This window comes from Peromyscus maniculatus, chromosome 11 (assembly GCF_049852395.1).
Source record: "Peromyscus maniculatus bairdii isolate BWxNUB_F1_BW_parent chromosome 11, HU_Pman_BW_mat_3.1, whole genome shotgun sequence".
NCBI classification, from domain to species: domain Eukaryota; kingdom Metazoa; phylum Chordata; class Mammalia; order Rodentia; family Cricetidae; genus Peromyscus; species Peromyscus maniculatus.
Genome location: NC_134862.1, coordinates 66,458,481 through 66,582,632, shown reverse-complemented (window position 1 = coordinate 66,582,632; position 124,152 = coordinate 66,458,481). Strand labels below are relative to the sequence as shown.

General features: G+C 42.4%; 3 protein-coding genes, 1 long non-coding RNA gene and 1 pseudogene across 9 annotated transcripts in view; 1 reads left to right on the top strand and 4 right to left on the bottom strand.

Moving 5' to 3' along the window:
• Positions 1-5,178: 5,178 nt before the first annotated feature.
• LOC102905544 (quinone oxidoreductase-like protein 2) lies at positions 5,179-54,481 on the bottom strand. Of its 3 annotated transcripts, none has more exons than XM_042258380.2 (10): positions 54,348-54,481; positions 54,151-54,259; positions 50,994-51,090; positions 49,094-49,152; positions 48,505-48,570; positions 47,641-47,750; positions 46,137-46,218; positions 41,311-41,492; positions 38,524-38,752; positions 5,179-5,922 (listed from the first exon to the last, which is right to left on the bottom strand). In XM_042258380.2, the coding sequence occupies exons 1-10, from the start codon at positions 54,395-54,397 to the stop codon at positions 5,806-5,808; spliced, it is 1,101 nt and encodes a 366-aa protein (XP_042114314.2). In that variant the 5' UTR covers positions 54,398-54,481; the 3' UTR covers positions 5,179-5,805. The 3 variants fall into 3 exon arrangements, with proteins under 3 accessions (XP_042114314.2, XP_006973869.2, XP_042114315.2); XM_006973807.4 differs by lacking the exon at positions 5,179-5,922 and adding an exon at positions 17,561-19,409; XM_042258381.2 differs by lacking the exons at positions 5,179-5,922; positions 38,524-38,752 and adding an exon at positions 17,561-19,409.
• LOC121821323 (peptidyl-prolyl cis-trans isomerase NIMA-interacting 4 pseudogene) lies at positions 35,953-36,432 on the bottom strand (annotated as a pseudogene).
• Positions 54,482-59,423: 4,942 nt separating the features above from the next.
• On the bottom strand, positions 59,424-68,199 carry LOC121821321 (uncharacterized). Its single transcript, XR_013043356.1, has 3 exons — positions 68,145-68,199; positions 60,764-60,822; positions 59,424-59,782 (listed from the first exon to the last, which is right to left on the bottom strand). It is a non-coding gene; the product is annotated as an uncharacterized LOC121821321 (long non-coding RNA).
• Positions 68,200-91,029: 22,830 nt separating this feature from the next.
• Positions 91,030-99,227, bottom strand: LOC143267743 (uncharacterized). The gene is made up of 5 exons (XM_076547153.1): positions 99,092-99,227; positions 98,373-99,022; positions 97,751-97,867; positions 92,235-92,304; positions 91,030-91,438 (listed from the first exon to the last, which is right to left on the bottom strand). The coding sequence occupies exons 1-5, from the start codon at positions 99,225-99,227 to the stop codon at positions 91,419-91,421; spliced, it is 993 nt and encodes a 330-aa protein (XP_076403268.1). The 3' UTR covers positions 91,030-91,418.
• A 262-nt stretch (positions 99,228-99,489) lies between these two features.
• Positions 99,490-124,152, top strand: part of Rasal2 (RAS protein activator like 2) — a 301,544-nt gene continuing 276,881 nt past the window's right edge. For 2 of the 4 annotated variants that reach the window (XM_015992627.3, XM_015992625.3), the window contains exon 1: positions 99,491-99,786. In XM_015992627.3, the coding sequence (XP_015848113.1) occupies positions 99,585-99,786 (202 nt within the window). In that variant the 5' untranslated portion in view covers positions 99,491-99,584. Of the gene's footprint in view, positions 99,787-124,152 lie in introns of all 4 variants that reach the window. The other 2 variants (XM_015992624.3, XM_015992628.3) reach the window with 2 other exon arrangements.

Here is a 124,152-nt window from a genome sequence, read left to right as displayed (position 1 = left end):
AGTCCGTGAGGAGTGGCAGGGTCAAAACAGCACGGAAGGAGATGACAGCACCAAGATCAGTAAGGGAGCCTCACTGCACAGTAACCCAAGAGCGAGTAACCTGGGCCGCATGAGCTCCTGGGGAGGGGGAGGGGGAGAGAAAACAGTGTGAGAGATCAAGTCCCAGGCAAATGTGAAACTGTGTCAATTCAGTTCCACAGGCTTGATGGAAGGCTAGGACAAGGAGAGGACCACAGAAGATGGGACGTAGCTGTGTGTTTTCATTGGCTGGTTTGCCGATTAGTGGGGTGATATAAAATGGGGGATGCTTAGGCGAGTTTTTAACTCAAAAAATGGGGAACCGGTTTGAAAAGAGAGGCTGAAGAAGCTGAGAAATTAAGGGCTGGGTGATGGATGTGGTAGTCCCTGGCTGACAGAGAGAGAAGGACCAAAAGAGATGTGTCCAGGTCAAAAAGCACACCCTTAGCTGAGTGTGGTGCCAAGCAGTCCCAGCACTTGAGAGTCTGAGGCGGGATGATAAGAAGTTCAAGGCCAGCCTAGACTCTATAGTAAGCTGCAGGCAGGCATGGGCTACATAAGACCTTGTCCCAAAGGACAACAAACAACCAAAAACCAAGAAGAACAGCAATAAATACAAAAGGAACGGACAGCGAGGGATGTATGCAGACTCATGTAAAAAACGTTGTGAGCTAGGCTAGCAAGTGATGGGGGCACGTGTGTGCAGTAATTATGTTAAAGACATCTATTTCATCTATCATTTCTATTTAGCTATCTTATGAATTTCCCACAGTTCCTGTGTCAATCAGTTTATCTATGGTGTTGAGTTTCTGGAAGCTAAGACACATCTCACAGTCACTGACAGTAGGTAGTTCCTAGTTTAGTGGAAACCACAGCCTGCTTTATTTTTTGACTCAGTTAAATTCCTTTCCAGTCATTTTAAGAGCTTTCACTTTGTCTCTCTGTTCCTCAAAAGTCATTGGCAGTTAAGGTACGTATTCCAAGCCCTAACCATCAAAGTCGATGCCCAGACACCTACAATGAGGTGGTATAGAATCACCACTTTTAGGGCATCTTTCTTGAAAGCAACCTTTGTCCCGAACAATATCATACCGTCAGTGGGCCCATCTAGGAGAATCTTTCCAGATTGTTCCAGAATATCACAATGTGATGAGGCCTAATTGGTGATAGGTGAGACGCATTCATAAGGGAAAATATCCATCCCCTTGAATGTGGATAAAATCCAGAGCTGTGTGAGAAACTGTTCAGCAAGTGGGAAACTCATGCTAGGTGAGGAATCAATTACCAAGGAGGTTATCCATTCCAATGCATTCACTTTACAGCACATAAGCTGCAGCCCAGTGTGCCAGATGGTTTATTGGGACCTGTGCCAGGACCCAAATTCAGATCTCTCTCCTCCCAGCCCAGCGTTCACTCCTTGTCTCATAACATCTGTTTTTCCTACTGAGCCTCAAACTCCATGGGGGCAGCCACTTCTTTCACCTTGTTTACTTAGGTATTCCCCGCAGAGAGGTGGGAGTTAAAAATACCTGTTGGCCACTAAGTTAACGGCTGCGCTCCAGGTAGATGACAGGTGGCCCCTTGGGAGGTTTCACACAAAGCTGATGATCAGAGCAAAGAGTGTCGAAAGAAAGAAAGAAAGAAAGAAAGAAAGAAAGAAAGAAAGAAAGAAAGAAAGAAAGAAAGAAAGAAAGAAAGAAAGAAAGAGGGAGGGAGGGAGGGAGGGAGGGAGGGAGGGAGGGAGGGAGGGAGGGAGGGAGGGAGAAAGGAAGGAAGGAAGGAAGGAAGGAAGGAAGGAAGGAAGGAAGGAAGGAAGGAAGGAAGGAAGGAAAGAAAAAGATCACCAACCTGTAAACACATGGTTTATGAACTCTGCAAATACCAGGAACTCTGGACACAACTTCAGGATATAAACCTTGGGAACAGCAGCCACAGCCACCGCTTGCTCAACGGCTCTGTGCCAAGTGCTCATTTGTCGGAGTTGGCAGGCACCATGCCCCTAGTCATCTGTATAGCTTGAGAACAGAAGTTTCCACATTGTCTCTAAGTCAGCTTTAACCAGCTTGAATCCTCCTTAAAATATTTAACGGGCTCTCTCCTCTCCCCAAACACTGTAATTGCTAAGCCTCCTTTCATCTTCCCATAATCAAACTTGCCTAAATTCTCATGAAAGTTAAAATTACATGCACATTAGCCATGCATTCCATCCAGCAAGGGAAGGCCCCTGCCACGGTGTGCAGTCACTTTACAGAGTGAGGGTCTAAAGCAGCACTAGCCACCATTGAACTGGAGGGTTTTTTAGAACAGCATCCTGTCAAGTTCTTCATTTTGCTGAAACCATGTGCTGGCCGGAACGCCTTTCTTTTCTGGTTAAGACCAAATGTTTTTCAAATGAATCTGTTAGGAGGGTCTCTAGTGGGAATTATGTTCCCTCTTAATGTTCTTCAGTCTGGGTTTGGTTTGGGTAAAGTTGTTAGTGGTGAAAATAAGTACTTACATCTTTGCTCCTAAATCAGGAGTTGCTGCTGCTGCTTCTGTTACATCCCATCATGACAGCCTGCTGTTACTCACAGCTGGCAGGCACAGCAAACTGCCTTGCCACGTCAGCCACACAGAACCTTTCTGCTTCAGCAACGGTTTCCCCACGGAATGATTTAGTAGTAGCTCTGAGGCTGGAAACATGAGCTGATCGCCATATTGAGAAGGTCCCACTAAAAGGAGCACTACTTGAAAGTTTAGAGAGTAACCACACAGCACTCTGTATGTGTGAAGAAAATTCCAGAAGAGATTAAACATTATACTGGCTTTCTTGGCCATCATGACAGTAACTTAATAAGTGTCCCCCTCAAAACTATATCAGGATTAATGGTAGTTCATTTTAAAAAAAAAATTGTGAATTTAGAATGGGAAAAAAATTGAAAAGGTTTTTCCTTATAAATAGGAGCATGGTTGAGTAAATTACTACAACTATTTTGTAAAGCAAAACTAATAACAATTGATAATTCAGAGCTGACACCATGACATACAACATTTTTTTTACTTATTAATGAGTGGAAAAACTGTATCATCCCCTTTTCCAATTTATACATATACATAATTATGTACAATTGTATGAAATTATATATTAGTTATGTGCACCTATATTGATAAAGGTCATAAGAAATGTATGGCAACAGCTGCTGATCCTTTCTTTGAGAAAGTATGAAAGAGAGCTTTGGCAGAGCAGAAGTTACTTTTTCAAAGGCTCAGACAAAACAGCATCTATTATGTCCTGTTTCTGCAAAATAGTCTCTTTTGTGGGCAGTGTATGTGGTTAAGGGAGAGTCTGTAAGTTTACAAAGTGCTAACTAGCTGCCTGAAAGCAGTGAGCTTCTGAATGACTTTTATTTTACTGGATGGTTTTAATTGTGCTTCAGTTTTGCCCCCTCAGGGAAAACTGTTTAGGTAATTAGGAGGAAAAATAGAAAGGTGTTTTATGATGTGAAAATAAATAACTTGACAAGTGGTAGTTTGCCTGAACCCGTAAGCTTCTGAGTCTTAAAAAGACTTGGTGTGGGGAGGGGAGTGGTAGTGTGTTCTTTGTGTTCCAGACACACTCACAAATGCTAAAGATGTTCTTATACTTTTCTAGAACAGACAAGTCACATCAGAAAGAATGAGAAACACGGGTCTAGTCCAGATCTTCCATAGCTCTTCCCTCCAGAAAGACTTTTGTCAGAAGTAGGCTATATCCACATACCCTTTGGAGGTGGAGGTGACAAAGGAAAGCCAGGGCAGAGAGACACTGCTAGCAGTGGTCTTTAGCCCATACTACCTCAGATAATGCTGCCAGGGATGACTCAGAAACCATTTATGAAAATGCCTATTGCAGAACGGTGATTGGGACGTGATGAACTAATCCCTCCTCTATTTCAAAAGCACAGCCAAAGTGGGGAGAAGTTGAGGGAGCAGAAAACCATGGTCAAAATATATTGTATGAAAACATAAATAGATAAGTAAAGGGAAGTATATGGATGGGTGTAAAATTACCTTAATTAGATGAATAACAAATTTCTAATGTGGAAAGTTTAGAAAATTCAGAATGTTCAGTCATCATAAGGCTATGTATCAAAAACCTAGACATACCTTGGAAGAGGAGTCTTCATTTCCCATCAGATTGTCCTGTGAGCACGTCTGTGGAGGCACTTCTTTGATTAATGGTTGACATGAGAGGGTCTACCTCACTGTGGCAGTGCTACATCTGCACAGCAACACTTGTTCTTAACAATGAAAGCAAATATGCCTTGATTTCCTATCTAGAGTCCCTGGGCTTTACTGTGTGGACTTGGACACGTTATTTGACCTCTCTGAACCTCCAGCTCTTTCTGTCTAGAATGATGGGATCCCTTAGAGATAACACCATGGTCTGAATGCTTGTCACCCCCAAATTCATATATTAAAATCCTGGTATCCAGGGCGATGGTATTAGGAGTTGGGGTTTTAGGGAGATGGTCAGGACATGAAGGTAGAACCTTCTTGGATGAGATTCATGTGCTTTTGAAGGGGGCAGAAGGGAGCTGCTTTATCATTCCATCATTCAACCATGTGAGGGTATGGTGTAAACCACCAACCAGAGGGAAGAGGGCTTTATAAGAAAACAAATCTGCAGGTTCCTCCACCCTGAGCTTCCCAGCCTCCATAAATGTCTGTTCAGAAGCCAGTCAGCAATGGTGTTTTGTTATAGCATCTTGGCTAGACTAAGACAGGATCCTTTTAGGATAAAAATAATTGCAAGTCACTACTTTGAATGAGTTATTTATTATTTAGTTTTACATAATACAAATATCTTCATAATTCTTTTGACTACTTAAATGGTTTTCATAGGGAAAAAATAAGAAATTTATTTTCAAACGTAGAGAGTAAAATAAAAGTTGCCTGAAATGTTATTGCTTAAAAGTATCTTTTGTTGTTGTTGTTGTTGTTATTGTGATTTTTTGTTGTTGTTTACCTTTTTAAGACAAAAATTTTGCTGTGTTGCCTAAGCTATCCTCCAAGTCTTGGATCCCCTCACCTCTGCTAGAATAATAACTGTGTGGTCATCACATTTCACATGCTCATTTGGACCATTTTTGCAGTTGAAAGTAACAGAACATTTTTTAAAAACCTTACATTTTAATTTTTATAAACTTTATTGTAAAAGACTTGCAAATAAATACTAATATCACACACCAAAATTAACTATATACAGAGTCTATGCAACTCAATGAACTTACACATAGTTAGAACAGGCATCCAGCATGGACAGAAGCTGTGGAGCTTCACGTGACACTTCACAGTTTCAGTATGGAATCCATGTCTATGCACTTATCCACCCCCCAAAGAAAAAAGCCCGTGGCAGAATTAGAACTAGAAAAACAGTTAGCCTTGTGTCCTCTTTTATAATAGACATAAGTTATTTTTTTATAAATCTTAGAACAATTCTATAACCTAATGTTTTTTTTGCACACAAAGCAAGAAGGTGTAAAAGACACTTCCTCAGATTTATGCAAAGAATAGTTCAATCTGACCTGTGTGTGCATCTTGTCTTGCAATTGGTTAACTCTTATTTTGTTAATAATTACCCAACTAAATAAAATGTAAAATACAAATAGGCATCCATAAAAATCAGGATGTACATCAATGCCCTGGGCAACACTTTTAGTATACATGCAGCAAACACACATTATTACATTAATAATCCATACATTAATAACTCTGGTTTTTTCCCTTGGCTTGGAAACCTCGGGTGAATTGAGGGAGTTATTCAATCTATCTGCATGTTGCTAAACAACTGAGTAAAGATGGAAATGCTCTGGCTGGTGCTCTCAGATACCTCTCTCTGTGTGTCCCGGATACACAGGTGTTTTCCAGCATCTTCCTCAGGCTCTGAAACAAAACCCACAACAGAAAATAACAAACATGAACATTTCTTCTCAAAAAGAACTTTAAACTCTATCCCTAAATGTAAGGTCATGATTTACCATGTGCTATTTTAGTCATGTTTACCCACAAGACTGAGACAAGTGATGGGTAAGTGTCCTGACCTCCCTGGGAGCAATGGTCCATGAGAAGCCCAGGTTTAGCACCAAGGCAGCTAGTGTGATGGCCCTATGTACTTCTGAAGATACGTGACAAGCTGGATGCTTGGCTCTCACTACCACTCTCCAGCTCCATTTAACTAAATCCCTGGATCTTTCTGGGCCCCAGTTTTCTTATCTATTAAATGAGGCTACCAATGGCCACCTCAAGGTGGCTGTGAAGAGAAATGGAGCCACTTCAGGCAAAGCACCAAGAAACGCGCTGCATTCTACGGCTCATGCCTCTCACAGAGTATTTGGTTATTTAGCGTTTCTCTGGTGTGTATAGTGTTGACAGCTTTGCACTATATTCTCTATGTAAGTTTATGTCATCAACCCAGCAGTTCTGTTATCTGTCTCTCTCATTGCAGATGAGAAAGACAGAAACTCTATTCTCACTGAGAAGGTAAGTGCTTCGTTCAAAGTCCCACAGCTAGCAAGAAGAAAACTGAAGGAGACTTTGAATCCAGGTCCAGTAAGGATCAAGAACTGGAATTCTTAATGACTGCTAGCTACAGATACTGCTCATAGATTCAGTTCCCTGTTCATTCATTCACTCATTCATTCACTCACTGAGAGCTTTCTGTGTGCCAGGCACAGTCCTGGTATTGGGCCTGTAGAGATGAGTCAGGCAGATGGACAGGAAGCCCTCACAGAGCCCACAGGCTACAGGAGATGGAGAACAAGGCCCAAAAAGTAAATAAATAAAAACTAAGCATCAGTAATATCAGATGGTGTTAGTGTTAACAGACCATGAGGAAGTCAGAAGACAAAGGATCAGGTGGGGTGTCAGGCTCCCTTGGGTAGAAGCATCAAGGAACATTTCTCCCAGGAGGGGAGATGTATCCTGTGAGGGATTTCCATGGCACGAACCGGGTAAAGTGTCAAGACAGAGTGACTGAGAGTACAAATGTCTGGAAATGGGATGGAGCTCCACCATGGTGGAGTGAGAAGACCAGAGACACTAGAGGGAGTTGTTTGGCAGCTACAGGTTGTAAAGCAGCCCCTCAGAGAACAGGAAAGTGACTTAGATGCAGCCAAGAGTTGAGAGGTGGCTGACGATCCACTGGAGCCCTGGGTTTCTAAATTACCCAGTAATCCTAACTGGTATGTCTATCTGGCATATTCTGGGATTGGCTGCTCAGATGCAGGGGTAAGTGATAATAGGGACTTATCAAGTCTGGCCGGGCCTCTTATCCCAGCTGTCTGGGAGGTTGAGGTAGGAAGATACAACGTTCAAAGCCTGCCTAGGCTGCAGAGCAAGTTCAAAGCCATCCTGGACTGGGGAGGTAGCTTAGGGGTCAAGTCCTTGCCTGGTGTGTGCAAAGGTGAGGGTTCAGTCTCCATTAGGTGAGGGAGCTTTGTCCTGTCTGGGAGTTTTCCAGGTGAGATATCAAAGGCACAAGAGTTGAGCCTGTACCCGGGACTCATGTTGGGAAAGCGTAGATGATGAGTATGTGGTGGACTGGTAAGGCCAAAGAAAAGAACGGTTGAAGTTGGGGTTTTGGAGGGGGCAGGACAGAAGTGAGGAGGTGTGATCAAAGCAGGGTAGCAGAAACTAACATTTCATGTGTAAGGCTAGTGGCTGCAATCACCATCTCCAGAGTATGACTGTCACATTGTGTGGCTGAGGTGGGAGAAGGGGTTATTGGGAACTAAGGAGGTTAGGAGCTGAGAGGCCAAAATGAACTGAGTTTCCAGGTTTCCAGATCTGGCCATGTAATTCAGCGATCTGGGAGTACTTTAAAAACTCTGTGCCTTGGGACTAGAGAGATAGTTAGAAGTGGCTGCTCCTCCAGCGGAGCCAGGTTCCATTCCCAGCACCCACATGGTGCTTTACCATCCTCTAGTCCAATTGTCGGGATCTTTAGCCCTCTGCTGGCTGCCATGACACCAGGCATGCATGTGGTACATAGTCACAGATGCAGGCAAAATACCCATACACAGAAAGTCAATTTTTTTTTAATTTAATATATGTGTCTTAAGGCTGGGCCTAGGGACCTATAGAACCCACATGGTAGAAGGAGCAAACCAACTTCATGTCTCCTGCTGCCCTTTGGGGCACTGGAACCAGAAGGAGGGGAGGCTAGAGTGACCCCTCAGCTAACGGGGAATAACATAAATGGGTAGGTAATACAGCAAGCGAGAGGGGGCAGCTGTGGTAGTGAAGAAACAGAAGAGATCGAGAGCGACCCCAAGCTTCACTGAGGGCGAGAGTAGCCACAGATGGTCTCTAGAGTTGGGGTGGAGAAGTGTGCAAAGCAGCAACACTCCAGGAATGGTCATGAGAGACGTTAGGCACTGGCTCACTTTGGAAGGGTCCCAAATGTCCCCAACCATCACTCAGAACAGAAGAATGGGGATGAAGAGGTTGATGAGAAAGGGGTAAAGGTTTGGGGGTCATGGTGATGAGGATCAGGTAGAATAAACAGCTCTCCGGGGATCGGGAAAATGGCTGTCTCAGTAAAGTGTTTTCTGTACAAGTCTGAGGACTTGAGTTCAGATCTCTGGCTCCTACATAAAGAGCTGGGCACCACAGAGTTGGCAGGAAAGGAAGGAGACAGGCAGATTCCTGAAGCTCGCTAGATGGTCAATGTTGCTGGATGGTGATCTGTGGATCAGTATGAAGCTATGTCTCAAAAAACTAAGGTGGATGGGGCTGGAGAGATGGCTCAGCAGTTTAAAGCACTCTTGCAGATTCAGTTCCCAGCATCCATATGATGGCTCACAACCATCTGAAACTCTAAGGCCAGGTTCCTTGGCATTTTCTCTGACCTCCACAGATACCAGGCATACATCACACATATCCACACATGCTGGCAAAATACTCAAACACATAAAATAAAAATAAACAAATCTTTAAAAATTTAATTAAGGGGAAGAGCAATCAAGGAAGAAACAGAATGCTGACCACTGGCCTTTACATACTCCCACATATATGTACATATACCCTAGTGCACACATGTATATCACACACACACACACACACACACACACACACACACACACACGGCCTACACAGAATTGTGTAGGGTTGTAGGGATCAGAGGCTGGGAGTCTTATACTTAGGTAATCACCAATAAAACATGGAGCTTCCCTTTTGGAGAGTCACATGTCACTTAATGACAAGCATATGTTATCATGCTAACACCAAGAAGCAAACACACTCAAACTCACTGCAGCCTCCTGCCACAATCAGGAGACGTGGTAAACTTGAGCACATTCTAAATCCCAGTAAGAAGTGTGTGTGGTAGAATGACTACATGAACCAGAAGCCCAGTCACGTGCTATCTGCCTGTGTAACCGTGTGTGCTGTCCTTTATTCAGCTGACATCACAGCAGGCTTCTTTAAACCATCACCACCACAAACACGTGAGGTACATGTTGTACTATAATGATGGTTCCAGGTCCACAAAGTCCCTAGACAGGAACTTTCGTCTCCATTACATTACAGGACAAGTAAGACATTTGTGGTTTACTGTTGGCTGGAAGACCATTATGTGAAGCATGGTTATATTTTATTTAGACTCTTAGGCAGCATGTTAATTTCCTGTGGCTTCCATAAACAAAGTGGCATAAACACAGAGGCTGAAAACTATAAAATTTATTTTCTCACTATTCCAGAGCCAGAAGTTCAAAGTCAAATGTTAGCCTTGCCCGTCCCCCATGTCTGCTGGCTCCCAACCATTCTGGCTTTTCTTGGTTCGTGGCTGCATTGCTCCAGGTTTTGTCTCTGTCTTTATATGGCCATCTTCCCACTATGAGTGTGTGTGTGTGTGTGTGTGTGTGTGTGTGTGTGTGTTGATTACTTTTCTCGTCAACTGGACAAACACCTGACATGACATATAGATGGCACTGTACATGGTGGTGGCTCCCTCGTATCTCTAATGGTGGCTAACCAGGAAACAGAGAAGACTAGACTGACCAGAAGCAAGGTTGGACCATAATCCTTGAACTCTATCCCTATCCCCAACAGCTGGGCACCATAACCTCACAAAACAGTACCATCAGCTGAAGACATCAAACTCAAACATTTGAGACTATGGAATCCATTTCTTATTCAAACCATAACTGTATAAAACCTCTCTTTCCCTAGAATACCTACTCTTAACTGGACTGTATATGCAAATACGTATGACCAAATAATGTCATGTTCACAGGCTATCATGATATCATGATAAAGATCTAGCATGTCAACATATTTTTTATGTGAAACAATCCAACAAGGGGTTCATGAGTGTGATTTAGGGATAGCTAGGAATGACATTTTTATACCAAGTGCACAGGCTCTTTGGGCCACCGTGATCTATCTGCCACCACAGCTAAAAGAGAGCCAGCAGTGGACTTTCTTTATAGACTTCAGGGTCCAAGCAGAGGAAAGAGTGGTCTGCTTTGGGGGTGGGATGTCCTTCCTCAAACACACCTGAGGGAAAGAAAGGCTGATGCAGGGAAAACCCACCCTTGTAGTCAGTAAACAATTCAAACTTCCCTTTCAGGGCATGTCAGCGGTATCTTCAAATACACAAATAGCTCATATTTGATGAGAAGCTACAAACTGACAAGATAATGAAAGCCTGAAAGATTTCCTGCTAGCTCCCCATCAGCAGAACATAGTGCACCTGGAGAGACGAAAGCAGAGAAAATGACCTGTGTTGTATACAAATCCCAAATTTAGTTAAATGGGTAATGTGCTATAGCAATCAATTATCAAGGATTAAGTGCCCATTCCTGCAACACTGACATGGAAAAAAATAAAATGCACAGCCCCATCCTGCAAGAATTTATGCACCAGAGGGGATGTGAAAAAAATCAGAGCCAATATAAAAGACTAAGTACAGTTATGTCTTCCTGCAGCCAGGTGTGGTGGCTCATGCCTTTGGTCCTAGAACTCGGGAGACATGGGGAGGCAGATCTTTGTGAGTTCAAGGCCAGCCTAGTCTACAAAGAGAGTTCCAGGATAGCCAGGGCTGTTACATAGAGATTCCCCATTTTGAAAATAAAAATCCATCTGTACTGCATAGATAGACAAATATAGAAGTTCAAAAACTACAAATTATTGATCCACAGTTACCCAATTTTGATTCTTCTTTGGCCCTACTCCACCAGCTTGGCTGGGCTCTGCCCCTCAGCTCCCTCTCCATGAGATTCAAACATCTCTGTTTTACAGATGGGAAAACCAAGGTTCACAAGTTTGAAGTGATTCACCCAAGATCAGGTAACTCTTTTTTTTTTTTTTTTTTTTTTTTTGGTTTTTCAAGACAGGGTTTCTCTGTGTAGCTTTGCGCCTTTCCTGGAACTCACTTGGTAGCCCAGGCTGGCCTTGAACTCACAAAGATCCGCCTGCCTCTGCCTCCCAAGTGCTGGGATTAAAGGCGTGCGCCACCACCACCCGGCCAGGTAACTCTTAATTCGGGAGACTTTTGTCCTGAAATCCAGAGCTTTCTCTATGCTACACGAAAGAATAAGGAGGGTTTAAGGAGGAAGGGAAAACAAGAAGAGCATTTCAAATATGGAAAATAGGATTAATATTTTATTATTACATTGAGCTCATTGGCTCCTGAGAGCCAGCCGATGTCCCCAGATGAGAAACCACTCCACTCTCTTAAAATACCTGCTCTTAGACTATCTGGGTCAGTGAAAGGAGGATCACAGGGTCTCCTTGTGGTTATTTTTAACTTTTTAAGATGAATCTTTAAAGGAGAAGATAAAAATTAAGTCAGAAAGTGTATCATCTGAAAAGGAAGCCGTGAAGTAGAAAGGGATGAGTTTTCCATTCTGACCTGGGAGCGGCGGGGAGGGTCCCTACAGGTCCGGCCACTGGGGAAGCAGACACAGGTGGGTCCGTGGACTCACTGGCCAGCTGGTTTAGCCTAATCAGAAAGCCCCAGATCCCAACGACAGACCCTGTCTCAAAACTCAAGGCAGACAGTTCCTGAAGAAGGACCCCCACAGTGGACCTCTTCACACACATGTGCACATCTATGCATGCACACTTGCACACACACATCTGCACACACATGAATTTTTTTTAAAAAAAATTATATAAAATGAGTTAAATTGAGAAGTGACTCCCTAAGGTCACAGAGGTCATATCTCATATCTGAGAGCCAGCCTATGTCCGGATTCTCAACATGCCCACATAGAATCCGGATTTGAGCAAGAATGTCAGACAGAGACAGAAGCCCAATGACTAGAAGCTCCCCACAACGTTTTCCTTCAAGACATGGGCAATTTTACCACATTATTTTAGGTGACTTTTATAATCCCCCATGAATCTGACCTCTAACATTGTAAATCTCTCTTTGATTTGATTTGGGTCCCAGCAAACTTTGAGAGTAATAAGATCTTTGTGCTCACCATTCCTGTGTAAAAAGAAATACTATTTTTACTTTGCCCTAAAACTATTTCTTTAAAATGATTTTTAAAAAAAAAAAAAAAGTTCCTAGTTTTATCCTCTGGCACTTAATAACTTCATATTTTTATCCTATGATTTTCATTATTTCATAAATTTCAATCATGCTCTTTTCTTAGCCTGTGGCTTTCCAGAATGAAGAGCCCTAATTCTTTTATCACCCCTCACTTTTAAAAATATGCTCTCTGCACTCTTGATCAAATGAGATGTCCTTCTCTAGACCTTGACCGGCTCTGGGTATCTTTGAAGTTCATCAAATCACCAGGCCCCCGTCACTTTGCCTATTATTCTGTATCAAAGAACACAATGACTTCAGCTAAAATGTGAAAATCTTTCCGAGACATTAAAAAAAAATCAAATAGTCCCTTTGCACTCTGTTAATCCAGCATATGCTGAAAAGGTCTACGTTTTCCTTTGATTCTGGAGAGGTTAAACACACAGGTACAAGGCAGCCTTGTAATCCATTGTAGAAATGGCAGCTTACAAAGCTTTCACCTACATTATCTCATCTGACCCTCGCCTGAACCACAAAATGCAGAAGAAAGCATACTATTATCCTTATGTTTCACAGGCAAAAAGTAAGAAGATGAGTCTGGCCCAAGATCAAAGAGCTAGAGCTAGAGCCTGGGTCCCTGACCCTCCAGGCAGGAGAGAAGGCCTTAGTCACTGTATAGAGCAACCTTCCTTCCAACTGCTTGCCACTTGAAATCCCAAGCTATCCCCTCCTACTTCTTTTGGTGGTCTCCAGCAAAGCCCTGAAACAGTCTACAGTCCTATTAAAAGGAACGATCCTCACAGTCTGTACAACACTCTTCCTTTCCCACATCATTGGGTAGTCTCAGTCACACTGTGTGTCAAGACCACCTGCAGGGAAAAGACACCCGAATCTGTATATCTAGACCACATTCCTCTCTCTTCAGAGCACCACACAGATACTTAACCCTCTTGGGTATCTCAATAAATGCAGAACTTCATCTCCTTAATTATACCCCTCTCCATTGCCTAAACCCAACTCTTTCATTGTTCCTCTTATGAAACATGTCCAGAAAGTTGGTGTCGCCTTGACACTTCTCCCTTCCCTTTTGTGCCTCTATCCAAGCCAACATCAATCCCTCCACTTTCATCTCCTGCATAGCCCAACATTATGGCTGCATCTCCCCTTCCTTATCATAACAAACAAACAGCAAGCTGCAGTGGTCCCGTATTCAGAACGGACTCCTCCCTGATCTGCTCCCCGTTAATCCCTCCCTCCATAGCTGGTGGAAATCTAAAATGCAATTCTGATCACATCCACCTGGCCCATCCCTGCTAAAACACTTCCCTGGCACTCCATTCCTCTCACAGTAAAGTCAAAATTCTCACAAACTGCCTTCAGACCGATGTATGCCCTGGCCCCTGCTTGTGGTACCATCTCACAATGCTCACCGTCATTTCTGGAGCTGCAGCCTCACTCACCTACCTTCAGCTCCTTTTGCTTTCATTAGCCACGGGGTCCTAGAATATTTCCTTCTTCTCTATTAAAATTTCTAGAAACCTCCATCTTTCTGACAGATGCTTAAGAGGCCGTCATTGGAGACAAGGCCCTGCTCCCATCATACCTGACTCCAGTTCAGCATTGTTGTGGTTTTGTGTTTTGTTTTGTTGACTTAAGCCAGTCTCATTCTGTAGACCAGGCTGGCCTCGAACTTGGGGTTTTCACCCTGTTTCTGCCTTCCAAGAGTATGTGTGTGCCACCACACCTGGCTTGGTGTGTGTGTGTGTGTGTGTGTGTGTGTGTGTGTGTGTGTGTGTGTGTGTGTGTGTGCTTGGTTTGACTATCTCCTCCACTAGATTTATAGCTTTTGCCCACGACAGTCTCCCCTGTGTAGGGCTGAGCCCTTCATACATGATTCCCCAGCATGGAGAGAGCTCCAGAAACCAGTCCATGGCTCAGGCAGACCATCAGCGTAGCAATAAGCTCTGATGATGAAAAGAACTGGAAGAGCGGAGTCCAGCCCAAAGAAGACTTCGAAAATTCACTTCTGTTGGATTTTCTTATATAATCCTAGAATGAAAACTTAAGAAGGAACAGCCTATTTCCCCCCCCAAAATTTATTTTTTTAAATCTAGGTGAGTGGATAATGATATCTCTATTTCTTCACTTGCTAAATAACAACACATTTATTATCTTTACCATAGTAAAATCTACTTTCTAGATTCTCACATATTCACAGGAAGGAACACTACCAAACACATTGGTGAGAAGTAGATAGCATCATTCCATGGATCAGAGCAGAAAATCTCACTTTGGTTGTTGACGTTTTGTGTGGGTCAGCAGTGGGGATTGAACCCAAGACCTGACAAATGCTAATTTTTAAGCAATTGCTCTGCCATGAAGCTACATCCCCAGTCTTTCATGCTAGTTGGGAGAGAGAGACATGTGCAAGTAGACCAGTCCACCATTACTGAAAAGGGAGAGGCAGGACCGTGGGAGTGATTTCTGCAGCAGCCAAGCCTCTGAGGAAGAATTGGGAAGTCTGTGAATATAGAATAAACACTGTCACTTGGAGACATATTGATTCTTTTTTCATACTAATGGCTCAGATGGTAGAACCACCAAACAATGACTAAAATATGAGTCAGATGCTTTCAAATCAAATCATTTCACTGAAGCAGGAAGACAGGCACAAAGAGAGCGGGTCATTAGAGGCTCAAACCAATACCTGCTAAATCTAAACTCTATTCTTAGTGACTGCCTCCTCCCATCCAAGTCATTTTGACATTAGTGAGCTGAGGACATTCAATCTTCACTGCTTGTGACACCCACTGACCATCCACGCTCCGTGGAAAAGGCAGCTCCTGGTTGGAATGACATTCTTTCCCAATTCTGATTTGTCTTTTGTCTCTTTCAGGCACTGTCCAGCATGTCTTCAGAGATGCCAAAGGGCTCAGCAAATGTTGAAGTTGCCCTCTGTGGTGGTTTAAAAGAAACTGCCCTCCAAAGGGAGTGGCGCTATTAGGAGATCTGGTCTTGTTGGAGGAAGTGTGTCACTGTAGAGGTGGACTTTTGAGGTTTCCTATGCTCAAGCTATACCCAGTGAGGCAGACTACTTCCTGTTGCCTGTACAAGATGTAGGTAACTCTCAGCTACCTCTCCAGCACCATGTCTGTCGGCATGCCCCCATTTCCCACCATGATGATAATGGACTGAACTTCTCAACTGTAAGCCACCCCAACTAAATGTTTTCCTTTATAAAAGTTGATGTGGTCATGGTGTCTCTTCACAGCAATAGGTATCTAACTAAGACACCCTCAAAGTTGGGTTTCATGAGATTTGGGAAAACCAACTTTCATTTAAGAATAAAATTAGCTCCAGTGAAGATGAAGTTTAGGGAAATGGTTGTCTTTAGAGAAGCAGAAGTACATAAAGCTCCAAGGAGGTGAGATTATGCCGCATACAGCGACACATGGCAGAGCCTTGTGGAAGCACCTAGTAGACCCACAGCAGGCATGTGACCAATTCCCACAGCATCCTTTCCCCTCAGCCCTCCTTCTGTCATTTTCTAAACTTCAAATTGTCTCTTTAGATGTTCATCTTTATTTTATTTTATATTTATATTCTTTTTTTCCAAAACTAGTGTGAAGACAATTTTTGCATATGTATATATGTGTGGTATATGTGTATATGGTGTTTGTATTCACATGTGTGTGAACACACATGTAGGGGGTACACATTCAGTGTATGTCATGAGAATGGAAGCCCCAGGTCAACATCATGTGTCTATTTCAGTCTCTTTCCACTTCATCTATTGAGGTAGGGTCTCTCATTGAACCTGGAGCATTAGCCGTCACTGGTCTCTGCCTGCCTGGCCCTAGGATGACAGGTGGGCTACCACAGACAGATGCCTGGTTTCTATGGTTCTAGGGATCTGAACCTTAACCCTGAAAAGGCTTTGCCCACTGAGCCATCCTTCTTGACCCAAAGATGGCTGGTTTTTTTTTTTTAAAGATTTATTTATTTATTATGTATACAGTGGTCTGCCTGCATGTATGCCTGTAGGCCAGAAGTGGCTACCAGATCTCATTAAAGATGATTGTAAGCCACCATGTAGTTGCTGGGAATTGAACCCAGGACCTCTGGAAGAGCAGCCAGTGCTCTTAACCTCTGAGCCGTCTCTCTAACCCCAAGATGGCTGTTTTTAAATGCTCTAAGGTGGTTACCAGAGAGCAAAACCTCTTGCCACACTTCTTGGCACAGAACCATTTAATGCACAAAAGGACCCCCAAGCACCCCTGTTGTATCATGTGCCAGATAATATTCTATCAGACCCCCTCCTTTCTGACAATTATCACTCAAGTATTAGAAGAAAGAGTATAGCTGCTTCCCCTTCTACAAGGAAGTCATGTCTTGATAAACTCTACAAGTTGGACATCTCACAAGCTGGAAGTTTATTTAATACCTCTGCCCTACACATCATCCTAGCCTGGCATCAGGACAAGAAGGTCTGCCTGGGAGTCTCAGCAGCCACTGTGCATCATGAGGCAATGGTATTGTAACATAGTGTGCGTTGCTAAAAATTCAAAGTGAGATGTCTATTGAATGTCTATTGCTTTGACAGCTAATGCTCCAGGTTCAGTGAGAGACCCACTTCAATACATTAAGAGAGAGATGGAAGAAGACATCTGACATCGACCTTCTCAATGTCTTCCATACTCACAACATACCCTCTATGTGCACCCCCCCATGTGTGCCCACTCACAATAAATACAAACACATAAACCACACACATGCACACATATACAAAAAAATTATCTTCATAAGCATTTTGAAAAAGAATATAAGTATATGGTGGGGAAATCGCAAATGAAACCATCGTAAGTCAAGGAGTGTCTGCAGAATGTGCAGTACCTAATGAAAGTGTAGGTCTCTCCCAACATGCCAGGGTGAAGACAGAGCAGCAGCTCCCACCCACCCACTGAGCCCAGTACTCCACACAACACACACTGCTCTCTCCTCTGAATCTATCAAGTGACTTAGAAGTAATAGTAACACATCTTCTTTAAAAACTGCTTTATTGTGGCAAAACATGCCTAACATTTACCATTTCATCCATTTTTAAAACAAATGAAAGTGTATACTTCAGTAGTTCATAAGAGTGATCATTACCACCACACATTTTCCAAAGATTTTTTTTTCATTTTCCCAACCTGAAACTCCACATGCCTTAAGTAACTCCCTATTTCCCCCTGAAAAAGGTGTCAAGTTTACCAGAATCTATTCCAAGGGGGCCCCTGATGACCACCTACTTTACATCTTGTTGAATTTGACAGTTCCAATGTATGCATATTTATACAATACATATGCAATATAATATATTACATATATATGTCATATATAACATGTATATATAAATATACTAGCATGCATATTTATACATTCACCTGTCAAGGGACATTTGGGTTGTTTCCAGGGCAACATATTCTTAATATAATCCCACAATTTAAGACTCCAGATAAGTTAAACTGAATGGTAGAAGTCAATAAGGGACTCAGACATGGTCCCTATCTCTCAAGGAGCTTGTAACTTGTTGTATGGGAAAGAGAGAAAGTGGAAAGAACCAACATTCACTATCGGATTACCATCACTAGGTGCTTTACCCAATTACCTCATGTACTGCCCACAGCCGCTTTGAAAGACAGATATTGTAACAGTCACTTTATAGCAGTGGTTCTCAACCTTCCTAATCTGCTTTAATGCAGTTCTTCATGTTGTGGTGACTCCCCATCATAAAATTATTTTCATTGCTACTTCATTACTGTAAATTCATTGCTGTTATGAACTTGTAATGTAAATATCTGATATTCAGGATATCTGATATGTGACCCCTATGAAAGGGTCATTCAACCCCCAAGGGGTCACAACCCACAGGTTGGGAACTATTGATTTATAGCAAGAAAAGGAAAATGCCAATCACTTGAGTCACCACACCACAGCAGGGAGGTTGGGATTCAAAACCACATCTTAGATTCAGAATCCTGTGTTCCTTTCACTACACATGTGTCCCTATGACTCAAGACGAATGTGGCAAATCCTGGGGGAGGAATCAGGAAGGCAGCAGCAGCAGCAGAAGAGAGCCACACATTCCTGAGAATGAAGGCAGATGCAAAATGCCAGGCCTGTAGATCAGAAAGGCCGCAGAGGTGGAGGAGAGGAAACCACAGGAACAGAGCACAGGGAGGGGATGGGCAGAGGCAGGCTTAGGAACTGGGGGGTTGTGGAGATAATGCTGCGAAGAGTGGGAAGGACCAAGCCAGTCACAATGCAGTGTCTGCTCAAGGGGTCCAAGCTCCACAGTGCAGGAATGCTGAGACACTGAGACACAATCAGAGCTGATTCAGGGAGACACCATGGCAATAATGTGTAACACGAATGAAGGGAACGGAAGAGTTTAGTCATAGGAAAACCCAGGTAGACCATCACTGGAAATAACAGATGGGACATAATCAGAATAGAAAAGGAGGTGTGGAGACATGGGGGGCAACTTGGGGATGGGGGACAAAAGACTTGGCAGTTGAAATACTTTGATTTTGGTGAGCATACATCTTGGCTTGCCTGAGACATGTTCTTCTTGCAGAATTACTAATTGTACCTTTTGCTCCCAGAAAGAACAGAGTTTGGGCAAGAACCTCTATGATCACACTGATTATGAGCAACAAGAAAGCAGAACCAAAGGGAACTGACACCAAGATGTGACACCTGGTTCTGTAAAGAAGACAGAGTCATTTAAAATGCAGGAGGGAGATCAGATTCGGAAGTCTGCAGCCCGGGTGAGGATTCACTTAAGGGAGAGGAGCACCTTGCCCGTGGATTTGCGCTGCATCACATGATGGAAGGCATCGTTGATCTAAAAGGAATCCAAAACAGAATGTGGTCAGATTTACACAGATGCATATTTCAGCAAATATCTGTCAGATGGTCAATTATTAAAATATTACTATTGAAATAATTTACAGCTCTATGGACTTTATATAACTATGCAACGCTAAGTCATCCAAATGCAAAGTAATACAATAATATGTAAGAATAATTGATTCACAGAATTTCTCCCCATCTAAGCTTGTGATTTTCAGTGTTATCAGATAAATAAGTGCCAGCAGGCCGAAAGTCCATGGGCCAGTCCTTATTCTACTGGAAGAATTTTATACCAGCTTTTGAAAGAACAATACCCATGGAAGAAGAGTCAATACTTTAATTTTTAAAAAAATTTGTCATTTTATGAAAATTAACCAGTTCCTCTACAACTAAACTTACAACATATCACAAATCCTTTTTCAGAAATCCAAGGTTATAAGGCAAATCATAAGGCAGCCATAGTAATGAAAGCAACGTGATATTGGTAGAAATATAGACCAATGGAATGGAATAAAGGGCCCCAAAATAGAACCACACACACAGTCAACTGATCTTAACAGGAGTAAAAGCAGCTCAGTGGAACAAGCAGGGAAAACTGGAGACCCACATTAAAAACAAAAGTTGATATAGACATTCACAAAAATTACCCCAAACTAGTTCATAAATCTAAATGTAAAATGCAAAACTATAAAACTTCCAGGAGACAGCACTGGAAACATCGAGGTCACTGTGGGTTTCACGATGAATTTGGAGTACAGCACCAAGAGCACCACCCATGAGGGATGATTAGTAAATAAACTTCATTAAAATCAAGAACGTGGAGGCTGGCAAGGTGACCCAACAGGTAGGATGCTTACTATGCAGCCTGGTGACACGGGTTTGATCCCCAGAACCCACACAAAGTAGAAGGAGAGAAGCGACTCCACCAAGTTGTCCTCTGACCTCCACATGTGGACTGTGATACATGCACCGCACGCATGATAATAATAACTGTCAGTTAACGTATCTGGGACTAAGATAGTTCAGTCCGTAAAGCATGTGAACCTGAATTAGACCTCCTGAACCCACATAAAGAATCTCATGTGTTCCCATGACCCCAACTAGGGAGGCACAGACAGGAAGATTCCCCAGAGCTCACTGGCAGTCAGTCTGGCCACATCAGTGAGCTCCAGGTTCAATGAAAGACTCTGTCTCAAAAGCCAAGGTAAAGAGTGATACGAGAAGTCACCTGGCATCCACCTCTTATCTCCACATACATGAACATACATGTACATGCACCAACATATATATATGCACATACACACAAAAAAAGAAAGTTAAAAATGAAGAGAGGGGGAGGTATTATATAAGAAAGGCGGGGGGTGGGGGGGAGTCGTCAAGATCATGACAGGGAAACCCACAGAGACAGCTGACCTGAGCTTGTGGGAGCTCATGGACTCTAGACCAATGGCTAGGGAGCCTGCATGGGACTAACCTAGGCTCTCTGCATGTGGGTGACAGTTGTGTAGCTTGGTCTGTTTGTGGGGCCCCTAGCAGTGGGTCCAGGATCTGGTCCCTGGCACATGAGCTGGCTTTTTGCAACCTACTCCCTATGGTGGGATGCCTCACTCAGCCTTGATGCAGGGGGCAGGAGCTTCGTCCTGCCTCAACTTGATATGCCATGCTTTGTTGACTCCCATGGGAGGCCTTACCCTTTCTGAGGAGTGGACGGGAGGGGGGGTAGAAAAGAGGTGAGGGGAGGAAATAGGAGGAGAGAAGAGAGGGGGAACTGTGGTTGGTATGTAACATTAATAAAAATAAATAAAATAAAATAAAATAAAAGATTTTATTTTAAAAAAAGTCTTCTCTAAAGAATACATTGTTAAATGCATAAAAAGACAAGACATATATATAGCCTTGGAGAAAATCATTGTGAAACATGTACATAACAAAATGATTGATAGATGATAGATGGATGGATGGGCAGATGAACAGACAGACAGACAGACAAACAGAAGACAGACAGAAAGAAAGAATGCTTATTACTCAGTAATAAGGAAACACCCAACTAAAAGATCTAAACAGACATCTTACCAAAGAAGCATCCAGGTATCAAATGAGCACACAAGAGGACACTCAGTAGACAGAGATAAAAGCGATAATGAGACACACTATTAGGATGGCTAAGAGCCACGATACTAATACCAATAGCGGTGAGAAAGCAGAGCAGCAGGTCCCTCACTCGCTCTTGGTGGGCACACAAGGTGGAGCAGACACTATGGAAAGCAGTGTGGCAGTTTCCCACAACCTAAACATGTACTTGCCATACAACCCAGCAACCACATTCCTGAGTCTTCACTCACTGTGTCAGGATGAAAACACACACATGACCGTTCGCAACAACCTCGTTCACTGGGAAAACCTAAGAGCAAGTGCCTTCAGTAGGCAGTTGGATAAGCAAACTGGTACATCCATGCAATGAAGTATCATTTGGTGACAAGAAAAAAATGAACAAAGTTGGGTGTGGTGGTGCACATCTTTAATCTCAGCACTCGGGAGACAGAGGCAGGGGAATCTGAGTTCAAGGCCAGCCTGATCTGTGGAGTGAGTTCCAAGACAACCAGGGCAACATGGAGAGATTTTAAAAAAGATCCTGTCTCAAATAGGAAAAAGAAAAGAAAATAGAAAAAAAAAATGAACTATCAAGCCACATAAAGTCATAGAAGAACCTTAAGTGGATTCTGCTAATGAAACACAAATAGCCTGAAGATGATGCTGACAACATGACATTCTGAAAAGGCCAAAATTATCGAAACACCAGAAAGAGCAGTGGCTGCCAGAGATATGGCATAAGGGGCTGAGTATGACAATGTGGAGCCGGGAGGATTGTTTAGGGAAGCTATTCTGTAGGCTATGTAATAGTGGTTACATAATAACAAAACATTTAACAAAACCCACAGAGAGTAAGACTTAATGTGCACTCCCCACCATGATTAACACTCTTCATGTGCAAGTGTTGGCTCGTTGGTTGTAACAAACACACCACACCAGTGCAAGGAGCTGAGTAAGAGCAGGAACTTCTGACTGTGGGAAAGGGAGTATGAGAACTCTATACTTCCTATTGAATTTTTCCGTATACTTAAACCTGCTTTAAAAATAGCCTATAGAGGGGCTGGAGAGATGGCTCTGCTCTTCCAGAGGTCCTGAGTTCAATTCCCAACAACCACATGGTGGCTCACAACCATCTGTAATGAGATCTGGTGCCCTCTTCTGGCCTGCAGGGATATGTGCAGACAGAACACCATATATATAAAATAAATAAATAAATCTTTAAAAAAAATAGCCTATAGAAAAAAGACAAGTACAAAGAATGAAACTAAAAAGCAAAGAATGGAATGAACAAAACTGTCACTATTTACAGACAGTATAATAATCTACACAGGAAAATGAACCACAGGAAAGGCCATCAAAGTAATGAAACAAAACAAAAACGACTACTGACTGGCTGGGCAGTGGTGGCCCACACCTTTAATCCCAGCACTCAGGAGGCAGAAGCAGGTGATCTCTGTGAGTTCAAGGCCTACAATTTGAGTTCCAGGACAGCCAGGGCTACACAAAGAACCTCATCTCAAAACAAACAAACAAACAAAAAAACTACTGACTATCTCTATATTGAAAATATCAATGAGTTAAATGTAGCAGAAGTAAAATACTGTTCTCAAAAGTAACAAAAATAGTCACATTTGTAAAAATGTAAAGAATATGCCATTAGATCTTATGGAAAATACTTAAAGTTCTACTAATGATAGATCTAAACAAATGGCTATACAGCCCTACTTACAGATAAAACAACAAATACGAAAAGGAAGAACAAACATGTAAAATTACCCTTCTATACGTTAAAACATACTTCAAAGCTACATACACAAGAGCTGTGTGATGCTAGTACACAAGCATATATTTGAACCATGATGTGTAAGCCTTGAAACTTGAAGAAAGATGAAGGTAGCATGCCAAATCATGGGAAAAGACTGATAAATCTGAGAAAACTTGCTTGCTACAAATAGGAAGATAAAATTTAGTTAGCTTAAATATACACAATGCAAAGGTAACCAGATATAGTCAGCCCTTAAGGCGGGGGGGGGGCATAATACTATAAATGTGCTGGACAGTGAATCCTGTGCCTACAGTCCCAGCTAATCTGGAGGCTGAGGCAGGGAGATGGCTTGAGCACAATTGTTCAAGGCTAGCCTGGGCAACACAGCAAGCCCCTATCCCAGTGGTTCTCAACCTTCCTAATGCTGTAAGCCTTTAATACAGTTCCTCACATGTGGTGACCCCCAACCATAAAATTATTTCATTGCTACTTCATAACTGTAATTATGTTACTGATGAATCATAATGTAAATACCTGATAAGCAGGATATCTGAAATGGGACCCCTGTGAAAGGGGTTGCAACCCACAGGTTGAGAACCACTGCCCTATCTCAACAACTCAAACCTATAAAATTAGTAAACAAGAAAAACATTTTGACCCCAGGATAATGAAGGACTCTGAAACAAGTCATTCTAACCACAACCATAAAACAAAATATTGATATGTTAGATAGCTTAAATGTAGACAATGGTAGCAAAGTGGACAGACTGGGAGGTTTTTGCAACCTAACTGCTCAAAGACGAGTTCAAGGACCACAGCTGTCTGCAATCTCCAGACCTGTCTGCATCTTTATAGTAGCCTAACCTGAATCATGACAAGACCCCCCAGGTGTGGTGGTTTGCATGGGAAAAATCGGCAAGATCTGGAATACTTGGTCCCTAGCTGGTGCCAATGCTTGGGAAAGTTATGGAACCTTTTGAGGTGGTGCCTTGCTGGAGAAAATGTGTCTCTGAGAGAGGGCTTTAAGAGCTCAGAGCCTCACCCTGCTCACAGTTCACTCTGTACTTTGGGTTGGCTGTTAAAGATGTGATCTCTTTCACTATGGGAAAATGTACAGGGACAGCCAGCCAAACTAGTGGAAACTCATGAACTGTGGACCAATAGCTGTGGAGACCCCGTGGGACTGACTAGGCCCTTTGGATAGGCGAGACAGTTGTTTAGCTTGAACTGTTTAGGGGGCCCAGAGGCAGTGGAATCAGGATCCATCCCTAGCGCATGAGTGGGCTTTTTGGAGCCCAGTGCCTATGGTGGGACACCTTGTGCAGCCTTGGTGCAGGAGGGGAGGGGCTTGGACCTGCCTCAACTGAATGTACTGGGCTCTGATGACTCCCCATGGGAGACTTTGCCTTGGAGGAGGTGGGAATTGGGGTGGGTTGGGGAGGAAGGGTGGGGGTGAGAGGAAGGAGGAGAGGGGGATCTGTGGTTGGTATGTAAAATGAATAGAAAATTTCTTAATAATAAAAATTAAAAAAAAGATGTGATCTCTTAGCTTCCTGTTCCAGCCATCTGCTACTATGCCTCCCCGTTATTATGGACTCTCCCACTGGAACCGTAAGCTAAAATAAACTCTTTCTACCATAAGTCCCTTTTGGTCATGGTGTTTTATCACAGCAACATAATGGTAACCAATATACTAGGTGACCTATAACATATCAAAGTTGAGAAGCACAGATCACACAAAGAACTATATGCATTAAAACGAGAGAGACAGGGCCCCAAACAGAAAACTCAAAAGGGACGAAACACAATTCAAAGAACTAGAGTACCTTCTAAATATAGAGAGAAAGTGGGGGTTTGCATGTGTGTTTGTAAAGTGTTTCTTCTGGGGGGAGGGAACACAGAGTTGAGGTGTGAATGGGGCCTTCATTGTATGTGTTGGGCAAAAACATCACTGAGTTACATCCCTCGCCAGCAAATACACAGAGATGCTTAAATTCATTAAAGTCAGGAAACTAACATTAAAATAATAAGATAATTCTTTTTTCTATTTTTTTTTTCTTTCTCCGAGACAAGGTTTCTCTGTGTAGTTTTGGTGCCTGTGCTGGATCTTGCTCTGTAGACCAGGCTAGCCTCGAACTCATAGAGAGCTGCCCGGCTCTGCCTCCCGAGTGCTGGGATTAAAGGCATGTGCCACCACTGCCCAGCTAAAATAATAAGGTAATTCTTTATGCCTTATTAGAGTAAATATCAGAAAGACAGACACTGCTACATAGCAAAAAACTGACAGATAAACAAGAACTCTCACACATTGCTGGTAGGGGCAAAAACCTGGTTGGGTCATTCTAGAGAGTGACTAGCAACCAGAATGAGTGTGTATGTTACCATAACCCAACAGTCCTGCTCCTAGCAAAACAGTCCCCCAAAAACAGCTGCACAAGTCCCTAAGTTTAGACCTATGAGGCTGTTTATTATCATAACTTATTGCGGTGTCATGAAATCAGCCTCGAGGTTTATCGTGAGTGTACTTGCAAACCCGTGGTGGGTGCATGCCACGTACCACTGCCCAGTTCTGGGCAGCAATGGAGTAAGTACAGAAACAGCAGCACCCGGTCTTCAGACTGCACGGTGCCTGAAGGTAAGAAGCGGCTCCAGATCAGGACCACTCCAGATCACACCACCAGTTATGCAACTTAAAGATGACCCACAACAGGATGAAAAATAAATGAGTACATTTAATTAACTAAAAAAAGATAGCACAAGTGTGTCCGTGTGCTTTACAAGGAAATATAAACCCACAAAAATGCACCAAACATGCTGCAGAGGTGTGCCTGGAAGGAAGGAAGGAGTGAGGACAGACGGTGGGGGATGAAGAGTCAACGGCATAATAAAAGGAGAAGACAAGTACGCAGATACGACAGCAGAAGGTTGGCCTCGCACAGTCCAACAACGAATACATGCTTTGAAAAGAGATTGCTGGTTAACCACGCCTTTCCATTTGAGATGCTCCCAAAGCAAGCACACAGACAATAAATAGCTAAAAATAAGGAGAGAAATCAATCAATCAAGCCACTCTCTGTGCAGCATGGAATCTGGTTTCAAAAACATCTGCATTGCGGGGCTTTGCGCCTTAGGAGACCTTTCCACAGTGCAAACAGACTCGCGGGGGGTGGGGGGTGTGGGGGGGGTGTGGAGGAAGTCTAAGACAGATGTTAGGAACACTCACCCCCATCGCTGTCTCCAGGTGACTCACCACTACATGGCTCTCCCTGTCAGGTAGGAGCTGCTCATTCCCCCAGACCTGTCATAGCCTCACAATAGAAAGTAGCTGAGAAAATAAATATTAAGAGAGTGGTGCTTCATCACTAGGCATCCTAGGGAAAGGAAGACTCCTCTGCAGATGAATGTTAACAGAAAAAAAGAGGCTGTGGCGTTGTGCCAAGTCTTGTTTTTAACCATTTTGCATATAAACCCTTTGTAAAAATGAATCCCATATTTACCTGGCTTGCTAAAGAGATAAGACTATGTGGAAAGCCTAATCTTATTTATCTGACTGCATTCAGATGGCCCATCAGCTTTCCAGGCCCCGGTGCCACTTCTGTTATGATTGTAATTGTTTCTAAGAGTAACTCAACCTTGTCTGCTTGTACCCAGTGGTTTCCATCCAGGGCTGGGAAAGAGCGAATCAGTGGAGTCTGGGGCCCAAAGTAAAGGGAGGACAGTAAAGTTCTGAGTGAGAGCCTCCGAGGCAAAACACAAAGCTTCAAAGTCATCCTTTGAGAGCCGCTACAGAGGTCTGGGGACACTGCCCTGCATCCTACAGGCTGTTCCAGACAGGGAGCCACAAAGCACTGAAGCCCAGACACAAGCTGTACCCAGAACACTGCTTCTCTGCCTTGAGGGGGACGAAGCCATAATTAAATGTGTCTGGTGAGACACACAACCTAGAATTTGAGGGAGCGAAAGATAATACTTTTGTTTTAAGGTGAAGGTTCTGCTTTTGGAATTTTTAATTAGCTCATCAAGTAGGAATAATCAGAGTACTTAAGAGTCCCAAATATATCATGCTGATTCATGCTTCCCATTAGAACTTGGCTCTTCCCCTATCAGCACCCTCCTGAGGTCTTTCCAACTGAAAAATAAACTCAAGGGCAGAACTAAGTCCTACATATTTATGGACTGTCATACAGAAAGTTCTCAGGAAATGATGAATAAAACAAATCCATGAATAAATGAGTGAATGTACCTGAGACTGAGTGGGCTTTTCTATTAAAAGGTAAAATGTTTTGGCTAATGACATTGCTGAATTACATTCATCATGTCCTTATTCTGATACAAAGTGATTGGAATCTTTTTTTAAAAGTCAACCAATGATGGAGGAACAGCTCAGTGGAAGGGTGCTTTTCCTAGCATGTGAGAAGTCCCTGGTTCAACTCCCGTGGTATAACACACACAAAAAAAGTTAATCATTGCATTTCCTCGGAAAAGAGATGCAGAGATGCAGACAGCATATAAACTCATGAAAGGATACTCAAGGTCTTTGCTCATTAGGGGAATATAAGTAATACTCGCAAACAGGTAACTTTATACATCTACTAAAGTGGCTAAAATTAAACAACTGATATTATTAAGTGCCGACAGATACAAAACAACTCCAACTCTCAGGGATTATCAGTAGGGAATGTAAAATGGCTCAGCCACTCTGGAAAACAGGTAAGAGTTAGTTTAAAAGTTAAATACAGTATTACAAAATAGGTAGAAGCAAAATTTCAAAATGTTAAAGCAGACAGTTTAACTTCCAATCCATATATCTACCGTGGTTTCTGGTTCAGAATGCCCTGCTCATAGGAAACCTATTGGCCATGGGCTTTGACAGGTATAAGGTGGCGTTTGTTCAAAACTCATGGGATGTAGAGGCTGAGGCAGAATTTTTTCGGAGTAACGGAGACAAAGTGAAGAGCTTCCGGGGTGGTCAAGCCTGCCCTTTTCTTACAGACATCAACAGCTGCTCCTTTTAAGATTACGCATAGGTTTCTTTTAAACAAACCATTTAGAAGCAACTGAAATCAAATTCTGGTCCTACATCATTCTTGCTTAATGACATTACCATAGGAGATGAGGGAAAATAATAAAGCCAATTCAGTATCTGTATAATTTTTAACATTAAATATACACTTAGCATATATCCTAGAAATCTCAATTCTAAAATAAATAAAGCCATATTTCTACCCAAAAAATGTACATGAATATTAGTCATACCTGAAAACAATCATGTGTCTATTAATTGGCAACTGAATAAACAAGCTGTTACCATAGCTTATTTATATCCATTATCCATCCAATGAAACACCACCCAACCTCTTTACAATAAAGTTTCCACATAAAAAGAGAAAATGTCGGGTGGTGGTGGTGCATGCCTTTAATCCCAGCACTTGGGAGGCAGAGGCAGGTGGATTTCAGTGAGTTTGAGGCCAGTCTGGTCTACAGAGAAAGTTCCAGGACAGCCAGGACTACACAGAGAAACCCTGTCTTGAAAAACCAAAAATAAATAAATAAATAAAAAGAGAAAACAACACCACTTCACAATAAAAGTGAATGAACTACTGATGCATTCAGCAACCTGCATGAACTTCCAAAGAAACATGCAAAGTTAGAGTCAGGCATGGTTGTGCATGCCTTTAATCCTAGCACTCAAAAGGCAGAGGCAGGGGGATTTCTGTGAGTTCAAGACCAGCCTGGTCTACAAAGCAAGTTCCAGGACAGCCAGGACTCTGTTACACAGAGAAACGCTGTCCTGAAAAACCAAAAGAAAAAAGAAAAAGAAATATGCAAAGTTAAAGAATCCAAAATCATGGGGCCTAGAGAGATGGCTCAGCAGTTAAGAGCACTGGCTGCTCTTCCAGATGGTATGGGTTCGATTCCCAGAACCCACCAATGGCACCCCACAACTATCTGTAACTCTAGTCACAAGGGATCTGATACCTTCTTCTAGCCTCTGTGGACACCAGACATGCATGTGATGCACAGACTTATATGCAGTTAAAACACCCATACACATAAAACATAAATAAATTTAAAAGTAAAAGTAAATACATAAATCAGCAAAAAATAATAAAAAATCAAAAGACTGTGGACTGTATAAATCCATTTATATGATATTCTAGAAAAGCCCAAATTATAGGGAGAAAAAAACAGGTTAGTGATCGATAGGGGCTACGGAGTAGAAAAGGAGGCTGGATTACCAAGGGGCACAAGGAAACCTTCTAAGATGATGGAACTAGACTATATCTTGATTGTGGTGGGGTGGTGACATAACTGCATTTGTTCATCAAACTCAGAGAGCTGTCTGGGTACAGCGACATGCTCCTATAATGCCAGCTGCTAGGGAGACCGGGGCAGGAGTGTCTCCTCAGCTGAAGAGTTCAAGGTCAAACTGCAGATACAGTAACAAAGCCTGGATTCCTTAGAAATAAAGCCCAATCTCCATCTCAACACCATCCCCTCTAGACTCAGAGATCTAGGGGCTGGGAGAGATGGCTCAGAGGTTCAGAGCACTCTTCCAGAGGTCCTGAGTTCAATTCCCAGCAGCTACGTGGTGGCTCACAACCATCTATAATGAGATCTGATGAAAAAAAGAAAAAATCAGAGATCAATGGAGAAGAGGGGCAGGAAGAAAGACTGTACGAGCCAGAGGTGGTAACTTCAAGGAAGCAGTGTTCTCCAGACACAAAGGGTGGATGCACATCACATATGAACTCACAGAAACGGTGACAGCATGCAGAAGACTGGTGCAAGCATGAAGCCAGACACAAACTCGGAATGGAGGAGGGAAGGTGGCCATGAAGTCCCACCCCTCGCTGAGAAGCTATTGACATTTTATTGCTACTGGGAGAGGAAAGTCAGTTGTCTTCAGTGGAGTGGCACCTGGTATATTGACCGCACTACAAGACAAGCCCCACTTTCAAGACTAGTCAGCCAACACAAACTGCACTTAATGGATTCTAAGGGGTCAGGGGGTAGAGGACATGAGCGAATATGATGTTGGGTGGGTAGGAGGGTGGGGGAAGATCTGGGAGGAGCTGGAAAGGGGGGATGAACATAATCAAAATATATTTATGAAATTCTCAAAGAATAAATAACACTATTAGAAAAAAGAGAAAACGCTCTTTTTCTGTGGTACCTTCTAGGCAGTTAACCATGTCAAGATGAAGCTGAACATCCCTTTCCCAGCCTCCATCAGAAACTCATTGAGATGGACAAGGAACACAAACTTCATACTTTCTATGAGAAGCACGGCCACAGAAGTAGCTGCTGATGCTCTGGGTGAAGAGTGGGAGGTGGTTATACGTCCAAAACAGCAAGGGGAATGACAAACCAGGTTTTCCCACAGGGCAAGGTGTCTCGACCCCTGGCACAGCGCACCTGCTAGTGAGTGAGGGGCATTCTTGTTACAAACCAAGGAGAACTGGAGGGAGGAAGCACAAGTCTGTTCAGGGGCTCATCACAGGTGCCAAGCTGAGTGTTCTCAGCTTGGTTATTGTAAAAAGGGGAGAGAAGGATATTCCTGGACAGACAGAAGACACTACTGTGCCTCGGAGGTTGGGGGCCAAAAAGAGCCTGCAGCACGCAAAAGCTTTTTAATCACTCTAAGGAAGATGATGTCCACCAATATGTTGTCAGAGATCCCTGAAACAAAGAGAGTGAGAAGCCCGACATCAAAGCCCCCAAGATTTAGCATCCTGTCACTCCACGTGTCCTGCAGCACAAGCGCTCGGAAGAAACACCACACTGAGAAAAATGAGGAGGAGGCTGCAGAATGTGCTCAACTTTTGGCCAAGAGAATGAAAGAAACCAAAGAAAAATGCCAGGAACAGATTGCCAAGAGACGTAGGCTGTCCGTGCTGAGAACTTCTACTTATAAGTCTGAGTCCAGTCAAAAATAAGTCTGTAAGGATAACAAACAAATGATCAGACCTTGAAACCGCACGCACGCACGCACGCACGCACGCACGCACGCGCTCTAATGTTTCCGTTGAGGGTTGCAATTCCAGGGCAACAAGGGTAGAGGGAAAGGAACTTGAATCAAAGGAGAATGGAAACATCATAGTGGTGTGTTACAGATCCTCAACTAGCCTTAGCTTCTGAGGTAGACAGAGCACCTGCTCATATTGGACCGCTCTGGAGAAGCCATGTAAAACAGCCAGTGGGATGAAAATAAAGCAATTTAACCCCTGGCTTCCATTCCTCAAAGCTTGCCCAACATAGTACACTCTCTGTGTCTCACTGCATCACCCAGCCCTCATGCTGCTCCCGGGAAAAGAGGCTTCTGTGAGTCCATTAGCTCAAGTCTCTGCTCCACACTCTAGGCTGAGGAGCCCCATGGAGGCCTTGGCTCTAAGATCCACCTTACTCCAGGGAACAAGAGACTCTCAGTGGAATAGTGAGATGCATCCCAGGAATAGCCATCAAAGTTGAATGACTGAAGACCCACAGGAAGAGCATTCCTAGAGAAGTGTGACAAACAGCCAAATGGCCACGGGTCTGAGGTAGCAGTGGGAGGGTGGTGTATTAGAGGTGGACATACCATGATGAGAATCTCCACAGACTGGGTCTCGATCAATGGAATCAGTACTATAGTGTTTAAAGTTTTGTTGTAAAAACTATTCCACCTGTTCAGAGGAACCTTGAAGCAAAGAATTTCTAGTCATTAATTCTATTCATGTGCTCTCACTCCCTAGATTCTATTCCCAAAGACCCATTCCACTTCTGGCCCCATCTCTAGACCCTGTCCCTGCTAGACCCTGTCCCCATCCCCAGTGGACTTCTGCTGCTCAGGTGCAGGCCACACCCGTCAGAAGAACAGTCGAGTGACAAGCCTGTCAGTTGAACTGCCCCACTCCCTAGCCCAGGTCCTCCTAGCTCATCGCCCACCACACTGCCAGGCCCTGTCCACAATCCCAGTGGACTTTCTTCTGCTGCTTAGGTGCAGACCACACCAGTAAGAAGAACAGAGACTCCCCTGCTGCACCAAAGGCCAAGCTAGCCTCCAGAGACCAGCCCCCAACTTAGACAGAGACTCCCTACTAGATCAGAAGTCATGATGGCCAGAAACCCATGCCACAAAGACTAGAAGACCAAAGAGGAAACAGAAGCCAAGGAACAAAACACCCATCCAACAAAGACAAACTCAGAAAGCAGCACCTAGACCTATAATCATGCCAAACCCCAGAGTAAGAATGCAATCAACAACAGCAGAACCTATCTATCCTACAACAGCAAGACCTGAATATTCCAATGCAGCTGAAACACAAGAAAATGACCTTACAAACTTTATGAAGATGATAGAGGTCCTTAAGAAGAAATTTTAAAAAAATTAGCCGGACTGTGGTGGCGCACGCCTTTAATCCCAGCACTCGGGAGGCAGAGGCAGGCGGATCTCTGTGAGTTCGAGGCCAGCCTGGGCTACCAAGTGAGTTCCAGGAAAGGCACAAAGCTACACAAGAGAAACCCTGTCTCGAAAAAAACCAAAAAAAAAAAAAATCCCTTAAGGAAAAGGCAAACAAAAAATTGGAGGAAATCAATAAATCCCTTAAAGAATGCCAAGAAAAAACAAGCAAACAGGTGAACAAAACTATTCAAGAAGCTGGGTGGGGGTGGCGCACACCCTTAATCCCAGCTCTTGTGAGGCAGAGGCAGGTGGATCTCGAGGCCAACCTGGTCTACAGAGTGAGTACCAGGACAGGCTCCAAAGCCACACAGGGAAACCCTCTCTTGAAAAAAAACAAACAAACAAAAACTATTCAAGATCTGAAAACTGAAATAGAAGCAATAAAGAAAACACAAACCGAAGGAATTCTGGAAATGGAAAATCTGGGTAAGTGAACAGGAACTACAGATGCAAGCATTAACCAACAGAATACAAGAGATGGAAGAGAGAATCACAGGCTTTGAAGATACAACAGAAGAAACAAATTCATCAGTCAAAGAAAATGTTAAGTCTTAAAAAACTCCTGACACAAAACATTCAGGAAATCTGGGACACTATGAAAAGACCAAACCTAAAAAAAAAATAAGAATAAAAGAAGAAGGATCCCAGCTCAAAAACCCAGAAAATATATTTAACAAAATCATAGAAGAAATTTTTCCCAACCCAAAGAAGGATATGCCTATAAAGGTACAAGAAGCATACAGAACATCAAATAGACTGGACCAGAAAAGAAAGTCCCCAAACCACATAATAATCAAAACACTAAACATATAGAACAAAGAAAGAATATTAAAAGCTGCAAGAGAAAAAGGCCAAGCAACATATAAAGGTGACCTATTAGAATTACACCTGACTTCTCAATAGAGACTCTAAAAGCCAGAAGAGCCTGGACAGATGTCTTATAGACTCTAAGAGACCACAGATGCTAGCCCAGACTACTATACCCAGCAAAACTTTCAATCACCATAGATGGAGAAAATAAGATATCTCATGAAAAAGTCAAATTTAAACAATATCTATCCACAAATCCAACCCAACAGAAGGTACTAGAAGGAAACCTCAGCCCAAGGAAGTGAACTCATACCAGCAAAACCCAAAGAAGGGAAACACACACACACACACACACACACACACACACACACACACAACCAACAATAACAACAAAATAACAGGAATTAGCAATCATTGGTCATTAATAGCTCTCAATATCAATGGACTCAATTCCCCAGTAAAAAGACCTAAGCTAACAGAACAGTTAAAAAAAACAAAACAAAACAGGATCCATCCTTCTGCACCATATAAGAAACACACCTCAACATCAAAGACAGACATTAGCTCAGAGTAAATGGTTAGAAAAAGATTTTCCAAGCAAATGGACCTAAGAAGCAAGATGGTATAGCTATTCTAATATCTAACAAAAGAGACTTCAAACAAAATTTAATCAAAAGAGATAGAGAAAGATACTTCATACTCATCGAAGGAAAAATCCACCAATGTGACATTTCAATTCTTAACATCTATGCTCCAAATACAATGGCACTCACATTTGTAAAAGAAACATTACTAAAGCTTAAGTCATGACAGGTGGTGGTGGCACACGCCTTTAATCCCAGCTCTCTGGAGGCAGAGCCAGGCAGATCTCTGTGAGTTTGAGGCCAGCCTAGGCTACAGAGTGAGTTCCAGGAAAGGCACAAAGCTACACAGAGAAACCCTGTCTTGAAAAACCAAAAAAAAAAAAAGAGAGAAAGAAAAAAAAGGAACATTGCTAAAGCTTAAGTCACACATCCTACCTCACACATTAATAGCGGGAGACTTCAATACCCCACTCTCACCAATGAACAGGTCATCCAGACAAAAACTAAACAGAGAAATAATGGAGCTAACAGACATTGTGAATCAAGTGGGCCTAACAGATATCTACAGAACATTTTACCAAAACACAAGAGAATATACCTTCTTCTCAGTACTTCACAGAACTTTCTCTAAAACTAACCACATAATCAGTCACAAAGCAAGTCTCAACAGATACGAGAAAATTAAAATTCAATTTATGTGGTGACCTCACCTGACCTTTAGATAAGGAACAATTTTAGACCTGGGAGATTTGAGTGCTGTGTTAGGTCAGGATGTGTGCAACCAGCTTCATAAAGAAAACAGACTGCATATCTCAGCAACGTTATTCTCTAAACAGATCATGGACCAATAAGTAATCCACCCAGCACAGCACAGATATCAACCTACAGTAAGCAGTTATGTTCCAGTTTAAATTCAAAACCTGAAGACTATGGTTCTAATCCTGCCTTCTGAGATGTCAATGCAAAAGTTTTCCTTCATAGGGACAGGAAAAGCTCAATTCTGCATTTTATAATAATGCATTTGAAAGTTACTAAATTCATTATGCTTTGTGGGGTGCATTATCTGATTTAATTCTCACAACCAGCATAGCAGATAGAATGTATTACTTCCCCATTGTAAACAATGACAGAGAAAAAAAGATGTATAATTTACTCATAGCCAGCATCTGAACTCTGGGGTTCTGACCTCCTTAAGTCATTTAACAGATACATGAGGGACAATACCTCAGATTTGTAGCTAGAAAGGTACAGATAGCACTCAGGCCCTGCCTTCACAGAGTCTGTGCTCTGTGGCAAAGATGGGTATTGAATAAGTAATTACAAGTAAATGAAAAAACAGAGAGCCACTGAAGTGCAGGTTCCAGGCTACTAAAAGAACAGTGCAAAGTTTATTGTCTTATTAATATGAACTATCATGGTCAAATCTGTAAAAGCACCAATCATTCTGACACTGCATAGATTTTACAAGTTCAGTGATTATTTTCTAATCCCAACAGGTTTTGACAAATAATTAATGTTTAAATCAAATAAAGTTCAATTAAAATCAATTATATAGTCACTCTTATTTTGAAATGAACAAAATGTAAAAATTGTCATTGCTTAAGTATATACAAGAGTCCTGATCATTTTAATTACAAGATGGTTATGTCATGTAGATATTTCTATGATAGACGGATAAACCTCACACTATAGAATACAGCATGTTTTGGCTGTGGTAGCCAGAACCACACTTTAATCTCAGCACTTGGGAAGCAGAAGTAGGCAGATTTCTCTGAGTTTGAAGCCAGCCTGTTATACATGCGAGTTCCAGGCCAGCCAGAGCTACACAGTGAGGCCTTGTCTTTTTTTTTTTTTTTTTTCAGTCTTTCATGTGATTTTATTTTCTCCCTTCAACCATAATAATATGATATCCAAATTTTGTCTTAACAGGCGGGTCTGTAAACACAGGTTTATCCATCCCACTTACAGGCAGGGCAAATGCAGCTTCTTGAAACGGTCCTACCATGGACCCTCTGGTCATCCATCCCAAGTCACCCCCTTGCCTGGCTTTATCTTCACTGTATTGTGTAGCCACTTCACTGAATCTCATTCCAGATTCTAACTTTTCCATGGCTTCCATGATTTTGCCATGTTTTTCACACAGAATGTGTCTGACCTTCACTGCATGGCCACCACCTTTAGGGCCCTGAGCCTTCTTGTCAGCACCGTCACTCCCAGAGGCTGCACCTCCTTTCCCCCCTTCCAGAACCACTTTCCCCCTTGGCGGCATCTCCTGAGCTTGCCGTTGACCTCTCAACTGTTCCGGTACTAGAAAAAGCCGAGGCCAGCCGGGCGGTGGTGGCGCACGCCTTTAATCCCAGCACTCGGGAGGCAGAGGCAGGCGGATCTCTGTGAGTTCGAGGCCAGCCTGGGCTACCAAGTGAGTTCCAGGACAGGCGCAAAGCTACACAGAGAAACCCTGTCTCGAAAAACCAAAAAAAAAAAAAAAAAAAGAAAAAGCCGAGGCCTTGTCTTTTTTAAAACAGAATACAGTATGTGCAAAGTCATTTCTCAATTCATTTAGAGATAGTCTGACGTGGCCATAAGCAGAGACATTCTGGGGTCTGATCAGCTATATCTGCACATCAGCTCTCACACAACATATCGCTGGGCAGCTTTCTTGGCTCCTAAGTCCAAGTTCTTCACCAGTAAAAGGTGATTAAACAGTGGGCAGACCACAAAGAGTCTCTCGGAAGACTAAATGAATGAATGTACGCAGGGCTTAGCCTCTGGAATTTCCAAATTGTCTGCCTGGTTGTAGACACAGAAAGAGGAGAAACAGCAGATGTGTGGTGTGTGGATGGACTTGATGTTAGGGAGCCAGAATCAGAAGGCCACTAGAGAGCGCCTAAGTCAGCAGAGGGGGCGGATCCAGGCAGTCTGAGGAAAGGGCCCTTCCTGGGAGGCAAAACTGCAAATGGAAGCTGACAGCCAGTAATTAGAGCTAATTCGTGTTTGGGAGGAAAGAACAGCAATGTGGACAATTAAAGCGATTTTTCCCCATGCCTCAGCAACACCGAAAACACATCTCTGGAGGGAGGGGACCTTCACCTACCACTTGTTTGCCCTCCCGCGGCGTGATCAACCTCTTCCTCAACCAACAGGTACAGCCTCTGGGTGACAGAAAGCCACAACCGGAAAGGGACCCTGAAGTTACCGAAACTGGTGGTTTTCAAGTCTTTAAGCCACAAAAGCTTTTTCTTAGAAAGTATGATTGGAAACGTAGAAGCACGCCGCGACTTAGGCTTCTGAAGAAATGTGGTCCCAGAGGCCAGCAGCTGTGGTCTCGACTACCCACCCACATCCCCACCACAGTTCCTAAAGCATCACCTGAGCCACAGATACTGACCTTCTCCTCCATTCTACAGTAGAAACTGAAGGTCAGGAAGCAGGAAGACTCCTGTGTACTCCGGGGGAAGCAGGTTAAGCAAGAACTGAATACAACCAGTTTTCTAACGGCCAGTCAGATCCTCGACCAACAGTTTGCCAGTTTCTTGACTCACACACCGAAAAGGAAGAGGACACAAACCGCTTCAAAAGAATGTGCCTCCTCACAAGAACAAAACACAGATGGGAGGCTGGTAATCCACGCAGTGGGGCACTGAGGGCCTAAACCCCGCTAATCCACATTTGAACAGGACATGGCCTTCATCACTGACTAGAGCTACCAAACAAGGCTGTGTTTTTTTAAACATTAAAACAAATTAAGGCAAAAAAAAAAAGTCTAGAAGAAAGGCAGGCATCACAGGAAATGCCTAGCAGACTCACATTCACAGCCAGGCTGCATATGAATGCACGCAGTTCTGCTGGGGAGGAAGCTTAAGCCCCATTAATGAGACTTAATGAAATGAAAACAGAGAGGGAACACCTGACAGAATTTACTGCAGTGACTAATGCATTGGTTAGAGTCTCCTGATGCCCAGCATGATTTATGTTCTGTCACGGCACCCAGCTCAGATCGTCCGGTTATACTTTGAGACATCTATATTTGAAAACCAAAGGTCAGGTCAAGTGCTTCCTCTTTGGAACTCTATGTTGCACGGTTCAAGGTTCAAATCAACACATGTAAATTATTGTCTAAAGTACTGTAACTTTCCTCCATTTGAGACACCAGTGATAGACAGTGATAGCCCTCAAAACTCAGCATAATCCTGCATCTATGTGGACAGCTAAGGAGACTGGCAAGAATCTGGACACACTGAAGCCCATGACACTCCACTACCTAGTATGGACATCCCAGCACTGAGGATAGCATTTTTACCTTTCCAGTCCATAAAAGGAGGGTTTATAGTACTCAGAGGTAAGGTTGCCAGATCTGACACAGATTATTTCCCTGCCTTATCTGTCCCGCATTCCTTACACATTGTCTCACCTTCTCCAGTTCGAAGACAGCGCCGGTGTGCGGGTGGATGAGCCCTTGCTGGCAGTACTGCAGGGCTGAGGACATGCTCTTGGAAAACAGTGCAAAGTCCTGGTGTTGGTAGCGACCCCAGTACAGGCCCATGGCAGAGATGTTCTTCAGGAGCAGCAGATTGCTGGGCAGAGAGGCGATGTTTCCTCCAGCGAATCCCAACACCACAATCCTGCCTTCCCATGCCAGGCTGAGGGAAAGCAGGAAGGGGGAAAGGTGAGACGAAGCCGTGGACAGGGCTGGGGAGATGGCTCAGTCAGTAAAGTGCCTGGAGCATAAGCATGAGAACCTGAGTTCTGATCCCCAGCAGTCACAAAAAATCGAGGCTTGGTGGTGGATCCATAATCCCAGCACTAGGGGTCCCTAGGCAGCCAGACTGACTGAGACGGTGACCTCGGGGTTCAGTGGGAGACCCTGTCTCAAAAAATCAGGTGGAGAGCAATAGAGGAAGAGACCCAACATCATCAACCTCTGGCCTCCACACAAGCATACATAGGCAAGCACACCACCTCTAACATGTACATACACACACACACACACACACACACACACACACACACACAGAGCAATGAACATGTATACCCATCAAGATGGCTACTATAAAGAAGAAAATTATTATTAGCAAGGACATGGAAAAATTGAGACCCTCATGTCCCATAGGTGGGATTTATTTCAAAATGGGAAGGTGGGGGATCTACTATGAGAAATAGTACGCAGTTCCCTCACAAATATAAAAACACACTCAGTAACTCTATTTCTGGTATAGTTAAAAGAACTGAAAGTAGACCACTGAGAGTTCTTTGTGCACACCTATGTCTATGAAGGCATCATTCCCAAACAGCCAAGGGATAGAAACAAGCCAATCGTCCTCACCAGACGAAAGGATAAACACAAACACTCATGCGCACACATGGAATGGCATCCCGCCTCTGCAAGGAAGGAAATCCTGTCACAGGCTGGGACACTGCACTTTCGAATCGAGGCTGTCCCTTGTTGTATGATAATCTTTTTGTATACTGTGAATATGCATCAGTCACTCTGATTGATTTAATAAAAAAGCTGAACGGCCAATAGCTAGGCAGGATTTTTCAGGGCAGAGAGAATGCTGGGAAGAAGAAGGGTGGAGTCATCAGCCAAAAAATGAGAGAGAACAGGACACACAGGACAGGTAAATGCCACAAGTCACGCAGCAACACGCAGATGAACAAAAATGGGTTAATTTAAGTTATAAGAGCTAGTGGGACAAGCCTAAGCTAAAGCCAAGCTTTCACAACTAATAAAGTCTCTGTGTCATGATTTGGGAGCTGGCAGGCGGGACAAAGAAAGTCCAACAGCACTCTCTTCAACTGTGGAAGGATATTGGTTATCAACAAATGTCACTCCATGGGTTCAGGACAACTCGGCTTGAAGATTTTAAACTTAGGCAGCAGCAATGTGACAGATGATGGCATAAGCAGTCACTTCAAACAAAGACGCTTCAGGACTCCTTAAGACATGGTACTTCTTTATAGAATTCTGAATAACCTATAAAAATTCCCAACTTTTCTGTAGCCCATTGTGAAAAGTACCATAGAGTGTGTATACGAATTATAAAAAAAAAAAAAAAAAAAAAAAAGCAATAGCAACTTTGCAAGGGTCTTTGAAAGAAGAGATGTGCATGGTTGTGAGGGTTTTGTTTGTTTTGTTGTTTTGTTTTGTTTTTCTTCTTCAGAAGGGAAATGCGAAGCTGTTTTAAAACACAGTTATCCAGGAGGCAAGATGGAAGGCAGGAGAGGAGTAGGCCCACTTGGTCTCTGCACCCCACCTGCTTCTTCCCTAAGCACAGGACCAGCACCTTGAGTGATGAGCAGTGTCCTCATGCCTGCTTCCCAGCTTAGGGGATTCCTTCTGGATTCTTTCCAGGGCTAACTGGATTCCTTCTGTGGCCAGGCTGCTCTCTCTGCTCTTGCTTTTCTACTTCAAACTAAGATAAACTACAAAGCATGGATGTGAAAAATGAAGCCAGGCCAGGTTTGGTGGCTCATGCATGCTTGTAATCTCAGCTCTCTGGAGGGAGGGGATCAGGAGTTCAAGGCCAGGCTTGGCTACAGAGTGAGTTTCAGAACAGCATAGCAAATATCCTGTCTTGAGAAACCCAGGAGAGGGAAGAGGAGAGGGTAGGTGGGAGCAAGGCTCTCAGAGAACACCAGGAGCCCTGGTAGACACACAAAGAAACTGGTAAGATAGAACAGTCCCACCAAGCCTCCAGTGACACACAGTTACTCAGAAAAACCAAGGAAGCACACAGCTAGTGCTGCAGGGCCGGCACCATCAGAAGAGCTGGTGCCTTGGTGCATCATCAGCTGGGGAATGGAAAACTGCCGCCACAGCAATCCTAACATCTGAACGATGATCTCCCCAGAACCCGGCACCCTCCCCCAAATATTTAAAGCAGTTAGTGGGGGGCCGGGGAGCTGGATTTAACACATGGATAATTTCTAAAGTCTTTGGCATTGCCAACTGGAGAGTCTGCAGTCATTTTTTGAATATTTTCCAGTTGGGTATTTTGTTTTTACTATATTTAAGCATTTCCTGATTTTCTCTGCTTCTGTTCCTTGTCACCCACCCACTCAGCTATTCTCGTTGACGCTGATGCCTACAGGAGACGTGAGCAGCAAAGACAGGGAGAAGCCAAGGCAGGAGTTAGAGACGCAGGAAGGTTCTGGGGAGCCCCAGCTCTAGCCATTCTGGACCGAGCACGGCACGTACCTGCGGAGAGACTCCAGGAAGACATCTCCTCCCACCATGTCAATGGCCACATTCACTCCAGCGCTGCCCACCAGCTTCTTCACGGCATCCTTCAGGCTGCCCTGGCTGTAGTTCACGCTGGACTGTGCACCTCTCTGCATCGCCAGCTTGCACTTCTCGTCACTGCCAGCTGCAGCTATGACCTGAATGAAAACACAAGGCTTCCAACGGTCCAGAGCATGTCTTAGCAGGGGTACATCCTACCAACCTAGACTCCAGCCAAAGCGCTTCTCAAGGGACGCCTCCTGCCCAAGCATCGGCCTTGGTCCCAACACTGACAGCACCTCACAGGCCCTTCCTCCATGTACCATAAGTTCCGAGGTCAACAGTTCGAGGAACCCCACATGTCTAGTTAGATGGTTTAATAAGCAATGAAAGTTTTCTCCAACTCCAAATGAAAACCACCATTTAGCCGGGCGGTGGTGGCACATGCCTTTAATCCCAGCACTCAGGAGGCAGAGACCGGCGGATCTCCTTGAGTTCGAGGCCAGCCTAGCCTACCAAGTGAGTTCCAGGAAAGGTGTAAAGCTACACAAGAGAAACCCTGTCTCGGAAAAAAAAAAAAAAAAAAAAAAACACCATTTAATGAGCACCCACCATGAGCCACACAGTAAGAACACAAGCTGGACATCACACTTGGAGTCAAGAAAGCTAGATGCAGCGCATGGCAGGGAAGGAGAGAGACTCCACAGGCACAAACCAGAGATAGCCAGTCTAGATCTTGAAGGTCAGGAAAGGATCCCCAGAGGGTGAACATACACCAGCGAAAATTCCTGAAGTCAGACAGACCAGGGTTCAAATCCTGGCTCTTCTACTCACCAGCTGAGTCACCTTGGACAAATTTCTCAGGAAGAGCTAACAACACATCATGTTGCTGTTTTTCAGGCACTATTCTAAACACCTTACGTGTAGTGATAACTCATTTATTCATGATGGCTCAATGAAACACACACTATTAGCTCTATGTTATTGATGAAGAAACTGAGGCAAGTTAAGAGATGTCAAATAAATTATCCGAGGAAGACCACACAGCTGAGACCCAAATCCAGGTAACTCGCTTAACCAGGCTCTACACACTTAACCTCCACACTGCCTGGCAGCTTCTCCAGGTCTCAGCTACCTCAAATCAGTCAAAGAAAACTTATTTCTAAAGGTAAGCGGAACCCTGAATACAGAGCCCCTCCCTGTCTCCCCGCCCCCCGCCATAAATTGCAGCCATAGTCAGACATACGCAATCGCTTCCTCTATTTAAACTTCAGAGGAACGTTTGGGGAAGGCATACTGCTGCCACCCCATTACTGCGGAGGCGCAGGCTCACAGAGATTAAGCCATCAAGCCAGGGTCCCCCAAGTTGCGGTTGGCAGAAGTACACTGCAAAGCCAGTACTGCCTTACTCCAAAGTGCATGCTTTTTCTGCTTGATCATCCTCGGGAAAAACCATGCCTAAGGCTAAGGCCCAAGACAGAGGACACAGGTGTGTGGCAAGTCCAGGATCTGGAAAGTCCCAAAGCTGCAAGTACTGAAGTGTCACCTTGTCAGGGAGAACACACAAAGTCCAAGGCGATGCTCAGAATCTGCACTTGGGTAGCCTGAAGGCGATTGTGGTGTGACTGTTAGTTGGGGGCCTTTTCTTGTTATTTTAAAGAGGGTGGCTTTCCTGGTCTCTTTGAGACAGGATATTGCTAGGCACTGCAGGCTGGATGCTAGCTCTCCATTCTCTTCCCCGGTCTTCTGATTCTGGGAATAATGGGAATATACCACCACCCCTGGGTATAAAGAAGCTTAATTTTCTTTCTTTTTTTCCATTTTTATAGTGCTGGGGATTGAGCTCGAGGCCTTACACGTGCCAACCAATTGCTCTACCACTGTGTTATGCCTGCCAAGCCATGCCTGTGTTTTTACTCCAGCCTGTCTCATGAACACGGGTGTGGAACCATCTATCTGCGGTATCTTGATGGCACTTGAAAGACTTTCAGATTTAAGTACTGCAAGGTGTGGATGTTTGCGTTAGGGATATTGCACTGCTTCTTACCTATAAGGATGCAGTGCAGAGTCCATCAAAGTGGTATGTGCCTATAAATCATCTGTCTAGAAAGCTGAAGCAGGAGACTCAAGAGTCTGAAGCCAGCCTAGGTGATGGAGTAACACCCAGTCTCACTATTATTGCCTCATTCTACTGACCACTTTCAACTATTTGTAAACTCATTTCAGTATTATCATGTAGTATGTGTGATGGTTAAATTCTCTTTGAATTAGATATGCCGGCTTCTTTGTTAATTGCAGATCTCTGTGAGTTCAAGGCCAGCCTGGTCTATAGATTGAGTTCCAGTACAGCCAGGGCTACACAGAGAAATCCTGTCTCAAAAAAAGAAGAAAAAATTGTACTCAGATACTGAAGAACATCAGTGCCTATAAAGGATTCCAAACTCACCCATAACCATTTGGAACTGAAAGCTACTTCCGAGTGCTCCCTAGCACACCCCTTAAAACAGCACAGTTTACTGAGGGCTATTCCCACACAGGGGCATGGTGAGCAGACTAAGACCAGGTACCTGATCCCATGTACAAATTGTCGCCAGGTCTCAGTGAGGCCTACAGTAAATGACTTTCTCTCTTGGTGCTTCCCTTTCTTGATCTGTGAGGTAGAAATAATAAACACTTAGAGAGCTCATTTCCCAGGGGTAGCATGAGGATCAAGTTCAGATAATTGCTTTGGAGGCACTCTGGAAGGAGTACGCAACACTGTGGAGAGAAGGTGTGATCAAATGCCCTCTGCCAAGTAGGGTACATGGAAACATTCTTCACTTTCGTTTTCATTCACTTATATTTTAAAGTACTTTCTGCTCCAAAAGAAAACAGAGCTCAGATGAATTTTAATATCTGAATTGAAGCAAATTTTTCTATTGCATCTCTTAGAACTAAATAAGTAGTATAATTTTTATCTTCTTAAGAAATGCTAAACAGACATGATCTCTCCCGCTAAGAGAGCTAAAAGCCCTTCCTGATAACGTGAAATGTGCTAATATTCCACAAGCAACCTCGAATCCCTAAGGTTGTTCTCAGATCTCACATCTCTTTTCACAAGGAAACCGAGGTGAGGAAGGAGAGATGCCACCTGAGGCACCCAACACCATCAACTTCTGTTTCTAGGCTCGAGCTCACCATCCTAGCCCCATGAGATAGAGGAACCTTGCACTCAAAGTGGCCAAAACAGCTCTCCATTTCTTCCTGTGCTCTCCGTCTCAATAAATAGCAATTCCAAAAGTTAACTTGGCTTCTCTCTTCCCACTCAATGTCTAACAATAACAAGACTCATTAAAGAAATGTACTGACACACCATACTTCTGATAGGCATGATGCACATAGACTCTCAATATTCCCAGCAGCTCTAGGGAAGCAACATCTTACAAATGAGGCAATGGATGCTCTTAAGCTGGAAGCAGAGCTGGGATGTGAACCTCCCTGCAATACACTTAAAGCCTTCCTCTGACTGGTAGGATGCTCTCTGGTCTTTGAAATCTCTATTTTTTTTTCCCCCACTTCAGTGATCTCAACTGCCTTGGCCCAGGTATCATAACCTCTAGTCTAGACAACACACCTGCCCCTCGGTCTCCATCACCTCTGACCTTACCTCCATCCCTCATACCCACAGCCACCACAGTGAACTCGAAACGCAAAGGCACTGCAGGGAGTGAGAGTGAGGGCCTGCAATTCCAGCAAAGCAGGAGAACCCCAGCTGGAAGCCGATCTAGACCACACAGCAAGGTCTTGCCTCAAACAAAACTAAACTAAAAGTGAGGATAATAATGTCATTTTCCTACTTTAAATTCTCAATAACCCCCTCCCCCAATAGTCTCCAATAAACATTTAAATAGTTCAGGTATGAAAAAGGCCCTTGTGATCCCATCATGCCTGACTAGTGTCACCTCTCCCCATTCACTGCAGTCCTTTGTTCCAAAGATAACCACTGGCCATTCCCTGCACGCATGGTGCTTCTTCCTTTTTCTTGGTCTTCACCCATGTTGTCCCACCACTAAAATGGCCTTAACCTGCCCTCACCTTCTTCTGTTCAACTGATACCAGTCCTTCAGAGATCATCTGAAATGTCTATTTCCTCATAAAAGTCTTTCCTCATAGAAGTCTGGCCCCTGCAGCCCCAGAAAGACCACTATAGAGACTTGGTCCATCTTCCATTCATTTATTCATTCCTTCATGACTTGACTCAGGAAATAGCTCCTGACTATAAACTATGTTCCAGGTACCATGATAGCTGCTGGGACTAGTTATGAACCATGCAGACATTTCCCTTGCCTTCATGAGGATTACAGTCCAGGAGCAGGGAAGACATTGACCCACAATGGCCCAAATACGGAGCCATCACCCAGTGAGGTATGTACTGAGAAACAGAAGCATAGGGTAGTACGAGATCGTACAGAAATAGCAGGGAGGAAAGACTGACCTAGCCTGAGGACAGAGCTACCGCCCTGAAGAGGTGACATGAGATTGAAACTGAGTAAGAGGGAGACAGTTTGGAGCACTGCAGGTGGAGAAAAGAGCATCTGCAGAGGCCATGGTGGGAGGCAGCCCTTGCCAGGTTCCAGTACCTGAAGGGCCAAGCGGTACACTGCTAGGTCTCCCCTTAGCGGGAAGGCGCCCAGATGGCAAGACTGTACTCTAAGTACTGTCTGTCCCCAGTGCCCTTCCCATGATACTTGATAAGTGAATTAATATAGTTTATGCCTAAACACTGGAGTTAGTTTTGAATGGGGACTCGAACATGCAAATACCTTGGCCCGGAGAACATTTGTCGCCACATCTATCACTGCAAGGCCCGTGGCTCCAGCGGCTGCTGTCACTAAAACAGTCTCTCTGTGCCAAGGGAAGATGAACATTACTGCAGAAACCTTCACAGCTCACCCTGGTAAGATTCCAGAGACACAGACGAGAGCATTGTAAAGCAAGAATGTTAGAGACCCTCCCATTCAAACCTTCATGTACATCGATTCTCCAGCCTTGAGGGGTGGTATATACACACATGACTTCAGGATCAATGCTAACTCTGTCCAGTTCTGAAGACTTTCCAGGAAAAAGAGCTCTCAATCTCTCTAGATAGCCTCTCTCTCACAGCAGTAGCAACTGTTCCTCTGAGCAACCATACCACTCCGTGCTTCAGAAATCTCATCCTGTAACTATTCTCAGCTAAACACTGCCTGATTCTAGAAGGCGGTGGTCATGGACCAGCCACTGTTCAGCTGAAGCTACCAGTTGGAGTAACCCTGAAGGCCAGCTCTCTGAGCAGATTGAGAGTTAGTTTCCCAAGTACAGGGAAGATTTCTAAACTTTTAAGTTTAGAATATCCATAACCAGGCAGTGGTGGCACACAACTTTAATCCCACAACTTTAATTCATGAGGCAGAGGCAGGTAGATCTCTGTGAGTTCAAGGCCAGCCTGGTCTACAGAATGAATTCCAGGACAGCTAGGGCTACACAGAAAAACCTTGTCTTGAAAACAAAATATAAATAAATAAATAAATAAATAAATAAATAAATAAATAAATAAATAAATAAAATATCCTACTTGGCATAACCAACCAAGCCTCATAGAAACACAAACCACAAGCCTCACACAGGAAGTGCGTTTAAATAAACCAACTTTCTGCCTAGGAATGATGGTAGAGGCCTATAGTCCCAGCACTCAGAGGGCTGAGAATGAAGCCCTTGAATTTGAAGCTAACCTAGGCTATATAAGTTGTCCCTGGCCAGCCTGGGCTATGTAGCAAGACTCTGTCTCAAAAATAAAATAAAATAAACCACTCTGTAAACTTGAAGTACTCCTATGAAGTGATCCTCAGAAGGGTCAGGTTCAAGAGAACTGCTTTTCCTAATTCATATTCCAAATTCTACCATGCTGAGGCAAAAAGATGGCCCACAGCCAGTCCCCAGTATCAACAGATTACCTCTCCTTTGCCTTTCCTCAACTTAAAGGAACTTGAGCTGAAGAGAAAAAAGGGGGGAGCAGAACAAAACGGGGGACGTGGGAGAAGGAGAGGAAGGATAATGCTGTCTAGGGTTTGGTTCCGGCTCTGAACCAGGGTCTCATGTGGCTCACACCAGCATGTAACTCACTCTGCAGCGAGGACAGCCTTGGGTTCCTGATCCTCCTGCCTCTCTTCCCAAATGCTAGGAACCCCAAGTGCACCACCAGGCTGGGCTTCAGACAAGGTCCTGTCAGGTATTTCTAATTTCAGAAAAAGGTACCACCTAGCCCTCTGCCTCCTACATAGTCCTTACCCGGGCTGGGTGCGGGCCCGATGCTCTAGGGCCAAAATAGCTGTGCCGTAAGATACTGGTAGGACTGCAGCATCTTGTAGAGAGACGTTTTCTGGAATCCGCCACAGGGTCTACACAAAGAAATAACAGCAATATTTGGCAGACATATGTACCTGGCTACAGAGGCTGTTCAATAAACATGATTTGATTGGGTGAGTAATTTGCAATGGGAAACACATGTCTATCATCACCTATTAAAGAGTCCAGATCAGGACCAAGCAAGCCGGGGTGAGTTTAGGACTCAGGTGTGTCAGACTTCAAACCCCTAAGGCTGGCATCTGCTCAAAAAAGGAGCCAATTGAGGGAGAACAGACTCCCGGTTACTGTGGGGTCACAGATGAATTGTGTGTTATGTAAATTGAACTTTAGTGAAGTCGGATGGGATCCTTATAACATGGCCCCACTAGGGGGCACCATTCACATCCTCCTCACCCCATACAGGGCTACCCTGGCTGGCTCTGTTCCGGGTGCAGACTACTTTTCATAAGCTTTATAGGAAGACAGACCCATGATACCCAACTCAATGCGCCAAACCAGTATTTCAACTACATCTCACTAAACAGGGTCCAAATGAATGGCCAGCCAGTTGCTCAGGCACTGGAAAAAAAACAAAAAACAAAACTCTATACAAACAAAACTCTGTGCAAGGGCTGTCACACCAATATAGAAGTTTAGCATTTGAAGAAAAAAAACTGCTTGGCTAGAAGATATAATATAAGGATATAATATATAAGGAGGGTGGTGTAAGGAAGAGACACAGAAACTACAAAGAACAAAGGGAAAGAAGAAATCTATGTGTCCAGCCGTGCTGAGAGGTAGACATACCTTCTGGTCAGTGATACACTCTTCAGCCATAGCATTGAAGTTACTCACTCCAATAACTCGATCTCCCTGGAGGGGAAAGGACGTACGTTCAAAGGCATGGCCTTGCATTCCAAGACACACATCTCTGACTCATAAGACACAGCTTGGCCTTAACATCTATTCAGAGTTCATTTCTAGTTGAAAGACAAAACAGCAATTCTCTCAACACTGCCACCAGGCTCCCAAGGCAATATGAGTACATTTTACAGAAGAGGGAGCTGGGGAAGGAAAGCTTGTTAGGAATTAGAATCCTTGTGACTAATTTCACTTGAGACTCAAACTTAAAAATCCTTTATCAAAAAAAAATTTTTTTATTCTTTCAGTAACTGAAGACCAAGTGTTGTCTTATATTCATAATAAAGAGTTTAATGAGGCCAGAAACTTCCACCAAGTCCCCCACCTCTTCATTCAGAATCCATTCTATCCTTCTGTCTTGAATTCCCTTAGTCACATGGCAAAAAAACCAGGAGAGGCAAGACCTTCTGGGTACAAATGAAATTCGCACATCTTTCACAGCTACACACACATTCTGGGGTTTTAGACAATTTACCTTTTTCACAGTGCTGACATCTGTTCCTGTCTCCAGGACAGCCCCAGAAAACTCTATTCCTGGAACATTTAAAGATTAGGTTACCTTTGAAGCCCAGCATCCTGGAATAGGAAAACTTATCAAGAGGGCGCCTCATCTGCTCTTGGGAATGACTAAGTTTTGAATGCCTATTATTTTAACTCAAAACACAAGATAATGAGCATAAGATTTCATGGTCACAACACTAAGTAATGGCTGTCCTGCTCTTGACCTAGATCATTTCAAGAACATGCAAAAGCACAGAGACTCACAAGTACATAGGTACTTTTGACCCTGATCCCTGGGCCATTGGGCTCCTACACAGCCCCAACTACAATGATCATCAAATTTTATTTATCTGCTGCCATGTCTCCTTTGCTGAACTACAAGGAGGTCCTCAGAGCCATGACCCATGTTTATTCAGACAGTACTCAGCTCAACAGGAGGAATTAGTGTCATCTACCCTTTCTCCATCCACCTCTGAAATTTCTTTCTTTTTATTTATTTATTTGGATTTTTGTTTGTTTGGTTTTTGTGGGGGGTGTTTGTTTGTTTGTTTGTTTGTTTGAGACAGAGTTTCTCTGTGTAGCCCTGGCTGTCCTGGAACTCACTCTGTAGGCCAGGATGGCCTTGAACTCACAGGGATCCACCTCTCGAATGCTGGGATTAAAGGCATGCACCACCACTGCCTGGCCACTTTTGAAAGTTCTGAACCTAATAGCGATGCATTTCCTACTTTTTCTGTGAGGGGAATAACTTAATTGTGACATCTTCCTCTGGTCTATTCTTTCAGCAAATACAAACAGAAGGAAATGGTTCCTGGCATTAAGATGTAACCAAAAACCCCCCGAACACAACAGTTGTGTTGCAATCATGGAATCACTATAATCTTTATATTTATCTATATAGAATATGCATTGCTCCAAACACACTAAGCTCTACTTAGATCTCCTTAAATAAAGTCCAACAACAAAAATCAGTTATTGATCCGTGTATTAAAGGTCTAAAACTAACCAGACAGAGCATAATGGAAATCAGAGAGCGGGCTGCAACGACACATCTAAACTTTTCCCTTCCTCTTCTTCCTTTTGAACCTGCAGCATTAGTTCCTTTGGGCTTGGGCAGATGAGGGTGCAGGGTTTGTGATCCCTCGGTAGAAAAATAAAACCGAGGCAACACCAAGAAGACAAAGGAGCAACTAGGGTTAACAGAACAGAATTCTGGTGAACACAACAATGTGTAAACAGTTGCCCATTTACTCATTTAAAAGTAGTTAGCGAGTGTCCTCAGCTGGCTGTGGCTGTCAACTTGACACAGCCCAGAAGTATCTGAGGGAGTCTCAACTAGGGGACTGCCTCAGTCAGATTTGTCTGTGGGCACGTCTGGGGGGCATTTTCTTGATTGCTAACTGAGGTGGAAGAGTCCAGCCCACTGTGGGTGGTACCATCTCTGGACAGATGGGCCTGGGCAATAGAAGAAGGCTAGCTGAACATGCGCCTAAGAGCAAGCAGCAATCCTCCTTCTGCTTCAGTTCCTGCCCTGACTTCCCTCAGTGATGGAAGAGTAGGCCAAATAACCCTTTCCTCCCCAAGTTGATTTTGGTCAGGGCTTTATCACAGCAATGGAAAATCTAACTAGACCACTGAGTGTCATCCATAAGCCAGTACAGTGCTAAGCTGGGGATACAATATTGAGTCTAACACACCTGCATGGGGAGGGTCATGAGAGAGTGGTTCTAACAGTGACAGTGGCATACACAACAGAAACCTCACTGGTCAAGCCCGGCAGAGGGTGGGGAGGAGCATCTGAGACGATACATGAGGCTCTGAAAAACCTCCGAATCTTCTTTTCCCGGAGTAGTCTCGTGGTCCCCCATACTCACCAGGTATAAAGGGAAGAGGAGGTTTTTCCTGATACTGACCACGACAGACCAGAATATCGGCAAAGTTAATGCCACAGAAGTGAACATCAACTCTGACCTGCAAAGGATACACAGAACAAAAAAAAAAAAAAAAAAAAAAAAAAAAAAAAAAAAGAGACAAAGTTCATTCCATAATAATTAATCCAAAGAGGGTTACTGAATGAATGACAACCATAGGCCAGATACTGAACAAGGAGCCAGAGTGTCATAAGGCAAAATGCACTAAAGTGTCAGCCTTTGTGGACCTAAAAGTATAGTGGAGAAGGCAGCAACTAAATAATAATGAAGCCATACGTGGTCTTGTCATTCAGTCAGAATCTCATGCTGTAGCCCAGGCTGGCTTCAAACTTGAAATCTTCCCAGAATTATAAACCTGAACTACTGTGCCTGGCTCATATGTGTTGAATTATAACTCAACATAAAGTATTAAAGATGGGAGAAAGCACATAATGAGGGTGTGTGACCCCTTGGAGAACGCCACGAAAAAACTAGGAACATAACCCTTAAGCTAATAAAAGCAAAGAGTTAATGATTCAGACTGGCAAGTAAAAGTTTGGCACAGATAAAAGCAATAACACATAGCCGGCCAGTGGTGGCGCACACCTTTAATCCCAGCACTCGGGAGGCAGAGCCAGACGGATCTCTGTGAGTTCGAGGCCAGCCTGGTCTATAAGAGCGAGATCCAGGACAGGCGCCAAAGCTACACAGAGAAACCCTGTCTGGGGGGAGGGGGGGGCGGGAGGAGCAATGGCACTTGCAAGTCCCCTGTATCAGAGACAAAAGAAAAACCCATGAGCCTAGAACATGAGGAAGAGAAAGAACAGGGCAGCGAGAGAGTGAGAGAACTACACTACACCAAGATTTGCAGATATGAACTTAGGACCTTGGCCTTCATAGTAGGAACAAGAGGATGCCACTGAGGGGGTCTAAGCACAGACAACTATGGTCCAGACTTGAGCTGGAATCCTGGAGGACAGCCTAGAGCCCTGTCTTCTATGCTCTCGGCAAAGCCATCACTGAGACAACTGCAACCACAAGGCCAGGGGTTCTTTAAAACAGTGGTTCTCAGCCTTCCTAATGCTGAACCCTTTAATACAGTTCCTCATGCGGTGGTGACCCCACCACCACCACCACCACAAAACTGTTTCATTTCTACTTCATAACTGTAGTTTTGCTGCTGTTATGAATCATAATGTAACTATCTGCTATGTGGGATATCTGACATGTGACCCCTGTGAAAAGGGGTCGCCGCAACTCACAGGTTGAGAACCACTGCTCTAGTCCTTTGGAGGAGCCAGTGAGTCTCAAAAGGTGGTTGGTCCTTGACCATCCTTGGCATCCCCTGAGGATTTCTAGAAACTCAAACTTCACCAGGTGTGGAGGCATGTGCCTTTCATGATAGCACCGAAAAGACAGAGCTAGACAGATCTCAGAAAGTTCCAGGCCAGCCTGATGTCCATAGTGAATTCCAGGCCAGTTAGAGATACATAGTGAGACTGTCTAAAAGATAAAAGAAAGCAAGTAAGAAACTCAAACTTTTAAGCCACACCCCATGCTGAATCACACAGGAAGTCAAGGCTCAGCAGTCTGTCTGAACAGGCCCACATGACTCTGGTTCTCACTAGAGAACACATCCCAACAGGAGTTGGAATCCCAGAAGATGGCAGTTGGAATTCCAAACCAATGATATTCACTTGTTTAAGTTTAGTATAGTGGTGGTGGGATGGTTAGAAGCCATTTTTTTTTTATCTACAAAAATCATCCATTTCTCTATTCTTTTTGGTTTTCAAGGCAGGGTTTCTCTGTGTAACAACAGCCCTGGCTGTCCCGGAACTCACTCTGTAGACCAGGCTGGCTCCAACTCACAGAGATCCACCTGCCTCTGTCTCCCGAGTGCTGGGATTAAAGGTGTGCACCACCACTGCCCACAACATCTCTCAATTCTTTAGACAGGTGCCACATGCCAGGGTCCATTTCAAACTCCAGGGTTTAAGGGCAAATAAAAATAACATAAATACAGCTCTCACAAGCTAACTCCTTACAATACAATATAGCAGAGCTAAGGTGCCCAACCCCCAGCCTTCAAAACTGGGAGTAGTTGGGGTTGGGGATTTAGCTCAGTGGTAGGGTGCTTGCCTAGCAAGTGCAAGGCCCTGGGTTCAGTCCTCAGCTGGGGGGGGTGTAGAAAATGGGAGTAGTTATTGACCAGTGGACAGCACTTCCATGTCCTCAAGCCACTCCTTTCCGGTCTTAAGAACCATTTAGCTGAAAGTAGTGAGGCATTTCTGCACTCTGGAGGCTGATGCAAGAAGATCTTGAGTTCAAGGTCAGCCTGAATTACATGGTGTGTTCAGAGAAGCACCAGTTCCCCCAGAAAGGGATGATTCAAGATGAGCTCTGGGCACATGAATCTGGAGAAGCAGAGTGGCTGCAGCTGTCACAAGCTCTTCCAAATAATCCATTTTAACCACCGGCTCCATTTTGGTGACCTTTAGGGCTGCAGCTGCATCTCGGTCTCCCATCTGCGATCCCTATCGTGAAGACACTTGCCTACTCCGCCCTGTTTCTAGTTCTCATTCTGCATTATGGATTTGTCACATACTGTCACCGTGGTGGTCACTAGGCAAAGCCAAGGTGACTTTCACATATCTGGGTGAGAGCCTCAACAGGAAAAGAATGCCATCCCAAACTACTGCAGGACGGCAGAGGGGGGGCCCAGGCATGTATTCACTGGAGTTTGGGAGAGAGGGAAGGACAGAGAATTTGATACTGACGCTGAAGAGGGGCTCAGCAAAGGATAAGGGGCCTTTTATCTGTATTGTTATGTAAAGTCGCGCATAAATCAGATGCTGTTTCTAAGGCAACAGCTCTGGAGCTTTCGAAAGGGGCCTAGACGTGAGTTTTGAGAGACTGCTTCCTTGACACTTGTGGCCTTTCTGTGAACCATGAAAGGGCTTGACCTTCCAGCCCAGAGTGGGTGTGCACCAGTCTCCGGGTCACCCCTATGCTTGGGAACTAGGATCTTGACTGCAGCAGGAAGCCATCTAGTGCGTGGCCGAGATAGGCAGCGGTTTTGTACCATACGTGGAGGCATCCGGAGTCAGGCCTGTCACCCTACCTCTTGTGGCCCGACAGGGCGGGAGGCCACCTCTTCAGTGATCAGGGGATGCTTCAACTCCGCGCAGAGTGCGGCGCGGTAGTGCCGGCCTTGGCCCTGCGCCGCTCGCCTGCAACGAAGATAAAAAGGGGCTGGTTTTTCTCAGGTGTACCCGGGGGCCGGTACTGGGGGGCTCTGGGGAAGAGTAGGGCTTGCACCTGCAGAGCCACACCGGAGGGAGGTGCCGTGCACACAGCCGCGCCGCCATGACCGCAGGAAGCCGCGAGGGGCGTGGCCAGCGCGTGGCAGGAAGAGCCCGGAGGGAGAGCGGAAAGGCGTCCGAGGACGCGCCCCCGGCGACCCGGCGACCCGGCGACCCGGCGGGCCGGGTTCAGTCTGTCCGCACCGGGGACCGGCAGCCCCACCCTGCTTCTAAAGCTAGACCACGGGGCGCACAGCCCCGGAGCCCGGCCTTGGTGCTGGAAAGCCAAAAGGAAGCATGAGGAAAAATGGTTCGATTACCCCAGATTAACCTTTTTTTTTAGACAGGGTCTCACTATGTAGCGCTCGCTGGCCTGGAACTCACTGTGTTGAGCAGGCAGACCTAGAACATGTGATTTTCATGACTCTATTTCCTGGGTGCTGGGACTCCAGGCTTGTGTCCGGGAGACTGTTAAATGCGCGTTTGGCGGCGGGTGGTGGTGACGCACAATTTAATCATAGCAGTCTGGAGGCAGAGGCAGGCGGACCTCTGTGAGTTAGAGGCCAGCCTGGTCTACAAAGTGAGTTCCAGGACAGCCAGGGCTACACAGAGAAACCCTATCTTGGAAAACAAAACAACAAAATCCATATTTGGCAACATTTCAATAGTAGTTCTGGGGTTCTCTGTAAGAAGGAAGCCCTAAATGCATAGGTGAACCTTTGATGTCTGCATTCGAAAACCTTGCTACTAATTTTCTCACACAGGATTAATTATGATAAAACTAAACTGTTACTAATGATCTGGTGTTAACTGATCCTAAGCAAATCCAAAGAGAGTGTCCAATTAAAACCAAGCCAGCTGGGCACACGCCTGTAATTCCAGGACCCAGGAGACAGGGACAAGAAAATCGAACATTCGAGTCAGCCTCTAGAGCTACACAGTGAGACCCTGTCTCAAGAAAAATTAAAAATAAACTAACCTGGTGACAAATGCCTTTAATCCCATCACTCAGAAGGCAGAGATAGGTGAATCCCTGTAAATTTGAGGCCAGCCTGATCTATAGAGCCAGTTCCTGGCCAGCCAGCGCTACATGGTTAAACCATGTCTCAAAATAATTAATGAAGAAAATAAAGTCAGGCCAAAACTTAATGGTTTTCATGTTCCAAAGGCCTGCCTGTATTAGGTTTAACATTTAGTAAATGTGATTCAGTGACCACATAATCCCTAGGTACATAGGTACACCCTGGGAGAACTAAAAACAGCATTATTATATATATGAAATATTATATAAAACCAGTAAGATGGATGAATGGGTAAAGGTACTTGCTACCAAGACTGACAGCTGAATTCAGTCCCTAGAACTCACATGGTGGAAGTAGAGAACCTACTCCCAAAAATTGTCCCCTGAACTCCAAATGCTGGCCTTATGACATATGTACACACACACACACAATAAATAATACATAAATGTGTATATATATTAAATATATATTTATTTGTTTTATTAAATAATTGCATAAATAATCAAATAAAATGTTTATTCTATATTAAATATATATTACATATTAAAAGTAAACTGGTTAGACATACTTACAACAGCAACCAAATATATACTAGCAATATATGAGAGGTCTGTGATATACTGGGAAGACTGTATCATTGGATAAATAGCATTTAATGACAGCATAGTGTCTTTAAAAGACATCTGGTCAAAAAGTATAGGTCACAGGTTGAAACCTAGTACTGCCACCTCTTTGACCACCTTCTTAATGGTGCTCACCCATTATTAACACTCCCATAAAAAGGAGGCATTGAATGTGAATGAACAGCAATTGAATGAAGGGAAACCATAAAGCAAAAATGAAGTAAGAATGCATTTCTGAGATTATGACCTAAAGGCTTGGATGGTTGAGGAGCCCCAGACCAAATAACCACCTCAGGTGTACAGCAGAGGACACTACCATTATAATAGCACTCGTTGGGAATTTTTAGCTCCACATACACACACAACAGAAGGGAAACAATGTCCAGAACATGAGATTTTTAAAAACCTGTGTTTCCGACGAGGCAGACATGAAAGCACTTTGTAAACTGCTCATCACCAAGCATAGAAGATGAAACCAGGGGCTGGAGATGTAGCCCAGTGTCCCAGCACTTGCCTCGCATGCTGGAGGCCCTGGATTCAATCCTCAGCAACTTGAAAAAAAAGGGAAAGAAGCCAGGAATTGTGGAGACATGCAATGCCACCCCCAAATGGCCATTCTTAGGTTGGTAGTGTAGCCCCCTGGTAGAGTACCAACCCAGCCTGCGAGGCCCTGAGCTTGGTTCCCAGCATGGGGTGGGGGGGGGAAGATCTTAGTCACCAGAAAACAGTCAACAACAAGAAAACAAGAAATCTCATATTTATGATGTAATCGGAATTGTTTGTTCTGAGTATTAATTGTTATTGCTCTGTAGATGAGGCTGGCCTCAAACTTGAAAGAGATCCAACTGGTACCTCCAGAGTGCTAGGATTAAAGGTATATTCCACCACACCCAGCCCTAGCAACCATTCCTTAATCTTGTTTATATTTACAGTATTTATATAATGCATGACACTTTTAAGCCTTTAATAGATATGTATCCAATGATTTGTTGAATGAGAACTCAGTTAATCTAGCATTAATTCTCCAGATAATTAGAAGTAACTTTAAGTGTTAAGTCTTTGATTTTTAATTAAGTACTTTTATGGAAATTTTTCATGTGCAAGTATGTGAGAGGAGGAACGTATGTGTGGTGTATATTCCTGTATGTATAAGGGTAAACATGCCTATACTCATACAGAGACCAGAGGACGGTGTGTGTGCTGATCTTCCACTTTCTGCCTTTGTCCTACAAGGCAGGGTCTCTCATTGGTCCTAGAGGAGGTTGTAAGCAAGCTCCAGGGATCCTCCTGTCTAGACCTCCTGCAGCACGAGGTTCAAAAAGTGTGTATGACCACTTCTGACTTTTTTAGGAGGGTGTTGGGGTTAAACTCATGCTTGTACAGCAAACACTTTTACTCATTGAGATATCACTCTAGCCCCAGAAAAAAATGTTCTATTATTGTTTTTACCATATTCTGCCAACCCCAGAGAATATAAAGATCAACAAGTATAAGGAGATTTTTCAATACTGCATTCAACATTTATGAAACTATCTGAAGAAATTAGTAGACATCTATTTAAGGAGAGTCTTGAAAGGTAGTGAAAGTATTTTAGGTAGTTGAGTTGATCTGAGCACTTTATATATATATATAAAAAAAAAAAAGGTTCACATTTACAGAGAGCAGCCAGAAGGGTGGCAGGCTGTTTGATAGTAGTTACCATGGTAGCAAAGGAAACATCCAGCCTGCCCATCAAGGTGTTGCCACCACACCTTACTGTCTATTTTTAGCTATTGTTTCTGTTTGTCCTGGTTATTTGGTTTTATTTGGGAGTGGGGCAGAAAGAAGAAACAAGAAGAATAAAAGTTGAGTCCTGCAGGAGATTAACATCAAGCAGCTAAATCCAAACCCTCATCAGTCTTCTCCAAAGGAGGTGGGAGATCCATCACTGGCCTGCAAACCAGCTTGAGGACTCATTAGGGAAGTAAAAGAGTAACAGATGATTCTTCCTTCTGCTACAAGTCACATGGAGAGATAATATTTAACATCCAGGAGCTGCTGGAGGGCTGGGGGTGAAGAAGCAAGCCAAAGCTGGATACACAAACCTCTCTGTTTTCACAGAATAGTAGAGGAACAATATAAGCTCAATACAGGATGGTGCTGGGAATGTGCAAGAATCCCCCACAGTAAAAATGTGCGATCCAATAACACTTCTTGAAAAGAGAGGGCTATCTCTGCTGCCTCCAAGTTCACCTCCACGTCTAGCACATAGCAGATACTCAGTGAATGTCAAGAAGATGGAAAGCAAGGAACTCTACAAGCTGTATAGGAAAGCTACAGGCACCACATAACTGAAGCCACAAATCCCAAAGGTTTTTGTTTGTTAGAATTTATCATTTGTGTGTGTGTGTGTGTGTGTGTGTGTGTGTGTGTGTGTGTGTGTGTGTGTACATTCATAAGTTTATGTGAAATGCATACAGGAATTCATGGAAGTCAGAAGAGGGAGTCAGATACCCTTGAACTGGAGTCAGCCGCATCTGTGAGCCCTGTAGTTGTTGGGGATGGAATTCTAAAAAAACAGTAAATGCTCCTAACTGCTGAACTATCATTCCGGCCCCAGTTTTAAGGGTTCTTGCATACACTTACCTGAGTTTATGGCTGCTGGGCATAATTTGGTGTTCGTGTAGTCCAGTTCAGCATTGCTATCACAGTTGCCAGCTATCATCTTGTGGTGTCCTCCAAACCCCTTGAGATGTATGGGAAGAGTTTGCCTTTCAGCACTCCCCCCGGACATTCACTCTGATTACAACAGGGTTGTGATGATGTATTATGTCCCCCAATATACTGTGTCTCTCAATAAAATTTACCTGAGGATAAAAGGAAAAAGCCAGCCACTATATAGAAGTCAGGCAATGGTAGTACACACCTTTAATCCTATCACTTGGCAGGCAGGGATCTGTCTGGATCTCTGTGAGTTCAAGGCCACACTGGGGACAGAGCCAGGCATGGTGGCACATGCCTTAAGTTCCAACATTAGTTAACCATGGAAGTCTGTACAGACAGACAGGAAGTGACAGAGCTGGCCAGGAAGAGGAAGTGATGTAGCTGGACAGAGAGAGCAAATCAGATGGCAGAACAGCAAGGCATATAGGTGTGGGTAGACAGGAAGTAGCTCGTCTTTGGAAGCTGTGGAGTTGGTGAGGTGAGAGTAGCTGTGGCTTCCCTATTTCCATGACCTCTAGGTTTTTACCCCATATGTAGTTCCATGTTTTTTATTTATAAGACCATTTAGAAACAAGGGAGTTAGCATTCATCAACTTCAGAGATGCTTTACCACTGAGCTGAGTAATGGCCAGTAACTACTTCTCCATCCCAGGAATAACCAAAAGGTTTCTATACAAGTTATTTTTCCAACACCAATAGAATCAGGATTTCTGACCTGAGATGGAATTCAGGATAATCCCAGCATTTTGGAGGCAGAGGCAAGAGGATTTCTGTGAGTTCAAGGACAGCCTGGACAGCCAGGGATGTAGAGAAACACTGTCTCAAAAAATAATGACAACAAAAAGATAGTCTCACCAAATTACCTCATTTGTAAGAAACAGGGTAGGTGAAATGTGGCCCAAGGTCACATTGCTGGGTGGTGGTAGGGACAGCATTAGGATCAGACTTTTCTGTCGGCTACTTTTTCTACCATGCAAGCTGGATCTCATTTCTCCACATGTACATCATCATCATCATCATCGTTGCCATTGTCGTGGTCACCATCGTCTTACTTAGCCTTTGAACAGTGCTTCGTAGGTTTCAAATCACTGCCACCCAAACAGCTTCATCATTAACAGTGAGAGTAATGACAATCAGCATTAGAATGAACACTTGTTGGCTTCTCACAGCAGAGCAGTTACCAAGCGCTTTTGCATGATTTCATTAACCTTCACAATGGTCCTGTATATCAGGATACTAGCATACTATTTTTTTTCCCCACTCCTTTATGGATCCCGACTACAGGCTGATGGGGTTTAAGAGGCTTGCCCAAGGCCACACATCTAGGAAACTGAGCAGTTTAACATCGTCCTAATTGCCTGCTGCCAGAGACCCTCTAACAGTCTCCAGCCACCCACTGCGCTTCCCCCAAATGCCCTCTGGAGTAGACAAAGAAGGTATTATACAATGCATTGTAAAGCCATGCTTTGCTTGGAGTTTTAAGCTTGGTTTTATAGGAACTTTACAGTCTCCCAGGCCCAGAAAAGAGAATAATTCCCTGAAGAAAAGAATACAGTGAAAGCAGCCTCCAGGGATGCCCGCAATTGAAGGACAAGAGCAGGAAAAAAATGCTAGCATATAATTAGGAGCTACTACCCTGTTCCACAGAGCCATAAGCCTGAAAGTGCGGTGGTTTCATTAAAAAGTATACTGTGTAAGATTTAAAAGTGTGATTATGTAAAGCAGTCTTCACACACATACAGGGGTGCACAATGTGATTAATGTCTGATTGGGTTGCCTGGTTACAAGTTGTTACTTAAGCAGGTACCAGCAGGCATTAGGGCTAAATTCTTGGCATCTAGATGGAACGACTTAGAAGCAGTGATGACCTGGGGAATGGTGGCTGTCTCTCCCCTAAGCTAACCACCAGTATTTGATGAAAACAACTATTTTCCAACTTGAGCCATCATTATGAAACTAGTGAACAAATTTCCAAACCTTCTAGCAACTTCATGAAAGCTTTTCAGTTCCCACCTTCCCCAGGGAAGGGAAATTCTCCCTTTCCACATGCCTCACCACCCCCAAAGAAATGTATACAAACCTACATTAGCTCTCTAGTCTCATTGTTCAGGTTGGTATTCGTCTCTTCATCTCCACGGCCAAGCTGTGAGAAATACAGATAATTCTAAGAATAGCTCAGTGAAGTAAAAGGAATTTGGGCTTTGGGATTTGTCACACCTGCATTTGGTTCCTGGCTTAGCTATTTCCTCATTGTAATCTTGGGAAAGTTGTTTAATTTCTCGAAACTTCCACTTCCTCATACGTAGAACAGGCTTACATATGGCTGCCTCTGCCATGGGTAGAGGTTGTGAGGATTAACACACAAAGGCAAGTATACAGCTGTATTCTCTAAGAAGACACTCTTTTTTTTTTTTTTTGAGACAGGGGTTCTCTGTGTAGCTTTGTGCCTTTCCTGGAACTCACTTTGTAGACCAGGCTGGCCTGGAACTCACAGAGATCTGCCTGGCTCTGCCTCCGGAGTGCTGAGATTAAAGGTATGTGCCACCACCGCCCAGTTTAAGAAGACGCTCTTTGCCTTAAGAGTCTTACCATCTAGCCTGGTGGTAGTGAGGTCCACCTGGTCTATAGAGCGAGTTCCAGGGCAGCCAGGGCTACACAGAGAAACCTTGTCTCAAAAGACCAAAAGAAAAAAAAAATTTTTTTTGGCAACATCTAGCAAAGTGAAGCACAAAGGTCTCTCATTTGTTCAATAATGGAGGGGTGCAATGGGGGCTGTGGGACCGCAGAGGAAGGTTAACCCACCCCTGCCAGAGACTATCATTTTAGGAAAGCCTCACGGAAGTTTTTAACAGTATTAGCCAGCTAGAAAACACAGCCAGGGTTGTCCTAGATAAAGGATTGCGTACAGGAGAATATGGCAAGTTCAAGATGGTCCAGATATGGTTTGTGCCAAAGAACAGTGAGCTGGGTCTGGAGTAGAAAGAGTGTAAATTTTAGAGTCAGGCAGCTAGGCGCTCCAGCTCCATCACTTTTCAGCTCTACATCTCAACCAAATGACTTCTTCCTGAATCTCAGTTTCCCCATGTATGAAGTGACTGTGATTACAGATCTCATATATGCAAAATGCTTGGCACAGAGTATACTTCTTAAAATTATTTTGATTGCCCTTTATCTCTGTTTATCTACAAAAATCTTGATGGTTGGCTTATAGCATACACACTTTTTCTTTCAAATCAGTGGAAACATAAATGGATGAATAGATTCACTTAACACTTATTTATTAAACACAACCATGTACCAGGCAAATGGGAACGCAACAGTGAACAAAACAGACAAAACTCTGCCCTGGTGGGACTTTCGGTTCCTAAAGTGAGATGTGGGGGTGGCTCAAATGTCTGTGAGAGGACAGTCTATGTGCCCCCCATCCCAGGCTCCCCAGTTCACTGATACAAATCTAATAAACCGGGAAAGCAAAGTTCCCGAGAGGTCTAGATGTTAATCCCACTTCCTAATAACAATGGGGAGGCTCCTGTCCTCTCCCTTAATGGCTTCTCGCTTATCAAGCCCCAGCTTCCTGTTGTGACCCAGGGGACCTAGTGAGTTGTGTTGTTTGGCAGGAAGAAATGTCAAGGAGGGCTCACACGGTTCTTGGGCTCTGATGCCTGAAGTGGTGGCAGGAGGAAATGGGAAACAGCACACACACAAAAGGCCATCCACAGTGAGATTTACCTATCTCAGCCTCTAAGAGATAAGCAAGCTCAAATGCCTTGTGAGGGTGCAGAGGGGTTGTTATTTCAACAGCAGGATAATCATACTTCACATGTATGGTTATCTTTAAGAAAAGCCTTCACCACAGGAATCTCACTTAACCCTCAGACTGTATTAGGCAGGAATTAACCCCATTAATCCCACCTTGCCCTTGTAAACTGACTCCTCTTACTTCATTCCTTATTCCTCCCTGAGAAATCATAGCCATTTCCTCCCAGCCAAGACCAGTAAACTTGTCGAATACGCTGCTACTTCCACTTCCATTCACTCATCCCACTGTGCACCAACCCCAAGCGCCACGGAGATTGTTCTTGCTGTCCCCAGGGACGTCTTGTTTGTCCGGTCTTCACAGATGCTTCTCAGTCTCTATCATGGCTGGCTTCTTGTAGCTTCTGAAGCCAATGGCTGCTTGTTCTCCTCAGCCTGCTCCTATTCTGTCAAGATTTCAATCTCCTCTGCTATCCTCAATGCTTTCAACCACACAGGTCCACCTGTCTGTCTCCCCCTTTCCTTTCCTTACGTGAATTCTTTCCCCTCAAAAATCTTATTCCAGCTTCTGGTTTGAGCCCTCTTTCCTGATCGCCAGTCTCATCACCTGTCACCTGCTCACTCTTCTCAACCTCAAAGACATAACCCAGTCCCTTTCCGCGCTTCCATGTGACTGCTACATAGAGTCAATAAAGCACTTGGCATCTGGTTTTATGATATGCTAATGTTTCTTTAAGGTGGCGATTTCTCAGGTTTTGCATTCTGAGTGCCTGGCTCTGTGCCTGGGACATGGCAGACACCGAGGCGTAGAGGTGTTTGGCAAATTCTCCAGACTGAAGCAGTTGGAGGGTACAGCTAATTTGGTCTTCTGACTCTGGATCTCAGCATGGAACACAGCAAGGTTACAAAAATTTGATTCTCCATACCTAAGACACCTGTGAGCCTTGTGAATCAAGGGGCAAGATGGTGGGGAGGATTTCCTCTTCCCCACAAACATTGCTCATTTACCAGGTGTGGAAACTTTGGTATTTGTAGTCTTCCTTTCACACTTCCCAGGATAAGAGAAGAAAAAAAAAATATCTCTCATCTCTTCCTCCCAATAGACAGTCACCACCATCACTTCCTTTTGAGCCAGGAGGCAGGAAGCCTAGCTTAGCTCATGAAACTCCCAGTTAGCATTGGGTTTCCTCACAGAAGAATGTGCTAGGGAAAGATCTAATAAGACGCTATCATGGAGTTAGCCATGGATACTCTCTACCATCCTGAATTAACATTCCAGGAAATGCACCCTCCCCCCCCCCAAAAAAAAAAAGGAAACTTGGCTTGCCCTGGGATAAACAAGCTTTCTAGAGAGAGACTCTGCAGCAGACAATGCGTGCCTTCGCCAATTACAAGCTCAAATTCCACCCAAATACACACAATCAAAGGCTTTACCAAGGCCATCATTACATGTACATGGCCCTCCTGCTGGTGGGGTAACATTTTAGTGCAGCAGTGAAGCAAGAGAAAATGCCATCAAAGCGAGGAGGTAGAGATGGCTTGTTTGGAGTGGCAGGGTCTCTTTTCCACCTGATGACTCACTTCACCTTGTCATTTTAACGCCACAGTCTGGGAGGGAGAGAAGGAAGCCGAGAGGAAAAGAGTGGGTTGTGTGTGCATGTAATTTGTTTCACCGTTCTAGACGGCTTTTTAATGAGCTTTCTCATTAAGGGCTCTGTGGGTCTATGCTTAAAGTTTTCCGGAAAAGCCGATTAGCAGGCTGAAATCAGATGGCACCTTCCCAGTCATGGCTTGTTTCCGAGGTAATGTAAGGGAGGGAGACTCTGTAAGGAGAGAGACTTGTCCTAGCAAATTTGAAACCAAATGACGTGACTTTAGCCAATCCCCATGAAAATACTAATGTTCATCAATTATTAGAATATCAGAGGCATCTGTGATAGCTTTGCTCTATTCAACTTGTTCCTGAGAACAGAGAGGATAACTGTCTTGTGCTATCCTAGCCCTCAGCTCATGTTTCCTGTAGGGCAAGCATTATATTGCATCAAAAGATAAAGTGCCCTCTGGGCTCTGCCCTTGCAGTAAGATGGACACCAAGTCTTAGCTGGCCCTCCTTTTTATTTCTAGGGCCCAATGCAGTGTGCAAATCTGGTGTTGTGGCCACTAAATATGATTTAACCATTGCACTAACTCAAGGAGGTGCCTCCGGCACATGAAAACTACATCAAAGATTTAGGCAAGGACTGAGCTGCACACCAGAGTACTTTATCAAGTTGCATGACTCTGAATGCATTTTAATGTGCTGACAGCCCCTAAGTAAAGCAACAGCCTTCATTTAAAATTGTCCAGAGGAAGAAATGTATTGAGATTCAGAGAGACAATTGCTTTGTTGCTGTGACATGGTCTGTTGGGTTTCTGAGTATGAATGGGTCCTTTTCATTATACAGAGATAGATGTGGCTTTTGCTTTGTTTGCCTCGCCAGTGAGTTTACTTAGCAGAATACAAGCACAGATGCATGAAAGTGAATCCTAGCTTCACTATGCCTGGTGCCTATGCTTGAGCCAATTGTTCAGTATACACTGCTTCTGCTTGGATGGTACAAAGAATGTTCTATTCCCAGGGATTCTAGAGACCTCCATATGATATATTTGTACACCTTGACACAATGTTGGCCATCAGTGTAAATATCGTGGGGCATAAAACAAGGAGAGGGGCTGGAGCTGCCCCTCATTTCTGATTCATTGGGTTGGGTATAAACATTAAGAAAGGGTGGATGCAATCCTCCTTAAAATGTTTGCTGAATGGTTCAGCTTCCCCCAAGTCTGGTGAAGAATAATCTTGTATCCATGCCCAGGGTGCTCTCTCTCTCTCTCTCTCTCTCTCTCTCTCTCTCTCTCTCTCTCTCTCTCTCTCTCTCCCTCCGTCCCTCCCTCCCTCTATACACACACACACAGAGTCAGTGAAGAAGAATGAGTGATCCATGCCCAGGACATCAGAACGAGCTTGAATGTTCTGAGACCAGCTATGTCAGCCCTGTGGTCAAGGACAGCAGCAGTAGATCCCTGAAGGTTCTGATGGAGAAAAGACCGGATCTTCCAGCTGGTATGGCATCCTATTGGACGGCATTTATAGTCTCAGCAAACTCCCCTGATGATTTGACTTCCTGCTGAAGTTCAAGGACTTCTGACCTAGCGGTGCCTTGGATCACTAGAGGGCACCCTGGAACAGCCTTTTCCCAGCATTTGTTCCTAGCCAACTGACAAAGCTGTGGCCCCCACGTTGTTCTGGGCAGGAGCTTGCCAGCCCATGCTGAAACCAGTTTCCTTTCAGAAACTTGTCTAGTTGCCATATCACTGAATATATCCTGCATGCATTTCCACAGTGGCACTATAAGAAAAATGAGACCTTAAGGACTGTGTACCCTAAAACATTAGATAGTAAAAGAATCTAAGGCATTCTTCCTGCTCTCAAAAAAATTCAAAGATAAGGCAAAACCATAAAGACGTCTTTTAAAAATTATCATTAGAAGCAATTTTCAAATTAATAGAGTAAATCAGTGAATTAGACATAGACAGATGCCAGTCTTGGTTAATCAAGGAGTCCCAGGCCCCAGCTGACTGCAATCGTTGCAGACCAAGAGGCATGTAAATGATTATGGGGAGGGTAGGATGAAAGGGAACCTTGGAATAAAGTGAGAAGAGAGGTGAGGGTAGCCTGAAGTCTAACTCAGGGCCTTATCTTTGTGCCTCAGCAGGTACTTAACTAAATATCATCAGCCATCAATTTTCATATTGGAATAGTGTCCATGTATTCAATACAAGCTAACCAGCGCCTGCCAAGCACTGGGAATACAATGGCAGACAAGACAAAGACATCCGTGCTGCCCTCAGCTGTTTACGGGCCAGTAATGGGAAATGAATAAGCAATTACGAAGGAGCATACTAACTGACAGGTAAAGCAGGGTCTGTGGATGTCCACAGAAGCCTAACCCAGAGTACAGGAGAAGCAAGGAGGCTTCCCTCCGGTACACTTCTCCAGTGGAAGCAGAGAGAGAAAAGGCATGCTTGAAGGCCAGGAAAGAGAGGAAGCAGGACATATTTGAGGAACTGAAAGAAAGACGACGAAGCTGGGTGAGTGGGTGAGGAGGCGCACAAGATGGACAGGCCCAGAACACAAAGAGCCTGTTCTAATGGAGGTGTTTAGTGATAACCCTCGGGGCACTAAAGGGTTAAGAGCGGCGGTGGTAATCAGGCCCCCATATTAGGAGGGCCTGCTGATACCAGGGTCAGTGCTGCCCTGGAACATTGACGAACAAACAAATCCGCAGGACTCTGCCTTTCCCTTTAATTGGACCTTTCCGGTTTCCTTCCTCCATCCATATTCACCAATTTCCCTTGAAACCCTTTCAAAACAGAGTTCTATTTTAAGGTCATCTTCGCTGGGGAGGAAGCAAGAAGAACCTAGCAAATGTGATTGTCACACTTGCTGAACTGCCTGTCCTCAAGTCCCCGCGGTCTTTGCAGCAGGTAATCTTGAAGGAAGTACCGAGGGAGGCAGGGGACACTAAATCCCAAGCCTGTTCCCTGCGTTGGACATCCTTCACACTTTCTGTATGAAGACCCAGCAGAGGGGAAAACACAGAATGCTTTAGGTCCCTGCACAGAACATATGAAAAATGTGCAAAGAGGCCTTATGTCCTGGGCAGCTGATGTTCAGGACTTCCCTTGGGCCCACACGTCAAACTTTTAAAATCCCCAATCAAGCCTCCTGTCCCGACCTACAGGTTGCCAAGAGGCAGGTGAGGACAGTAAACTTTAATGACCAGAAGGAACATGCGCTGTACAGCACAGCCACTTAAGCCTTATTTAATTAAAGTCCAGTTCCATGCTTGTTTGCCTAAAGAATGATATAAGAAAAGACACCCCCCTCCCTTTTTTTTTTAATGGACTCCACCCTCAGGCCCATCATCCCCCTGCAGCCTGGACTGTATTCTCATTTCCTAAAATGGAGAAGAAGCCTTCGGGGAACACAGGTTCTTCCATTCCGTTCCCGGGACAGGAGACTCACACCCAGCTTCCTTTCCTTCAGAGCAAGGAAGAGTCTGTGTGGAGGGCCTGGAGCCTCTGGTCACAAAAATAGACCACTGGAGCGCGTGGATTTTCCTTTCCTGACAGTGAGCTTACTCAGGAAGAGGCTCTTACATGAGATTTTTTTTCCCCTCTGTTTTTTTTTTTTTTTTTTCAAAAAAACATTCAACGGAGAAACAAAAGGCTTGGAAAGAAGCTCTTTTAGCCCCATCCTCTTTATTCTCCAAAACAGGCTCAGACGAAGCCGTCCCCACCGCCACCCCCATAGCTCCCTTTTGGTGTACACCCACCCCTTCCCACCCCTCCCACCCCCTCCCACCCCTTTCCACCCCCTCCCATCCCAAGCGCTTCCAGATTCCTTTGCACCATGCCCCACCGAGTCCTAAAAGAACCACCGTCTCTGATTGTTGGGCTCATAACTGAAACTTCCCACACAGCGATATGAAGAGACATATGATTCAAGCCTCTCCATTCCAGAAATATTATTAGTCTCGGGAAAAAAAAAATAGGGGCCTGCTCTATGTCTGTCACCTGAAATAAACTCCCAGTTCCTTCCCCACTGCTTCCCAGATGCTCGATTCTAAAGATTATTCAAGCTTATTTTGCCACCCCCAGGTTCCTTACCCCAACAGAGAGAGGGAGGAGGAAGGTGAAGCCCTCAGACGTTAGCCATCTGGGGGGCGGGGGGGGGGGGTGTTGGAAGGGGGGGTGTGGTCACATGGAGAAAAATGTGCCGGTCTAACCCCGAGACTCCCTAGAGAATCCAGTTTGTGTGTCTTTGCAGAGCTCAGAACAGCCTGTATGTTCTCTCCCTGTGGTGTGCCTGGCGCTTCCCCAGTGAGATATCTCCTGTAGAAGCTTTTCCTGTGAGGGATGGGGAGCTTTTGTTCTCTGCGAAATCTGGCGCAGCTAATTAAAAGCATTGTCCTGGGAGGCGGGAAGTGGAGGACTTCCAGGGACCCGTGTTTTTACCGGGGGAAGAGTAGCGGCTGCTGCGTGCTAGTGAGGTGTTCTTGATCTCTTGGCCCTGCTGGGCCAGCCACTTCAGTGGGAGATTTTGATAAAGCCCAGTAAAATAAAAATAGACACATGAAGCAACAGCTTTCCTTTTCTTCCCTTAGCACGTGTTCTGCGACGAGCTGGGTTTCTATTACAAACCATTTCAGAGAATGGCCCTCCAATAGTTTGACTTTTGACTCCACCTGACCTGGAAGATTTTGGAGATCATGGGACAAGAGCCTAGGCCTGTTTCACTCATTTCCTGATTTGCATGCAGGCATGTTGCTGAAGTAAAATGTCTAGTAACATTAGTTATCGGTTGACCGTGTAGAAGTAGTTAAACAACTCTTAGCTATTAATTTGAAAAACATGAGTGGTTGTGGCTGGAGAGATGGCTCAGCCAGAGGAACTGGGTTCAATTCTGGGCACACACATGGGAGGCTAACAACCATCTGTAACTCCAGTTCCAGGGAGTCAGACACCCTCTTCTGACCTCCAAGGGTACCAGGAATGCATATGGTACACAGACATACATGCAGGCAAATACTCAGATACATAAACTAAAATAAAAATAAATAAAGAAGGAGTATGGTATCATATGATATAGCATCATACAAGTCTTAAAATAATGTATAATCTAGGATTGTCCCCACAGTGGCAAACTAAATTAGGACCAAACTTTGTTGAGGCAGTATTCATTTGAGAAAAACCACTTCTCTGGTTTGCTCTCTCTAGAGTCAAGAAGCATCATTCATTCACCAAATGCTACAAATATTTATTGCTATGGAATATTAAAGATTTCTTACATTCTTTTATGCTGTGGAATATTTGTTTAACGATGCAAAGATGTGTTGCATTCTTTTATGTTGCATTTGTTTAACTCTGTGAAGCTGTGTTACTTTGCCTGTCTAAAACACCTGATTGGTCTAATAAAGAACTGAATGGCCAATAGCAAAGCAGGAGAGGGATAGATAGAAGGACAAAAAGAAAAGAAGAAGGGGCAAGAAGAGAAAGAGAGGAGGATGCCACGGGTCAGCTACGCAGCCAGCCAGAGAATAAGAAGGAAAGAAAAGATATGCAGAAATAGAAAAAGGTAAAAGTCCAGAGGCATGAGGTAGATGGGATCATTTAAATTAAGAAAAGTTGGCTAGAAACAAGTCAAGCTAAGGCTGGGCATTTATAAGTAGTAATAAGTCTCTGTGTATTTATTCTGGGAGCTGGGTGGCAGGCCCCCAAATTGCCAAAAGAGAAAAAAAAAAAACCAATAACTACAATTTACTGACCATGAACTATATGCCAGGCAGTGCCCTGGATACCTGGTATGTAGAAGTGAGTAAAACAAATACACATCATATGGTGCCTGTAGCCAGGGAAAATGAATAATAAACAATGGTCCAGTAAGTAGATTAGAAAATGTATTAAGTGGTGATAAGTGCCTGGAGTCAGGGAGTAGATTAAAGTAAGACCACCTGGGAGAGGTATGATGCAATTGAACAGAGACACAGCAGAAGTGATAGAATTAGCTTGAGGTGGCCAGTGGTGAAAAACTGAAGATGAGCATACACCTGGAACAACGGGAACTTTGTGACTGCAGTCATAAAGAACAGGAAGAGAGAGCAAGGAGGTGACACTCTGGATCAGTAGAGGCCTGGGTGGCACTATAAGGATTTTGTCTTTGACGGGAAAGAGGGAGCCATCAGAGGTTTGGAAGCAATGCAATGAAATGGTCAGATTCAAGTTTTAACACAATCACCCTGTCTGCTATGAAGAAAAGACACCATGGAAAAGATCAGCAAAAGAGATGGAGCCTGAGTATATACACATATCTTCCCGCTGGATAGATTTTGAAAGTAGAGCCAGCCAGATTGCTGATGGATTAGATGTGAAATGTGAGAAGAAGAGTCAAGTTCAGGCTAACGCCAAGACTTTCGGCCTGCAATTGAGAGGAAGGAAAAAGCATCAGCGGAGAAGGGGGAGGAAGGCTACACCGGGTCGCTGTGGATCCATTTGATCCAAGCAACTTGATCTGTGGTTCTCGTTCACATGTGCTCACGACAGCCATGAGGGGCATCTTTGCAAGTTACACCAGAGACTCTGTCTAATAGACAATAGGTCTGGATTGAGGTCCAAGAATAGATATTTAATGTGCACATTAAATAGTGAACCACTGAGTTGTTTTCAAACAAACAAACAAAACTGATGAGAGTCAATGTGCTTAAAATTCTAGATTTCATAATGAACAAATGAAAGGATTTATAGACAATTCTCTCACTCTCTATGATGAACTATATACTGTGGGTCCTCCTTTGAATATATATTATAAATGAATTGTTTAGCTTATTACCAATGAAGGCCAAAGTGATTTTTGTAAAAGAAAAAAAGCCACATAGAATATAGCTGAGAGCTTAACTTTCAATCTCTTCAAGTGGGAAATTAATAACAGTGCTTACAGGACAGTAATTTGATGAGTAAATTAAGGTTGTTTTGATATCGTGTAGTTTGACCTATCTAAACACCATACCTCCAACAGTGACCAGAAAGGGATGGGAAAGGCTAATTATCACCGTAAAATAAATGGCAAGACAAGATGCGTGTCTCCAGAGAGCGGGGTATGGTAGTGCACACCAGCAATGCTGGCAGGCTGGGAGGCAGAAACATGATGACCATTGAGAATCAGAAGTCACCCTTGTCTACACAGCAAGTTCAGGGCTAGCTAGTAGTACACTAGCCAGCAGTACACAGTGAAACCCTAACTCAAAAGGAAAAAACAAACAAAAACCCCACAAAGCAACAGCAACAACAACAACAACAAAAAAAAAAAAACAGTAGCAGAAAGATGATCATCTCCAAGGACATTGTTAGTGATACTTAAAAGGGGAAATTATGATCTGTCTGGGGCTCATCCTGATCCCACTTTCCAGATTTGAAAACTGAGACTCAAGCCAATCGCATTCTTTCTTACACTCAGCTAGAAAGTCAGTGATGGGACTAGGCTTCAGAGCTGCAAATCAGTGGCCAGGCAGCCAGCAAGGCTGGTTCCCAGGGCTGTCAGCACTTGCTTGTCACAATTGGTTCCACCAGGGGTTGCAATCCCTTGGTGAAAAGAGAGATTGCATAATGAAGCCATATTCAATAGGGACTCGCTATTCAGTGTGCCTCCCGACCGGATCGCTCTTTTATCCCGGATCATTTTCTCCAGCTATTTATTTCTGTGCGGTGGTGGAAACATTGACGACAAAATGGCACCTTCTTACCCGGCTGCCTGTGCGTCTGACTCACACCTGCTGACAGGACCAAGCCTGTCAGCGGCGTGGTTCCCCGGGGAGCCGGAGGTGGGTATTAACTTGCCCTTGCCCTCCCGATCATCGTCATGAAGACTGTCAGCTGAGTTCTGTTTAAAAAAAAAAAAAAGAAAGAAAGAAAACAAGAGAGAGAAACAAAGCAACTGGGCAAACCTTTATTACTCAGTGGGTCACCACAGGCAGAGAGCAGCTCAATTTTCCAGTCTCACGTGGGAGCTCCAGGCTGGCAGTTGAAAGGCCAGCTTTTGACTTGTAAAACAGCAGCTAAATTGGCCACAGAGGCGCTTCTGCAGAGGAACAGGGCGCTCTTCTCTCTGCATCCGACCTTTAGGCTGCAAATACTCTCTTCGGCAGGTGGAGCATCTGTCAGAGGACATTTATTTGGGGGGAGCACTCAGAGGGCTTGTCCTTTTGAAATCCAGCATCTGTTTGACCCCACAACAACAACAACAACAGCAGCAGTCATAACCATGGAGAGGAGAGGACAAATTGAAGCACAGTCCCTTTCTCATTTCCAGGAGGCTGTGACTGTGACTTGTTTGCTCATTAATGACAATAGATAGGCTGGTACTCAGTTTTCGTTTTCAATTTCTCCCTGCCCCAGACTCTTTAGAGCACAACTCTTTGCAAGGCAGCTGTCCCATGAGTAAGGATCGTGTCGTTATTACAAAGAGCAAAGGTGTCTGGTTATTTGTGGATTAAGCCCCTGACCTTATCTTCCTTAGCTTGTTCAATGTCACACACACACACACACACACACACACAGACCATCTGCCTGTGGGATGTACTCGGATTTAGCTGGCCTAAGGCAACAACTTAGGGCCCAGGACTTGGGTATTTTTTATTATTGCTATTTTGAAATATATGGTCTTTGCTTGCACACTCATTAAATGGCTAGTGGCAGTGTGGGTGTTTTTTTTTTTTTTCCCCTCTCTCCTGAGGTTGTTTTGGGATATTGGGAAAGGGAGAACAATGAAGAACAAATTGCTCTGATTAATAATGTATTTATAGTTCAGTCTGTCGGGTGATTTCCCAGGATGCCAGCGTTTCTTTATGAGGACAGAAATACTGTATCTGTGACTAGCTAGCCCTACCATGGGCAGGAGCCAGAGGAGAACATGCAGAAACAGGAGTGGGATGGCCTTTTATTTATATGTAAATTTATAGATTTGCCAGGTTGGTGATATAAATACATCGAGTCCAGCTTTTCCTCCTGCTCCGAAACTTGTCTCAAGTCTCCCAGTTCTCCCTAGACTGTGTCCTTGGGAACATATCCACCCTTGTAAAGCAACTTTATTCTACTCCCCCCTCCCAGCCCCACCAAACCTAGGGAGCACCTGGAGGCATGTTTTCATTATGAAAATTTTAACTTTTAAATTACACAATCTGTCGAAGCTTGAACGAAGTTCTGGTTTCCACAGCTCTGGAAATAGAAAGCACCTTCAGAAGGCCGCCCTGCCTGGGCAAGGCAAGGGGGATGACAGGTATTTGCGACACTGGGATGGAGGGAAGGCCCGATAGTCTTAAATAACTAGAAAACAAGTTCAAACAGTTACTTCGATGTTTACATGATTTTAATAGTCATCTTCATGTAAAGAAGACATTACCTCAGACTCAGTCACGATGACTTTAAGAACCTTGAGGTGTCCTGTTTGCCTCAGACCTCTTTCACTAAGGGAGGATAATTCCCAGAGTCCTTGGGGAGAAACAGAATGACCTCATTTCCAAAAGCTCAAAGTGACCAGTTACTAACTTTGTAATCTCCCTCTTCTCTCTCTCTCTCTCTCTCTCTCTCTCTCTCTCTCTCTCTCTCTCTCTCTCTCTCCCTCCCTCCCTCCCTCCCTCCCTCCCTCCCTCCCTCCCTCTCTCTCTCTCTCTCTCTCTCTCTCTCTCTCTCTCTCTCTCTCTTTCTCTCTCCTTGCTTGCTTGCTTTTTCCTTTCTTCTTTCTCCTCCCTTCCCCTTGTGGTTCTGGGGGTTGAACCCAGGGCTTCATGCACACTCAGTTCCCCTCTATCACTAAGGGACTCTTTCTACACTAGCCCCAACTTAGAATAATGTCTCTTCAAGGTGCTGAGTGTAACTTATTTAATATTTGCATGTGGGTCAATGTTAAGAACTTTCCTGTCACCTTTAGATGCAACTATTCATTTGTGGGTTCATGTCATAACTATTGAATGAGTAGGTATATGGAGATAAATGACTCCGCACCGTACCTGCCTTTAAAAGTAGTAACAGCCAGGGCTCGTGGAGTACTTGCTGTGTTCTAGTTTGCCTTTGCATAGCTTTTCTCGCTGGAGCCTCATAACAGGCCTACAAGAATGTACTGGTAGGGCCTCTGTTTTGCAGAAGAAAACAGGCACAAGTCAGCAAGTCTTCCAAGGTTACAGAACTGGGATGTTGTAGAGTCTGGATTTTAACCCATGTGATTCTATACCAGAGACTGAATTCTCAACCAGTTAGTTATGCAGCTTCAGCTGCCTTGGGCTCTCAAGAGAGAAGACAGATGGGAGGGAGTCAGAGAACATTCAAGAGGTATGTCGAGCTAAGCTTTCCACCACCGTCACAGCCAAAAACCTGACTTTGTTTGAGACTCAGGCGTTCATCAGAAAAGGACTTTTATTTCCACAGTAGATAAAAACATATTGCAGACATGGCTCAAGCAACTTGTATTCAGAATTCTTGCAGCAAAAGTATTTTGTAGTTCATATTTTTCTACTTGGCCTGGGAATATTTGCATAGGTAAAATTGGATATGTGGGAGATGAAAATAGGTCTAAATACAAAATTTCTTCATTGTATATATGCCTTATATTCATGGACTGAAGGTAATTTAGTACTGGCATTTAAAATAATTTTGTACAAATGAAACAAGTTTCTATGGTATAGAATTTTCATGCTGGCATCCTGCTGGTACTCAAAAAGTTTTAGATTTTGGAATATTTGGGATTTTTTAATTTTCATATTAGGGATGTTCAGCCTATATATGGATAATTGAAGAAAAGGAGAGGTCTCAGAGCTGTTAGCTAGATTTCATTTTATTGGGACTAAGGAGAGCTTTTTAGCAAAGAATCCAAAATCGGTTCACTGAGGTGAGCTGGGAGATTTTGGGCTGGAATTTCAAAAGAAAGCCTGGTAAAGATGGCAGGCCATGAAAAGCCAGCCACACCATGCCAAGGACTTATGGCTTTATCCTAAGGGATTTGTATTTTTAAAGGATCATTCTGATTCCAGGATGAAGAATAGGTTAGAGAATAACAAGTTTAGAAGCAAGACCAGCCAGGAGACTTTTGGGACGATTCTGATTATTAAAGATGGACTCTTAGTCCGGGCCACGATAGTAGAAACGGAAATTAGCACAGATCCAGCAGTGCTTAAGAAGGATCACTGTCAGATTTGATAGGCATCAGGACACATATGAGAAAACTTAAGTCAACATGCCACAGAGATACTTACACATCTATGTTTATCACTACCCAATTCAAAATAGCCAGGAAGTGGTGCTGGACTAAGTGTCAATCAATAAATGAATGGATGAAGAAAATGTAGCACAATGGAGTTGTATGCAACCATAAAGGACAATGAAATCATGACATTTGCTAGAGAATAGATGCAAATGGAAATCACGGTAAGCAAAATTAAGACAGACTCAAAAATACCACATCTTTCACGTCAGAACCTAGATTTAAAATTACATATATGTGTGTGTGCATGTATGTATTCATGTGTAGAAACTGCCTCTTGAAGGGGAGAAAGAGATCTTAAAGGAGGTAGAAAATAAGATAATCGAATACATGTGTCAGTAAAGTTGAGGTTGGAGTGCTGAGGAGATGACTCAATGTGTGAGCACTTGATTCGTGAGCACAAGGACCTAAGTTCAAATCCCCAGAAGCAGACCCTAGTGCAGCAGGGCCTTGAGAAAAGCCAGATGCAGTAGCCCACATCTGCAATCACAGTGCTCCTCTTGGGGGATGAGAGGCAGACACAGAGGAATCCCTGGGAGCTCACGGGCCAGCTAGCCTGGCATATGCAGCAGGAAAAAAAAAAAAAAAACAAAACAAGATAAGCAAGCCTGTCCAAACAAGGTAGAAGGCAAGGCCTCACACCCAAAGCTGTCTTCCGATCTCCACACACACACTGTGTGGCATACACGCACCTATATTCACACCCACAAACACCCATGTGTGTGCATGTATACGCAAACACACAGATAACACCAAAGAAAACCAAGGCTGGAAGTAACTGGGAGAAGAAAGAGAATGAGCTGGAAGAGAGGAAGAGCAGGCATGGAGAAAGGCCGTCGGAGGAGGGAAACAAATGAGAATAAGTAAAGTATATGACACAAATGTCTGAACCCATTTTGTATGTTACTTTGTATGTTAACCTAAGAAAAAAATGTTTAAAGATGGTAGGAGAAAGAACAGCTTGGAGGGAAAAGCAGGGGAGTTTGAAGTGATTCAGCTAAGTGGAAATAGCCAGGAGAACAGTGGGTATATCCATTTGGGAAGTACAGGTTTACAAGTAACAGGCAAAGAGATGATAACTAAAGCCGAGGGAGCATGTGGGCCCACTTGAAAGTGTGGAGACTGAGAAAGGAGGAGGCCAGGACCTGGTACAGAGCCTCAAGAAAAGGGGATGGTCCGTTGATGGGGCTATTAAAAGAAAGAGGGCTGAGGAAGTAGTTCAGTTCGTAGTGTTTGCTTAGCACGCGCAGAGCTCTGGGTTTGATGCCCAGCACCATTTGAACAGGGTGTGGTCCCAAAGGTCATTACTCGGGAGACAGGGGAGGCAAGAGGATCAGAAACTCAAGACCATCTTTAGCTGTGATGTCCAAGGCCAGCTTGGGATATATGAGACATTATTTAAAACAAAGAAAAGAAAGAAAAGGAAAACACAGAGGGAAAGACAGAAAATAAAAAGGGGGGATTATTTCACGAGACTGTGAAAAGTAGTTTCAAACATTGAGAGGTGAAGAAATCAATGAGAGCTATCCCTAGGGTTTCTCATTAAGGTTATTGGTGGCTGGGCGGTGGTGGTGCACGCCTTTTAATCCCAGCGCTTGGGAGGTAGAGCCAGGCAGATCTCTGTGAGTTCGAGGCCAGCCTGGTCTACAGAGTGAGATCCTGGACAGGCACCAAAACGACACAGAGAAACCCTGCCTTGAAAAAAAAAAAAAGCCAGGAAAAAAAAAAAGAAGAAGTTTATTGGTGCCTTGGTGATAAAGGGTTGAGAGAGGTATTGGAGGCATAATCTGAGATGTGGTAGGGAGGTCTGGGAGGTTGAGGAATTGTCTATATAGACAATTCTGTGGCTGACACGCAATGTAAAAAAAAGAGCAAGGACCTGGGAGAGCTTTGGTTTACTTGTTGGCTTGTTTGTCTACCTTTCGTTTCATAAGCAGAGACTTGGACATTTTAAATCCTGATGAAAGGACTTCGTAGAGAGGGAAGAGAGAATTACAAAGGAAGAGTGAGAATCCCGCTTCACGTGGGTGGGGGGGAGGGCGGAGGGGGGGGTGTCGGGAAAACGAAGGATGGGCCCAGCTGTAGCTGTAGCAAAGAGGAACAGTCCCGGGTGTGGCGGGGAGTTAGGCTTGGGGCTGTGGCAGTGGGAAGTCTGGAAGTTGAGGTGCTTACCAGAGGGTGGCTAACGCCTTCCCTGCCAGTGGGTGTTGAGTCATTTGCCGAGAGTGAAGAGGAAGTGGCAGTGTGGGAGGGAGACATGGATGTTGGAAGATGAGCAGAGGGGAGAAGGCAGTAGAGCTGCTGTGGAGAAGGGAAGGAAAGATGTCACAGAGCTCCAGCAGGGGCTGGCGGAAAGGCAGAGAATGGCCCCCACTGTGGCAAACACTTTTAGCCAAGTCTCCTGCTGACACCCAGGAGCTCGCCTGCAAAGTCCCTTCTTCTGTTCCACAGAGGCATTGGGGGGTAGGAGGAGATGTATACACAACAAATATCAGCGGCTTGACTGACTAGAGCATCGATAAATCGTTCTTAGACTCCATCGTAAATGCTAATGTTTACAGTGGACACGGTCTACACAGCTCTTCAGTATGTTCTTCTATCGCACCAGCGTGATTGTCACGAAAAGCATAAAAAGGTAAATTTGTCAAAAAGAAGCACTGACTCTGGAACTAGCCAAATGTGGGGTTTGGTCCTAGTTGGTGCATCTAGCAGCCACGTGATCTAAGGCAAAAGACCCTCGTGTCTGTGAAATGGCAATACAAATAATTGCTTCTTGAAAATGCTATATTTGGTAGAATAATATCTTTTTAATATTAAATTTCTTTTTGGTTGAGACTGACTCTTGCAATATTGCCCAGATTGGCCTTGAACTCCTGGGTTCAAGCAATCCGGCCTCAGCCTCCCTAGTACCCTAGTAAAGGAAAGTAGTTATTAACTAACTGCCTGGATCTATTCCTTGTCATGTACCCCTGGAAGAGAAACGGGGTAAAGGAGAGAAATGGAGCAGAGCGAGGGGCTGAGTGAGACAAGTGAGACAAACAGGTGTGGCTAAGAAACCATCCCAGTGAGAAAAGCCCTTCACCCCACTCGGTGATTAGGCCAGGCCCTAGACCTGAAGCCAATAGCAAGAGAGGGATTCTCTTCGGGACAACTGATTATTTGTAAATAAGAAGGAGAAAAGAAAGAACCTGGGGGGTGGAGTTCAGGAAGTGCATGTGTGCGAGCATGTGTGTGTGCCGTGTGCATGTATGTAGGGGGTGGAGTCACTGGAGAGGCATCCAGACTCATCAGAACTAAGCCTGCAGGATGAGGAACAGTTTATCAGAGTTAACTGTTCGTTAGTTATTTCTCAGTAAGAACTCACCCCACAACTTTACAGTCAAAACAAACACCATGTCCCCACATTTAGGAGGTCAGAGTCTGAGAGTAGCTTAACTGGATGGCTTTAGCTCTAGGTCTCTGATAAATTGATTCCAGACATCTGCAGGCTTCATTACAACTGAAGCTTCTGCTTCCAAGCTGACATGCATGGCTGTCAGCAGCTGGCCTCAGTTTCTTACCACATGGGCCTCTCTATAGCAATGCGTAGAATATGGTAGCTGGCTTCCCCCACATGGATGATGTTGCGGGGGGGGGGGGGGTAGAGAAAGGGAGGAGAAGAAAGGGGAAGCAAATAATTGAACCCTTCCAAGTTGGTTCTAAACCCATGGTTTTGGGCCAATGAGATGGTTCAACATGTAAAGGTCTTGACATTCAGCCTAATGACCTGAGTTTAGCCCACTCTATCTTACACGAATATAGAATCTATGTATTTAGTATAGATCCCAGCACTAGTAAAAGTACAATAAATGTCATGATTATTAATTTTTCTATTTTGAGGGGGGAAAGTACCTTTCTAGATTCAAGACCTAAAGCATTAGATACAGACATTTTGAGAGCCAAACATCAATTTAGTCCATCTTTGTAACATTTATTAACAACCTGACAAATGTAACAACCAACCACTGTGACCCACACGCCTGCTGAGTTACTCAGATCTAGATTGGCTGTGACCATTCTTTTTGCCCTCTCTTTGTAAAGTCCTAATGACCTAAAGACATCCTTTCAAACATGTGTTGCCTATGTACCCGAGCGGTAGCCCCTACCACTGCCTTCCTTGAGGGTCCTAGATGGAGTGGCTTCTGCTAAACTTGAATTCAGACTTCACACCAAATCTGAGCTGAATGGCCTTGGAGAAGAGCCCAATGTCCTGGGAGGCTGTCTTCCTTTATCAGTGGGTCTGTTGGGAGGATTAAATGAGACAAGACACAGTGAAACATTAGTTCAGTGCTTATCCCATGTTTAAATGTCATTTTCCTCTTCCTTTTTCTAGTAAGATATAATACCTCAGTCACTCTCTGGTTAAATGACTACCAATCATGCAGGCTTAGGGCACCTGCTATCTACCACATGATACTTCCTTCTTTGTAAGGTGTTAAGGATTGCTTTGCACATATTAGAACAAATGCTCTACCATTGAGCTCCATTCAAGCAAATGTATTCTTTTTTGCTTTGCTTTGCTTTTTTTTTTGTGTGTGTGTGTGTTGTTTGTTTGAAACAGAGTCTCTTTCTGTGGTCCAGGCTGGTCTGTTTGTTTGTTTTAGAGTCTCCTTGTACAGCCCATACTGGCCTAGATACTCATAATCTTCCTGCCTCAATATCCTGTGCACTAGGACCAGCATGTTCTAAAGTTTGGTATTATTTAGTGATTTTTTAAATTAACTGTGTTTGTTTACTTTTCTTTATTTAATGAGGGTGTGGGGGTGTGTGTGGAGGCCTAAGGACACCGTGCAGAAGTCACTTCTTCCACCACGTGGCTCCTAGAGACAGAACTCAGATCCTTTGGCTTGACAGACAGCAAGCGCCTTAACCTGCTGAGCCATCTCTCCAGGCCATTTTTGCTTTTGTTTTTCTGTGATGGTTGGGTTGAACCCAGGATCTTGTGCATGCTGAGGACATGATTTACCCCTAAGCTGTATCCATGGTCCTAACAGATAATGTTAAAACACTCAGTGAAAGTACGCAGTAATTGCCGGGCGGTGGTGGCGCACGCCTTTAATCCCAGCACTCGGGAGGCAGAGCCAGGCGGATCTCTGTGAGTTCGAGGCCAGCCTGGACTACCAAGTGAGTTCCAGGAAAAGGCGCAAAGCTACACAAGAGAAACCCTGTCTCGAAAAACCAAAAAAAAAAAAAAAAAAAAAAAAAAAGAAAGTACGCAGTAATGACCCTGTTATTTATTTATTTATTTATTTATTTATTTATTTATTTATTTATTATGTTTTTCATTTTCTCAGTAGCTAAGTCAATCTCCCTGGATATATTTCTTAAGGGCAAGAATCATTTCTTATTTGTATTTTTGGTCTCTCTAGTGCAGTGGTTCTCAACCTGTGGGTCTTGACCCCTCTGGTCACATATCAGATATCCTGCATATCAGATACTTACATTACAATTCGTTACAGTAGAAAAATTACAGTTATGAAGTAGCAATGAAATAATGTTATGGTTGGGGTTTACCACACCATGAGGAACTGTATTAAAAGGTCACGGCATCAGGAAGGTTGAGAACCACTGGTGTAGTGCCTAGCAAAATGATAATGCACAGGGATTGGCATTTTATCTTTGTTTGCTGACCAAAATTAATATCAGAATATTCAGAAGGGACTGAGGTTAAAACAACATAGGAAGACTTTTCAGTGGAAAATGAGGTAAATTAGTTTGGGAAAAGGAAAAATTGATATTTCCAGGAGACAAATCATGTGAATTATATAGACTTTTTATATTATGTTATATAACACTCTGCATGAACATATTAAAATTAAATGATATTTCAAAACTTTAACAAGATAATAGTGACATAAATAGATATATTTGTAAAATATTTAGTATTTTATTTCATGAGAAGAAATAATATGAAGACATAGTTATAAAGAAATTATAGCATTAATCATATGAATGATTTATTTACCTGGCTTCCCAGGGTGTTTAAGATAATTTTTGCTTAGAGAATCATTAGAGAGATGAAGGAAGTGAGTTTATATTCTCTATTCAACCATGGAGAGCAACGAGGTAGAACATTTAGATCCCTGATAATATCAGTGGGACAAAAGACCAAACAATTGAATACCCTTGCTCCAGTCACATCTGAATGACAAAATATCAACCCTGGATCAATTCAAAACTTAGCCAATTAATTTCTTTATGTCTAAAACTGGGGTGATGACTTCCTGTTTGAATTAGCAGTGCTGTGACTCTTTTTTAACATTTGTGCTCACTGGCACTTGTTCTTCATTCAAAGGTCCATGTCCTGTGTATTAGTTATGATGCTCTGATAAACACCATGTCCGAGGCAACCTGCAGAAGGAAGGGTTTATTTGGGCGTATGGTTCCCGAGGTATAGGAGTCCAGCATGGTGGCTAATTGGCAGGCTTGGTGGCTGGAGCAGCAAGGGGGGAGTTCACATCTTATAAACCACAAACAGGAAGCAGAGGGGGCATACTGGGAATGGCACATGGCTTTGAACCTCAAAAGCTGCCCCCAGTGACATCATTTCTCCAGTAAGGCCATCCATATCTCCTGAGCCTACCCAAACAGCACAGCCAACTAGGGACTAAGTATTCAAATATGTAAGCCCAGTGGGGGACATTCTCATTCAAACCACCACACACACTATCACAGAAATGCCTGATCACACACAGCTGTTTCAAGATCTGGAAAGGTAGACAGGTTGTGACCCACAGCAGGGCTCTTGGTGTTAAGGATGTGTACTGTATCAGTTCTCCAAGAGGTTGATTCTGGACAATTCAAGCACAGTCAGTTTTTCTAGAATCACCTCTCTCCCTTCAAGCTGTGTTAATAAGTTGGGTCCTTCCTTCCAATATCTTCTTTCCTTGGTGGGGATATTTTCTGTGATGACACTGTCTACTTTTCTGCAATCTGGCTTCTATTATAGGGAGAAGGTAATTATAGAATTATCTACTAGACTTATCTACCAGGATGAGATGGGGGCTCAGGAAGTGGGTGGAGAGATCTGTCATGCATGTTACTTGTTACATATTTTTTTTGTAAGTGAAGAGTTTATCGGTTTGTTTTTAGGCTGAATCAAAATGTTCCCATATCAAAACAGCCACATCAAGGCAGCCACATCAAGATGTTCCTAACATCAAAATGACTATATCAAAGCTGCGTGTCAGCAAATTGACGACGACAAAACAGCATGCATCAAAATGGCTGTATCATCCATTGGTGCAGCCTTTGCCATCAAGGGAATGTGCTCTAGAATATGACACTGTCTATGGCAAGATAAAAATAAAAGGCTGAATTTTTGTTTTTCATCAGCGCTTTTGCTTTCAGCTGGGAGCTAGACTTAACTACCAGGTGCTGTGTGACAAAGGCATCATTCCTTATTCCTAATGACCAATATCTCCCATTAAAAAAAATCAGGGGCTGGCAAGACTGTTCAGCAGATAAAGGCATTTGCTGTATAAGCTTGGTGACCTGAGTTCCATCCCCACAACCCTCATAAAGATGGAAGGACAGAACTGACTCCACAAAACTGTCCTCTGACCTCTACCCATGCACCATGGTAGACCCCCATGAGGCATGTACACATACCATACTAATACTACATAAAAAATTAAAAACTAGGTACGAATTTACAGAGATAACCCTGCTTTTAGCATAGGAATTGTGAAACTCCCATACTAATTTTGTAATCATGCTTTTACACTTTGTTCTCATCACAAAGATCTTTTGGAATTATCTACTAAGAATCAGCCAACAAAATGTATGCCAAGGCTGAGGCAGCCCAGAGCCGATCTTTCACTGTCTCCAGCTTTGTGTTCAGTCACAAGCCTGGAAGAACCATAATGCATGCTAAACGCCTTGATCTGATGTTTTAGCAGATACCTAGGGAGCTTGCAAAATCTTCCCTGAAATTTTCTGGTGTGGGAAACCATTCTATCTCTGTTTCTCCAGCTAAGTAAGCTTGGAGATTGGGGAGAATCGTGCACTGAGTATGTGACGTATAGTGGACATGATTTCTGGCTCTAACTTAATTGTTATTTTTTGAGGTATCACTACTTCTTGGCTGGCGGCTCCACCTCAGTCCTTTTCATGTCTTGCATTTTTCTGTCTGACCTTTAAATGTTGGAGTATTTTGCTTCTCAGCCCTGGAGCCTCTTCTTTAAGCATAACTTTACATAACAGCTCATGGTTCAGAGAGGATTGCCTAAGATGTCTGGAGAGCACAGCCTCTCTCTCAACTTGTTCTTGATCAACTTGTTATGTTGTTTTCTTCATAGAATTCTCCATAGTGTGTAACCATCTATTTTGTTCTAATTAACTGTGTTCCCTGCTAGAATGTACCCTCCACAGAGCAAGAGTCTAACTCTTTCCTTCTCCATTTAGTCTTCAGGAATTACCGTGGTACCTGATGCAAAGTGAGTTCCTGACATATATTTGCTGGAGAGAATGGACTCAAGCTTTTTGAAAGAAGAACTCCATTAAGGAGTCTAGAAATTTCTAAATCATTAGAATATGCTGTTGTTTAGAAATATTCCATTCATAATGACCATATATATGTATATAAACTAAAAGGAGTGATATGTAAAGGCAATAACTTGGGAATATTTTGAGACTTCATTGGGACATAATTGTATCAAACTTACTACTTAGATTGTTTCAACCTGAACACTATAGTGACTGTCCATCCAGTTTAGGGATTGGACATCAGAGCTAAAGGTATTCTTTTATATAGGACTTTAACATAAAACAAATGATTTAGTTGAGCAGAAAAAAATCACATGGATTGAAATGAATATCAAGGAAAGAGACAATGAAAGGATCATAAAATTATTCTACTTAAGACATGATTGGACAATCTGGGAAGAAGACAGGTGAGGAGGAGTGGGAGAAAGGGCTGAGCAAAATGCCAGGAGGCTTCACTTAGCTAGGTGGAAACAGAACAAGGAAATCGTGTTTTCAACTTCAAATTGGCTGCGGAAGAGCCCTGCATACTTGCCATAGAGCCCCCGCCACCCCTGAATGGCAAACGCTATCTTTGAATTTCCAGGAAGTGCCTACCACACACAGCTGCCTCTCATGCATTTGGGGTGGGAAATCAGGGAGGGGCTGTAACCCAACCTTGGGTCAGTGCCAAAAGAAGAGAAAGGAACAGCTGCAAGACACAGAGTGAGGAATGGGAACTCGCTGGCAGAGGCAGCACTCAAAGCCCGAGGCTGCCACAAGAATGGGCAACTCAGAGGCATCGCCTGGAGTTTAGGGAGAACATTCGGCTTTCTTCTAAGACATGCAGTGGTTTTTCTGGATGAGTTCCTGTAAACTTTACAGAGAATCCTCTGACAGTATGACTCTGGTGATGCTCTCAATTACTCTTTAGCAGAGTCCTAATGAAAACTCTAGGTAAGGAGCCATGTAATAGACTATATATGTATTATCCATATATTGAAATCTAGTCACCTAATATGTATTAGGAGTCAGTTTGGGAGAGGTAATCAGGTCAGGAGAGTGAGGCCACCATGAATGCCATTAGTGCCCCTGTAAGAAGGACTTAAGAGGCCCTTCTGCCATGTGTGGATACAGGGACAGATATGTCAGTAGCTAGGAGCAGAGCCCCAGCCCGACCCAGAACACAAACAAGCTAACATCCTCATTTAGGACTTCCTACTTCCTTGTGAAAATTCAATTTCTGTTGCTTATAAGTCCTCCAGTCCACAGTGCTGTTTTAGCAACCTGAATTGGCTATGACAATAACTAATATGCATTCCAGTTTTGATTCAGTCCTAGCCTCCTTGTTCCTTGCCTTCTATTTCCCATGTGATTCTGTACTCTCACCCTAGACTTTGCTACCTATGGTGGTTTGAAAGAGTATATCCCCCATAGGCTCAGATCTTTGGTTTTTTGTTTGTTTGTTTGTTTTTTCAAGACAAGATTTCTCTGTGTAGCTTTGCACCTTTCCTGGAACTCACTCTGTAGACCAGGCTGGCCTTGAACTCATAGAGATCCGCCTGCCTCTGCCTCCCAAATACTGGGATTAAAGGCATGCACCACCACCACCTGGCCAGCTCAAATGTTTGAATATTTGACCCCCAGTTAATGGTACTGTTTGAGTAGGTTTAGAAGGTGTGACTTTGCTGGAGGAGGATGTTATTGGGTGTCTTAATTAGGGTTTCTATTGCTATGAAGAGACACCATGACTACGACAACGCTTACAAAGGAAACATGTAATTGGGGCTGGCTTACAGTTTCAGAGGTTTAGTCCATTATCATCATGGTAGGACATGGCAGCATGCAGGCAAGAGCTGGTGCTGGAGAAGGAGCTGAGAGTTCTACATCTTGATCTGCAGGCAACAGGAAGTTATCTGTCTTACTGGGAAGTAGCTTGGGCATAGTAGACCTCAAAGCCCACCCCCACAGTGATGCACTTCCTCCAACAAGACCACACCTACTCCAACCCAGCCACACCTCCTACTAGTGCCATTGCCTATGGGGTCCATTTTCTTTCAACCACCACCCTGGGGGTAGACTTTGAGGTTTCAAAGCCACATGCTATTCCTAGGTTTTTCTCTCGGCTACATGCTCGAGGTTCAAGATTTCACCTTTTCAGCTTGTTGCTCCAGCCACTATACCTGCTGCTTGCTGCCGTGATTTTCTGCTTTTAATGGACTCTTATCACTGTGGAAATATAAGCCAAATAAAGCTCTCTCTGTCTAAACAGCCTTAGTCATAAAAGTTACTAATATACTACCCATACTAATAGTTCTGCCATTTTTTTTTTTTTTTTTTTTTTTTGGTTTTTCGAGACAGGGTTTCTCTGTGTAGCTTTGCGCCTTTCCTGGAACTCACTTGGTAGCCCAGGCTGGCCTCGAACTCACAGAGATCCACCTGGCTCTGCCTCCCGAGTGCTGGGTGTTCTGCCATTTTTAAAGTGTGTGTGTGTGTGTGTGTGTGTGTGTGTGTGTGTGTGTGTAGGTACATGTGCATACCATGGCACATGTGTGATGGTCAGAGGATAACTTGCAGGATTCTTCTTTTACCAGGCGAGTCCTGGGGATGGAATTCGCATCACAAAGACTTGGCAACAAGCTCCCTTGTCCTTTGAGTCAGCTCTTGAGGACCTAGGTTCTAGAAATTCAAGCATGACGAAAACTCAATTCCCCCTTTTGCTGAGTTACAGTTCATATAAACAGACAATTACAGTGTAATACAGTAAGCGCAATCTATAAAAATAATCATGGCTTTTATGAGATCATAAAAGGGAAGCGCTTAGTGAAGTCCTTAGAAGTGGGTCAGTGTTCTGAGTAAGCGGACAGGCAAGGCAGGCCTTAAAGGATGTGAAGAGTTAAGCAGAGATCGGGAGGGCCTCTAAAAGGGGTTAGAGGCAGGAGGAGGAAATGAAAGGGGAGACATACCGAGAAGGGACTATGCAAAGGCACAGAGGGAAAAAGGACAGACTATACAGGGGACACGAGCGGGCTTTAGTTGTCAGAGACAAGGTTTAGCTATAAAGAAGGACAGAGAAAAATGTCCAGGCTGGATGATGGGGACTCAATCTAATATTAAAGGCATTCACCACCTTGTCTGCGATGTGGAGACGTTGACGGGGCTTTAGGCCATAAAGGAGCATAGCAAGATCAGAGTTTTAAGTAAGTTAGCTCAGTGTCTAAGACACTTACTAGTAGGGTATAGTCGCACTCACATTTCAGGCGTAAAAGCGGGGAATTTGTTCGTTTATTGTTCTAGTTTGGGTGAAAGCTGAAGAAAGCCTATCTGAAGCATGAATAGTGAAGACAGGAGGAAGGAACAACTTTGGCATCGACAATAGCCTGGGATGAAGGAGACTATCAAAGACTTCCTGCCTGGATGACACGTGTGGGTAATGGGATCATGAGTTAAGATTGTGTAGCAGGAGGGAGATGTGTCCAATGGAGAAAATGATGAAGTTGTTAAGTCCCATCTGCCTTTAGATGAGCCAGAAAAATCTAGAACTGAGAGGAGAGATGCGGCCTGAAGGCATAGCACTGGAATTCATCTTCGTACAGGTAATATTTGAAATACCCAGGGCACCTCAAAACAGTTGGGGGACATCCATAAGGTGAGAAGAGTGGTGTTCAGGGAAGATTCCAGGGTGAAGGTAAGACCACAAAGAAGTCCGAGATGAATGGAAGAATGACAAGTGTGTGGTGTTAGCAAGGCTGTCCTCGAACCCCTGGCCTCAAGCAGCCTTCCTGCACCAACTTCCTCTACCTGTGGCTACAGGTAGCACTACTATATCTAGCTTCAAAGATTTTAAGGACGTGACCAATCATGGTAAATGTAATGTAGGGTGTAGTAATATAGAGCTTAAGAGACTTTAAATGTATCTACTTAAATATCATTTTGACAGCTGGAAGAATATCCAAACAAGATAAGGGCAGTGCCTGAAAGAGAAATTATTGACCATTCTCACATACAAATATATAGACATAAAAGCTAAAGAAAGTACTCATTGAAAATACAATATAATTAAGGAAGACTTAATGCCAGAGTGAATGTTATTTTATTTTTGAAATCTATTAATGTCATTCACTGACATCAAATTAAGGAAGAAAATTAAGTGATTATCTCAGCAAATACAGGGAAAAAACCCAGTAATATTTAATGCTCACCTTTTGATTTTAAAGTATGTTTCTTTGAAAACTAGAAATATAGCAGATCATGCTGAATATATTTAAAAGCCTGGAGCAAATATTGCAAAATAAGAAACATTCTTGCTCAAAGCCAGGAACAAGATATAGATATGGATCTTCAACATGGCTCTGAAATTCCTGACCAATGTAGTAAGACAAGAAACAAAATGTGCAGGCATTGAAACTAAGGAACAAAAATAAACATTATATGCAAATAATATAATTTTCTCTATATAATATATTTGAGACAATCCTTTGAGATTTATCAATACTTGTAAGAGTTTTTCAAGGTTGATGGACCCAAAATCAATATTGGAAAATCAGTAGTTTCAGCACAACTGCAATAACCAATTTGAAAATATAATAACACCATCTAGTTATACCAAATGTAATAATGTACCAAGAAACAAATGTGGTAAAAAATGTTGAACACACATATGTGCCTATATACCAATAAGACATTATTTATGATTTAATGAAGATATATGCCATATTCATGAATAAAGAGAATATTAAAGAGGAGGTAATCTTCCCTAATTATAAATTTAATATTTTATAACTACACAACAAGGTGGTGTGTAGAGTTGGGCCAGTTGATTTTAAAGTGCTTTGAAAAGGAGTAAGGAAGAACTGAAATAATTTGGTAGCAGAACATAAAGGATAAATGGTCTAGATGAATATGAACAATGTTGGTGCAGACAAGACCTTGATAAGCAAGGCAGTGGTGGTGGGGGGGGGAGGAAGGTAGGATATGCTGCAAATGGTTGTAGCTCAGTGAGCTGTTTGTCCAGAAGATGAGATTCTAATTGCCTGCTATAGATAGGTATTGGCTACTTTTCTCTTTGCTGTGACAAAAGCAATGCAAGGAATGGAAGGTCTGTTTTGGCTCACATTTTGAAAGTACAGTCCATCATGGCAGGGAGGGCATGGCTGCAATGGCTGGTGATACTGCTGTCTTCCAGAAGCAGAGAGAGAGAGACGAATGCTGATGCTCTGTTGGCTTAATCCCTTATTTCCCCAGTCTGTGTTCTCAGCCCCTAGGATGATTGTGGTGGTACTAAGATTCGTGCTACAGATGATGCCACCCATATTCGGTGTAGGCACCTCAGTTTAACCTCTCTGGAAACACCCTTACACACATGCCCAGAGGTGTGTCTCCTAGGTGATTCCAAATCTTGTAGCACTGACAAGTTTAATCTTCACAACTTGCCAATTAGGTGAATCGAAGACTTCAAAGTGAAAAGCAGAATAAAGCTTTCAGAAGATAACTGGGGAGAATATGTATGTTTATATGACTTTGGAGGGAAAACATTTTTAATGTATAGAAACTTAAAACAAAACAAAACAAAAAACAAAGTCAAAGTTTCCATTTAAATTACCATAATGTTAAAAGTCCAAGAAAAAAAATCTGCATTCAATAAACTGAAAGAAATGAAAGAAGAAAAACTCCACTTAAGAAATGAACTCAGTGGGTGGTGGTGGCACATGCCTTTAATCCTAGCACTGCGAGGCAGAGGCAAGTGAATCTCTGAGTTCAAGGACAGCCTGGTCTACAGATCAAGTTCCAGGACAGCCAAGGCTAGACTGAGAAATCCTGTCTCAACACACCTCCCATCCCCACAAAAAAGAAAAAAAAAATGAACTCAATAGACATGCCTAACTAAAAATGTCCAGTAAATAAAGTGTTCAACATATTTAGGGAAATGCATATAAAACATTGAGATTTTCTGACTCAGCCTAGTCAAAATGGCTATCATTAAGAAAATAGAGCTGGGTGGTGGCTCACTTTAGTCCCACTAAATTTCAAAAAGAAAACAATATACAGAACTAGCCTAGAAGGCTATCAAGAGAAGGGTGTATAAGACACACACACACACACACACACACACACACACACACACACACACACACGAGTATTTTAGCAAAAAAGAACAAAATTGGTTTGAAAGAAAATTGATAGAACTGAAGACTATTATATGCAAAATATAGATTTTTTAAAAAAAGAGACATAAAAGAAGAAAAGGAACTATTTGTGAGAAGAAATGAACCACAATAAAAAGGAGAGGAGATAAGAAAGAGGAATGGAAAGCGAATACAATAAAAATATATTACATACATGCATGAAAATATAATGAAATATATTATTTTGTACAATTACTACCTGCTAATAAAAATTAAACAACCAACAGATTAGGCTACAGTAAGTATATAGGGGAAACTTACAAATCACAGAAGACAAAATTGCAGTTGGAAAAAAAAAAAAAACAGCAAAGAACATGATAGGCAATTCAGACAATACTGAATTGACAAGAGCACATCAAAAGGAAAAATGTAAATTTTTAAGTTGGAATGCTTTTCATGTATATTCTTGAGAGTCTAAAAAAATTGAAAAAAACTGATGTGAAGAGGAAACTCAGTACCTGTAACTTGAGACAGATACACTGGAAAAAACTCACCAGCATTTTGTGACATATGCCAATTCAGTTTTTCATTTAAAAATGTAAATCTATGAATAATGAGAAGTGCCTTAACCATGCTTACTTCTTTATTGTTTGTGAAAAAAAGTAGTAGACTGTAAGTGAACCATGGATTCTTTTATGATAAAAAAAAATTATACAGCAGTTTAAAGGAGTGTACTAGGTCTTCCTAGTAATAACGTTAATAAACCTTGATAATACTGCACATAAAAGGTAAGTTCTAGGATATGTTTTATATGCATGTGTTTAAATTTTAAAAAGACACAAGTAAAAAATTAAACAGGAGAAAAATCATCAAAGGATTTGCATGCACACATACATCCACATGTGTGGAAGAAATACACACCAACATTAGAACGGCAAGGACATCTTGGTAGCTAGAAGAGGAGGGATTGTTCAGAATACTAAGGGGATTTCAACTTTAACACTTAGTTTCTTTTTTAAATATCTGAAGAAAAAGAGTTACCAGAAGGTAAGGAGGTAGTGGAGACAATGAGTATAGTATATTCTTTCAAAAGTTCAGAGAGAAAAAAGACAAGAGAGACTTATGGTGACTTCAGGAAGATTTGGGTCAGAAGATTTACCCAACCAGCACTTTTTATTATGCTTTTGTTGTGAGTTAACTCATTCACTGTAGGCCAAGGCTGCTCAAATGATGGCACTTCCACTGGTCTTTCAATTCCTTCAGTCTTCTGATGGCCGATTTGATTGTGACAGCAGAAGTGGTGTTAATGGGTCCAGAACCCACCAGCCACTGTTTTCATGGAAGAACCACAGGGCCAGATGACCGTGACCATTATTATCTTGGTCTTGCCACAGAAGGAACAAGGATCCTGGTGTGCTGGTTGATTTCAATTTTTGTCACCATCTTCTGGAGAGAGGTACCACAATGATCCAGACCTTCTTGGGGCTTTGAGCCATGTCAGTGAGTGGCCTAGGCTTGATCTTGGTGAGCTATTATGACAATTAACAGAAAGAAAAGTTAAAAGAATTATATTGTGGATAACCATGTACCTACCACCTCTTCTCCAAATAACACTTGGCTTTACTTGGTTTGTTACGTATACTTATCCATATCCATCCATCCGTCCATCCATCCATCCATCCATCCATCCATCCATCCATCCATCCATCCATCCATCCTTCCATGTATCTGTTGCTGGAGAGCTTCTCTCCAGGTTCTATCAAGCTCCACAGTCCCACAATCCAAGTATAAAATAATCGCTCAGACGCTTATATTACTTATAAACTGTATGGCCATGGCAGGCTTCTTGTTAACTGTTCTTTTATCTTAAATTAACCCATTTTTATAAATCTATACCTTGCCACGTGGCTGGTGGCTTACCGGCGTCTTTACATCAGTGGCTGCAGTGTCTCTCTCTCCTTCTTCCTGTTTCCCCAATTCTCCTCTCTCTTTGTCCCGTCTATACTTCCTGCCTGGTCACTGGCCATCAGTGTTTTATTTATATAGAGTGATATCCACAGCATGTATCCATCCAGCTAGCCTGTGTTCTGGGTGCATTTCAAGGACAATTTTGAGCATCTATGGACTGCATTCGTCCAAAGCTTTTTGATAGGATGGAAGAGATGGACACATGAATTCAAAGAAGGAGCCATTATTGAAAGCACAAGGAAGAGAAAATAATTTTTTAAAACTTGAGAGAAGTAGGAGGACCTAGACTTTGTAAAAAAAAAAAAAATGGGGGGTGGGGAGATGGGAGAGATAGGGGGATACTGAAGGAGATCTTACTTGGTGACTTTAAATTTTCTTCTAGAAGTAGGAGGCAGAACCATTTGTTAAAGATGAGAGTTGTCCACGTCTAGCAGAGAGAGGCATAAATGAGGTATGTTCAGTGGAGAAAATGGGACAGGAATCATCAATGACAGCTAAAGGATTGGTGGGCTTCTAAGGATTTGACTGGGCTTGAATCTCTAGCAGCACCATCCTAGCAGTTGGAGTCCATGTATGTACCTTCTAACATCTGTGTACCTCCTTGACCCTCTGACTTACTCCAGTTTGCTTCAGTTATCTGTTGCTGTCTACACTGTCTGTCTTGCCATACGTCTTAGGAACCTCAAATTCCAAAGTCATTTTCTGACAACTTGTGTCTAGACTTCAGTTTTGTGCTACCGAGAATGTCTTTTTGAGACCAAATGATCACCATCACCAAAAAATTTCTAGGCTTATAACTGATATCTTGGCACCTTTTTATAAGAGACAAAATGAAAGTAGGTCAATATAAACTACATATATTGGCCAGTTGTTATGATAACAGAATCATATTTTTAAAAATCTCTCCTTTAGGGTTGCTGGGCTCTGATTTTTTAACTTCATTTTTCCCCCCTGAAGACTCATGAAGACTATAAAGCTAAGGAAGAAGTCATTTTGTTTGGTTAGGGTAAAATAACTTGGTGTCTGTTGTTACTAGAATAACATAGAAACTAATTTGCTAAATATGACCCATCTCTTGCATTGTATGCTTTAATAGATGCTGTCACTGTATTCCGAGCAGAGCTCTACCATTCAACAGATGTGTATGGGAGCATACAAAACAACAACAGAACAAAACAAAGCAAATGCCACAAAAATGGAATAGTTTTATATTTGCAGTTTCTGGAGCAGATTCTGTAGTTGTAGTCTCTGGGGTTGGGGGGGTCATAACTTTGGTGCTTTTCCAACACTTTGCAAATGAATTCTTAAATTACACAGGGTGGAGTTGGGCACCTTATTATTTTCAGTGCTTAAGATCTTAAGAGATTTAATTAGACCCTGATGTCAGAGGCCATTGTGGTTCCCTCTGTTTTTATCCTTTTTGAATTCCTAAAGTTGAATGCTGAGGTGAGGTCATAATTTTGAAAGGAGTTTCTGCCAAGAAGAAGTAACTGGTGGAAAGCTGTTTGTCTCTGGCATGCTCCATGGTTTTTTCCAAACAACACTGTCAGTGGCTGCTACACGTAGTGGCTTTCTCTTAGGGTTATGTAGAAAAGGGTACCCTGGCTGGCTGGCTGGCTTGCTTGCTTGCTTCCTTCCTTCCTTCTTGTACTAATAAGCCTACCTAAGATTATGTAGTTTCTGTTTTTTTAAATCATCATCACATGTTGCTGTGAGGCCCCAGCTTACATTTATTTTCTTTACCGATCTGCTTCCAAACATACCTTACAGCTCAGCTTTGGTTTTCATACATCTTTCTACCCAAATGCAGTAGAATGAGTGGCAGCTACCTGACCACTTGAGACTTGTCATCACATACTCTAGAACAAAGGGACTGAAAAGGTAGAGAAATAGTTTCTTTAAAACGCAGAATCCTTTTAGGGATTAAGGAATGTATTTTTCTTTTATTATATTAGGTTCTGCTTACAACCCAGGATGCAGGATGCTGTCTTGATGAGGGACAGACAAGGTTGAAAGGGGGAACACACTGAGCAATGAGCAACAGCTGAGAGCTACAAAGATAGGGCTGTGCTCATGTATAAATAGAAATGTTGCTGTTGCCCTGATGAATCAGACCAGATGTTTCTCTGATGTCTCTGTTTGGTCCTTTGGTTAAAAAAAAAAAGCATAATTTTGCTAAAATTATATGTGGGGCCAAGAATGTGGCACAAATGCTTTAAGCTTAAGTAATATGTAAGAGAATAAAATTGCTTTGCTGAGAAAACCTTCATCAATAAGAAAAGTAGCTATTTAGAAAGGGACAGAAAAGGGTGGGAAGCACTCAAGCTTTGGACTGGATGGGTTGAGATTCAGAAGACTCAACTCTGACTTCTTCCTATGTCTCTAGTTATATGACCTTGGGCAAGTCTAGTTATTTTTCAGGGTCTAGATGTGTTCATTCTAATTCATTTCAAGATGGGATCTCACTGTATGGCTCATGCTGGTCTCCAACTTAGTTGATCCTACTCAGTAGCTAGGACTACAGGCATTCACCATCATACTTAGCAAGGTATGTTTATTTTCAACTGAGGAGGGGCAGGACAGAAAATGAATGGAATGACTGGACTGATTAAACTGGTTTTTAATGTCTTTTGCAGTCCCACATGTCTAAGAACCAAACAAAGTTTTCATTGTCTCTTAATCTAGCTTCTTGTTTCCTGGTTTCTGATATCAATGTAAGTCTGATATGAGAAAGATGGTGTAGGGAAATAAACATGTATGACGCAGTCTCTGCGTTCACAGTGTTTGGAGCCTCTTATGTGTATATTAAGAGTCACACAAAGGACTATACCACAATATTCATTATGATTGATCCCAGAAGTGAAACAGGAACAAATGGTATGGGAACTCAGAGGAAGCTTAGGTCATTGATAGCTTGAAGAATAAGGAACGACTTGATCAGCAGCATTTGTTGAGTTGCTTCCTTGAAGGTAGGAGTAAGGAAAGATCTGGGTATTTTGGGGTAGTGAGCCATGCCAGTTGGATGCATAGAGGCCAGGAGGTCCCAATGATATTGGGACCACATTTGAGTGGTCCCTTTAAACTTGGGATGGTTTTGCATTTTTCTTTTGTAGGCAACAAGGACTTTAAAATTCGTTTTAGATGTGATCTGGTCTGAACTATGATTTATGATAGTGCACCTATAAGGAAGGTAAGATAAAACTGTAAGTGGAAAGTCCCCAGGGAAAAGAGGACAGCTAATCAGGTCTGGGGTGTGAGGGTGTCAGATGACTAGTGCTCTGTAAATATGAAGTCGAATCTACTAGTTCCTTTCTAATAAATTAGAGATGGGATGGCTGTTTGGGTGAGGGAAAGGGAGAACATAAAGAGATTATATGTGGCCGGGCGGTGGTGGCGCACACCTTTAATCCCAGCACTCGGGAGACAGAGGCAGGCGGATCTCTGTGAGTTCGAGGCCAGCCTGGTCTCCAAAGCGAGTTCCAGGAAAGGTGCAAAGCTACGCAGAGAAACCATGTCTCGAAAAACCAAAAAAAAAAAAAAAAAAAAAAGAGAGAGAGAGATTATATGTGAAGCATTGAGTCTGATATCCAGGAAATGCCATCTTGGTGGAGCATTCAACATTTATAAACTACTGACTGGACCTCAGCACTGCAGATGGGTAGAGATGGGTCTCCCAAACTCAACATTATTCAGCTGACACTTTCAGTCATACAAGTGCTTGGATTATCAGGGAATTAGAGATATATGGGAAGGCTGAAAACTTTCCCTTATGACCAATACTCTAGAATGCAATCAGGAAAGTGCTAGGTGCCTATGTTCAAGAAGAAAGGGAATACTGGAAGGGAGTTCTGACACGCCACAGCTGAAAAGTTGGCTTCCTGTTTATGGGATTATTTGTTGAGAGAAAGGGGGAGGGTATACAAAATGAGGGACCTCCTGAGGTATGTGCATTTTCTAACAAATGGATGGGGAGACGAACAAGCACACACCTACCCTTTAAGTGGTGACTGCCAAGAATCAAATCCTCATCTCTCCTTAAGATTAGTGATATATACTCACAACCAATGTTTTAGAAATCTCAAACTGTTCCTAGATTTTGATTTTTAGATCATCAACTAGGTAACTCCTCCCTCAATCCTCACATCCTTCCACAGGTTCCCAATTTCAGTTCCCACTTGTCCTAGTTGTTTGGTTTGATTTTGGGGGCTAAGAGTTCCAATGACTATGCACGTGCTGATCATCTCTAAAGGTCTCTAAAAGAGAGCAAAGCAAATGGGAGGCCTCAGGTAAGGAAATGAATCTCCAGCTCTTTTGTCGTTCATACATCAAGGTCTGTCTGCAAACTAAGATTTTTATCACTCAAAAGTCTGTCTTCACCTTAAAATCCGGGATTATATCACAGAGATGCCACAGGTACAAATTCAAGCAGCATTAACTATGTCTACCAATGTAAACTGGTTTACAACTTTTTTCTCTATATTATTTTTTAATGATATCACTTGCAAAAATACACATTTTCCACAAATATCAGAACTCCACCTGCGGCAAAACAAAAATCCTTAAGAATGCAGATTAATAAATTTTAAAAATTAGGCCACTAAAAGTTTCCTGTTTGTATTTTGTCCAGAGTCAAGTAGCCAGGTTGGTCTCCAAGTCTCTATGTACCTAAGGGTGACCCTGACTCCTGATCCTCCTGCCTCTACTCTCCAGTAGGCATTCTAGGCATATGCCATCCTGCCATTTAGAAGGCTAGCATTTTAATCTAGTTATCTTCAGATATACTGTTTAATATTACTCCATGCTTCAACTTGTTTCCCATTGGCCAAAGATGATTTTTAAAAACTCTGCTTCTGTCACAGAATTATTTACTGTTATTATTACTGTTTATGTTTTGAAAGTATTTTCTTTTAAATTAGCTAGAGACATTAGATAAATTCCAGACATATATTATTACTTAGGTAATTAGATGATGACCTGAAGCTAGACTGAGCTCAGGATGACAAAGTGAAGTAGGGCCCAGCACTTTAGTGGTCTGGATAAAGACAGTGGGTTATTATAAAAGCAGGATTGATGGGAGTTTGGCGGAGCTGTTTTCTTAACATGGATGATGACACTGAGAGCAAATTCTGAAAATAAGAAATTCTGAATTTTATGTACCACTCCTAATGCTGCTTTAGGGATAATTGCTTGGGTAAATACATGCCATATATATAGTAGATACTCAGATTTGTATGTCTGATGCCCATTTTCACTTACTCTTTGAGACATCAACAATAATTTAATACAAATGAAAACCATATCCTGAGGGTTTTCTCTCCCTCCCTCCCGCTACAGCAAAGGAGCAATGTCCTTTCAAAGACCTTTACAAACTGGAGATGATCTGGGCATGGTGGTTCACAGTCCTAGTACTCAGGAGGCAGAGGCAGGTGAATCTCTGGGAGTTCAAAGCCAGCCTGGTCTACAAAGCAAGTTCCAGGACAGCCAGGGCTGTTACACAGAGGAACCCTGTGAAAAACAAAACAAAACAAAACAAAACAAAACACAACCCCCCCCAAAAAAAACCAGAATGAACAAACAACAACAACAAAAAAACCACCACCACCACCACCAAAAAACAAAAAACTAACCACAATAAACCAACCCCCCTCCCAGTTTTGCGGGGGCCCTGTAACTCCTCGATTCAACACTTCTCATTTAATAAAGAATGTATGATGGGTTGGAATTGGACAACTGATGGCAAGCAAGTGGGTTTCTACGTACTAGGAGGGATCACTCCATTATATCGCCAAGCAACAGATCAACAAGTCTAATCACAGAGTTCTTGAAGGATCAAAGTGGAAGAAATCGGCATCATTGAGAGCTTGTAGATGTACCTGTTGCACTGGTGGTTGCTTTGCCAGGTAACCTGGACTGTCCTGTTTGCACCTGTTAAACCAGAGGCAGGATGAGAGGAGCTCTAACGTCACTTCTTGCTTTGAAATGCTATTACTCTAGGTAAGAGTTGGGAGAATTTACAAAATGCATCCTCTAACTCCCATAAAGCCCAAAACACACCAGAATGCCAAAAACTAGACTGGCCTCTTATAGAGGTCTTATTGTTCATAGAGAGAAACGAGGGCTGGCGTGGGTTGGGACACAAAACTATAATTCTCCCCCAAAAGATTTTTTTTTTTAAAGCATCATCTAATTACGGAAAACTTCTGCTCGGTTTGAAATGGCCACGTTCATGAATTTTTGAATATCGTGATGTGCCAATACAGTTTCAGTTGCTAGTGTTCTATTTGAAATTATTACTATTATTTTGCCTGCAATCTCTTGGGTGGGCACAAAATGAATCCACCGTTAAGGAGGCAGACAGTTTACAAATAAACCAAAAATAAAACACAAGTGAGACTGTTAAAAGAAAAGAGAAAGCCAACAGATTGCACAAAGATCAAAGGCAAAAAAAGAGAAGCTTGTTTGGTTAATGCCGGGGCTTTGGGGCATTTCATGTACTTGCGAGGCCCGTCCATCCATCCACACCACACATCGTAGCCAAGCTATTCTAAACTGATGACAAATCCAACTCCAGGGCGGACAGGGCGCAAAGCGGGGTTCTCGCACTGATTTCAGAATCCAAGAACCGGGGCCAGATCTCCCTTCTGGAAGAATGATGGCGTTTCCCCTAAGGCGGCTGTTCAATAAAGCGGGGTCTTCAATTTCTTCGTTCGAGAAGAAAGGAGCGTTGGCCCAGAAGTCAACAGGGAAGGGGCTCAGAAAAAAAGGGAAGCGCCTTTCCCATCTTTTTAAATTTCCCGCACCCCCTTTTCTCTCCGCCTCCCCACACCGCCTCTGCCTCCAGCAGCCGCTCAAGGATCCCGGCACCGAGAGGTGGTCGGGCGGGACAGTCTTAGGGAAGTGGGCGGGCCTGGCCCGATGAGTGAGTCGGTACCCGATTTTTGCTGTCTTCGGCGGCAGTTCCTCCTCCGCTCGGTTACTGGATTGCACACGCGGCCGCGCGCTCGGCTCTCGATTGCTCCGGCCTATCACCCTGGGATGCCGCCCGCCGCCGCCGCCGCCGCCGCCGCCAGCGCCGCGGCTTGCCGGGCTTGTGGGCTTTTCAGAGGAGCGCGAGCCGGAGCCCGAGCAGCGGCCGGAGCGGCGGCCTGAGAGTTAGCGGGCCGGCCTGCGCGTTCCGCAGGAGCCAGGAGACGCCAGGCGGACCGCAGCCGGGCCGGGCGCGCCCCTCAGGCTGAGGGAGCCGGACGCTCTGAGCCCCTGAGGCGGCGGCGGCGGCGGCGGGAGCCGGTCAGAGGGGGCGGCCCCTGGCGGCGACGCCCCCGAGCCCAGCCCTGCCTGGCCGCGCTCCATCCTCAGCCCGAGCCCGGGCCGCCCTCGGACGCGCCCGCGGGGGCTGAGGAGGGCTCCGCGGGGGCGGGAGGCGAGCCCGCGCTCCCCGGTGCTCCGCGTCCGCTCCGGACCCGCACCTGAGCCGGGTCCCGCCTCCGCTCGGGGCCACGCTGGACCCGCCTCCCGGCCCGGGTCCCACCCTCCGCTTGCAGGTGGGCTGCAGCGCCCGGCCCTCGGGCGGTGGGCGGCGGGGAAGGAGGTGAGCGGCGTCCGCGCCCGCGGCCGCTCGGGCGCTGGTGGCCGCGCCGTCGTCCCTTTCCCGCAGCCAGGGAGCCCGACCCGCCGCCGCCGCCGCCGCCTGCTCCTCTCCGGGACACCATGGAGCTCTCCCCGTCGTCCGGAGGAGCCGCGGAGGCGCTGTCGTGGCCGGAGATGTTCTCGGGGCTGGAGTCTGACTCGCCGCTGCCCCCGGAGGATCTGGACGCGGTCGTCCCAGTCAGCGGGGCAGTGGCCGGTGGCATGCTGGATCGGATCCTTCTGGAGTCGGTGTGTCAGCAGCAGAGCTGGGTCCGGGTGTACGGTAAGGATCACAGGCCGTCTGTGTTAAAAGGCCGGCGTTTCTTCCCTTTCCTCGGGCTCCGTTGCATTCCCAGTCCCCGTCTATCCTAGGTCAGCTGCCCACCTCCCTTTTTGTTTCAGGAAATGCGTTTTTGACAAGTTTATCCAATATAGCGCCAGGGTATGTGACTCAGTAGGATCTTTGGTCCTCTTTAGATATCCACAGTAAGTTTATGGAGTTGAGCTATCCAGACGTAATTCTTAGGTGATTAATTAAGGGCACTTGCTTCTGAGTCTTTAGGAAGGTATGATGGAACAAGGCACAAAACCAGTGAATGGGATTTCATTTCCTTCCTGTTGAGTGAAGCAAGTGTGGGAACGAAGATACCAAAAAGCTGAGTAGAAGATGAGCTAATGGATGAAAACAAAACAGAGCGCGAGAGAGCGAGCCCCAGCCCAAATTCAAGGGTTTGGTAGCAGAGGATTTATCTACAGCTTTTCTTTGAACCTTACCCTCCACTTATCCTGAGTGCGTAGATTGTTTCAGATTGCACTATTGTTTCTGGTTTTCATTGTAAAGCGACCGGGTTGCCACTCAGCAGGTTTAAAGTGATGAACACATGAAAAACTTTCCCTTTCTGCATTCCTAGTAACCACCTTTTAAATGAAAACTGAAGGATGGTTTTCTATTAAGGTAAGGCTGTGGCAGCAATAAACATGCTGGTTTTGAAAACTCCTAGCTCAAGGATTTGTAGTGTGCATTCACAGTTTAGTTGTGGCATTCCAAAATATTGAAATAGCAAGATGTTTATCACTTAGCTCACGTGACCGTAAAAGACATAAATGTGGCTGAATAGAAGATGACCAGTTTGAAGCATCTGGGATCAAATACACTGTTGAAGTGCTTGCTATTCTGCAGTCATGTGCATCTAAGCCCATTAGTGATCAGCATATTACATTTATTTTTTGCTTTCATACTTCCAAATAGGGTCTATGCTTTACAATTCAAGATCAACTTTTGCATGGTTTACAAGTTGTCTTTTGAACAGTTCAGTGGACGTCAAGACTTCATGTCCATCTCTGTGAGAAAGATCTCAGACATTTGAGTTCTTGCCTCAGTTGTCACTAAATTATTAAACAGTTTAGGGCAGATTAGGTCACTTTTTTGCCTCAGATTCCTTATCTATAAAGTGAGTGAATTGGATTAAATATTCTGTAAAAGTCCCTTCAATCATAAAAATGAGCAAATTCTCTTATGACTAGTTCTTAGAAATTTCTGTATGTACCGCTTTGTATTTAGCTGATGTTTCTAAGTGTGTGTGTGTGTGTGTAGGAATTAAAGCAAAGAAGTAGGAACTGATGCAGAGTTACTCAATTCATTCTCAGCAGGTTAGATTTAAAAGCTTTGGTGCCTGATAGTCCACTTGTCTGCTAATTCAGTTTAGCTGATTACTTATAACAAAGGTCGATGAGAGACTAAAAATGAGTATAAATTAGAATACATTATGGTTATATTTTGCTATTTTATCTTCTTATCTGCATACACATACTTTTTTTTATGATGTTAGAGATAGGACCATGCTAAGAATATGTGGTAATTTGGTAAATGAGTGTTCAGAAAGTTGGCTGTTCTAGCTGTTATTTTAAATACCATCTTGCACATATATGTAACCTATATACATTCATACTATTGTTTTGATAGTGATAGTCTGTCCTAGAACTCAGCTTGTATGCATGTTTTTGCACACACGTAAAACACACCCCGCCACACACATCTACACCTAGAAATTAGTAGCATACAAATAAGGGCTGAGAACCTGATGGGTTTTTTTTCTGGTTTTGCCACAGCTTGATTGTCACTTAACTTTGTGCAAGTTGTTTTTAACCCTGTGGTTCCTGGTTTCTGCATGTAGTGTGGAATCTGGAGTAGTTGGCTTACACGCACACACATCATACACAGAAGGTATTAAAGAGGGAGCATTTTTTCTGTCAAGTGGCAGAATTTCCCTTGCATCATTTCTTTTTTAAAAAAATGTGTGATTTATGTCAGCTAATTAAAATTGTTTTTACTTACTGTCTAATACTGCTGCTTTTCTTCTAAGGAAGTTAGTTCATCCTGGACACTGCTTAGGTTGTCCACAGTTGGTTACAAACATTCCAAACTAAATGACTCTTGGCTGTTTTGGGGTAGTTTTGAAATAGTCTGTTGTATGATTCTTTGAGGTCAGAATAACAGAATGTGGGAAATCAGTTTTTAAGATCATATTTATTTATTATTTAGACAGGTTCTCACTGTGTAGCCCTGGTTGGCCTGGAACTTGACATGTAGACCATGCTGGTCTCAGACTCACTGAGATCTGCCTATTTCTACTACCTGAGTGCTGGGATAAAGGCACGAGCTACCAGGCCCAGCTGGAAAGTAAAATTTTAAGGAATATTAGTTTATTTTTTCTTGTTTCTTGTCTGCTTTGTGTTTCAAAACTGGTTCTGTTGGGTCATATTTGATCTTCTATATAATTTAAAGAGATTTTTTTTTTTCATTGTGGTTCACCTATTTTAAAGAAACCCAGGAACTGGGAACTTGGTGTAGAGTACATTGACTGGAGGTTGAGAAGCTGGCTTTTTAATTCTGGCTTTGTCACAGATTGGTTCCCTAACTTCGGACAAATAGTTTTAACTCCTTGGCACTAAGTTTGTGCACCAAAGGTGGAATCTGGTTTCATTGGTCCCTTTTATTTGACTACTACTTGGCTTACAAATTCCATCCTCACTTTTGAAGCCAGTCACTGAGCAAGCTCTTAAGTCAGTGCTTTTTAAATCCTCATCGTCAGGAGGATTCTTGGGGAGCCCTTTCATCCAAAGGTCAGTGAACTGAATTGAGAGAAGCAAAGTCAGAGTGACTTTGCTTGGGATGTTGTCACATGTTAGGAAGGTAGGGGTAGGAAGCTGCTCAGGTCTGGCTTACACAGAGTAGAGATCCACACAGGATTTTGAAGATAAAAATGGTATTGAGTGATGCTGGATGCTGCTACAGCTCACATTCTCTTCAAGACTTTTCTTTGAAAACAACTAAAACATTTCTCCTTTCTTAAGGATATTGCACAGGAACTTTTAGGAGCAGTGTTTTCTTAGTTTACATCACAAATCTGAAGACTGGCACTATTTTTACTTTGTGGTTAACAGGTTTGGCTCTTTGATTAATAATACATCCAGAGCTTTGTGTATTGCCATGATTTGGAAAACTTCGTTGGAATATGTTCAGAGCTTTGTAGTAGGTGGATCTATATTTAAAACACAAACAAATGCAAGTCTTTGAGACACAGCTAAGAGAAAATGTTTATACTGTCCTTTATTTGAGTAAAATGTTTCATTTCAGTATTACAGTACTTGTACCTATGTCTTGTCAAGAGTATAAATTTTTGACACTAGGTAGTCTGTCTTATTATATTCTTACCTTGTCACCTTCTTTATTGTCATCAGGTCTAGCAGATTGGTCCTTTGCCTCATAGTAAATAGGTGTTGAATATTCATCCATCTTCCCTTTGACCATTTAGAACTCAACCTGATTGATGTTATGGGTGGTAGAGTAGCTTAAACAAAGACATGCCACAAACAGCTAAATATGGATTCAGAATCCAAGAGCATCAAATGCAGAACATTTCCCAGATATTTATAGCGTCAAAGCAAAGTCAATTGGCTGCAAAAGCTCAGCAGGCTAGCAAAAGGAAACGGGAGCGGCAAAGTCAGCCTTACTGTCTATGCTTTCTGGTAAACAATGAGAACATGAAAACGGACTCCTACACTGTGAATGGATGGCAAGAGTAGGCTACCCCAGGAATGATTTAAGCCACTCTAGAATTGTCTGTGGTAGTGCTCTGCACTCATTGGTGTAACATATTTTGCAAGTGTGTTCATTGGTCACTCTTGGAGCGTTAGACACCAAGTACTTTAAAGAGTGAACAAGAAATCATGTACTTTAAATTTTAATATTGCCATTAGGATGTATCTAAAGTATTTAGTTAATAAAATAAGTAACAACGTTATCATTAAGTTAGTGTAGATCTCTGTTTTTACTGATTGCAAAAGGAACCTGCTGGAAAGTTTCTAAAAGTTGGTAGGTACTATTTCAGCAAACACAAGAAAAAGGAAATTAATTATACTGTGTTAAGTACCATGGACTTCTAGAAATATAGACAGTGGAAGTTGGTAAGCATTTCTCCTGTGAGCTAATGAGATGGAAGTCTTATGTAGTTGTAGTATATATTTAATATGTTTTAGGGATTAAGTTAAAGACGAAGTCTAGTTTTTACACTTGTAGTAACTTGATATTTATTTAAGATGTTATAACCATCATCAAGTCTGGGAAGCTGTTTCATTTTGGCCTACTATGTCCTCCCTACCACTACCCCCGAAACAGGGTGTGGTTGATATATTGTGCACCCCAGTAAACTTTTCTGGGGGTCAGAGAACAGAACAGCCACAATATTAAACATAGAGGTTAGGCAGGGGTAGCACATGCCTTTAATCCTAGCATTCCAAAGGCAGAGATCCGTCTGGATCTCTCTGAGTTCAAGGCCACACTGGAAACAGCCAGGCATGGTGACTCACACCTTTAATCCCAGGAAGTGATGGCAGAAAGGTATATAAGGTGTGAGAACCAGGAACTAGAGCTGGTTAAGCTTTTAGGCTTTTGAGGACTCAGAGGCTTCCAGTCTGAGGAAACAGGATCAGCTCAGGAATTGGCGAGGTGAGGAAGCTGTGGCTTATTCTATTCTGCTTCTGATCTTCCAGCGTTCACTCCAATACCTGGCTCCAGGTTTGTTTTTATTAATAAGACCTTCTAACAATTTGTGCTACAACAGGGTTTCTCTTCGTAGTTTTTTTTTTTTTTTTTTTCTTTCGAGACAGGGTTTCTCTGTGTAGCTTTGTGCCTTTCCTGGAGCTCACTTTGTAGACCAGGCTGGCCTGGAACTCACAGAGATCTGCCTGGCCCTGCCTCCTGAGTGCTGGGATTAAAGACGTGCGCCACCACCGCCAGGCTTTCTTTGTAGTTCTGATGTCCTAGAACTTGCTCTGAGACCAGGCTGGCTGGGACCTCAGAGACCCACCTGCCTCTGCTTTCTGAACACTGGGATTAAAGGCTTTTGAAGGACACCTGGTTTCATTTTGGCTCACTATGAATTAGATGTGGTTCACTCACTGGCTTTTTATAGGATGTTTTTGGTTAACTTTGGATATTACTAGTGAATAATTCTTTTACTTTTCTTTCCTTTTTTTTTTTTGTCTCCCCTACCCTCAATCACTCATTCTTACATGCGTCAATATGTAGCCTGTTTTGTAATAATGTATACCTGAATAAAGTTGTTCAGTCAAGTCTGAATATTTTTGGCGTTCTATATAATAGATTGGTAGAAGAAAGATCAGTGAATATGTATCATATGCACCCCCAAACATGTTCACATTACTTATGTGTTTTAATTTTCTCAATATTGTTAGTTGAACTATTATAAATGAGTAACCATTTTATATATTCTTAGATTCTTAAGCTTGAGTCCAGTATTTATAATCTGGCATAGGTTCTGAATGTTGATGTCCAAATCATTTGTATGTACATGTGTGCACATATGGGGGCCAGAGCTGGATGTGGTCTCGGTTTTATTACCATGAGACAGTGTCTCTCACTGAGCCTAAATCGAGCTGTTTTTGCTAGGCTGACTGACTGGTCTGCTGGTCAGTGAGCTCTCCAAGATCTGCCTATTTCTGTCTATAGTGCTTAAGTCACAGACATGCCTAGCCAGGTCTGGCCTTCTTTGGGGGTGCTGGGGATTTGAAATCAGTTCCTCATACTTGCAGAGAAACTGTTCTAACCCACTGAGCCATCTTCTCAGTCCCTCCAAATTCATTTTATATGTATTAAGAGTTCTTTATCAACTGTGGGTGGTGGTACAGATCTGTAATCCCAGCACTGGGAAGGTTGAGTGAGGAGAATCTTGAGTTCAAGCCCAGTCTGGGCTACACAGTAAGAAACAAATAAATGAGTTCTTCTTTCAGATTGTAGAGAACTTCCAAGAAAACTTCTTATAATTTTAAATTCAAATAGCTCCATTTTCTTGAGAGAAAATTTCTCATATTGTATGTTCTACTAATGTTCAGTTCATAGACAGTAGTGAACAATTTCTTTTATATTATCTTAGTAAGTTCTAATTTCTGTCATTGATGCATTACTACCTTATTTTCATAGACTTAAAGTATCTTTCATTGACTCAAATTATATATCTATAATATCTTCCTCAGTCATTGGACAGTTTAGAATTAAAAAGTGACTTTAGAAAACTGATATATAGGCTGGGCGGTGGTGGCGCATACCTTTAATCCCAGGACTTGGGAGGCAGAGCCAGGTGATCTCTGTGAGTTCTAGGCCAGCCTGGTCTAAAGAGTGAGCTCCAGGACAGGCACCAAAATTACACAGAGAAACTCTGTCTTGAAAAAAAAACCAACCAAAAAATGTATATATTACACACACAACACACACATATATTATATGCACAGTGACATAAAATCTGTACTTGGCATTTAGAGAAATCATCAGGAATCAGTCATGTTAATATTTCTGCAATCAAACTAAGTGCTTTAAAAACTAAATAACTGCATTAGTGTAGGTTAGAGACTACTGTGAGAAAAGATAACAACAAAGCTGAGGTTTTCAGAATTTTGTGGATTGAGATCACAGATTTAGAAAGAAGGATTTATACAATTTTTCCAATATAAGTAATATAAACATATGCAAGAACTGCCTTGATCTTTTTCACATCATAAAATTTTTTTCCTTTTATTTTATTTTACAATACCATTCAGTTCTACACACATCATAAAATTGAGTAGTCATATTTGTTGTTGTTGAGAAAGGTTCCTACTCTGTATTTCAGGTTGACCTGGAACTAGTTATGTAGCACAGGCTGCCTTAAAATTTGTGATGATTCTCTTGCTATGGCCTTCTGAATGCTGATATTATAAGCATAAGCCACCAAAATACTCAGTTTTTTGAGTGCTCGTAAAATTGTGTTCTATTATTTTGATGGAAATAAATTTCTGTCATTACTGAGGAAAAGGAACTCACATGACTAAGATAGTAGGCTTTCCTAAGATTACTAAAGTGGCAAGGCAGTGGTTTCTGATTCTTTTGTTTTCATTAGAAAGAAGGATGAGGTAAGTTGAAACATAGAGTTTTATGTAATTGTTCTTTACAGTTGCTCTCTTCCATAGCACAAAGTGATCTGATCACCTTTTAAGTAGGTTAACCACTCATACACACACAGCATCAACTGATGTCTGAGTTAATCCAGAAAAAATTTAGCCATTTGTTCCCTTATTCTACTTTATTGCAAAAACTTTGAAGTAACTAGAGGTGTTTGGTCTTGTTAACTAGAGAGAGGAGTTTGAAGTGTGCTGAAGGCACTACTGAAATTACTTCACTGGTTTTGGCAGAGGGATAATTGCTCTCTGATGTTTGTGAAAAACCACCTTTCTTCCCAAAGGCTACCAAGTACTGCTGAAGAGCAGTAGGTAGAGAACTCTACAAATTTAATATAACTTATTTTCTAGTGAAAAGGCAATCTTGAAGAAATGTTTGAAAGAAAATAGAAAGGAATCAGCAAATGTTAATAAGTATACAGTAAGAAAACAAAACTTAAACCTTTGAAGGTGTAGCAAAACTTCATTTGTTAGATTATTTGATTATATTTGTATAAATCTTTTGCCTGTGTGTATGTGTATGCACTACATGTGTGTCGAGTACTGGGTAAGTCAGAAAAGGGCTTTGGATCCCCTGGAACTGGAGCTATGGATGGCTGTAATTCACACGCGGGTGCTAGGAATCAAACCCAGATTTTCTTCAGGAGCAGCAAGTGCTCTTAACTACTGAGCCATTTCTCCAGTTCCCATTTGCTAGATTATTATATTGAAGTTATGATCGTTCTTATTTCTGCCACACAATTAGATATTAGGAAATTAAATTTTCTACCCTTTCTTACCAAATTACTCTATTAGTTTTTCATTGGCCTTTCTGCCAAGGTTCTAGTTTAGTTCCTGATTTGACTTTTATTCATCTATAGTTATCTTCAATATTGCTCAAGTTCTAGCCTCAGTGTGTTACTTTCAGTAGGCTTCCCCATTTCTGAGCCTAAAAGTTTGGTAATAGTTATGGATATAGAGTGGCATTGTAGACAATGTAGAAGAAAATACCTAACAAAACAAGAAAACAAAATTCAGAGTAGTGTAAAAAATTAAAAAGAAAATTTAAAGTCAGTAGTCCTGAATCTTTGTCAAAACAGTCCTTTAAAAGATGTCTTTGCCAGAGAGAAACTGGCTCAGGAAGTTTAGCTTATTTCCAAAATTGGAGACAAATTCCACAGTTTGTCAGGATTGGAACTCTTAACCTCAGATTCCTTAGCCTCCTGATTTAGCTTCTAGATCTTACTGCTTCCCTTAGGGAGATGACCTTTTGAAACAGAAGGTTAGGAAAATTCTACAGTGAGAAATATCAGATTGTTAGTTTCACAGTCTTTAAGGGAAATGCTGGAAGTACCATTACCTAGGTAACAAAAAACAAAGATGAACAAAACATCCACAAAGCAGGATGATGAGAATAATCTCAGCAATTCTTTCGAGGTAGACCAGAAGACAAACTCCATGTTTTTCATCCTTTTTGTCTTAGCTCTTTAGGTATAAATTATTTAAATTGTGATCTGAATTGATATTTTAAGGAAATTTTAGAAAATAGGCAATACATTCCTTTAAAATTTAAAAAGTAGAAATGATTGTTTCTTGAGTTGTCACTCACCTCCCCTTTCTAGCCCCTTTACTTACTTCACCTAATCAATAAACCATTGAAAATTTTATTTATCTTCCTGTTCCTAGTTAAAGTGTACTGAGGGAAAACTTAAAAAATTCTGCCTTAAGTAGGAATCAAGAAATTTAATTCAAACAAACAAACAAACAAACAAACAAACAAAAAACACCACCACAACAAAAAAATCTGGACACGAATGGTGGTTACATATCTGTAATTCCTGTACTCAAGAGACTGAGGCAGGAGAATTGCTACAGGTTTGAGGCCAACCTGGACTACATAATGAGTTCCAGACCAGCTTGGGTTACAAAATGAGATCTGTTTTAAAAAAAAAAAAAGGATTTTTATTTCATGATATTAATGAGATGGTGAGCCAGTTTGCTAGGAGTTCAGAGGTCTGGAGTGCGTTTTTAATTGTTTTATATTTGGGTTGATAGTACCTAGATTTTTACTCTTTATATTCATTTCCTCTGTTTTATATGTGACAACCCAAATTACAAGTATTGATTTGATCTATAATTCTCATTTCTCTCTCCCCTAGTAATTAATATGTTTGGCATATATTTTCTATCACATTGTAAAGAGATTCCTCATTTTTTTTTTCTTTTTGATTTTGGTTTTTTGAGACAGGGTTTCCCTGTGTAGTCCTGGCTTTCCTGGAACTCGCCCTGTAGAACAGGCTGGACTTGAACTTGGAGATCTGACTGCTTCTGCCTCCTGAGTGCTGGGATTAGAGGTGTAAGCCACCATGCCTGGCCTGAGATACTTATTTTTTAATAGTGTATAATGCATAGATGAATCATAATTTGCTTAATTAGTTCCTAGGTTTTGCAGTTACAAGTGATGTTTGAATGTAAGCCATTTTGCTTATGTGCAGTTAGATCTGTAATAAGAAAAATACATAGAATTTCTGGGTAAGTATATACTTTTGAAAGACATTACCACATTGCCTTCCCTCAGAAGTTTATCTGTTTTCATTTCTTCAGCAGTATATGAAACATGCCTGTCTCTCCAAATATGAGGAGTTAAAATTTTTGATTAACTGTGTGAAAGGTTAAAAAAAAGAAATAAAAAAAGTCGGGCGGCGCACGCCTTTAATCTCAGCACTGGGGAGGCAGAGCCAGGCGGATCTCTGTGAATTGTTCCAGAAAAGGCGCAAAGCTACACAGAGAAACCCTGTCTCAAAAAAACCAAAAAAAACCAAAAAAAAAAAAAAAAAAAAAAGAAAGAAAGAAAGAAAAAATTCTTTTTTCTTTTTTTTTTAATTAAGAAATTTCCTATTCATTTTACATACCAACCACAGATCCCTTTCTCATCCCTCCTCCCACCCCCCAGCCTCCCTCCCCCAGCCTACCCCCCATTCCCATCTCCTCCAAGGCAGGGCTTCCCATGGGGAGTCAGCAGAGCCTGTTACATTTAGTTGAGGTTACTCGAAATTCTGTGGATCAAGGCTTCAAGATTTTTTCTTCAGGTCTCTTGTTCTCTTTATGTTAATGAGCCAATATTATCCTGCTTCATTACTGATAATTTGCTAGTGATTAAGTTATAATCATTACTAACTATTTAACTTATTTAAACAATTCTCTCTTTTAATGCATTTCAGTATTTATTTTTTGGTAGTGTTGGTTGTTGGGCATCTTAGCCCTATTTCAGAAGTTTATGAAGGTGCTAGAGTAGTAAATGTCTGTGTGTCCAAGTGTTTCTGTTCAGAGCTTTTGTTTCCTTAGGCTGCAGTGTCTCCAGAGGCCTGGGACTTAGTGTCAGATTGGTGCAACCTTCCTGAAAAGAAAGTATGCTAGTGGTATAGAAAATGTGGTTCATAATTTTAAGACTTGATGCCATATTGCTACATACAATATAGCTTCGGGGAGTTCCTTACATATTACTTAGTGTTTATTAAATGGTCTCAGGGTCTTAATGCTTTGAGATTGGTTTTCAAAACTGGAATAATTTTCCAGTGGTACTTATTTTGATTAGTGGCATATTTTAATTTATTTTTACTTTAAATATTTTATTTTATTTTATGAGTATTGGTATTTTGCTTTCATGTATGTCTGTTCTCCATATACATGTCTGGTGCCTTGAGGGGGCCAGAAAGTGAGTTGGCTTTAGTTAGAAGTGGGTCAGCTTTGTACAAGTGGTTTCAACAAGGTTTTTTAGACCTTGAAAAAGAAGACTACTAACTAACAAAATGTATGTTTCACATTTTAAAAAATGACTTTGGGCTGGGCATGGTGTTGCATAAAATTTCACTGAGTTTGAAGCAGCCTTGTCTACATAGACAGTTCCAGGCCAGCCAAGGCTACATAGTGAGACACAGTCACAGAAAAAAAACAAAACAAAACCAAAAAACCAAAAACCAACCAACCAACCAACCAACCAAACAAACAAACAAAAACCCCAAAACCTCCCCAAACCCCAAACACACAAAGCAAAAACAGAATGAGTGTACTCTCAGTATTTTCTAATTTTGACAAGACTTCTCCCTAGTTTTCCTTTTTACAGAAATTGGAATTTTATGTTCTAATTTTTGAACACAGCTTGCTAAAATGGCTAAGAGGAGTTATGTTGCATGTAGTGATCCCTGTTGAACTACAAAATTTTCTAAGCTAAAGGATTTGATGTGGGCAGACTTTTTTCTTTTGCTGGTTTGTGTATGTCAGAAGACTTTTTAATTTTAATTTTTTGCAAGTTCAACTTAAAACAGTTTGAAAAGACATTTTTAAACATTTATATTGGAGGCTGTTTTTTTTTGTGAAACATTTAAAATGTTCAGAGTGTCATTCATTATAAGAGGATGTTTGTAGTATCCATTGGGCAGTCATCTTACGTATAGCTTAACTAACAATAATAACATACCCTCTTATAACCAATGTCATCCCATTTACCTAGAGTATATTTATAGGTTATTTTTTTTTTTTGTACAAAGTCTCCCTTTCCCCTGTAATCTCAAAATACTTAGAATAATTTTTCTTTCAAGAGACTTAGGGAACATGATAATTCATGTCTTCACTTCGCTGGAGAAGTAATTAATTATGCAAAAGTGATTCCTAAAGATATTTTGATGAAGTGAGGTGGTCAGTATCTGAGCTCTGGAGTAGTTTTTTTTTTTCCTGGCGAAGAATACACTGTTTTAAGTGGGGCAGTGGTGGCACATGCCTTTAATCCCAGTATTTTGGAAGCAAAGGCAGATCGCTGTGAATTCTAGGCCAGTCTGGTCTACAAAGTGAGTTCCAGGACAGCTAGGTCTACATAGAGAAACCCTGACTTGAAAAAAACCTTAAAAAAAAAATCCTGTTTCTACTATCTAGTTCACAGTTTGTGGTTATGTTTGTTACAAAGTTAAAGGTACTTCTTGTTTCCTAAGTGGTCTTAGAATTTAGCAGTTTGATTTATCATAACTTCTCTGCCTTTTTCAGAGCCAGGTGGGTCAAAACTGAGTTCCTCATTGGTAAACTGCAGGAATTAAAGTAAAGATGCTAGAGTAACAAATTCTTCTGCATTAATTAATTTCTACTGTGAAATAGACATTACAAAATTTCAATCTTTAGTAAGTGTACAATTGAATGACATTAAACATACTCAAATCGTATAATCACCATACTTAATATTTAAAACCTTTTCATGATCTGCAACATGATCAAATACCATCTACAATGGTATTTTTCTACCATTAAATAATGATTCTGTCTTGCACACCTCCACCCCAGCTGCTGGTAACCTCTGTTCTAGTTTTTGTGTCTGAATTTACCTAGTTTATGTACCTCATATATGTAAAATTATACAATGTTTGCTAAGTATGTCATTAAGCCTCATTCATTACTTTATCAAAACTATTCTTTATTATGACTGAATAATATTCCATTATGTATGCTGCATTTTGCTTTTTCTATTTGCTAATTTGCTAATGGACACTTGAGTTGTGTTCACTTTTCAGTTACTGTGAGTAATACTGTTAGGAGCTTTAGTATACAGGTATCTGATTCTCAGCTTTCCATTCTTAGATGACTGGACGACCCTTAGCTTTCCAGACCTGTAGATACATCTAGATGCAGATTTGAATATACTAACTCAGATTTATGGAAGTTCTGTAGTTGACTTTTGTGAAACTGCCAGCTTTTTACTGTAGCTGCAATATTTAAATGTCTTGTCAGCAAAGTGCAAGGCTTCCAATTTCTCCTTGTCATTGTCAACTCTTAATATCTTCTCCTTTTCCTTTGATAATTGCCATCCTGAAGCGGTTTTGATTTATATTTCCATTTCTCATGAGTGTTGGTCATTTGGAGTTGTCTTTGGAGAAGTTATCTATTTACTCAGTCCTTCTTTTACATGAATTCTTAGTAGACACATTGGTGCTTTTCAGATTGTCAGGTATAGCATTGATTTATGTATTGATTTAATCTCTAATCACAGTCACAATCATGAACATGTTTTTAATGATGATAAGTAAAACTTGTGGAGTGTTCATTATGAACCGGATGCAGTGCTAAGTACCTTCTGCCTATCTTAGTGAATTGTTTCTTGAAAACATTAAAAATATTTGTGTATGTATGCATGTATGACACAAGCACAGACATGAATGTCAGGGAACAACTTTTCTAGAATTGATTACCCTTCTACCATGTGAGTCCTAGGGATTGAACTCAGATTGTCAGGCAAGTGCCTTTATCAAGTTGAGCCATCTAGCTGCCCCAGTTTAACGAGTCTTTGTAAGTGACTGTCAGAAAAATAGTGTTATTGCCCTTTTCCATAGATGAAAAATCAGAGGCATAAAGATAAGAATCAACTTGCCCAGAGTTATACAGCAGGTAAGTGACTGGTGTGAAACACAGGCAATTTTTTCATTAATTTATGTTCATAAACATGGTACAGTTTGGTTTCTTGCAAATAAGTTAAAAAATTTATAAATTATAACAAGGAAAATAGTGTATGTTAATTTAGAACGTGCTACTGTAATTTACTTGTGAGTTTTGTATAGCACCATAACTGCACAGTAAAGGCTTTGGTTATGCTGGATGTGTTTTCAAAGCTATGACTTAAATAGAGCATCTTCATGGACTTGTGGAAGTTTTATCATGTAGACAATATGAAAAAGCATGTGTAGGTGAGTGGTCAGATGTTTCTATATTGAGAAAAAGTTCTAAAAAAAATCCTGTATTTTTTATTAGTAATATAAAATGTGATTCTTTTTATATAAAAGCATATATTTCTAGGCCTCTTTGTGTTTAATCAAGCCAGTGAGACTTTTGATAGTTTAAAAGACATGAAATCTTGAAGACCCTGAGTTGTGTTTGTCTTAGTAATAACTGTGGCCAGTTCAGTAATTGGAAATGAGTTAAAAATCTAACATTCTGATCATTAGTTTAAAAAAATCTGATGAAATGGATACAATAAACTACACATATTTAAAATATAGCATTGTGTTGTGAAATATGTAAGTATGTGAACTATGAAATATGTGAAATATGTAAATGACCATGAAACTATCCATACAATCAAGAAAGAAATATCCGACTCTTCTTCCTGTCTTCCAGTTCCACTTCCCCAGTCTCATCTCAGTCCCATAGCAGCCTGTCCTCCCTCTCTGACCCCATTCCCTAGGGACTTGGCCAAACTTTGTGGCAGAACCAGCTTTTCTCCATCCTGTGGACCCTTTCACCTCACCCCCTACCCCCCAGCCCATTCCCATTTCTTTGTGTCAGTCCGAAACCCCTAGAAATATGTTTTACCTGGGCCCCCCAGTGGCTATATCTGGTAGGGATTCAGAAGCACTCTGTACCAAGCAACCCACAGCACAGCCATCACACTCTCTTGAGATCCAGAGAGGGCAACAGAAACCAAAGAACAAAAAACCCATCCAACCGAGATAAGACCAGATATCAATACCAGTATCACAGTCATCCCAAACTCAAATACCTAGACACCAGCACAGAAACATGGTCAGTATTAACCAGTATGCCTCCACCAGAACCCAGCAACCCTACTACAGTAGGCCCTGAGTAATACACTATAGTTGAAACACAAGGACTTCAAAATAGTTATTATAAAGAAGCTTAAGGATTTTAAAGAGGAAATAAGCATATCTGTTAGTGAAATCTTTGAAAACACAAGCAGTGGAATGAAGCAAAGAAAACAGTTCAAGACATGAAAGTAGAAATAGACCGCTGAGGGAAAACTGGAAATGAAAATTTTAGTAAGGTAAACAAAAACCTCAGAGGTAAACCCCACGAACAGAATACAAGAGACAGAAGAAAGAATCCGAGGCATTAAAGGCAAGGTAGAAAAAATGGATACCTCAGTCAAAGAAAATGTTAAATCTTAAAAAAAAAAAAAAAAATCCAGGTGCAGAATTCAGGAAATATGGAATGTTATGAAAAGACCAAATACACGAATCCTAGGAATAGAGGAGGGAGAAGAAGCCCAGGTCAAAGGTACAGATAATACTTACAACAAAACCATTGAAGAAAATTTCCCTAACCTAAAGAAGGAAGTGCCTGTCAAGGTACAAGAAGCATACAGAACACAAATAGACTGGAATAGAAAAGAAATTCCCCTTAACATACAGTAATCAAAATATTAAACACACGCCGGGCGGTGGTGGCGCACGCCTTTAATCCCAGCACTCGGGAGGCAGAGCCAGGCGGATCTCTGTGAGTTCGAGGCCAGCCTGGGCTACCAAGTGAGTTCCAGGAAAGGCGCAAAGCTACACAGAGAAACCCTGTCTCGAAAAACCAAAAAAAAAAAAAAAAAAAATATTAAACACACAAAACAATAAGAAACACACAAAACAAAAAGAATGTTTAAAGCTCAAGGAAAAAGACTAAGTAACATATAAAAGCAGACCTGACTTTTCAGTGGAGACTCTGAAATCCAGAAGGGCCTGAAAAGATGTTCTAAAAAGTCTAAGAGACCACAGATGCCAGCCTAGACTACTACACTCATCAAAACTTTCAGTCACAATAGGTGAAAAACAAAACAAAACAACATTCCACGATAGAACCAAATTTAAGCAGTAGCTATCTACAAACCCAGCTCTACAGAAGGAGCTTCAACTTGAATAGGTAAACCACACCCAAGAAAACATAAGGAATAAATAATCTCAGACCAGCAAATCAAAAGGTTTTGGTGCAGCAAACCAAATCATAACAGCAAAATTACAGGAATCAATAAACACTGCTCATTGATAACTCTCAAAATTAACTGTCTCAGTTTCCTAATAGAAAGACATAGACTAACAGATTGGATTCAAAAACAGGAACCATCCAGCTAGATGGTTCAATATAACGTAACATTAAGGATAGAAAACACCTCACAGTAAAAGGATGGCATAAGATATTCCAAGCAAATTGACCTAAGAAGCAAGCCAGTTTAGCCATTTTAATATCAGACAAAATAGATTTCAAACCAAAATTAAACAGAAGAGAGAGGGAAGGGAAACTATATGATGAGTAAGTATATAGTGTTAGCTCTTATGCTTAGTTTTGTTTGGCAATTCTAACTATGCACCAAACACAAGGGCACCTAAGTTCATGAAAGTAATACTACTACAGCTTAAATCACATATTGTCCTTCACACATGTGAAACACTTAAAGAAATGTTCAACATCTTAGTCATCAGGGAAATGCAAATCAAAACTACTTTGAGATTTCATCTTATACCACTCAGAATGACCAAGGTTAATAAAACAAATGATAGCTTTGGATAGTGAGGATGTGGAGTAAGGGGAACACTCATCTGTTGCTGATGGGAGTGTAAACTTTATAGCCACTGTAGAAATCAGTGTGTCGGTTCCTCAGGAAGCTGAGAATGGTTCTACCTCAAGATCCAGCTGAACTACTCTTAGGCATATTTACAGTAAATTATATATTTGCTATTCTATTCATAGTAGCCAGAAACTGGAAACAGTTGTCCATCAGTGGAAGACTAAATAAAAAAAATGTTGTACATTTACTCAGTGGAATATTACTTAGCTATTAAAAAATGAAATCGTGAAATTCACAGGTAAATGGATAGAGCTAGAAAATATTCCTGAGTGACATAATCTCAGACCCCAAAAGACAAATACGTATGTATTCGCTTTTATGTGGATGTTAACTGTTAAGTCTTTGATAAACAGGCTACAATCCATGCAACCACAGAGGTTAGGTACAGAGTAAGGGACTGGGGGGAGGGATACATTTCCTTAAGGAGAAGAACTAGAATAGACAGTCATGGGTAAATGGGGTGTGTGAGATAAGGTCTAGAATGGGAGGATCAAACAAAGGGCAAGGAAGAGAGGGCTTGGGAGGGAGCATGGGAAGGGACACCTAAAACAGGGCTATTTGAAGGGTCCTATGGAAAGCCAATTCAGTAGAAGTGTTTTAAAATATATACATATGTGAAAGAAGTCTAAATGGAATCACCAAAACAGGGAGATAAAGCCCAACTAGACATCTCTTGTTACCAAATGAAACCTCCAGTTCTGAGAATGGGTTACATCTAATTGAGTCGTTGGCACAAAGGGCCCCTTGGACACCCCCAAATAACCCATGCTATTGTCAAGGCTATTTGTTGCTCTCCACAAATTGATGGTAAGGCCCTGTAGCTGAAGACAACACTTCCACAGCTCATTGAACATGGAGTTGAATTGATATCTACCTAGAGCCTTCACCCATACTGACCAATGTTTATGGTACTAGAAGGTATTCTGCATGTGACTGGAGGAGAAAGGTAAATGCCAATCCCACTACAAACCCTTCAGTCCACAATGGTGACCTACCTGCAAGATAATGCTGGTGCAGTAGTGGCATACAGCTTGTGGGAGTAACCAGCTAATGTATGATTGGGTTTAAGGCCCACTCCATGAGTTGGAACCTATATCCGATGCTGCTTGGTTGTCCAAGAACCTAAGACTACATAGCCCAGGGACCTAGGCAAAACCAAATACCACTGTTCTCCTAAAGCAGTGATTCTCAGACTGGACCTTGACCCCTTTAGAGTCACATATCAGATATTTACATTGCGATTCATAACAGTAGCAAAATTACAGTTATGAAATAGCAATGAGATAATTTTATGATTGGGGGCTATCACACCATGAGGAACTCGATTAAAGGATCACAGCATTAGGAAGGTTGAGAACCACTACTCTAAAGGAATACAGCATTAAAGGACTCCTAATGATATTCTACTATATTCATAGATCTATAGGTCAGTGTCCTCAGCTATCATCAGAGAAGCTTCCTCCTGCAGCAGATTGGATCAAAAAGAGAGACTCAAAATGAGACAGTATGTAGAGAGTGAGAAACTGTAGAACACTCCATCCTAAATAGGTTGTCTCCATCAAATCCTTCTCAGGGCCGGGCGGTGGTTGCGCACGCCTTTAATCCCAGCACTTGGGAGGCAGAGCCAGGCGGATCTCTATGAGTTCGAGGCCAGCCTGGGCTACCAAGTAAGTCCCAGGAAAGGCACAAAGCTACACAGAGAAACCCTTTCTTGAAAAACCAAAAAAAAAAAAAAAAAAAAAAAAATCCTTCTCAGAGCTTAGGGAATCCTGTGGAAGAGGAGGCAGAAAGATTGTAAGAGCCAGCAGGGTGGAAGATACCAAGAAGATGCCTTCTAAACATAGCAGGACTGATGCACATATGAATTCACAGAGACTGTGGCAATATGCACAGGGCCTGTACTGGTTCTAAGCCTGATGGGGTCCCAGCACAAGGCCCTATCCCTAACCCCAAAGCTATTTCCAATTAATAACTGTTCACAGAGGAAAAATTAGTTTTCTCCAATGGAGTATCACTGGGTATATACTGGTATAAGGGCAGATCCCTTGCCCAGCAGAAGAAGGCCAACACAAAAGGAACTGGGGGCAGTTTTGGAGGCGCCTTTTCTCGTAATGCTTTGCCTGGGCATTATTTTTATTTTATTTATTTAATCGATTTCTTTACAGATCTTTTGTGTAATATGATTTCCAATGTTGTGTTTTTTTGGGATTTCTCTGTGTGTGAACATGTATGTATGTCCCTGTGTCTATGATGTGTTTCTTGTACCTTTTCTTTCACTTTTTTCTTTTATTAGTTTGTTTTATCCTATCCCAGTTTGTTTATTATTATTATTATTATTATTATTATTATTTGTTGTTGTTGTTTGTTTTTATTTTTCCCAGACAGGTTTTCTCTGTATATCCCTGGCTGTCCTGGAACTCAGTCTGTAGACCAGGCTGGCCTCGAACTCAGAACTCAGATCTGCCTGTCTCTCTGCCTCCCGAGTACTGGGATTAAAGGCATGTGCCATCACCACCCATATTGTTTGTTATTATTTAATCTTATTATTTTTTAGATGTGTTTGTGTACTAATGAGAGGAAGGAAGGGTGTGAATTTGGGTGATTGGGGAGTTGGGAAGGACCCGGGAGGAGTTGGGGGAGGAGAAACCATAGTCAGAATATATTCTATGAAAACTATTTTCAATAGCAATTATTGAACAAACATCTATTTTTTTCTGTGTGTGTGTGTGTGTGTGTGTGTGTGTGTGTGTTTGAATGTGAGTGTATGTGTCCCTTGTTAATCTTTCCTGTCTGTTTTCAACCCCAAGTTTGGCCCCCCTATCAATCATTAATCTGTTCTCTGTCTTTAGATTAGTTTAGATGTTCACATTTCTTTAAAAAAATTTAAATTGTGTGTGTGTGTGTGTGTGTGTGTGTGTGTGTGTGTGTGTGTGTGTGTGTGTTTGTAGGCCAGAGGACACTTTTTGGAACTTTTCTCCTCCTATCATGTGGGTCTCTGGGATTGAACTCAGGTTGTCAGGCTTGTGACAAGTGCCTTAACCCACTGAACAATTGTCCCATCCCTAAAAAATTTCATGCAGGTGAAATCATATGATATAGAGGAGGATGCTCATTTCTGGTCTGGCTTCTTTTAGGACATTTTAAGACTGAGATATTACATGCAACAGTAGTTAAGTTCTTTGTTTTGTTTTGTAGAATATAACTGGATGGATATTCTTTTTTGATGATCATTTTGCTATTCATTGTAACTATGATAGGTAATGGTAATGTGAATATTTATTTTTCGCTCTTTCTATTGACATGCAGTTTTATTTCTCTGGACTAGTGAGTTATATGGTAGGTATATGTTTAACATTCTTAGAAATTACCAGATTGTTTTCTTAAGAGATTGTACCATTTTCCTACTGGCAGTGCTCAGTTCCAAATCCACATCCTCCTCAACATTTGGCATGGCCAATGTTGTTCATTTTAGCACTTCAAGAAGTATGTAGTAATATCCATTGTGGTTTTAATTTATGTTTCCCTAAAGACTAATGCTATTGAACATCTTTTCATATGCTTTATCAGGCATTCATATATCTTCTTTAGTGATATATTAAATCTGAATACATGAGTTGTGTGGCTTCTTCATATATCTTGGACATAATTTATTAGATATGTGATCTATAATTATTTTTCCCCTTTTGTGTCTTGACTTATTTTTTTTTAGAAGTGTCTTTTGAGGGATGGAGAGAACACTCAGTTGGGAAAGTACTTGTATTGCAAGCATTAGGACATGAGATTGATCCCCATAAAACTCACATAAAAAATGCCACGAGTGATAATACACAGCTGTAGTTCTAGGTCTGGGGGCACAGAAACAGAGAATGCCAGGTACTTGCTTAACCAGTATAGTCTACTGTACTCCCATCTCTTCTTGTAAATGATGTAATTAAAACTGGGAGTTTGTATTTGACTTGAATGGACCACTGAGGTGCTTTCTCCCATTGTTAACATTGCTGTCTTCCAGCAAACCAAGTCAGTTCTCCTGGGCTTAAGCTGAACTTCTCAGGCTCTTTACTAGTAGCTTTTGAATAATATTGTTAGACTACAAGAGGAGGGATTTTCTAAACAGAGAATGAATATGAGATAAGAGTAGAGAGACTTGGTGCAGGTACTGCATTGGGTCTCCAAGACATATGTTGTACCACAGGCAGGACATTGATTAATGCTTGTATTTGTTGGCTTCTTACAGATATTTTCACAGAAAAGGAAGTTTTTAAGTAAAAATAGGTATGTTGGTAGGTCCAACCTAAGGCAACATTATTTATGGGCCTGGTCTTGATAGAAGTGTTTTTGTTTAGTCAGAATCACAATCAGATAAACAGAACATAAACATAAAATTGAAACTTTGATAAGCATTTAGAAGGAAGCACATGATTAAGAATGCATAACTAAAATGATCAAATTTAGTGTAAGACAGTAGGGAAGGCCTTCTTGAAGAAGTCACATCAGCACCAAGTCCTGAAGGGTGAATAGTGGTTAATTAGGTAAAGGAGATTAGCAGGTGAGTGTTCTTTCTAGGGTGAAAGAATAGCCTGTCTAGCGGTCCTGGTTTAGTGAGCATGGCAACTTTAAGGATTGTCATAAAGGTTAGAGGGGCTGGAACACAATGTTGGGAGGGCAAATGGTTTAAGGTAAGGCTAGAGAAATACCTGAGTCAAAGATTTGGATGCGGAAGGTGATGGTGATATCTTTGCCATTGAAAAGACCTCTCTGGATACAGTATAGAAGGTAGATCTGTGTGCTGGGAGACCAGTCAGAAGCCTGCTCAGTCAAGAGATAATGGTAGTTTGGCCAAAGAAAGGATGAAGAGAGAAGTAAATGGATTTGTAAGATATTTAGAAGATTAAAATTAGGAAGACTTGGTAAAGAAATGGATGGGGGCAGGAGATGGGATAGTGTGGGGAGATTTGTCAAGTATAACTTTTGGCTTAATAGTGAGTAAATGCTTAAGAGAGGATGCTTACATTGTTTACAGATGGAGTTTTCCACTGGTGCACTGGAAACATTTTTGTTTCAGAGAATTGTATGTTTCATCCATTATAACCCTGTACAAATCAGACCTTTTCCTTGAAGTCTTTTTTTCTTTCTTTCTTTTTTTTTCCGGTGCTGAGTATTGAATCAAGGGAACAAGGGATAGCCTCATGCTGTGCTATAGAGATACACCTCCAGGCCCTCAAAGACTTTCTTGATATCCCTTTGCCTGTTTCCCCCATGGCTAAAAGAAATGTTCTGTTCTCTGAGCTTCTATTAAGTTTTACTTAGATTTCAGTTATATAACTTTTGTCATATGACCTTTTGCCTTCCACTTTTTTGCACGTGTTTTCTTTCCTTTGCTGTATTGAATATTGCTTATTGAAGGGGAAGTTTATTTATTTAATATGTTTGCAACTAAGATCACCTTCAGAGGTTTTGTAAATAATTTTTTTTTACTGCCTGCTCCAATTTCCTGTTTCTCTGTTTTCCTTTCTAATGAAAAACTTCTATTGTGTTTACAAGTGGATCAGGAGCTTAGGTTTTATATAGTACATGAAATCATGATAGGTATTTTTCTTGAAGTTCTTTATAGCAATTTTGTGAAATAGATACAATTATTGCTTACTAAATTGAGGCTCAAACAGGTGTGATTTACTCCATTTTCCAGTCTATTGTCTACTAGCACAAAGCATGTAGCTTTGCTTTCTCTTTGTTTCGCATGCTTTTAGAGTCTTTCTCCCCAGACCCCACATTTCTCTCTACTTGGTTCATATACTATGTATATAACTGAAAACTAAAGTAAAAACAAATATGTGAAAAATAAAAACCAACCACAACAAATCAAACAAATTTGACCCTATCCTCTCCCTTTATTTAGCATTTTTCATTCACTTTTACTTCATCCTTGCTGAGGCTGGTTTTGTTTTCTGGGTTTCTATGGCAGCTTTTGGAGATAGATGTCTAAGGGCCAAGCCTTTTTATAGGACTAAATCATTATTAGACTGCCCTTTTTTATTTATGGTCCTCTGTACCTTGAAGACAAAGGGCACCCTGAGTCTTCTCAAAGGAGCATGGAGTCCATGGAGCTATTCCTGTTGTTACTGCTGAGATAATGGCTGAATGTGCTACCAGCTTGATTCATAAAATGTTCAACAGAATTAATGTGAAATGTTAGGCAATTCACATTTTTCTTTTCTTTTCTTTTCTTTTCTTTTTTCTTTTCTTTTCTTTTCTTTTCTTTTCTCTTCTCTTCTCTTCTCTCCTCTCCTCTCCTCTCCTCTCCTCTCCTCTCCTCTCCTCTCCTCCCCTCCCCTCCCCTCCCCTCCCCTCCCCTCCCCTCCCCTCCCCTCCCCTCCCCTCCCCTCCCCTCCCCTCCCCTCCCCTCCCCTCCCCTCCCCTCCCCTCCCCTCCCCTCCCCTCCCCTCCCCTCCCCTCCCCTCCCCTCCCCTCCCCTCCCCTCCCCTCCTCTTCTCTTTCCTGGGTGTCCTGGAATTTGCCCTGCAGACCAGGCAAGCTGGCCTCAAACTCAGAGATCCACCTGCCTCTGCCTTCTGAGTGCTGGGATTAAAGGTGTGTGCCGCCACTGCCTGGCTTGCTTTCTTTTAGGTGTGTTTTACATACTACATATTACGTTATAACAGAAAAAGTAATGGTTTGGACGTTTCAAATTTTATAGTCTAACTATTCTTAAAAAACCAACCAATAATACTTTTATTTCTTTGTTCACAAAATACATTAGAAGATTCTATTTAAATTTATTTTTAGATTTTAAGCAAGTTGATCACAAGCTTGTGATGATGCCAAGTATTATATAGTCTATGGATGGACTTCACAATAAGGAGATACTACATGGATACCAGATTCAGCTTGTTGACCATTGTTTTCTAAAATAATTCATTCAGATCACTAAAAAAATTACCTGCTACATCTACTAAAAATGCAGAATCCTTGGAATTTCCCCCATTTCCCTTTAGTAAAAAATTCTAACTTTTGTGTTAAATAATTGCATTTTGACAAGTGCCCAGAGAATTTAGATGTGTACTAAGGTTTGAGATCTGGTAGAGAAGATCCAACAGCTTGTATATATTGCATAGATTGCTTTCCTACTTAAAGTAGGTATTTTAGGAGATCTTTGTACATAGGCAGGAATAAGTATATCTGTTTTAAATTTAAGAATCAAATAGAGTTTTAGATATTTGAATTCAGTTAATATACAATTATAGCACTAATGTTTTATTAGTTTCTCCTGAGGATGAAACTTGGACTTGCATTGTATAAGTCCTGTTGTTTCACTAAGTAAACACTACAATACTTCTAAAAACTATTGCAGTTTCTGTTTAAATAAGGAAATACAGACAAACCATGTATGCACTTGCCTCTGATCCCCATTTCCTTGTCCATTTCTTAGACCTTTTACAGATGGCACTTCTTCTAAAATTGGCCTTCATTTAAAAACATAAGAGGGAAGGGAAAATGGGAAAATGTGGTCGGCATGCTATTTATATGGTTACTGATTTGTAAGATGAGTTTGTCTTAACCCATTTTTTTCCAATTCCTTTATGATCTCTGGTTTCTTTATGATGTAGTTAATTCTACTATATTGAAATTATGAGTTTACCCATTGGCTTTTGGGGAATAAAATGCATGTAGAAGAGAAAATGAAGAACATGTTTTCATCTCTGTCCTGTTTGCAGTAAGGTCGTACCTAGAAACTGGGACAACATTAGAGGTTCAGATATTCATCTTACTTATTGAATA

Coding starts and splice junctions, on each gene's coding strand:
- LOC102905544 (XM_042258380.2), bottom strand. CDS start 54,397: ATGGCGGCGCGGCTGTGTGCACGGCACCTCCCTCCGGTGTGGCTCTGC. Junction 51,091..54,150: donor GCCCTGTCGGGCCACAAGAG/GTAGGGTGACAG, acceptor TATCCTTTGCAG/GTCAGAGTTGATGTTCACTT. Junction 41,493..46,136: donor CAAATGTTCTCCGGGCCAAG/GTATTTGCATGT, acceptor GTTTTCATTCAG/GTCATAGCTGCAGCTGGCAG.
- LOC143267743 (XM_076547153.1), bottom strand. CDS start 99,227: ATGGAGCGCGGCCAGGCAGGGCTGGGCTCGGGGGCGTCGCCGCCAGGG. Junction 92,305..97,750: donor AGCAACCACCAGTGCAACAG/GTACATCTACAA, acceptor TCTCTCTGCTAG/ACGTGGACAACTCTCATCTT. Junction 91,439..92,234: donor AGAAAATTTAAAGTCACCAA/GTAAGATCTCCT, acceptor TTGTCATAATAG/CTCACCAAGATCAAGCCTAG.